This window comes from Dama dama, chromosome 8 (assembly GCF_033118175.1).
Source record: "Dama dama isolate Ldn47 chromosome 8, ASM3311817v1, whole genome shotgun sequence".
In the NCBI taxonomy this organism is placed as follows: domain Eukaryota; kingdom Metazoa; phylum Chordata; class Mammalia; order Artiodactyla; family Cervidae; genus Dama; species Dama dama.
In genome coordinates, this window is record NC_083688.1 from 13,704,901 (window position 1) to 13,824,025 (window position 119,125).

General features: G+C 53.4%; 3 protein-coding genes, 2 long non-coding RNA genes and 1 pseudogene across 7 annotated transcripts; 2 read left to right on the forward strand and 4 right to left on the reverse strand.

Annotated features, from left to right (window-relative positions):
- Positions 1-15,649: 15,649 nt before the first annotated feature.
- On the forward strand, positions 15,650-28,205 carry HCRTR1 (hypocretin receptor 1). The gene is made up of 9 exons (XM_061148431.1): positions 15,650-15,772; positions 16,443-16,752; positions 16,909-17,249; positions 17,405-17,583; positions 18,981-19,224; positions 19,572-19,687; positions 21,339-21,565; positions 22,645-22,766; positions 24,866-28,205. Exons 3-9 carry the CDS (start codon positions 17,051-17,053, stop codon positions 25,054-25,056), a joined length of 1,278 nt encoding a protein of 425 aa, XP_061004414.1. The 5' UTR covers positions 15,650-15,772; positions 16,443-16,752; positions 16,909-17,050; the 3' UTR covers positions 25,057-28,205.
- Positions 18,558-20,130, reverse strand: LOC133060734 (uncharacterized). Its single transcript, XR_009693821.1, has 3 exons — positions 20,096-20,130; positions 19,622-19,717; positions 18,558-18,793 (listed from the first exon to the last, which is right to left on the reverse strand). It is a non-coding gene; the product is annotated as an uncharacterized LOC133060734 (long non-coding RNA).
- A 96-nt stretch (positions 28,206-28,301) lies between the features above and the next one.
- On the reverse strand, positions 28,302-46,336 carry PEF1 (penta-EF-hand domain containing 1). Its single transcript, XM_061148433.1, has 5 exons — positions 46,253-46,336; positions 36,063-36,372; positions 31,674-31,829; positions 31,045-31,188; positions 28,302-29,370 (listed from the first exon to the last, which is right to left on the reverse strand). The coding sequence occupies exons 1-5, from the start codon at positions 46,274-46,276 to the stop codon at positions 29,141-29,143; spliced, it is 864 nt and encodes a 287-aa protein (XP_061004416.1). The 5' UTR covers positions 46,277-46,336; the 3' UTR covers positions 28,302-29,140.
- LOC133061060 (small nucleolar RNA SNORA70) lies at positions 42,790-42,908 on the reverse strand (annotated as a pseudogene).
- Positions 46,337-54,532: 8,196 nt separating the features above from the next.
- On the reverse strand, positions 54,533-106,365 carry COL16A1 (collagen type XVI alpha 1 chain). Of its 3 annotated transcripts, XM_061148434.1 has the most exons (72): positions 106,145-106,365; positions 104,484-104,590; positions 102,133-102,207; positions 101,908-102,025; positions 100,930-101,053; positions 100,352-100,618; positions 99,661-99,741; positions 99,363-99,488; positions 98,521-98,574; positions 98,192-98,218; positions 97,612-97,647; positions 96,548-96,574; positions 95,162-95,224; positions 94,848-94,889; positions 94,678-94,722; positions 94,546-94,581; positions 94,120-94,182; positions 93,484-93,528; positions 93,302-93,397; positions 93,112-93,150; positions 92,481-92,525; positions 92,317-92,352; positions 91,737-91,847; positions 91,303-91,338; positions 91,042-91,077; positions 90,856-90,966; positions 90,451-90,495; positions 88,571-88,606; positions 88,404-88,448; positions 87,978-88,109; positions 87,144-87,179; positions 86,828-86,935; positions 86,388-86,510; positions 86,228-86,281; positions 85,988-86,029; positions 85,359-85,394; positions 85,215-85,268; positions 84,964-85,032; positions 82,859-82,912; positions 82,741-82,767; positions 81,941-82,000; positions 81,716-81,763; positions 81,532-81,585; positions 78,112-78,165; positions 77,869-77,901; positions 75,628-75,744; positions 75,487-75,528; positions 75,319-75,405; positions 74,362-74,406; positions 73,432-73,476; positions 71,590-71,643; positions 71,011-71,064; positions 70,353-70,406; positions 68,790-68,834; positions 68,604-68,657; positions 68,266-68,301; positions 67,893-67,955; positions 64,717-64,788; positions 64,480-64,533; positions 63,809-63,853; positions 63,557-63,601; positions 63,208-63,261; positions 62,735-62,788; positions 60,701-60,751; positions 60,311-60,400; positions 58,807-58,842; positions 58,188-58,232; positions 57,158-57,346; positions 56,731-56,797; positions 55,847-56,023; positions 55,597-55,674; positions 54,533-54,876 (listed from the first exon to the last, which is right to left on the reverse strand). In XM_061148434.1, exons 2-72 carry the CDS (start codon positions 104,554-104,556, stop codon positions 54,674-54,676), a joined length of 4,878 nt encoding a protein of 1,625 aa, XP_061004417.1. In that variant the 5' UTR covers positions 104,557-104,590; positions 106,145-106,365; the 3' UTR covers positions 54,533-54,673. The 3 variants fall into 3 exon arrangements, with proteins under 3 accessions (XP_061004417.1, XP_061004419.1, XP_061004418.1); XM_061148436.1 differs by lacking the exon at positions 81,716-81,763; XM_061148435.1 differs by lacking the exon at positions 73,432-73,476.
- A 100-nt stretch (positions 106,366-106,465) lies between these two features.
- Positions 106,466-116,054, forward strand: LOC133060377 (uncharacterized). Its single transcript, XR_009693764.1, has 4 exons — positions 106,466-106,564; positions 111,111-111,227; positions 115,522-115,593; positions 115,915-116,054. It is a non-coding gene; the product is annotated as an uncharacterized LOC133060377 (long non-coding RNA).
- Positions 116,055-119,125: the final 3,071 nt, after the last annotated feature.

Consider the following 119,125-nt stretch of genomic DNA (forward strand, 5'->3'; position numbering starts at 1 on the left):
TAAAGAAGAACTAAAGAGCCTCTTGATGAAAGTGAAAAAGGAGAGTGAAAACGCTGTCTTAAAACTCAGCATTCAGGGGACTGCCCTGGTAGTCAGGTGGTTAGAACTCGGTGCTCCCAACGCCGAGGGCACAGGTTCAATCCCTGGTCAGGGAACTAAGATCCCACATGCCAAAAAAATTAAAAAAAAAAACAACTCAGCATTCAGAAGACTAAGATCATGGCATCTGATTCCATCACTTCATGGCAAATAGATGGGGAAACAGTGGAAAAAGTGACAGTAACTTTATGTTTTTGGGCTGCAAAACCACTGCAGATGGTGATTGCAACAATGAAATTAAAAGATGCTTACTCCTTGGAAGGAAAGTTATGACCAACCTAGACAGCATATTAAAAAGCAGAGACATTACTTTGCCAAGAAAGGTTCATCTAATCAAAGCTATGGTTTTTCCAGTAGTCATGTATGGATGTGAGAGTTGGACTATAAAGAAAGCTGAGTCCCAAAGAATTGATGCTTTTGAACTGTGGTGTTGGAGAAGACTCTTAAGAGTCCCTTGGACTGCAAGGAGATCCAACCAGTCCATCCTAAAGGAAATCAGTCCTGAATATTCATTGAAAAGACTGATGCTAAAGCTGAAACTCCAATACTTTGGCCACCTGATGTGAAGAACTGACTCACTGGAAAAGACCCTGATGCTGGGAAAGATTGAAGGCGGGAGGAGAAGGGGACGACAGAGGATGAGATGGTTGGATGGCATCACCGACTCAATGGACATGAGTCTGAGTAAACTCCAGGAGTTGGTGACGGACAAGGAGGCCTGGCGTGCTGCAGTCCATTGGGTCGCAAAGGGTGGGACACAACTGAGTGACTGAACTGAATTCACCAAACTGCCAGAAGTAGATGTCCTTCCCATTCAAATTTTTATTATTTTGCTCCTCTTCTTTGTATCCTGGAGCAGTTGATAGTATTGTTTTGCTTATTCTATAAAAACGCTTCTCTCTTTGTCTGGTCAGATCTCAGTAGCAGCACGCAGAATCTTTGTTGTGTCATTGCAGGAGGCAGGCTCTCTAGCTTTGGCTCATGGGCTTAGTTGCTCTGTGGGATGTGGGATCTTCTCAGACCAGGGATCAAACCTGGATCCTCCTGGATTGCAAAGCAGATTCTTAACCACTGGACCACCAGGGAGGTCCCTGTTTTGCTTATTTTTAAGCTTCATATAAAGTTTTCATTTGGTATGTGTAGTTCTACCTTGTATGTTCAGTATTATGGGTGAGATTTGTCTGTGTTAACACATAACACCTCCCTTAGCTTCATGCCCTCCTCTATGGGTTAAAGTGCCAAGGATCACCCAGGACCATTCGCTTGCTCTTCTAAACCACGTCTGGGTACACAGGATCCTGGAACTCCCCTGACTCAAGGGCCCGGAACCTGTTCCCAAGGCCAGAGCAGTCATTTTGCTAGTTTTCCTCTTGAGGTTGATCATGTGGCCATGCACACCCTAAGCCCAAGGGGTGTCCAGGGTGTCTGTTTTGGGGGGATGGCTTTGGTGGACAGAATTTAGACAAATTGGCTGATGTGTGAGGTCCTTCACTATGTGGGATGGAGCCAGAGTAGGAAGAGACGAGACATGGGCTCTGAGCCTCCAGATTACTCTTGCCCTGGGTCTCATAAATGTTAGGCGCAGGCCTGTCAATAAATACATGTATAGACCTTCAATCTTTTTTTAAGCTCTAACATGATTTATTTATGCATTATTCTATTGCCTTCAATCTTTCACTACACAGAGTGTTGTAATGAGCATTTTTTTTACTTATCAAGAGTTAAAGTTTATTTCAAGAAGTTAATTGCTAGGTTAGAGGGTATGCATGCATTGAAATTTACTAGATTTTGCCATATCGTTTTTCAAAGTGGTTATAGTTTAAGCCCTCTTTAGCATTAAGAGGAATGCCATGGTTCCACACGTACTCACCCACACTTGTTAAGAATATACTCAGCCCGAAGATGTTTCCAATCTTTTCCAATTTGAGGTATAAAACTATACTGCATTTTGCTTTGATTTGTATTCCAATAATTTCAAGTAAAGTTAAACATCATTTTATACATTTGTATGGTTTGCCTCTTTATATCTTTTACTTGCTTTTCTCTTTCTCTCTCTTTTTTCTTACTTTTTGGCTCTGTGCTATAGCATATGGGATCTTAGTTCCCCAACCAGGGATTGAACTTGCCCTTCCTGCATTGTAAGTGTGGAGTCTTAACCACTGGACAACCAGGGAAGTCCCCTTTTCTCTCAAGCTGTTTATAATTTTTGTATTGATCTGTAGTTCTCTTTTAAAATATGTATTTATTTTGGCTGTGTTGGGTCTTAGTTGCAGCATGCAGGATCTTTTTATTGCAGCGCAGGGATTCTCTAGTTGTGGTACACAGGCTCAGTAGTTGCAGCACGCAGGCTTAGTTGTTCTGAGGTATGTGGGATCTTCCTGGACCAGGAATCAAACTCACATCCCCTGCATTAGAAGGCAGATTCTTAACCACTGTAGTGGTTAAGTCCTTGATCTGTAGCTCTCTAGGTAGCCTGGATACTAATGCTTTGTCTGTTGTGTGCATTTTTTATCAATACATATCATCTCCCAGCCATGTGGCTTGGCTTTAAATTTTGTTTATATTTTTACTACACAACACTTTGGAATTTGAATGTAGTTAAATCTATCTGTATTTCTATATTATTTATGCTTCTTGTCACTTGAAATCTTTACATCGTGATGTCTAGAAAAGATTTTCATTTAAGAGTTTAAAATTCTCTTTTTTCACCTTTAGCATCCCTCTGCATTGACTTTGGTGATCAGAGTGATAGAGGGGTGCAATTCTCTTTTTTTCCCACATGGAAAACAAATTTCCCACCAGTTATTTGAGGGAATGGATTTAAATACCACCTCTGACGTATGCTGAACCTCCAATCTGCATGTCTCTGTCTCTGAGCTCTCAGTTCTGCCCCGTTTATTTATTTGTATATCCTTCTGCCAACCTCTCCTTGTCTTACCTGCTTCACTTGTATAATAAGTCTTATTACCTGGAGGATCATTCTCCTCACCTCGTTCAATATCTTCAAAGTAGCCTTGACTACTCTTGGTTGTTCTTTCATATGACTTTAGAATAAGCTTGACATGTTTCTGAAAACTTTTTTTCCCCTGAAAATAATAATTTTTTAAAAAACCTTTATTTAGCCCTTTGAAACTGAAATAGATTTATAGATTAATTGGAGAACTGACATGTTTACAGTTGAGTCTTTCCTTCTACAAGCAATGTATACTCTCTATGTACCTATATCTCTTGAATGACCATCAATCAAGTTTTCTAATTTTCTTCATAAAATCTTGCACATCCCTTAGATTTATCCCTAGGCACTTAAGAGTTTTATGTGCTTTTATGAAAGTTATCTTTTATAAATAGCATTTTCTATTTATTGCAAATATTTAGAAATGAGATGGCAGAATTGCCAAGAATGTGAAGAGCCTGGGATTTTGCCCTACTCAGATCCTTAGCTGTCAGAGTGTCCTAGATGATGAGACTCCTAGGTCAGAGACAAAGAACTTCGTTACTGGTGGCTTAGCAAGCAGCATGAGCTTCGTGTTTAAGTCAGTGGTTCCACTTGCCCTCCAAGTCCCAAGGGATGCTGCCCATGCACTGAGCTGGCCTAATTGCTGAGGAATCCTGCATTGAGGGGACCCGAATGCCTGATCTTGGCTGCAGATGGAGACATTATCTTCATTATACTGGACAGTAAGCAAGTCTGCCCTCTGCTCTGGAGGGAGACGCTTACTCTATATTCCAAAGACAGTTGACATACAGATATTCTTGAAGAGTGTGTCAAGAAAAAATCCAAAGGTCATTCAGTGCGTCTGTTTGCAGGTCATCCAGGAATGCAACAGACCTATGGGAAATTTCCTCTCACTCTGAATCCTCTTAATAATTTTAAGAATTTGTCGGTGGAATCTCTTAGAATTTCTGGGTAGACAATCATTTAATCTACAAATATATAATGACCATTTTGTTTCTTCCTTTTCAATGATTTATGTCATTTCCCCTCCCTTTTTCTTACTGTATAAGCTGCAAACTCTAGCACAGCTTTGAACAGAAAGAGGGGTAGTGAACACCCTTTATTAGGTTTCTGACTTTGAAATGAAGGCTTTTTAAGCTTTTATCATTGTTATGTTTACTGTAGGTTTTAGAAATATCCTTTACAATTTTCACACTAAGGGAGTTACTTCCTGCAAGTTACCTGGTGGCCTGGTTAGGACTCGATGCTTTCATTGCTGTGTCCTGGGTTCAGTCCTTGGTCAGGGAACTGAGATCCCATAAGTCAAAAACAAATAAAGAAATAAAAATAAAAGTACACTCAGAAAACAAACAAAAATAGCCCTTAGAAATTCAAAATATAATATTAAAAAAATACCTCAGTGTAAGAATTTCCAGTTTCTAATAGGGCTGGGTTATTTGGATCAGCTGTAACTATTCCCCTGGATAAAAGCTTTAAAATAAGGATAAAATATATTTCAAAAATTAAAAAAGGAAGCCCCTCCCATCCCTAGTTTGCTAGGAATTTTAATAAGTTGCTTTTTCTTTATCTGTTTTATATGATCATAGGATTTTTGTATCTTTTAACCTGTTATTGCTGCAACTTAAAATGACAATTTTCAAATGTTAAAATAGCCTTGCATTCTTGGAATAAACCCAACTTGGTCATTATGTATTTTTAAATATATTGCTGTATTTAGTTTGATAATATTGTGTTTAGGGTATTTGTATCCATATCCATTATTGAGATCGACCTTCCTGTCTCAGACTGTCCTTGCCTGGGTTGAGTACCAAGGTTATACTAGCCACATAAAGTGTAAAGGGTTGTTTTGTGTTTCCTTTTTATTTTTTGAAGCCGTGGGTATAATTTATCGACTCTCTGTTCTCTCAGTATGTCCCTGAGCTCAAGATACTTGACCATCATAGTCACATGCCACTAAGAGTGAAAGGGAGAAACTGAACTGAGACTCTGAGCCCATGACATGTGAAATGGAGGTCAAATCATTTGACCAGGCAGTGATGGCCGTGAGCGGCGCTGTTAGCCCTCATCTCAGTGAGCTGAGATCCCTCAACTCACATCCTAAGCTGAGGCCCCACATTTTACATCATCAGCAATGAAAGTGATATTTTGTCTCCTATAATTACTCTTGTACTTTATTTCCCAGCATGCCAGAATAAAGACCAGGGAGGAGAAAGGACACTCCCCCACACACATCGCCCCTGCAGATTTGATCCCTGGTTGGGGAACTAAGATCCTTCCTGCCACGAAGCTAAAAAAAAAAATATTTCCCGAAGTATAGTGCATGAACCACTGCTGTGGATAATATTTACCGGTAAATAAATAAATCTCTGTTATCTTTTATTTTTCATTTTTGATGTGAACCATTTTTTAAGTGTTGATTGAGTTTATTACAATATTGCTTCTGTTTCCTGTTTTTGGTTTTTTGGCCCTGAGGCATGTGGGATCATAGCTCCCAAACCAGGGATTGAACCCATCCCCTCTGTGTTGGAAGGCAAAGCCTTGACCACTGGACTGCCAGGGAAGTCCTTATTCTTACTTAGTGAAGTATAGTTGATTTACAATGTTGTGTTAGTTTCTGGTATATAGAAAAGTGATTCAGTTTTATATACATTTATTCTTGTTCATAATATTTTACATTAAGTAAACCTCTGCTATCTTAAGAGTTTTGTGTTTGTTTTCACATAGATTATAACTGTATAATTACAAATAATAAGAGATATAATTTTAACAACACACTTGCAATTTTATAGATATAATGTAGGACTAGGACAGTCAATTCAAAGAAAAATAATACCATAAGTAAACAGTAATGCAGATAGTAAGAAGATATGGCAAAAAATTAAATAGTGGTATGTGAATAACCAAAGTTTAGAAAATATTCAAGAAAAGGCCTGCTTAGTGAATAACAAGCCAGTGTTAGCCACCAACTCTCCCTTACAAATACACTCACATCAGGAACATACAGGGAGAGAGACAGGTTAAAAAGTAAGAAAGAAAGAAGATATACAGATGGCCAACAAGCACATGAAAAGATCCTCAACATCATTCTTCATCAAAGAAATACAAATTAGAACCACAGTGAGATATTACCTCACATCTATTAGGATGGCTATCATCAGAAAGACCATGAATAACAAATGTTGGTGAGGACATGGAGAAAGCTGATCCCTTGTACATTGCTGGTGGGAATGTAAATTAGTGCAGCCACTGTGGAAAATAATATAGTGGATTCTCAAAAGACTAAAAATAGAACTACCATAAGACCCAGCAATTCAACTCCTGGCTATATATCCAAAAAAGAAAAGAGAAGAAAATACTAATTCAAAAAGATAATGCACCTCAATGTTCATAGCAGCATTTACAATTGCTAAGATGTGGAAGCAACCTGTGTCCATCAAGAGAAGAATGGATAAGATGCTATTATTATTCCACCATAAAAAAGAATAAAAAAATTTCCATTTGCAACAATATGAATGGATTTGGGGGGTATTGTGTTTAGCGAAATGAGACAGAGAAAAACAAATAATGTATAGTATCACTTATATGTGGAATCTAAAACAAGCAAAACTAGTGAATATAACAAAAAAGAAGCAGATTCACAGATACAGATACCAAACTAATGGTTACCAGTGGGGAGAGGGAAGGGGTAAAATACAGAGTAGGGGATTAAAAGGCACAAACTATTATGTATAAAATAAATAAGCCACAAGGATACATTATATAACAGAGAATATAGCCAATATTTTATAATAGCTACAAGTGGAGTAGAGCCTTTAAGCATTGTGAATCACTATGCTGCACACTGCTAACTTGTAACACTGCACATCGATGTGAGCTGCGGTCAGTCACTCAGTGGTGTCCGACTCTTTGCGACCCCGTGAACTGTAGCCTGCCAGCCTCCTCTGTCCATGAGGACTGTCTAGGCAAGAATCCTGGAGTGGGTTGCCATGCTTTCCTCCAGGAGATCTTCCCAATCCAGGGAAACCAAGTCTCCCTCATTGCAGGTGGATTCTTTATCAGCTCTGCTACCAGGGAAGCCTGTACATCGACTATATCTCAATTTTTCAAAAGTAAAAATATTTTTAAAAAGAAAAAAAATGAGAAAGAAGTACTTTCTAAAAAACCTGAGTAATCTTTTTCAAAAGGACCAGGGTTCTTACTGAGAGTACTGGGGTCTAGAGTAGATCACTTCTTATTTGGCCCAGGGTGGGAACTCATGTCTGATTGCCTATCTGCCCCCTTTCCACATCCCATAAAGTGAAGTCTGCTGGTTGACCTCCTGACTCAGTAAGCGTACAACAAATTAAAGTCACTTTCAGACAGGCAATGAAGCTTTTCTCCCATGCACTCCTTTTTAAAATGTCATTTGAAGATGTACTTCAGCAAAACAGAGGCAAAACTCCAGAAAGAGAGAGTTAAGAGATTCACGAAAGAGTGGAATTAACCCAGGAGTGCAATGAATAGAAATACCAGAGGTCTATAAAACTATCAGTCAAAATTAGAACAGGAAGTCAGAGGGTTTGGAGAAGAATGTCCTTAAGAAAAAAAATGGGCTTCATTCAAAAAATAATATAATTAAGAAGCTGGAAGATTCTAATGACCTGATTAAAAAGGCATATGTTTCTTTTCTCAAGAAGAGAAGAGAAAAGCAATGAAGAACTCCCAGAGAACAAAAAGTTGTATAAGAAAGTCGTGGCCCAAATATGAAGCGAATTAAAATGTAACATGACTTTGAGTATCTAAAGGAATGTAGAAAAATATATTTTAACTTGGAGCCTGGAGCATTTCCTCTTCAAGAACATTTAAACTATAAGATCATAGTTCCTTCTTTAGAGGTCCCAGAATGCTAGTTAGTTCTACAGGGAATAATGTTTGCGTAGTCATAAAGTTTTTTAGACATTTTATTGATTTTTCAATTTTGAAGTTCAGAGATACACAACACACAAAACCAGAGCATTTTAATTATGGATACAGAACCAGATGCAAATGTAATGGCTTAGCAGGAAGAGGGAGGCCAAGAGTGGTCAGGGAGGATGTCTCATCTTAGCCAGGAGTCAAGAGATGTTACATAAAATTAGGGGCACAAGAAAAAGAAGCTGGAAAGTGTGTCTCTAACTGAACTCTGGGGGCAAAGTACCTTTGCTAAACTCCTTGTCTTTCAGAGCAAGACACCGTTCTCTCCTCAACAGCCACCTCCCCTCCTTCCTTTAGAACCCATATATCTCAGGTAGGCACATGGGCTATTCAGAAAAACATTATATCCCTCAGCTTCCCTTGCAGTTACGTGTGACCAGGTGACCAAATTCAGGCCAACTGGATGTAACAGAAGAGGCGTGCCTCCCCCTAGCTGGAACATGGGTGGAGCTGGCCATCTCTGACCCAGGACAAGAGTTTTTGCCATTAAGAACACTAGCTAAGACTTATATGTAAACTATGTGTCAGGTAATTTTCTAAGTGCTTCAGATGTATCAACTCATTTTAACCTAACGAAGATGTGTATTTCCTATTGCTGCTATAAAAAATTACAGCACTGATTTTTAAAAAATTATTATTATCGACTTTGGATGCGCTGGCTCTTTGTTGTGGCACACAGGCTTCTACGTTGCAGAGCACTCGGTAGTTGTGGCTCTCAGGCTTAGCTGCTCTGCGGCATGTGGGATCTTAGTTCCTTGACCAGGGAGCAAACCCATGTCCCCTGCATTGCAAGTTGGATTCTCAACCACTGGACCCCCAGGGAAGTTCCTACAGCAGTGATTTAAAACAAAACAAGTATGTTCTCTTATCGTTCTGGAGGTCAGAAGTCTAAAAACTGTGTCAGCTGGGCTTCTCCCTTTCGGAGACCAGGGAAGAATCCATTACTTTGCCTTTTTCAGCTCCAAGTGGCCACCTGTGATTCCTCAGTTCACGATCCTGTCATCATATCACTACAGTCTCTTGCTTCCATTATTACACCTCCTATTTATTTTGATTTCCTGCCTCCCTCTTATAAGGGCCCTGATGATTACATTGGACCAACCCGGGCCACTCTGGATAACATCTCAAGATTCTTAACATAACCATTTCTACAAAGTCGCCCTTTTTTTTTTGCCATATAAGGTTACATTCACAGTTTCTAGGGGTTAGGACATAGACATCTTTAGAAAGTGAGAGTGTTTGTCGTTCAGTTGTGTCCAACTCTATGCGACCCCATGGACTGTAGCCCACCAGGCTAACATCTTTGGGAGAACATTCTTCTTCCTATGTTAGATTGGAACTATATCATGCCCATTTAACAGATGATGAAATTCAAGCACAGAGAAGTTAAGTAGTATGCTCACAGACACACAGCTCATAAGTGGCAGACCCATGATTTAAACCTGGACAATCTGGCACCAGTACCAGTGCTCAAAACGGGTAATTTTCTGTCCCGGCAGAGTTCTGGCTTTCTGATGATCGTTGAGCCACCTCACCAGCCCTGGATGTCCTGGCAAGAAAAACCAACATCCATCTTTCTAAGTCATTGGGGGAATCTTTGTTAGAGTAGCTTCTTATACAGAAATCAGTAGCTACTCTACATAATTAAAAATAATGATTTTATGTTATTTTATTCTGAATGTTTGGAATCTTTCACAAGGAAAATGTACTCTTTATTCATTATAAATGTGTTTCAGTCAGAGGGTATGGCTGCCAATCAGTCTACATCACACCCTCACTTACACCCTTCAGGAGCTCTACTGCCTCTTGGATGGAGCCCAAGCTCCTCAGCCTAGACTCAAGGCCAGCCCTTCATCCATCTTTCTATTTCTCATTTCTTCCCTTTGTGGGAGCACCCTCAGGCCAAACTAGCATTTACCGGGGCCCCAGAACAGATCTGTGGCGATGCCCACCCCTCATGCTGTCCCCTCTGCCTGGAATCCTGCCCCCTTTTCCTCTCTCCCTTCTGCCCAGCATGTTTCACTCAAAGTCCATCTATGAACCTCTATTCATCCCTCAAGACCTAGCCCCAATTGCCCCTGGAGCTTTTTTGTTTATCTTGGTTTTCTCTGTCCTGTTAAAAGATTTTCCTCATATGAATGGTGATCCAAGACATACCTAACTCGCCCTTCACCTTTAGTCTACACACACACACATACACACACACACACACACACAGAGACTCACACACCCCTCCCAGGAAGATCAGGCCTCTCCTTCTTTTGCTTCCCCTCATATGTTCCTGTGTTGAAATAGCCACACCAGCACACATTTCCTGTGATCATTGTTTACTACTACTATTACTTACTATTTTAGGATTTGGATCTTTAACAGCCTCCAGCACCAATACATGACGAGAAACAAAAACACTACTAGGGACTTCAGTGGTGCTCCAGTGCTGAAGACCTTCTCTTCTAATGCAGAGGTTCAATCCCTGGTCAGGGAGCTAAGATCCTGTATGCCTCCTGGCCAAAACAAAACAAGACATAAAACAGAAGCAATATTGTAACAAATTCAATGAAGACTTTAAAAATGGTCCACATCAAAAACAAACAAACAACAACCAAAAAAAAAAAAAAAAATGACAGGATAAGCATAAAGATACCTGGCAAAGTCTGGATCCTCCCAATGAAGATCACTCTGATTTTTAAAAATATTATTTTTAAAATATCATGAGAATGAATGTGTGGTTGTCTGTCTTTCTGGTGCCCAGCACTTGCTGCTCTGCACACCTGCTCTGTTCACAGTGAATACACAAGAGTGTGCTAAAGGTTCCTGTTGGTCTCCTAAGCAGTGAAATGAGACATGGGTTGTATTATTTCCTATTGCACTGTAACATATTACCACTAACTAAGTGACTTAAAACCACACAAAATTTTCTCTCTTATGTTTCTGGAGTTTAGAAGTCCAAATGTGTCTTATGAGGCTAAAAATCAAGGAATTGGCAGGGCTGCGTTCTTTCTGGAGACTTCAGGAAAGACTCTGTTGCTTATCTTTTCCAGCTTCTAAGAGTCTGCTATCATGCCTTGGTCCGTGGCCCCTTCCAGGGCTGGTATCACTCTAGCCTCTGCTTCTGTCATCACATCTCCTCTTTCTCACCTGCCTGCCTCCTCATGAGGACCTGTTCTCATTATACTATATTGGGCCCACCTGGTTAACTTAGGCTACTCCATCGAGATCTTTAACTTAGTCCCATCTGCAAAGCCTCTTTGGCATTGTAACTTATTTACAGATTCTGGGGATTAGGACACGGACATGTTTGACGAATATGACCCAGTCCATCAGAGAGGTGAAGTGACTAGTCCAAGATCACACATTAGTAAGTGACAGAGCCCGGACTCTAACCCAGGCCTCTCTGGCCCCAGACCCTGTGCTCCTCACCTTCTTTCACCGCCAGGATTAACAAGATGAGGGGTTTTAATTTGTTTTCCTTCAGATCCACATGCACTACCCATTGTTGGTCCGAGCCCCATCCCACCCCTGGGCCTGACTCCACAGCTCCCACCCTAATGCATTTGATACCCACTCCACCCATGCTTACATGGGGTCTCCGCAGCCTAAGTAGGAGGACCCCCCAGCTCTGCAGCCTACCTCCCACCAGTGTCTGTCTGTTGAGTGGGTCTCTGAGTGAGTGAGCAGACAGAAGACTGCTCTCTCCAGCCCCCTCTCTCTACCTCCTGACCCGGCTTGAAGGTGCTCCCTACCTGGTAAGCCACTGAGGATGCCTGACTTCTGGCCCTGGACCCCTGCTTCTCCTGGTGGATGGTGGGTCCTTTCCAATCACTCAAACCCCAGAAAAATACTGGCTCTCCCCAAGGAGAAGGGGCACAAAACCTGAGTACCTGGCCTGGAGATGGAGGACCTGAGGTCCCTCGGTCCCTCCTGCGGGTATGACACTTTGCCAGGAACTCCCAGAGGTCAGTGCTTTTGGGCCCACGGACCACAGTACCCTGGCCACCTCCGTGGCCTGTCTGGACTCAGCCCTCTGAAAGAACTCCCCTTTCTGGGCCCACAACCCACTCACTGCTGGCCTTCCCCTGGCCCCACCCCACACCTCTGCTTGTTTTCTGATCTCTGTTCTTCTGAGAAGCACCTCTGCCCTCCCCGCCCAGAGTGTTCCCATCCCCATCCTGGACCCGTGGCAGCATTAGTGAGTTGAAAATGCAATTACATTTTGATTATTCTAGTCCCAGCCAGACAGAGGTTACTGTAAGTCACACTGGAATTGGGAGGGAGGGGGAGGTAGCACCTGGGGGCAGTGCCCAGGCTGACACTTGAAGATGGATGTGACCGGGCCCTGTAGCTCAGAGGCTCAGGATTAGATCAACAAGGCTGGAGCTGGCTGGTTCCAGGAAAGAGGTCGCGTGGCCAAAGGTTGACTGACAGCTCGGGCAAAGCAAAGGCTTCAGGCTGGCCCTCCCTGGGAGGAGGTTGAGCGCCCAGTCTGGAGATGAAGAATATGAGGTCCTGGGGCCCTCCTCTAGACACAGGTGGTTTGCCAGAAGCCAAGGTCTCCCAGAGGACTTCCCAGGGGGCACTAGTGGTAAAGAACCTGCCTGCCAATGCAGGAGACTTAGGTTCAATCCCTGGGTCAGGAAGATCCCCTGGAGGAGGGTATGGTAACCTACTCCTGTATTCTTGCCTGGAGAATCCCATGGACAGAGGAGCCTGATGGGCTACAGTCCATTGGGCTGCAAAGAGTCAGACACAAGCGACTTAGCACGCATGCCCAGAGGACAGTGCTGTTAGCCCAAGGACCAAACCACTGCAGCTCTTGGTGGGTCTCCTAGAGCATCAGTGGCCCCCTTGGGGCCCCAGAATTTTCTCTGAGCAAGACACCCCAGGGTCTCTACTCCATGCCCACAGAGGCCAAATAACTGGTCTCTCTCTCTCACCTTCAAGCAGTGGCTTAGGGAGACAGACTCCAGGCTAGACGGACCTGGGAACCCAGAGCCTCCTCCCTGCCCAGGATCTGGTAGGGGAGGAAGAAAGATCTGCTGCTTCAAGTTAGAAGGAATCACCCAAGATCCCTTGTCCTGGGGAGCAGCCACTTCTGGGGTCCCCAGGAGTGAAAAGGGATCCCTCTTAAGGGGAGATGGGACAGGCTCTGTGAAACTGGATATTGTGGGTGTGGGGGTGGATTCTCAGCCTGACTCTTCCCCACACAGACACGTGCACCCCCAACACAATGATATGGGGGACTTGGGAAGCTCCTTGTTCACTCCAACCCAGGGTGTCTGGCAGGCCCTGAATCATGGCATTCTGAGCTCTGCGCTGGGTTCTAAGCCGGGGCTGTGCAGCGCTCAGCCGGTGGCCATCGCCCACACAGGCACAGAGCGGGCTGTCCCTCTCACATCACCACCTGTACCTTGTTTAATGTGGCTGTCATCTGAGTGTCCGTGCGCGATCTGCCTCCCATCCCCGCATGTGCCGCAGCCCACTCCCCAGCCCGTACCTAGCAAACAGTCACAGCTCTAGATGGGCGGGGGACAGGGGGATTCACTTGGGAGATTGGATGAGTCATCGTTGTGGGGGCAGACTACCGAGTTCCATGCATGCGCACTCGCAGAGCCATGGACACAAAGGCACACCACGCTCCCATTCCCACACTCACAGGGGAACGAGCTGGGAGGCCATGCTAGTCAAAGGTACAGTCACACATCCAGACACACCGAGAGACAGACACCCCCAAGACACACACACACACACACACACATCCTTCATAGACACAGACATCAGTATGCATAGAGACAAATCAAGACACACATCATACAGACACATCCCACCCCGGGTGACTCCAGTCATCAACCCAGAGCCTGTCCCTTACCCACGTGCATGCTCAGACACACACACATACACACACACACAGCCACACATTGGATTCCCCAGACATGTAGTCACAACCCTTACTTCTAAACACAGACACTCAAACTCTCTCTCTCTTCCCCCTGCCCCACCACACACACACACACACACACACACACACGCATGTCCCCTTATCCATTCCCTATGGCAGGCAGGCACCGCAGGCACGCAGGGCAGAGCCCTGGAACCTCATGGATGCTCTGAACGATCACTTACTGTGCAGATGCTGCCCAGGGACAGTGCTACGCAAGGACCAGCCTTGGTCCTCCCTCCTGCCCTGGACAGGTAAAAGAGGTCCCGGACCTGCCCCCAGCTTCCCTCCCACACCCTCTATGCCTAATGTGCATCTCTAGCTCCTTTGAAGAAAAGCCTTTGGCTGCAACAGGGAAGATGGAAGTTCCAGCTCAGGAATCCCCTCCCAGGAGGGAAGGGGTGTGCGTCTCTGAGGCTCAGAGAGTAGGGTGAATCTGATGGGTTAGGAAGGTCCTGTCCAGACATAGAGGATGGTCAAGGTGATGGCTCAATGCCTAGGAGGTCACCCTTCACCAGCTTGTGACTCCCGGAAGGCCCAACCACCATACCTTTGTCCCTGTTGTTTCTTCTGCCTTGAATCCCCACCCCCCACCCCCACCCCCACCGCAGGGCTTCTCATTAGGTCTCTACATCCCTGCTCTAGGAGACTCTCCTGCTGTCCTGGTTGAATCAATCTGTCCTTCTGTGCCCCAGCAGCTCTGTCACACTGTAGAGGACTTGCCTGGCTGTGAACCCACCTGCCTCCAGCCAGCCTGGGCACCTCTGTCTGGTGAAGGAGGAGGATAGACCTGGAGAACTGGGCAGGATTGAATCCCAGCTTGGCCTCTGCTGTGTGACCCCGGACAAGTCACTGAATCACGTGAGGCCAGGGTCCTTATCTGTGCAATGGGGATGGTGAAGAAGCGCCTCACCAGGTTGATGTGATGATTAAATGGGATCATGCATGGCGGGGACTGTGCAAACGGCAGCGGTAATATTCTAGCTCATTGCCTGACACACAGCTGAGAAAATGTTTGTTGAATTCATCAGCCCCTCTGCCCCCCTGCGTGCTGCCCCCATCTATCCTCCCTGTCTTGGGAGGGGTGAAGCAGTCATGAACAGAAAGGACGGGAGGGCAGATAGAATCAGAGGCTGGGAGATGGGCGAGTAGGGTCTCTAGGCTTCTCCGGGAGCTCGCTGCTCCAGCAACAGCTGGAGCCTGGCAGGAGACGGTGCAGGCGACGTTCTCTCACCCTGGTCACCCACCTGTGCCATCATCCTCGTCAGCTAGGTGAGGCAGCGGGCAGAGGTGGAGCTGGGACCCACCTCCAGCACTGTGGCTCTCCGAAGGTGCCCGGGGGCCCGCCGGCACACAGTAGGTGCGCTCTGAATGCAGCGTAGGCGGAGGCAGGAATGTTGAATGCAAACGAACGTAATGAATGAACGGATGGACACATGAATGAAGGTGGGATGGACGCGTGAAGTCGTGAGCTGGGAGGGACGAGCCTCTCCCTCCGCCCTCCGAGACTCGGGGGCTGGGAGACCTGCAGCCGAGACAGGCTGGGGCCCCCCCTCCCTGCCCTGCCCCTCCCGCGCCGTCCCCCGCTCCCCGCGGCGCACAGCTCCGCGGAGCCCGCGCCCAGCCATAGCCCGCGTCGGAGCCGGCGCTCGCGCCCAGCCGAGCGAGCCCAGACAGCGCAGCCTAGGAAGGGGGCTGCCCCAGCCTGGTGCCCGCCCCCAGCCCCGGGCCCTGGGCCCCGGAGACCGGCCTTCCGGGAGGGGAGGCGAAGTCCCGTTGCACGATCGGGGGATCAGCAGCCGAGGACGCCCGGGTCCCAGAGCCAACAGGTGCGGGGCTTGGGGGACCCCTGGGCCCGGAGTGGGCGGTTCCAGAGGACCCTCGGCGGGAGCCAAGCGTCTCGGGAGCTGTGACCTGGGTGCTGGGAGGCTGGGTCCCCAGCAAGCTCTGCCCTCTTTCCGGCAGGTTCCTAAAGAACCCTTAGCGCCCTCGCTCCCCAGACCACCGCCCCACAGCCCCCGAAATGCAATGAGGTCCCACTGGGGAGGCATGTCCGTCGGCGCCCGGTAGGGATGTGAAGGAGACCCCTCCTGCTCCCCCGGGGGTCTCCAGGGATCCGCAACCCTCCTACACACATCCGGGGTCGTCCAGGCTCAGTCTGGGGGGAGGAGGGGTCTGAGCGAGGGAGGAGCAGCGGGGTGCGAGGCCGGATTTATGAATGAAGAGGGCGGCCGGCGCGCCGGTCCAGCGACCCCTGGCGGCCACCGGGGCTCATCGCGGCCGCGGGTTTCAAGGCGGGGACTATCTGGGGCTGGGGGTGACCCGCTCAGCCCCTGGGCCTGAGGCTCTCCCCTCGCTTTCAGGGAGGTTGTCAGCTCCTCCCCGCACCTCCACCCACACCGTGTGTGTCCACCTGGTAGAGTCTGACAGGTCTGGTGGGCGGGGCCTGGGTCTCTGAAAGCCTCCCTTGATCATTTTTTTTACAACCCCCAAATTCAGGCCCGTGAACTGACTCAGGAGAGAAGGTGTTTGCAACCAGGATGGCTTCTCCTTCCTAAGCTGTGGTGTTTGGTGGACTCAGACAGACCTTAGTGGCCTTGTGACCTTGAGCAAGGGGCTCAACCTCTCTGAGCTTCTGTCTCCTCTGCAAAGCGGAGCTCTTAATAGCGGTAACCCGAAATGGCCAGGAAGCCAGCCAGTTTCTGGGTAAAACCTTTGGCGTTCATTAGAGCTGATTTCTCCTCACTGACCCTGTGAGGCAGATTCAGTTATTACTCTACGAGATAGATGGGGAAACCGAGGCTGAGAGGTGAGTTGGCCAACTGGTATGGAATGGGGATGCAAGGCTTTCTCCAACCATTTCAGGCTCATCCTAACCCATATGATTGTGAGAATTAAGAGAGAGCTTATCTGCATGTAACCCAGCACACTCCCTAATGTTCCCTTTCTTCCTTCCTTCCTTCAGAATGTTTGGGGCTGGGGCCCTAAACACCTGAGTGCAAGACTGGGCCCCCTGTCCCGAGGGAAGTGGGCTGAGGCCTGGCCCAGGTGCACCCCTCCCTGGGGAGAGCCTGGGATGCCCATCAGCCATAGTGGCTCCTGAGCTCATGGAGCCCTCAGCCACACCAGGGCCCCAGATGGGGTTCCCCACTGAGGGCAGGGAACAGTCCCCGGAGCCTCCAGACTACGAAGACGAGTTTCTCCGCTATCTGTGGCGTGATTATTTGTACCCGAAGCAGTACGAGTGGGTCCTCATCGCAGCCTACGTGGCTGTGTTCTTCGTAGCCCTGGTGGGCAACACGCTGGGTAGGTCTCTGGGGGTGCTGTGGGGTCCCCCTAGGGACTGGGAGGGGTCCTGGGCCTACCAGGTAGTATGGGGGAATGGTCTCACTGATGGGGCCCAGCTAGACTGGGCGTGGCTCTGCCTCCAGCCTCATCTCTCCCCCCTGCCCACCCTGCAGTGTGCCTGGCCGTGTGGCGGAACCACCACATGAGGACGGTCACCAACTACTTTATCGTCAACCTGTCCCTGGCCGACGTGCTGGTGACAGCCATCTGCCTGCCGGCCAGCTTGTTAGTAGACATCACTGAATCCTGGCTCTTTGGCCATGCCCTCTGCAAGGTCATCCCCTATCTACAGGTGAGCTCCGCCTGGGTGACCCTCATGATCCTTCTGACACACCAAGCCCAACAACCACGGCCTTGCGTAGGTCTCAAGGACCCTTAGTCTTGACTTGCCGATGGTGGCTCAGGACCTCGACAATGTCATGCTCTACTGTCAGCAGGAGCCGGCTACCAGGCCCGATACTTAAGGACACAGACACAGCCCCACGTGCTGATGCAGAGATCCCCTCCAGGTCACACCCGCAGACACACACACAGTCAGGTGGGGGACACATGTACAGTCACCTCCAGGTACTCAAGCACACCGAGGAGGAGCCAGGCACAAGCCTGCTGAGACAGAGCGCTGGGCTGCTCCCTGATCCAGGGGAGGGCAGATTTGAGGGGGCCTGCCGGAGAGAGTGCCCTCCCCTCCCCTCCCCTCCCACCGCTGGCCAGGGCCTTCCCTTTCCCAGTGGTGGGAATCAGGACACCCAGTGGGGTTGGCAGGGTGGAAGGAGGACTGGCCAGAGGCCAGGGTTTCATCCCTTGCCCCACCTCCCTACACCCCAGAGGGCAGGGGGCACTCGTGGAGCCAGTGCCCACCTGCATCTCTGGCCCTGGTTCATCTCTGCCTCCCAGAATGAGGACTCTTTTCCCTTACAGCCTGGGGAAAAGGATGAAATCCCAGGGCAGAGAGAATGCCTCTTGGTTTTCCCATTATATTGAGGTTTTCCACTCAACTGATTAACTCCGGCCACCCTGAAAATAAAGGCAGGCAGGTGAGGAAATTCACCTAAGGCAAGTTATTTAACATTTCTGTTCTTCAGTTTCCTCATCTGTACCTTGGAGGTAAGAGTACTCACCTCCTGAGTCATTGTGAGGATCCTGAGAACAGTGTCTGGTACGTAGTTATTTCGCAAAGTGTAAGTTATTACACCTGCTATGTGCCAGGTCTCAGGCTGGATGTTCTCCACCCATAATTTCATTTATTCTAAAAAGAATCCTGCCAGGAGGATGATATATTCTCATTCTGCAGATGAGGCTCAGAGAGGGTAAGTGATTTGATCAAATCTACCCTGGCAGTAAGGCTTCCCTTGTGGTTCAGATGGCGAAGAATCTGCCTGTAATGAGGGAGATCTGGGTTCGATCCCTGGGCTGGGAAGATCCCCTGTAGGAGGGCACAGCATTCTCTGGAGTACTCTTGCCATGGAGAATCCCATGGACAGAGGAGCCTGGCGGGCCACGGTCTGTGGGATCACAAAGAGTCGGACATGACTGAGTAACTAGGCGTAGCACAGCACCCAGGCAGTAAGTGGTGGAGTCAGGATCTGCACTGCACCTGGCTGCCTGCTATTTCTGGGCTGTGAGCTCCATCACTCACCCCATGTCCCCGGGTGGCCCCAAAAGGACTGACATTGTGTCCCCACGGGGCAGGCCGTGTCTGTGTCTGTGGCAGTGCTGACCCTCAGCTTCATCGCCTTGGACCGCTGGTATGCCATCTGCCACCCTCTGCTGTTCAAGAGCACTGCCCGGCGTGCCCGGGGCTCCATCCTGGGTATCTGGGCTGTGTCGCTGGCCGTCATGGTGCCCCAGGCTGCGGTCATGGAGTGCAGCAGTGTGCTGCCGGAGCTAGCCAACCGCACCCGGCTCTTCTCCGTCTGTGATGAACGCTGGGCTGGTAAGAGCGGGAGCCTTGGGAGGGCACCTGAGGTGGGCACCTCTGGGATACATACCCAGCGGTAGACATCTCTCAGGGCACTTTTGCAGTGGGCACCCCAGGGTCTCTCAGGAGGACACTCTAGAGCAGGCATCTACCAGGGTTACCTCCAGGGTGGGTACCTCCTCTAGGGTAGACAGCTGTGCCAGGGTTCCTCCGGGATAGACACACCCATGGGCTGGGTAACTCCAGGGTCTCTCTGCCAGGGCTCCTGCATGGGGCCGGGCTTTGGCTCTAGTTGGGGCAGGGTGGTATTGCTAAGCGGTGCTGGCTGGGGGCCCAACACTTACATCTCTTGGCCCCTGCAGACGATCTCTATCCCAAGATCTACCACAGCTGCTTCTTCGTCGTCACCTACCTGGCACCGCTGGGCCTCATGGCCATGGCCTATTTCCAGATCTTCCGCAAGCTCTGGGGCCGCCAGGTGAGGCCCACTCCGGTGTCACTGTCTGGGCTGGGAGGGCAAAAGGGTCCTCATCTGAGGGAGTACACAGTCCTCTGCCTTCAGAACATGCCGTTCTGGCTGCAACCAGAGAGGCAAGGCCCAGGGACAAACTCCAGGCCAGAAGTGCTAGTGCCGGCCCTGGAACCAAGGAGTAATTGATACTGTTCTAATAGCAGTAGCTGCCTGCCATTGTCCTAGTCTCAGTAGTTATCATACCGGACACTCCCAGCCAGTCTTGTATCCTCTCCACCACCAAACATTATCCCCAACTCCATATATGAGAGAACTGAGACCCAGAGAGGCAAAGCAACTTCTCCAAAATCCTTCACAGTGAGTGGAAGGTCAGGGACTAAAACCCAGGTCTGGGGGTTCCAACGATAATTGTACCTCTGTGCTGCTTCCCAGTTAGGCACTTGGCTTGCAGTGTCTTCATAGCGATTAATATTTAACCGAAGAAGCAATATTACCCACAATACAAACACTGAGGAAGGGCAACCAGTTTGCCACAGCCAATGAGTAACAGCCCTCCTGGTTCCAGAGCCTTCCTTCTCTCCTCTATTACAAACTGACCGACAGCAAGTTCCACGGGGTGGGGGGTGGGGGTGGGCATTTGCCAAGGGAGGGGGTGCTCCGTGGCCCTTGGCACTTGTGGGGGTGAGTCCTGGATCAGTGCCTGGACAGGGAGAGGATGCCAGCCAGAATGCGAGCAGCCTTGTGGTCCACCAACACTTGCCATCTGCTCCTCACAGTCCCCCGGTCAAGATGGCAGGAGTCACTATCCTTACCAACAGGAAAAAGTGCAGAGTGAGGGAAAGTCACTCAGTTGTGTTCAACTCTCTGCGACCCCATGGACTGTACAGTCCATGGAATTCTCAAGGCCAGAATACTAGAGTGGGTAGCCTTTCCCTTCTCCAGTTCTGATATAGATTCTCAAACATTGTGCAAAGTGAAAGTTGCTCAGTTGTGTCCGACCAACAGGAAAAACCAAGGCTCAGAAAAGAAAAGTGAGTCACATACCAAGGTCACATAGCTCATGGATGGCTCAGCTGGCCCTAGACCCCAGGTTTCCTGAACTCTAGCCCCATGCCCTTCTGTTGTAGGGTGATTCAGGTGTCTAGTGTGGGAGAGGCTGTGAAGGAATCTGTGCTGCTCCAGGAGCCCAGAACCATCACAGGCCTGCAGGCACCAACCTAGGCTGGGACCTGTGCTCTGAGGCCCAGGCCATTCCATGCTGCCCACCTATTCACCCCTTGCTCAGGCCTCCTAGAGTCAAGCATGGGCCAGAGGGTGATACAACTCACCACTGAGGAAGATGGATGGGTAGCTAGGAGGATGTTCAGGCCCCAGGCTGTGACCTAGGGACTTCTTGAGGGCCCCCTACCTCATCTATAACTAAAGGCCAATAATATGTCCCCAAGAGGCATATTGTGGGAGGTCTCACAATGAGCTAATGGAAAAATGGAAGTATACCCAAGTCCAGAATGTTGGTCTTTATCATGAGTATTAGTTCCTTCCTACTGCAAGGGTTTGTTCCCTTGCTCACCTCTGCCCTGCCCCAGAGTCCAGCCCAGCAAACAGAACACCCCTCCCAAGGGGCTGTACCCACAACTGCCGTCTGTGTGCTGGACAGATCCCTGGCACCACGTCAGCCCTGGTCAGGAACTGGAAGCGGCCCTCAGTCCAGCTGGAGGACCAGGGGCAAGGCCTGGGTGCAGAGCCCCAGCCTCGGGCCCGCGCCTTCCTGGCCGAGGTGAAGCAGATGCAAGCTCGGAGGAAGACAGCCAAGATGCTGATGGTGGTGCTGCTGGTCTTTGCCCTCTGCTACCTGCCCATCAGTGTCCTCAACGTCCTCAAGAGGTGAGAGCGCGTGGGGAGCAGTTGGGGGCGGGGAGAGCTGGTGGAGTCAGAGAAAGGAGCTTTCTCAGTTTTAGAGAAAAACTAGCCCACCGCTCATTCACTGTGTGACCATGGGGCAGTTGTTTCTCTTCTTTGAGCCTCAATCTCCTCATCTGTAAAATGGGAGGAAGAGCCCGCCTGCCTCCTGAGGCTATCGTGAAAATCCTCTCATCTATTCACTCAGTCATCAGATGGCAGCGGCTGGGAACAGAATGAACAAGTGCAGGGGACAACGTCCTGCCTTCGTGGAGGTGACATCTGGTGGGAGAGAGAATGAACATATTAATATATTACAATGTCAACCAGGGATAACTGCTAGAAAGAAAAAAATAGGGAAAGGGGATAGAAAGTGACAATGACTGAGATTGGTGGGGTTTTTTAAAAAAATCTTTTTTTTTTTTTTTAAGATGTAATGGTTTTTTTAAAAAGGCCTGAGAAAGTGACATTTGGCAGAGACTTGAAGGGAGGGACCACGCCCACGGGTGTCTGGAAGAGCAGAGAGGCCTTGGTGGGGTGGGGTGGGGAAGGCAAAACACTGGGCTGTTCGCCACAGTGTGAGACAATCTGAGTGTGAGTTTGTGCTCGGCCACTTCCTGGCTATATGATCTTGGGCACATCACTTTTCTTCTCTGAATCTGTTCTCTCTTTGAAAATCGGATGATGTCTGTGACTCATCATGCTGCTGTGAAGACAGATGATAAAGGGGAAGGGGAGCCCCAGGGGGTCAGCCAGCCAGTGACTGAGCAGAGGTACCCTGGCTCCTGCCCCCAGGCCCACTCCGGTCATATGCTCTGTGCTCAAGAACCCCAAACTGTGGTCAGGACCCCAGACCCAGAGGCCCAGGAAAAGGCCATCTGGTGAACAGAAGGGACCGTGGGACTCCTGTACTTTACAGCCATTCATGAGCTGCGTGACCTTGGTCAACTCACTTTCCTTTTCTGAGTTCTGGTTTTCCTGTATGCTCGATGAGGATGGTGACTCCTGCCCAACACACACACACACACACACCCCATTTCTGAGTGTCCTGCCCCCGGTCCTAGGGTGTTCGGGATGTTCCGCCAAGCCAGCGACCGAGAAGCTGTCTACGCCTGCTTCACCTTCTCTCACTGGCTGGTGTATGCCAACAGCGCTGCCAACCCCATCATCTACAACTTCCTCAGTGGTGAGTGGGCTGGAGACGCAGAGTAACAGAGGGTGGCAACAGTCCCCGGGACAGCAGTCTCCGCATCTCCAGTCCAGGCTGAATAAAGCCTGGGAGGATACACCTGCTCCCTCCTGGGGACAGTGACCCTGCTCTGCACACTCCCACTCAGGGGGATCACCTGGCCCCGCCCAGGAGTCTTGGTTTGAGTGGGAGACAGGCTACATTCCCAGTAGTGGCCAAAGAAGGCGACCAGCACCTGGATCCAGTTTTGCAGATGACGCAGACCAGTGGGTGGGCGGGAGGTCAGGGGTGGGCCAGCTCACCACCCCTGCCTGACACATGCAGAGCAGGACCACCGATCAGCCAGTCTGGTTGACACAGGCTCCAGATGGAGCCCCAGTCTGAAGAGGTGACTGCATAATCAAGGCATGGGAGGAAGGGAGGGCCACCAGCAGAGGCAGCCCAGAGCCAGGAAGTGGCTTCCGCATGCCCAGCTAGACACAGACGGGCAGCATGGCCAGGATCTGGGGGGGCTACCCCTGAATCCACCTGCCTCCAGCACCAGCCCTGTCCCTCTCCAGGCATCTGTGGTCCCTGCTCCCTGCAGGTCTCCCCTCCCAGCTGTCCCAGAGCCCCCACCCCCTTCCGCTACTTCCCGGCCTCAGGGCGGAAAGGCCCCACCCCTGGCCCCTGCCTGGGCTCAGCAGAGTGTGACTCACCAGACCTCTGACTGGGACCAGGCCTGAGGACCAGATGACTCTTCAAGCCTGGACGCAAACGACTTTTGCAAAAAAGTTGAAAAGTTAAAGGGGCCAGGGTCAATATTTTACCCTTCAGTGAGACTAAAGAATTACTTAACAAAGGCTAGCCAGTGGTTCAGAGAGGCAATGGCAACCTACTCCAGTACTCCTGCCTGGTAAATCCCATGGACGGAGCAGCCTGGTAGGCTGCAGTCCATGGGGTCGCCAAGAGTCGGACACAACTGAGCGACTTCACTTTCACTTTTCACTTTCATGCATTGGAGAAGGAAATGGCAACCCACTCCAGTGTTCTTGCCTGGAGAGTCCCAGGGACAGAGGAGCCTGGTGGGCTGCTGTCTATGGGGTCGCACAGAGTCGGACACGACCCAAGTGACTTAGCAGCAGCAGCCAGTGGTTTCTGGCTCAGAGAACAGAGATGAGCATTCCTTCATTTGCCCTACATTTACTGAGCGCCTACTCTATGCTGGGGGCTTCCCTGGTAGCTCAGACGGTAAAAAAAAAATCTGCCTGCGATGCAGGAGACTTGGGTTCAATCCCTGTTGGGGCGATCCCCTGGAGGAGGGCATGGCAACCCACTCCATTATTCTTGCCTGGAGAATCCCCATGGACAGAGGAGTCTGGCGGGCTACAATCTGTGGGGTCGCAGAGTCGGACACAGCTGAGCGACTAAGCACAGCACTGGCTTGCCAGTGATGAAACGTGGTTGTTCAGTTACAGCACGGTCTATTGCCTGGGGTCCTCTGGCTGAACAGGTGGCCGTGGTGGTCCCTCCTCCCCACTGTCCCCCCACACCCCTCAACTTTAACCAAGGGCTTTAGAATTAGAATGGGGTCCAAATTCTGCGTGGTGACAGCCCACTGGACCTGTGTGTCTCATCAGCGGAGTGAGGAGATGAAGGACTCGGGCCCCTCGGGGTGCTGGGGTGAGCTGGATGACAAGCTCAGGCAGCGGGCACAGTACCTCGTGCAAGGGCCACCGCTGTGGTCATCTTCACCACCACGGGGCAGAGGTGGGCAAAGCCTAGCTGCAGATGGTGAGCCCTGAGCCCCTTCACCTACACGCCGGCCAGGGTGGAGGTGACCTGAGGTCCCTGAGCCAGACGCCACGTTTTGAGCCAGGCTCAGAGCCAGGGCGCAAAGAATCAGGTGAAAATTGCATTTCTCCTTGGGAATCTGCTCCAGGGCCTATCCTCACTCTCCCTGGCAGGGGCGAGATCGCCTTGGGGCTCTCTCTTGCCCGGGGCTACCCTTCCTTCCCATCCCCCTCAGAGGCAGCTTGGCTGGAACTATGTCGGTGTTTCTGGGCCGAAGGCCACCTCTGTCTGCTTATGGCTGTGTCTTCTGTCTCTCAACCAAGGCAAATTCCGGGAGCAGTTTAAGGCCGCCTTCTCCTGCTGCCTGCCCGGCCTGGGTCCCTGCGCCTCTCTGAAGGCCCCCAGCCCTCGCTCCTCTGCCAGCCACAAGTCCTTGTCCTTGCAGAGCCGGTGCTCCGTCTCCAAAGTCTCGGAGCATGTGCTGCTCACCAGCGTCACCACGGTGCTGCCCTGAGTGAGGGTCGTGCTGGTGGCTCTGGAGGGAAGGGGGGGGTGCAACCTGTCCTCTGCCTGGGCTGCTCCTCTGGCTCCTGGGGGGCCCACCCCCACACCTTGTGGAAAGACTGCTGGTTGCAGTGTGAGGCCACCCGGGGCTCCACTCCTGGTTTTCTGCCTGTTTGCCTCCAGGCAGTGTCACTTCCCTTCTCTCAACTGTGTCCCCTATGAGGGATGTGAGGATTAAGCATGTTCAGGATAAGTGGAAAGCTCTCTGTAAACTGCAAAGCATTACAGACAAGATTATCGTCTCGCTCCTCTCACTTGGCCATACCCCATGGTACCATCCATCGCCATCATCCTTCCAGAGCTTGGCCTGACTCCCAAAGACCTTCTCCTACCCAATTACAGGTCTTCCCTGGAGTCTGCTTTAAGGGTCCCAGCAGGCATTTCCATCTGGTTCAGGAACTCCCTAAAGCCCAGACTGCACTTGGCAGCCGCTCCTTGAGGCCCATATGAACTAATCTGAGCCCAGCCCCTCTCTGGTGGGAAAACAGCCCCCCACCCCCCACCAGGTGCCAAGTGCACACTCCGCAGGCTGGACCCCGCTGATTGCGTGGTGTCATAGAACACGTGGCCGTTTGGCAGGGAGGCTAGCAGTCTGAAGCAACTCTCATTAAAAGCCTGGCACTGACTGTTCCCTTTCCTTGTCATTGCACAAAATCTGGGCTTCTTAGGTTAGGAGGGAGAAGGGAGGAAGTGAGAAGCTGGGGAGGCTGGGGGAGGTGTGGGGGCGGGGGAGTCAAGGCAGCGCCAGAAGGCAGCTCTCTGCTGACCCCTCCCGCATCTTGCCCCTGACACACTGGATCCCAGATGGTTCCTGGCCAGGCCTCAGAGTTCACAGGCTGCTGCCCCCTCACGCGGCACCGATCCTGGTGCCAGGACCTCAGTCGTGACCACATCTGTCAGCTCCTGGGCCCAGGAGCCTGTGGAAGGTGAGGGGGAGGGCAGGTGGGCAGACAGCAGGGTTAACTGGTTTACTGTTATCTTCACTTTCTTGGAGATCAGGGCTTGCATTTCTTTTCTGTGAACTCACCGAATAAAAAGAGAAAGCCAGGGACTGGGCTCGACAGGCTCCATCTGCTACCAGATGATTAGAGGGCGGCTGGAGGCCCTGATCCTCACGGCCGGAGCAGGAGGTGGGACGCCATCTGAAGGGCTCTCTGCTGGGAGGAGCAGCAGACAGCTGGCAGAGGCTGGCTCGGCCCTGTGCACTGCCGGCTCTGCTTAACCTGATTAATGACCTCGCCCGTCAGAAAATGGGGCAAAATGCAGCTCCTGCCAGGGACCCAGCCCAGGACGCGTCAGCACCCATCCTTGTGGGCAGAGCTGGTGGAGGGAATGGTCTGCGCCTGGCATCTCGCCCTCCAGAGGACTGTCAGCCCAGCTCCTGTGAGTCGCTGCCAGGCGGGATGTGGGGTGTCCCACCCATTCTCCACTCCCCTCCCTCTGGCCTTGGGATCCAAAGTTGTTTGTCAAGTTTGTAGCCAGGCTTGGAGGGGCGGTGTGGTAGACTGAGGTGTGAGGGCTGGCCCCCTAGTCTAGAACCAACCATGCCCGTAAGGACGCAGCCAGGTCCTGGGCTCCTCAGTCCCAGCTGATCGAGAGGGTGCCAGCACATGACTGGCACTGTTCTACATGTGGGTTTCAGTAGACACGTGGCTCAGTGGAGCAAAGAAACAACAGAAGCTTCCCCTAATGTCTGCATTTCTACCCGACTCTCTGCTGTTTGAGCCCAGCACCGTGGTGGGCCTCAGGCCTCCGTTTTGGGGGTCTCGGATGATTCAGAGGTCACCTGGGATGAAGCTCAGTGAAGAGTTTCTGAGAAGCCCAGGGTTATGTGACCTAGGGAAGGGAGGCCCGGGGGAAATGCAGTGACAGGTTTCAGCTACCTAGGGGGCTGGCGTGCTGAGAGGGTGAAACAGGTTCTGGGTGGCCCGAGAGAGAAAACCACAGCCAATGAGTCATATTTCCAAGGTGGCAGGATGTGGGATCCACTTCAGGGAGAAGCCCCTATTAGTCAAGGAGGAAATGGGCTGCCCAGAAAGGCACTGAATCGTCACTGGAGGTTGGCAAGCAGAGGCCAGACTGAAGGTGGAGTAAATGGAGGGGGTTCTAGCTCCAGATGGGGACTGGCCTCTGGGAACTGGACTCCATCTAACTCGAGGATTCTAGCACAACAGCAGCCAGAGGAGAATGGGGCTGAACTGGCTCAGCCTGACACACCTGCCGGCCTCACTGAGCTGCTTCCCCAGCCAAGCATGGAGGAGAGCCTGGCTTGCTTATCTTCACCCCCCAGAGTGAAAGGATTAGCTTGCCACTACCCATCATCAATTCTCCCCGGCAAGCCAGAATGTCTGGTGTCTTGGCTTTTGATTGAGATTTTGTCAGATCACTATAGACATTTGGCGTAGGCTGATTATCATGCTGAAGATCCAGCTGGTAAGTACAGATGTTTGTGCTTAATAAAAATGGGGGGAAAGTTATGACTTCATAAATGCAGTTTGTCTGGAAGATAAAACCAGGGCTTGAGATGATAAAAGGCCATGCTGTGAGAAGTCTGGGGTGGTGGCTTCTAGCCCGGAATGCCGGCCCAAAAGCTGTTATAAAACACACAGTCAGCCCCTTGGACTGAACCGGGCAGGCCCCGACACTGAACTTCACCCAGGTATGTGACAGCAGCCCCCCAAAGGCCATGCCTGTTGAACTGTTTCTTTCTGCATAGCATGGTACCCAGCAGGGGTCCTCAAGCTCCAGGATCTAATGCCTGATGATCTGAGGTGCAGCTGATGAAATCATATTAAGAAAGTGAAAGTGAAGTCACTCCAGTCGTGTCCGACTCTTTGAGACCCTGTAGACTGTAGCCTACCAGGGTCCTCTGTCCATGGGATTCTCCAGGCAAGAATACTGGAGTGGACTGCCATTTCCTTCTCTAGGGAATCTTCCCAACTGAGGGACTGAACCCGGGTATCCTGCATTGCAGGCAGACGCTTTACCCTCTGAGCCACCAGGGAAACCCAATAATAATAAAGTGCACAATAAATGTAATGCACTTTAATCGTCCTGAAACCATTTCCTCCCCACTCCCCCATCAGTGAGAAAACTGTCTTCCATGAGACCAGTGTCTGGTGCCAAAAAGGCTGGAGACCACTGGATATAATATGTACTTAAATATTCATTGAATGAAGTAAATGAGTGACTAAATTGGATACACACGTGGACCTTTAACTGGGAAATTGTGGTGAAAAACATGGAACTCCAGAATTTTATTCTTATATTGAAGCTTCTGGTGTCACTGAACTTTTTGGCCCCAAATGAAAAAAAAAACCCACAAATTAAAAAAAGCATTGGCAGTGGGAGGTGGCAACTTGTTCCCTGGAGACTGAAGCCAAGCAGAAGATGCAGGCAAGTGAGGGGTCTGAGCTGCAGAGGGGTTGCCTGGCCAAAGATGCCCAGAGAGCAGGCGGCCCAAGCTCCCTGAGCAGGGACAACCCCTGGGCAGCTAGGAGTCAACCACACACGGCCTTGTGGGGGTGGAATCCAAGCCACTGGTCCCATGGGCAGATCTCTCACCCCTACCCTGGTCAGATTCTGCTTTGGAGAAATGGGGTTCGTTTGACAAGACAGCACGGGTGAGGGAATGCAGGTGCTAATGCTAAAAGGCTGACAAATACTTACCACTGGCGTCAGGGCACAGAAGGAAAAGCTAGAGGCTGGAGCCAGCCAACTGGACGCTAACGGCTGTGACTCGCATCTCTCACAACTGGCGCAAGGATGTGCCATTTAAATGCTCAGGGATGTAAGGACATTCAACTTCCAGTCCTCGGTCAGGCCCCTACCTGTGTGGCCTCAGCTGAGGCCCCTGCTATTTGGTGGCCATGACACAGACTCCCAGCACTCTTTGGGAACACTGCTGCATCATGCAAGGGAGAATACTTTTTCTAGAAGGGGCAGGAAAAGAAGAGAGGCCCACATGCTTCTCCCACCCTAGGAGCCAGGAAATGTCGTCGCCTGGCGCACTCCCCACTCTGCGGGTGGGCTGGTCATAGCATCCGAGAGGCTGTCATGGTGACGAAGTCCTCGAAGCTGAGCCGGATGCTGCCCTGCACAGCTGTGTCCTTCTCCCGGAAGGCCTCGGTCAGCACCTGCAGCTGGGTGCACACCTGGATGAAGCGATCCAGCTGCATGGCGGGACTGGCGGAGCGCGGGCAGTAGCGGGACACCAGGAGCTGGGTGAACTGGGGGCTCAGGTTGTAGCCCATCTGGGACAGAGCTGGAGAGGAGGGGCACACAGATCAGACAAAAACCTGCCATGAGCACTGCCATCGACCAGCTCCACGGAGCACCGCAGTTCAGGAACTTCGAGGGGACTGGCACCAAAGCAGAAACGAGACAGACGTCCGAGATGCCAGGAGCACAGCAGGAGCTCTGGGTGCTCCCCGGAGCTGGAAGGCCCCCATCGCCTGCTCTCAAGGTCTCTACTGTCTGTTTAGTTAGGGGCCTAAAGGGTCCCAGAATGACACCAGTCTGTACATGCTCATCTCTGATTTGTCTGTATTACAGATGGAAGCCTGAGCCCCCTTGGGCCATCCTGCCCCAAGCTGACAGACATCAGAGGCAGCTCAGCTGAGGCTATGAGGGCCTGCTCTGGAGTTGAGACAGCCCCTCTGCAAGCAGTTTATTAACCTTGCTAATCCTCTGTTTTACCATCTCTAAAATGGGGTAATACTTACCTTGTGGGTTCTAGTAAGGATTAAAGGAGGTGATCATGCAAAGGGCTTGGCATAGTGCCTGGCATATAATAAACACTCATAGTAAGTGTTATTTGTTAAAAGTAATAAAATCATCCCATCTCCCCCAGGTGAGGCTGCAGGAGAGTTCCAAGGTTGCAGCCTCCACACTGCTCCCCACGTCCCCCCAACCCAGCTGAGATACTCCCTTCTCCCTCTCGGTATAATCTACCCCCTCAGGCTACTATCTCAGCTCCCCTTTTGCCATGTGGCCCTTGGGCAAGTTTTCTAGATTAGGCCTCAGTTTGCTCATCTGTAAAAGGGTAATAATAAGAGATCCTTCATCTAAGGGTGGGGAATAAGAAACAGTACCTATCACATGTGGAGACAGAATGATGTAACATAGGAGAAAAACTTATTCCAGTGCCTGGCCCATAGCAAAGATTCAATAAGTACTAGCTTTCCTGTGATGATATCACCCTTACAAACATCCACCACTGGATCATCACTCAACAGGTTAGGTGCTCAGGACAAATCTCCTTTCTCTTCTACCAGGGAGCTCCCTTCTCCCCCTGCCTCCAAACTCCTCGGTCTGACCGAAATCCATGGCCAGGGCAATGGGCTGGATGCTCTAGGGAATGCTTTTTCCCTCTTAGCTGGGAAAGCTCCCTGTCCAGTTCTCATCAACCACACTAACCAACTGTCCTCTAGAGTCAGACGTGGAACCAGACCTGGAGCTGTGACCTCACGTCACCTTACCCAACTACAACGTTTAGAGTACTCTGGGAAGGAAACTGCCTTCCACCAGAGCCAGCAACAGAAGCCATCTTTTTGCGCCCCTCTACAGGGCTCTTTCCATTCTGCACGCTAGAAACTCAAGAGGCAAGAGCCACACAGGCCACACGTACCAGCCTTAAGGTGCCCTGGGCTGCTGAGTTTCCATCCCCAAGGCTCCCTGCCGGCTGGGTCTGTCTGACACAGTGCTGCCAGGAATTTCATTGTCAGAGTCCAGCCCTGCTCATGTCCTTGCCCGGGATTTGGCTCACTGTCCAGCCAGGTCACAGACGGGCTGGGGAGGGGGCCTGTGCTGAGGGCAGCGTTTTGTAGTGCAGTGGGACACGAGGTGGCCAGAAGGCAGAGAGCACCCCCTGCTCTGTCCTAGGGAGTAACGAGCAAGGTCCACTGTGCCTGTGCACCAAGTCCCTGCCAGGCCCTACCTTGCTGCAGCTCTGTGTAGCTAATGGAGCCCGAGCAGTCCCGGTCATACTGCTGGAAGAGGTTCTTCCACTGCTGGATGAACTTCCACAGGGCGGAGAAACCGTAGACATCGATGCGGCCTGACTTGGTCTTGTCAAACATGTCTTGCAAGGGAAGGGAAGGAAGGCATCAAGATTAAGGGCCCAGGCTTCTCAGGTACCACTCAGGTAGCCCATCCCCCCAGGCTGGAGTAGGAGACCCTACAGAATCACACGCCCGAGGCCCAGATGCCGGCACCCAAGATGCACCCTCATCAAGCGCTGTACCAGCCCCACCCCTGCCAGAACTGCATTGTCTCCACAGGCTTGGCGGCTGACCCCCTCCCTGCCATCACCCACCAGGACAAGCAGTCCCATCCTGCAGATCGAGAAACCGATCTGGCCTGTGACTCAGCCAGGTCCAGAACTTGAGAAAAGACCTAAGGAAAAGAGCTCTCAGTTTAAAGGCTATCTCATCGTGAACCCAGTTTCCTGCCTGAAATCCTCCCTGGCCGAAAGAATTCTCCTCAGAACGGCCTTCCATTTGCCTCCTGTCAGACAGGAGGGGGCTCGACCCCCGCTCGAGCCCATGGGGAAGGGCTAGGACTCACTTATCATCATAAGGCACGTCTCGTCATTGAACGAGGACCAGTTGGAGTTGACCAGGGCTTGCTTCAGCTCCTTGATGGAGATGTAGCCGCTGTGATCAGAGTCCACTGACTGGAACCAGGAGTAAGCCTCGGGATCCACATTGGGAGGGACGCCACCTGCAGGAAGGGGTGCCAACCAGGACAGTCAGATGCAGGTCTCAAGACCAATCTGCAGAAATGCTGGGAAGCGCCAGCCTCAGCACCTCCCTGGCTACAGGTTTTCCCTACTCCGAAAGCCTCACAGGTTTGTCTGCCCCCTCCCTGTCTTCCATCAAGACAACACCCTTCCTCTAGTGGAAGAGGATCTTCTGTGTAAACTCGTTAAATCCTACTCCACAAATCCTTCAGGCTTTTCCTATAGTGCTCCAGCCACTCCCCTATTTGATTTTAAGTTTCTAAGAAACAGGGACTTGCCTGTCAGATTAAGAATCCTCTGAGAAGGGGGATCATCTCTTCCCTCCCAGACTAGGGACCCAGAACTGTTGGCTGAGCACCTAACACGCATGGCCCAGAGACAAGCACCCTGAGCATCAGGCAGCAGGGAGCACTCTGCGGTGGGAACCAGGTCTGGTCCATCTCTGACTGCCCTGGCACCACAAGAGCAGGCATATCCTATCCGGACCTACCAGAGTGTGGGTGGCCATGGAGCTCCATCGTTCTCCCCTCCCCGTGACCTCCAATGGTCCTCATCTCCGAACCTCCCCACGGACATCTCTGACACCTCCTCACCCCACACGTCCAAAGAGCTGCCCAAAGCTGACAGTTTCACACACAGCTATCAACTCCTCCCTGTTCCTACTGCACCTGCCATGATTCAGACCCCTCTCACCTGACTGTGGAACAAACCCCAAATCCTAATCGAATTCCCCACACAGCAACCCTCCACCACCCAGCACTTGTAGCTGAGTAATCTTTGCAAAATTCCACTCTGTTCTCATCAGTTTCCCCCTCCCTCAACTCAAAACTCTTCAAAGGTGCCTCACGGCCTACAACATAAAAGTCCAGTGTCCCTAAAACAGCATTGGCTTCCCCACCACGTGGTCCACCCCTGTTCACCTGTCAGTCTGTCTCCCCACCCTCTGTGCCAGCCTAGCTGCAGTAAGGCACTTGCTCCTCCCCAGAGCTGCCCAGCCCCTCCACACAGCCCTGACACATTGGGTTCTCTCTGCTTCGCATCCCCTTCCCCCGCACCTCTTTGCATCCATTTCCCATCCACACTTCAAAACTCAAAGGAAATGCTGCTCCTTCCTTAAAGCCTTTCTTCTTCCATTCCTGGACAGACCTCCTTCCTCTCTCCTTCGTACCCCTTCACTCTAGAGCCCTTGATCACTCTTCTGTGTACATGTTTTTCCCTACTTCTTCCAGGTTATACTTGGAGCAACTTGTGGGCAAGATCCAAGCCTAACTCATCTCTGAATCCCCAGGGGCACAGCAGGACACAGAAAAGGGAGGCGCTCAGCTCCCGCTAGAGGTGGCCTCCTGTTCAAGCCTCAGCGCTCCCGTGTGCGGCCTTGGCTAAGTTCTATAAAGTTCTCCGTGTTTCAGTTTTCTTATCTGTGAAGTGAGGACACAATAGCATCTACTTCATAAGGTTACCACGAAGATATAACAAATACATGGAAACCCTCGGATCAGCACCCGGCACCACCTAAGCTCTGTGTAACTGCTGATTATTAGTGTCGCTGTCGTGGTTCAAACAGCTTTGTGTGTGTGTCAGAAGATGCAAGAAAGGATCATGCATTTGGAAAGCTGACTGCAGGGTGCGCTGGGGGTGAGGGGAGAGGGTGGCAGATGAAAGCGGAGAAGCACAGAAGACCGTCTTGAGAAAAAGCCAGAGTATTGGTAAACCTGCTGAGTTCACTGGCCACAAAAAGGGCTCAGTGGCACAAGGCAGCATCAGAGACTGCACACAAACCACCGCCCAGTCCCCAAAGTGAGGCTGGAAGGAAAAAGATTTACCTGACTGAGGGACTAGGCTGACCTCCTCGGATGGGAAATCCCGACAGGCCCCACCTGCTTTCCTAAAAAAACAGCTGCTGTGCCAGACGTGGAGAAGAGGCCATAGGCAGGGGCGAAGAGTCTCTGGAACACGTGGTCTCTGCAATCAGCAGAGAAGAGCTCAGCCTTTGGAAGCAAAGAGCTCTGATCCTTACTAGCTTGCGTGACTTTAGAGAAACCGTTCCATTCTCTCAGTACTGATTCCTCCATTTCTAAATTGGACCTACTTCCCAGGGTTTCTGTGATGACTAAGTGACATAATAGCAAAATAAACTCTTCACAAAGGGCCTGGAATATGTGCAGTCACAGTTTCACAGAGGAAGGGCTTTTAAAACTGGGTCTGAAAGGACGACAAAAGAGTTACAAGGGGGAAAAGAAAAGCCACCTGCAAAGGCACATGGTGTGTTCAGAGAGCACTCCACGGGGTCCTGGGTGATGGGAGAGGGGCAACTGCAGGTGAGAGGCTGGAGAGGTCCTTGGGAGTCGAATGCCCCGGATCTCCCTGTGGGCAGTGGGGGCAACTTTAAGGGCCAAACCTCTCTGGCAGAGCATGGAGCTCAACTGTTAGACCCTGGATTCAGCAGGGCTAAGATGGGCCCTCAGGTGACTCCAGTGCATGTGAGGTAAGGATCATGCTTCAAGAAGCACTGCTCCAGGGGTTCATGGGTGGCCCCGGGGGGAGGTGACAGTGGCTGGGAGAGAGGCAGCTGCAGAGGGTGAGCAGTTAATAGTCTGAAGCGCATTTCTCCTCTCCTCACAGCCCCAGAGAGTATCTCTGGCCTTAGGCCCTGGAGGAGTGAGCCTCACAGCCACAGGGGTTCCATTCCCCTGCTGGGACCTCATGCAGGCTCAGAAACAAAATTGGAGGAGGAGGAGGAAATCCACCAGGAAGCTGCTGAGCTGAAAGCAAATAGCCAGCAGCTCCGGCTCTGACAAGATAAATGCCACTGGCTCTCAGAGTTTAGAACCCCCAAGGTCTGAGCCTCCCCCTCGGCCACCTGCCGGTCTGTATACTAAGATGCTGCAGTTTCCCTGCAGTACCACCCCCTGGAGGCCCTTCAGGTGCACCAGAGTGGGGCCTGGCTGCCTCACTGCCAGGGCGGACTCCTCAGAACAAGTATTCTGTGAACAGGCTCACTGAATGAGTTTGGGAGGACACAGGGGTCTGGGCACTCACCTTTCCTGACACCTGGTCTGAGACCACTCAGAAGTCTTCAGCGAGCCTGAAGCCCCGCTCCAAGCGTCTCCACATCCACTGAGTGGCCAAGCCCCCTCCCCAGGCCCCATGTGTCCAGTAGCTCACCTTCACCGCCTCTGCGCTTTATCCTTCCCCATCTCATCTCACCATCCCCCTGCCTGCCTCGGCATCCTGCAGTGGTACAGCCCTTGCCGCATCTGCTGTCACATTAAATACCTCTTTGCTGAGAATGTTCCAGAACGAGCCCTCTGACAGAACACTGTTTAGTAAGCACCTCCCATGTGCCAGACACCGTGCCCAGTGTCTACTGCAATCTCTCACCTAATCTTTATTAACAATCTTGTGAGGTACTGACATTTACCCATTTTACACATGTGGATATGGAGGCTTACAGAGATGATGTAATATGGTCAGATCAGTAGATGATCTTATCTCAAAAGTCCAAGCTTTCAGCAATTAGGCTACCATGCCTTTCTGCGTATAGCAGTCAGTCTCCCTTACACAGAAATGGGGTTCCTTCCCACAGCAGATGGTAGTACTGTCTCCAATGACTGGCTAATCCACCCCTTCCCCCACTTCCCGGCAAGAGCATGGTATGTCCTCTCCACTGCTCAGGGGGCTGCAGAGCCCCTCTAAGGAGAGGAGTATCCACTCCCATCCTACTGATGCCAGGCTTGACCAGGGGATGTGGTCTGGCCAATAAACGTGAGTAGAAGAGATATAAAGTCCTTCAGAGCAGAAGCTTTAGGAGTCATTGTGCATTCCTCCTAGCTCTCCTGTTTTTTTTGCCTGCCACAGAAACAGCATACCCCAAACGGGGGCTGTGCCTCTAGCCGAGATCCTGGAAAGAAAAGGCACGTGGAGCAGAACCTCAGCAGCCAAGCCTGCAGCTGCCGACGTGTAAGCAAGAGTAAATAAGTGTGAGCGAGGAACAGAAATAAATGTTTGTTGCTGTAAGCCAGAGATTCCAGAATTGTTGTCACCACAGCAAAGCTAATTAACAGACTTCTCATTCTGCTAATGCAAGCGAAGCTAGAGACAAGATGCTTAGAAGCCAGAGCGCAGGCTGCCTGTGCATCCACAGAAGGGCACACAGGGCCCTGGATAACTCGGAACAAGGCTCAAGGCACCTGGAGTCCAAGAGCCCTACTCACCTGGAGGAGGTGGTCCCTGGCCGTAAGGTCCGGCACCGTAGGAACTTGGAGGCGGTGGCCCATAGGGGCCCCCTGGGGCTGCGCCACCATAGGGTCCTCCTGGGGTTCCAGAAGGGAGCCCCCCGGGGTGTGGGTGTCCATAGGGTCCTCCACCAGCTGGTGGTCCATAAGGCCCTCCAGGGGCAGGACCTCCTCCATATCCACCACCAGGGGGTACCCCACTCCCATACTGCCCTCCACCGTGGGGGGGTCCGGGGTAGTAGCTACCCGGAGGGGCTCCGGGTGCTTGTCCTCCAGCTCCTGGGCAGCCCTGCAAGAAGAGCAAGACATCGGTCAGAAGGACAGGGCCAGAAACTAGCCACGGCATGGCACTTTACAGTTATAAAGCCCTGCCACGGCCTTTCTTTCAACTGATCCTACAGGCTGGGCTGGACTCATGATCCCACAGTTCAGATGGGGAACCTGAGGCTTCTAGAGGACATACAGTTTACCCAGTCACACTGCCCGTGACCTGAGAGGCAGGGCTGGAAGCCTGCCCTCCCCGCACACCAAGAGGCTCCACAAGGGCTGGCATCCTGACGGGTTTGCCACTTTATCCCCAGCCCCCAGGGCGGACTGGATGCTCAGTGAGTACTGATTGTATCAGTGAGGAGGCAAATGAATCAAACTGAATTCAAAATCCACACTCTACGGTACCCCCACCTCTACTTGCAGAATTCACAGCACAAATGTGATCTCCAGCAATGCCCCTGACCCTCCCAGTCACCAATGGTGCATCCACAGCATGGATGCACCCAGAGCATGTCTTCCTTACTGTACTCTAGCTCACGATGCAAAAACATTTCCTCGGACTCACCCACGGCTCTGTGAGACAGGCAGGCAAGACCCTACTCCTAAAGCAATACAGGACAACGGTTAGGAGTGAAAAAGACCAGTTCAAGTTGGGGTTCTGCCATTTACTAATTGGCCCAATGACTAGCCTCTCTAAACCTCAATATTCTTTGCTTTAAAAGTGCCTGCCTACCAATTAGTATGAGAATGAAATGAGGCCTATCACGTAAGGAGTTCTGACAGAGACCCTAGCACAAAACACTCAATACACGTTAGCTACTAGTAGTAGCACTCCCCTATGGAGAAGGAAACTCCAGTCCAGAAAAATCACACAAAACTGTGTGGAAAGGCTGGGGCCGGAATGCAGGTCTCCTGGCTGCTCAGCCCGGGCCATGGGTACAGTAGAGCCTACATGGGAGCACTCCCTCTCTTGATCATGTCCCCACGCCACTAGTCAGGGACCCCTGAGACTCACAGTGTTCGGCTCCATCTCCCTAACAGGCCGGCAAAAGGCCTAGCGGAGGACAGCCTCGAGGCCTCTGCACACGGGCTGAGTTCAAGGGCACAAACGGTAGCTGGGCCCAGCTCCAAAAACTGTGAGGATGCACCATCCAGACAAGCCGTAGACCAACCACCAGTGGCCTAGCCAGTGTGAATCCGGACTGTCTCTTTTAATTGTGTTTCATGGCTTCCTGGACAGTTACCCTCAAGGCTGAGGCCAAATTCACACTTGATCTAAAGAGGGACTGCCTACTCAAGGAAGAGAAGCTTCTTGAGGGAGGGAGGGTGGGTGGCAGGCCCTTCCCCACTCAGCATCATGGGCGCTGTTCTGCCCTGGAAGCTGCCAGAGCTCATGGCAAGACTCCTCCACAGATAATGAAGTCACATGCAAATCTCAGTTCCATACTCTGCTCTCATCAGCTGACTTCATGACCATGTGCCAGTGGCTTAATCTCTCTAAGCCTGTTCTCTCACAAGCAAAATACGTAATAATCCCTTCCTCACTGAATTGTTCCGCAGATTACAAGAAATGTATACAGCTTTTGTTAAATTTTAGCTAAAGAACCTTTTGATAAATACAAATCTAAAAACTCACAAGAGAAAGCTGCTGTGGTTGGAGGTGGGGATTCCGGAGCCCCAGTCAGGCGGGCACGCAAGCCCTCCCTTCTGAGCTTGTGAGTGAGCCCGGCAAAACCTTCCCTGTGATTCAAAAGGCATTTTGAAAAGCACTAAGACAAGACGAACAGTTCTAACAACAGTGTCTGGCATAAATCATATCTGCTGTTGTTATATTAATTATTATTATTACTATCAGCAAAGCCCTGAGCCAGGTAAACTCTGGCGCGGGGCGGGGGGGTGCAGGAGGCGCGGTGCAGTGTATAAAGGAGAGGGAAATGTTCAAAGGAGCACAGACACACTCTCTGTAACATTTAACAACGCAGCATGAAGAAAGAGCTGTTTAAAATGGACACATAAGCCAGGTGCCATGGGACCAACAAAGAATAAAAAGGGGGACTTCCCTGGTGGTCCAGTGGTTTAGAATCCACCTGCCAATACAAGGGACCCAGGTTCGATCCCTGGTCCTGGATGATTCCCCGTGCCTCAGGGCAACTAAGCTTGTGCGGCCACAACTACTGAAACCCATGCGTCCTACAGCTCGTGCTCTGCAAAAGAAGCCACCTCGGCGGGAAGCCTGCGCACCGCAAGGAAGAGCAGCTCCCGTTCTTCACAACTAGAGAAAGCCCACGTGCAGCAACAAACACCCAGCACGACCAAAAACAAACAGATAACATTTTTTTTTCTTTTTTTATAATTTTAATTTTTTGTATTTTATTTTTTCCATTTATTTTTATTAGTTGGAGGCTAATTACTTTACAATGTTGTAGTGGTTTTTGTCACACACCGACATGAATCAGCCATGGATCCACATATATTCCCCATCCCGATCCCCCCTCCCACCTCCCTCTCCACCAGATTCCTCTGGGTCTTCCCAGTGCACCAGGCGATAAAATTTTTAAAAGATTCCCAATGGAGTTGGAGACATGCGCAGGGAACCTCTTCAATCGATCCCCTGCAGTTCACAGACAAGAAACTAAGGCCAGGTGCGGGGAAGGGACTGGCAGACCACTCCCTGTTCACAGCCTAGCCCAGTGTCTCCCACTGCCTCTGCGACACTGCTCTTGCCTTAAGCATCAGGGCACAGGATTCCAGGGTAGGCTAGAAAAGGGGACAGGACTCCGCAGGGGCTGGGCAAACCAAAGAACAGGCTGGACAAGAAGCCAGGGAGCCGCTGCTCCCAAGAACTCCTGTGAGCAGAGCCGTAAACTGTTCCTGGCTGAGGACACCTGAGGCGTAGTCCTTACCTCGGGAAATGCCCCCACGACAATCAAGCGAGGGCTGTCCAAGCAGGGCTTCTGACCTTGCTGTCACAGTCCTGGGGGCGGATGGCAACTAAACCCTTCCCTTTCTGCCCTGCATTAAAACCCTCAGGTGTACAGTTTACAAAGCACTTTCACATACAAACATAAACGCTACTGGCAAAATCCCACCAACAATCCTTTAACAGAAAAAAAAGGAAGGTGTTAGAAGGCCTATTTTCAGAAACTGAGGTGGACAACTGTTAAAAGACTTCATTCATTCACTAAGACTTTACAGAGCAATAATGTTGTGTTAAGTTGTGCTAGACAGAACAGGGCCTGGCCTTGAGGAGCCTGGGGTAACTGTGATACAATCCGATCAATGTCATCAGAAAAATCGACTTAAATGCTATTCAGAGGCATGGGTAGAGGAATTGGTTCCATTTGTCAAATGATAAATAAGCAATCAAAGGAACACATGCAGGCAGGGCCTCAAGGAAGGCTTCCTGGAGGAGGCAGAGTCTGGCGCACAGGAATTCTCCAAAAGAAAACTGGGCATCCCAGACAGAAGGGAGAAGAAAGACAAAGGCACAGACCTAAGGGCGAGCATGGAGTGGTAGGGAGTGGGCTAAAAACCAGGGGGCAGGGGCAAGAACGCAGTGTGAACTCAGAAAGGCAAGCTTTTTACGTGCTCCTTGTCCCATCACCTCTCCTGCTGCATTTCGGTTAGCTGGTGGGGACCTGCATCTTAGAAGAATTTCTCTCTGTCACAAAACAGTGAGCTCCCTCGGGGCAGACACCGGGCTTCATTGCTCACAGCACCCCAGTGTCCAGCACAGTGCCTGACACTGGCAAGCCTCCGTAAAACTGTGAACAAATGAATATCACTCAGAAGATGTGGAGCTTTATGCCAGGGGAAACAGAGTGCCACAGGAGGGTTTCCAACAGGGAAGAAACGTGATCACAGCCTTGTTTAGAGAACTAAGCAGCAGAGGGTGTGGAGGATGAGCTTGCGGGGGAGGAAGCGGCCAAAGTGCTGGACAAGCAGAGTCTGAACCAGACAGCAGACTCAGAACAGGATGGATTCTGGAGCTATTTCAAAGATAGACTAGACATGACTTGGCAACTAATTAGATTAGGGGAGCGATGGAAGGAGGAGTGAAGAAGGGGAAGTGTTTAGGATGACTCAGGTTTCTAGTTTGCATCATAAGATGAAGAAAGTAAAACCACCAGGATCCAGGCTGGGGAAGACGATTCCCAGGGCCACTGAGTTATTAGTAAAGGTCAGAACCAGAAATGAAACAGGAGTGAGAGTTCCTGACTCCATGTCCTTTTATATTACTCCATGTCACTTGCCAACCCCTTTAAGAGGTTTTTCCAAGAGCATTACATGCTGATAAACATGAGATTATCCAAAAAAAAAAAAAAGGAGGAAAAAAAGACAGGAAAAGTTCAGTAACCATGGTTTCCAAAACAATATAGAAAACTAACCCTTTGTTGTCGTTATTATTTTTCAGTTGCTAAGTCATGTCCAACTCTTTGTGACCCCATGGACTGCAGTGCACCAGGCCTCCCTGTCCTTCACTATCTCCTGGAGCTTGCTCAAACTCATGTCCATTGAGTCAGTGACGCCATCCAACCACCTCATCCTTTGTTGCCCCCTTTTCCTCCCGCCCTCAATCTTTCCCAGCATCAGGGTCTTTTCCAAACTAATCCTATGTCTTTACTGATTGCAAGTAAAATACATTTGATAAGTTTGGGTGGGGGCAGGGAGCAATTAACATTTTATTAAGGCTCTCACTGATCCTCTGTCCTATGAGGTAAGGGCTATGATTCCTATTTTACAGATGAGAAAATTAAGGACCAGAAAGTTTCATCATGTGCTTGGAAGAACACAGCTAGAAATAGTGAGATTTAAAACAGGGTCTGCATGACTCCACCCACTCTACCCTCTTCTAAGTAAGTGTTCACGATAAATGAGTGAGAGTCTACCACACGCCAGTGGCAGGGATTGTCCAAAATATATGTGTCAAATATAATGGGTCTCTACAGTAGGCAGTGTTGAAGGGGGAAAGGCTGGATTAGGTGATCTTTCAGAGGCTTCAAGCCCAGAAATCAGGGAGACTCAGAAGAATTTTATCTTGTTTTCACTCCAGCACTTAGACTCAATTCAAGAGCCACAGTATTGTAAGAGATCCCAGAGCCCTCCCGGTCCAACCTTTCAATCAATGATGGAATCTCTGTAGCACCATCTGGAATCTCTGCTTACATTCCCATAAGTGGTGGGGAGCTCGTGCATGTGAAGTCATTTCAATCGTGTCTGACTCTTTGCAACCCTAAGGACTGTAGCCTGCCAGGCTCCTCTGTCCATGGGACTCTCCTGGCAAGGATACTGGAGTGGGTTGCCATGCCCTCCTCCAGGGATCTTCTCCATCCAGGGATCAAATCTGCATCTCCTGCATCACAGGCAGATTCTTTACCACTGAGCCACCGAGGAAGCCCCAGAAGGGAGTTCACCCCCTCTTAACCCAATCAGAAAGTCCTACACTTTGCTTTGGCTCTGAGAGCTCATTCTTCTACCCTGAAGATGCTAGTAAAGCTCAGAGGTGTCAAAGGTTGGTCCATGCTGAGGCTGATGGGGAAGAGTCGGCTGGGTTGCAAAGACAAGCCTGTGCTCTGGAGCCACCCCCAGCCTGCTGCAGGAGGCTAGAGCCCATTCTAAGGGGTTAAACAGTCACAAGATTACAGGAGTGGTTTGGGCGTTCACCAGCAGAACATCCTAAAATATTTAAAGGCTAGAAGCCTGCAGCCAATTAACAGCAAGCCAAGAATTGTCCCAAGACTTCAGTTACCACCTCTGTGCTGACACTCTAAAATCCTTCTCTCCAGCTTCATCTCTTGTGAGCTGCAGACCTTCATATCCAACAGCCTCCTGATGTTCCATCCAAATCCGCTCCTCCCTCTGTGTGCCACCGCATGAAGGGACACCCTGGAGCACTCCCCGGCCCCTCTTCTGTCCTTTCCTCTCTGTCACCTCAATTAGGCACCAAATGTTCGCACTTCTACCTCCCAGCTCCATGTTCCCCAGGTCACTGTTCTCTCACCTGGATAACTTTCCTTTTGGACAGGAAAGTAGGATTTATTGGTGGGCATGAATAAGGAGGGGTCAGCGCCAAGCCTCTCATGAATGCAGGGCACATCATTTGTCCAGAGGACCACAATTAGGGATGTATTTGACACCACGGCTATCTGGATGAGCCATTTTTCTGCCACTATGTTTTCAAATTCATCCTCATTAAACTTAAGTAAATGCCCACTTCTTAGAGATGGGGACCTTCTGGTGGCCAGAGAACTTGAACTTGGCCCTGCGGAGGGCTTCAATCACATGCTCCTTGTTCTACGGCTTGGTGCGGATGGACAGTATGACTTGGCCAATGTACCTGGCCACTCTCCCCTGACGTTTTCTACAGGCACTGCACATAACCTGCTTGGAGGCTAGATTAGGGACAGCAGGCCAGTTATGAACGTCCACTGGAAAAGGCTGTCGCCAAGGTCCCTTAGGGCAACAGGCTGTATATGCTACAGAGGTTGCTGTTTTCGGCCATGGCACACTGGGCTCCCACAGTGGAAAGAGCCCAGTCGGCTTAATTGGCTGCAAGTCTTCTAGTTTACTTCAACAGCTTTGAAACTGGTCTCCCTGCTTCAGCCCATCCTGATAGTGCCCCCTGGTAACAGCTTCAAAACACAAAAGGGATAAAACTCTTTAGGAGATCCCTCACAAGTCCACCCTCCTCAAAAAGGCACATAAGGCCCTTTAAGATCTAGTCCTTGCTTACCTTTCTGGTCTCATTTCTTACCATCTCCCCCTCCTCTTCACAACTAGACTGATCTCCTTAAATTCTTCCACAATCCTGGGCTCTTGCTTCCTGGCCTTTGTGAACACTACTCCCTCCACAGGAATACTTTCTTCATGCAGCCAACTCCTACTGGATATTCGGTTTTTGGCTTAAATGTCATCTCCTTTAAGAAGCCTTCCTTCCCTCAAGACTGAGTTAGGGAGCTCTCCTGTGCAGGCCTGATTCTTACTCCCATTTAATACTTATCACGCTGATCCTATAATTTACGTGTCTGTATCACTCTTCCACCTGGAGTATTTACTACATGTCAAAACACTGTATCACTCACTTAACACGGATTATCTCATTTAATTTTTACAGAAACTCTTGAGGTAGGTACACCCATGATCCCATTTTTAAAAAGGGGGATACCAAGCCTCAGACTTTGGTGGGAAATTTCTGCAAGGAAATGGGAGTGGAGGGGTTTGAAGCCAAATCTCTCTGGTCTCAGAGACCAAGCTCTTATGCACTGAAATCCATTAGGCTGGCTCCCCGATGGGACCAAAGGGTACTGGAGTTTTACTTCTCCAACACCCAGTCCATGCTTGAGGACGCCCCAGGCAGGAGGCAGTGGAAAGTTACAGGAATTTTGATTCCTAACAGGAGGCTAGAATCCTCCAGGGCTACATACTGGGTGGAGGAGAGGCAGTACTAATTCTTTGGATGCTTTCAAACAACACACTTCCTTTCTTGCAACACTGTGGACCAGGAGCTGGATAGGAGGAACAAAGGTATGGTGATGGAAAAGCATTTCTTCTTCTACTTGAGGCACATTTCTCTCTGTGCTTCTTCTATCTCACTGAGCATAAGGCCAGGCAGCACGGCATAACAGTGATCACAGCAGCAAGAGCAATGCCACCACACGCTAGCACACACTACACATTAGCAATGCACCAACCTGCCTACAGGCTTTACCATATTTCATCCTCCTTCCAGCCCTATGAAGTATTATTCCTCCTTCTTTACAAGTAAGGAAACTGAGACTCAGAGCCCTTAGATGATTTGTCCAAAGGGGTATAAATATTAAATAGTAGAATCAGGAGTCTAGTCCAATTCGGTCTAACCTGGAAGTTCAGGTTCCTAATTTCTATGTCACTGCTCGTAGGATGGATACCAATGATCTCCAAAAGTTTATTAAAATGCAGATGCTTGGGCCTTTTCTGGGTACAGAACAAGTCTGAGGTGGAAATCTAAGCTGTGCTTTTTTAACAAGCTCCTAAAAATTCTGATGCAGATCACCCACCAAGAAACAATGCACCGCGGCAATGTTTTCCCAAACTGTATTCCTCAAGAATACCAGTGTCACCAAAAAAGTGACCAGATTCAAAACAGAGGGAGGGGGAACTTTCAATGGTTAAGTAAGTTTAAGAAACACTGCATATTCTGTCCCTCTCTGCAAACATACAATGTTTATTAACAAATTAAGAATTCTGAGATGCTTTGTGATGAAAAACTTACTATGCTATATTTAACAGAGTATTTCCCAAACTTATTTATCTATACTCCCACATTAGCAATACTTATTAACATCTCACAAGCCTCAGCAAATGGAACAGAGTTTGGTTATACTTCCTCCTAACCTCAGCCCCGGCGGGCCTCTCTTTCCTACCTCTGCTAAGTATGCAACAAGAGTTCTAAGTTCTAGCATAGATGCTCCCTCACTTGCTATGTGCAACCGTGGGGAAGTCACTTAACCTCTTCAGGCTCTTTCCGTAGTTATAAGTTGAATCAATTATTCCTGTGAGCCTGCTTATAGAGCCTTCACAATTGAGAATATGGATGTCCAAATACTGTGAACAGGGCTGCACTGCCTAAGAGGGCTCTTGCCACATTTTTCAGTATGTGATTACATACAGCGCTTAGTAATAGACCATGTGACCCTGTTTGCCAATTTTTCCTGCATGGATTTGATCTCCTAAATTAGTGTGATCTTGGGCAACTCAGGAGCCCTCTCTGAGCTTCAGTTTCCTCCTTTTAAAATGAAGGAACTTGGGACTTCTCAGGTGGTCCACCAGTTAGGACTCTGCACTCCCAACACAGGGGACCCAGGTTCCATCCTTGGTTGGGGAACTTGATCCTACATGCTGGAACTAAGACCTGAGGCAGCCAAATAAATGACATTTAAAAGTAAATTAATAAAATGAAGGAACTCTTTTCAGGGCTCTTCCAGCACTGACCTTCTAGGAATCTAGGAAAAATAAAAATACTAAAAGGTAACACCCGTTATACTCTCAGTTGTACCAAAGGTTTTACGAGCATCACTTCATTATTCTTCATAATAGCTCTATGAAATAGATCCTATTATGTGGCCCTTTTTTACCGAGGAGGAAACTTCAACTCAGAAAGGCAAAAGTACCCTGCTTAAGGGCTCTAAACTAAGTGATGGAGCCAAGATGTGAACCTTCTTCTGACTCCAAACTGCACTTGATCACTCAACCATTCTGTCATCCAACAACGGGTTCTGGCCACAGAATCACCTTGCTGTGGCGTTCTTGGCTGGATCAAGATGCGCTAGCAAGTGGGGAAGAGGCATCTGCTGGCAGCTCCGGGTTCTGGGGCCTAATGACTTCGGATAAATTCCATGTCTTCTTGGGTCTTACTTTTTCTATGTGTGAAATGGAGGTACAGGACTAAATCAGTGGCCAGACAAGCTCACTTGTGCAGTCTGCTAAAACCACAGATTCTCCTGATTATTCAGATGCAGTACGTCAGAGGTGTATTTTTATCGACTCCCCAAAAGATACCGACAGAATCAGTGCTCTAAACGTTCTGCTGGCGTTGATGACCCCGCTTGCGGGCCCCGGTGGAGTCCTGGGAGAGCTGTGGGGCCCAGGCCAAGCGCAGTCTGACTCTGGGGTCCAAGAGCCCCAAATCTTCCCGTGCGCAACGTCAAAGGGGGCGCGACACGACCTCCCAGACGTGCAAGCCTACGTGACGTGAGCCAGGCGCGACCGACCATCCCTTTTCCCTTCTCTCCTGCGCAACCTCGCGGAAGACAACCTCAGCGTGGGAAAGGGGCGGAGGAGGCGGGGAGAAAGCGAAGCAGGGGGTTCCGGGCAGAACTTAGCGAGGTCCCTACTTGAATTCGCCCGCCCCTCACACTCACCTGCCCGTAAGGGTAGCTGGCCATGGCGACTCTGACGTCACACGTCCGCGAGGGCGGAGCTTCCAGGCGTCAAACCTGCCTCCTCTGGAGCCTGGGGGCGGGCCCTGTTCTGATTGGATAGGTATGAGACTGTCCATCCTGGACTCAGGGGTCGACGGAACTGACGCTCTAGGGCGGAGGTTTGGTGCCTCACAGAGAGAGGCCGGAGAAGCTAAGGGTCCGGAGGCGGATTCCGGAAAACTTGTTTGCTGTGCTGGCGCAGCTGTTCCTCCCTTTCTTGCTCTAGAGTAGGTCTCGAGAGAGAAACTTGGGTAGGGTGTTGCAGCGGTGGCCATGTTTTAACCTGGCAAAAAGGACGCATGATAGTGGCGTAGTTGCTGTCCTCAGTCCAAGTTTCCACCAGGGGAAGGCCCAGGCGGTTACCCTGACAACGGGGAACAGAGGACTCCTGGGAAGGACAGAGGCTAGGGCTAGAAGTACTTCGTTCTAATGTCAGGACACCATGTCAGTAACTTTGGAGTGGGCTGTATGGTATTTGGACAGGAAAATTCCAAGCCGTCAGAATGGAATGGAAACTAGACATCTAGGATCTCTTCTGGCTTGACTTTCACCACCAGACACATCCACAGCTGAACCTTGTTTCTGCTTTGGCCCAGCCTTTTCATTCGTTCAGGCTTTCCTGGTGGCTTGAACGGTTAAGAATCTGCCTGCAATGCGGGAGACACGGCTTCGACCCCTGGGTAAGGAAATGGCTACACCCACTCCAGTATTCTTGCCTGGAGAATCCTATGGACAGCGGAGCCTGGTGGGCTACAGGCCTTAGGGTCCCAAAGACTCGAACAGGGACTGAGCAACACTTTCTTTCATTCTTTCTGGAGCTTTTTCCCCTCTCTTCCCCTGTAGGGTATTGGACATCTATCTGCCCAGGGGCTTATCTTTCAGTATCCTATCTTTTTGCTTTTTCATCTTGTTCATGGGATTCTTGAGGCAGAAATACTGAAGTGATTGCCATTCTCTTCTCCAGCGGACCACATTTTGTCAGAACTCTCCATCGTGACCCTTCTGTTTTGGGTGGTTTTGCACAGCATGGCTCATAGTTTCATTGAGTTACACAAGGCTGACTTGTTTCATAAATGGGAAAATAGGTCCAGTGACTTGCTCTAGTTCACTATGGCTTAGGGGCATAGTGTAGCCTAGAACTGGGGTCAATGGATGCCCCAGGTCTCATCAGGGAAGTCTTGAGAACTGATCCCCAATGTAAGTAAAATCTTGATTATTAAGAGGTGTCAACTACAAATTGGCACTTGCCAAGAGCTTTTGCTAGCGACTGAACTGCACCAGCAAGGGCCCTTGCCGTCTGCCTGTGCTACTGCAGCTGCTGACCTTCCAACACTCTCCAAAGGGAATTTGGGGCGGAGAGGGAGGCACTCTGTGCTCCAGGGAAACTGATGAAACAGGTCTTTAGATAGTTAGATATTTTCAGGAACTGATTTAATGATCCCAATCCTTGCATCTCCTCACATCTAGAAAAGCACTAAATCCCTTGATGGTGACCTCAGTTCCTCGCGATTAGCAGAAAACCTTTTGTGAAGTAAGCGCACGATTGCATTCAACTTCCCCTTTACCACAATCTTATGTATTGACCTTCCCCCACTGCCTCTTTGTAGCAGTCTTTCAGAGCTATCTGAGGTGCTCTCTCCTAGGCTGCAGTCCTCATCTTGCCCCCAAATAAAACTTGACTCACAACTCTAAACAGTTTTTTAGTTGACAAAAGACCTCACAGTCGTGTATTTGCTTCTTTGTGATTTAGGCTCTCCACTTGTTTGCATGCTTATTTGATTAATTTGTTAGTCCTGTGTGGCACAGATTGTGTCTGATTTTGCCTGCCATTGTATCTCCAGAACCTGTATTTTTAAAAATAATTAACAGTGTTACGAGATGTTGTCACTTTTGGCCATCGAGCCATTGTCACCTGCAAATTGGCACTTGCCATCTGTCTCTACAAAGGATCAAATTATGAGCCACTGTTGCTACTGACCTTCAACACTCCCTGAAAGGAGTTAACCGTGGAGATTAGGAATGAGGCATTCTGTGCTCTGGGGAAAACTGGCTGAATAGGTCTTCAGTTAGTTAGGTATTTTCAGGAGACAATGTCATGAGCCCCATTCTTGCATCGCCTTGTATCTATAAAAGAACTAAAATGCTCCATGGTGACATCTGCTTCTCATCACTGGCAGACACATTCTGCAAAAAAATATGGGCTGATTACATGTACTCCCCTTTCACCAAAGTCACATATATACTGAACTTCCTCCTACCACTTCGAGCAGTTTTTCAGAAAAATCTGAAATGCTTTCTCCCAGACTGTAGTCCTCATTTTGCCCCAAATAAAACAACTCACAGCGCTCATGTTTTGCCTTTTTTTTTTCAGTCGACAGCCAGCACTTTCCAAAATCACAATGCTGATCATGCTCCTCGTCCACTGGAGAACCCACAATGGCTTGTCTTCATCCACATCTACAAAATAAGGTCCAACCTCTTCATTGCAGCACACTAGACCCTTCACAATTTGGCCCAGCCTCACCTTTTCATCTTATGTCTTACAGTGCCCATTTGTCTGGTGTTCTGTACTCCTGTGTTCAGTTCCACCATTCAGCCCCCTTTCTTTGGAATGGAGAATCTTGATTTTACCACTTTCTAACTCAATGATCTCAGGCAAGTCATTGAATTTCTGAGTCTCAGTTTCCTCTACTGTCAGAAACCAGTATATAAAGAAATCTGAAAAAAATGAGTTTATGGCACCTATTCATGCCCAGACTTGTGTTCAGACCACTCCTTTTACCCAACCAGCAGCCCTCCCAAGTCCATTCCTTCAAAGCTCAGTTCCAGGGACTTCCCTGGTGGTCCAGTGGTTAAGAATCCACCTTCCAATGCAGGAGACACAGGTTCCATCCCTGATCGGGGAACTAAGGTCCCCCATACCTCGTGGGGTAACTAAGCCAGCATGGAGCAACTACTGAGCCCACATGCCACAACTAAGACCTGACACAGTCAATTAAATAAGTAAATTAAAAAAAAAAAAAACAACTAAATTCCAATCCCATCCTGCACCGAACCCTCCCACATTCCCACCAGCTCTAGAGTTACCCACGCTTTGCACTTGGTACTGTCACTGTGCTGTGTTATAGCCTGCCTGCTGAAGAGTTCTCTTTGATAATTTCCCCCAAACTCATTCCTCCTCTTCATCCCTGAAAATCCACCCAGTCTCTCAGGCCTGAAACCATGGGTCATTCTTGTGTGACCTCTGTTTCTCCACACACTCTCCCACTTCCATGTGCGCTCTAGCTCGAAAATAGACTGAGTTGGCACATTCACCCTAGTCTGGAACACCAGCATCTGTGGCCTGGAGCATGACCATAGCTTCCTGATCAATGTCCCTGCTTTCACTCCTTCCCCCACATTCTGTTTTTCACAGGGCAGCCAGAATGATTGTCTTAAATGTAAATAAGATCATGTCATTCCTGGGCTTAAACTCCTCCTGAGGCTTCCAATAACTCTTACAGGAACATCTAAACTCATCCTGATAGCATTTATGGCCGTGTGTAACCAAGACCCTGCCTGCGTCTTCAGCCCCTCTTCCCGCCACTGTGGCCCTTAGGTCACTCCCAACTGTGCTGGCCTGGTCTCCACCTCTGGAACGTACCAAGCTCATTCCCACTTTTAGATTTTGGATTAGCAGTTCCTTCTGCCTGGAATGCTCTTCCACTGGCTCTTCACTGGCTAGCTTCTCCTTGCCATCCAGGTCTCAGTTCAAATCTCACTTCTTTGGGTGAGAATATTGACACGAGATCTAAAGTAGCATTGGGGGCTTCCCTGGTGGTCCAGTGGTTAAGAATCTGCCTGCCAATGCAGGACACGGGTTCGATTCCCCACTCTGGGAAGATACCACGTGCTGCAGAAAAGCTCAGCCCATGAGCCACAACCACTGAAGCCCAGTGCCTAGAAGCTGTGCTCCGCAACAGAAGCCCCTGCAATGAGAAGCCCGTGCATCCCAACTGGAGAGTAGCCCCCACTCACTGCAACTAGAGAAAGCCCGCGTACAGCAATGAAGAGCCAGCACAGCCAATAAATAAATAAATCTTAAAAAAAAAATAAAGTAGCATTGCCCCCTCCACCCACATTCTAGTCATCTATAATACCACTATGTCTTATTTTTTCATAACACGTGTCACTACTTGAATTGTCCTCTTTAAAGTTTACATGTATACTGTAGGATTGTCCTTTTCCTTATTCACTCTTCTATCCCCAATGCCTAGAATAGTGCCTGGGATGAGTTCAATGACTATTAATAGTTATCAGTAGTAGTAGTATCCTGTACTGGATGCTTGCTACATGTCAAACATTGTGCTAAGTACAATATATTGCCTCAATTTTCACCACAATCCTTTGACATACTGTTACCCTTCCATAATGAGGAGCTGAGGCCGAGAGCATCCAAGTTGCTTCCCAACTATCAAAAGGAAATGGAGAAGGCAGACTTGAAGCCAGGTCCAACTTAACTCATCAGCACTTGTAGTTAGTTGGTCTTCTTCGCCTTTGTAAATCACCACCGCTCCCTACATGCACAGTCCAAAACAATTAGTGGAGTCGAACTGCAGAATCTCCAAAAGAAGGAAGCCCTGTAGTCTGGGCTGAAGGTCAAGGGAGAGATAGTGACACCTGGCCTGCAAACTGGGGCAGTGTGAGATGCACTCATTCTGTTCCACAAGCACAACAACCTGTTGCACTCCCACCACTTGTCAGGCTCTGATCTAGGCGCTGAAGATTAAGCTATGAAAATTTCACACCCCAGCTCCCTCTGCCCAGCAAAGGGCTCATAGGAGGACGTTCTATTGGATGTCTGTGCTATCTGGGGGCAAGGGTATCCAAATCATCTCTCAGGCAGTCGGAAACCAGCCAAAGCCAAGTCCAGGGCTACGCCTCTGAGGACCTGCAGCAGGTCCAGGTGTGTTTCTTTTGGAGAGGACTGGGTAAAATGGAGGTCAGGAGCTTCCAAAGACTGAAAAACAATCAACTTGTTTCCAAAACCTCAGCTACCTGAGGCAGACAGAGGTGGGTGGAGAAGTTCCTGTTTTTGTTTCAGCTCTAGCCAAAGGGGGAACTTGGACTCCAGCCCTTTTTTTAGAGCGCAGAGTACTTTCCTGAGTTCATGGAAGCCCCATGATTGACCCATGAGAGGTGAGGCAGAGCTTGGTAATGGAAGGACCATCCACAAAAATATTGCCACCCCTTCCCTCTCGGCATCCTGGTTCAACACCAAGCTCCAGTAATGATTACTGAGAAGGAATACCAATACCCCCTTAATTATTATGGAATTAATTCTCTTTGATTCTGACTAGATCCAGTTCCAAAATTTAAATTCCAGTTGCATGCCTTGGAGCAGAGGGTGATTTGTAGCTTTCCACAGAACCAACAGAAAAATGAGAACAGCAGACATGGCAATTTGGCCACACACCCCTTTCATTATGCGATCATATGGAGGCTACATTGATACATTCTATTCCCATAAACTATTCAGGACAATGACAAAAAGATTTAGTCTCGGAGGGGGTTAATGGACCACATGTGAAGAGTCTAAACAGATTCTGTTAAATTCGGGTGACAAGGGAAAATATTATGACAGAAAAGGAGATTTCCGTTCCAGAAGACATCAGATTTGGGGCTTTTTCTCTGCAGAATAAACAGGCAGCAGCCTTTTTTCCCTCTCACTCAAATTTGAGAGGGGTTCTCAAATTAAGAATTCCCTGTTATGCAAACCTGACTCGACACAGCCTCACATGAAACCCTGGCTTCCCATCATCTCCTTCCGTCACACTCCACATTCCAACCACATGCCCTTGTCTCTCATCACTCAGCATGCTGCCCCCAGTCATCTCTGGACCTTGGCACACGACGTTCCGTCTGCCTACATCTATCTCTGTCTAGACAGGGTTAGGTCTCTCAGCTCTGTGCTCCCCTGGCGCCTGGTACTGCCCCATCACCCCATGTTATTGTAGCTGTTTGTTTAACTCTGCTGTCCCCCTGCTAGACACTGTGGGGGCACGGCCCTATCTGTCTAGGTTGCCTCTGAATCCCCAGAGCCTGGTACTGTTCCCGGCACAAAATAGAAAGTGGAAATGTACTCATCAATTGCCAATCCTCATGATCTGTGTGTTGCCTTCAAAGCCTGAAATAAATACACTATGAAGACAGGCAGGAATGTGAGCGAGCTCCCTGAAAGGAAGGGAAGGTGCATGCTGCTCCTGCTTTTCCCTAAAAGCTTACCCAACTCCTACTTATGAGCAAAATCCATGGATTTTTTTTTTTTTTGCTGACCACGGTAACATAAGAGACTATAAAATTCAGCTTCCCATCTGGTTCTTCATGGTCCAGGAAAATACAGCAATTTCCAACTCCAGGGAAACAAGCACTCAAATCATGAAAGCTTAAACCTCGCCTGTTGTAGGATCCCACGGAGTAGTATGAATTTGACTCGAGGAGAAAAGAGAAGAAAGCATCCTTACTCTGTAAGGATCCATTCCCTGGTGGTCCTCAGAGGGGATGGGTTTGATGTTTCCTCATAGCAGTTTGCCCCCTCTGGCCTTCAAAGCCAACCTGCTCAATTCAACAGCTGGTCCTTCCTTCTCTTTCTTTCTACTCGTGCCAATGTGCTCTTTATCGTGAAGCCCATCATCAGTTAGGGCTTCACAGATTGGGTTGAAAAGAAGCTGGCCTTCCGATGGGAGCACTTTAACATCTGTCCTCGTCCACTGTCAAAAACTGGCTGCTACTTCCATGTGAAGAGGATGAGTTTGCTTTTTCATGTTTTATGTTGGAATCAGGGTTAACTGAGAATTGCTGGTGAGAGATCAAATAAGAACTGGCTCCTCCTTTATCTAAAAGTATCATGTGAGACACTTGGCAGCCTCAAGAGTTTGCCTTATTTCATTTCTCTCGTCACTGGCACACCTCTCTGCTCCTGGCAGGAAAAAAATAGGTCAAAGTTTCCGAAAAGCTCTTAGCATTTGGGGCTCAACAGGGGAAGGGAATTTTCAAAACCGTGCTGGAAATGCCAGCTCTGGAGAGATTTGACAGCCAGTTTGAAAGCTTCAGGCAGTTTGGATAAGCATCTGGACTTCGGGTACATTTCTCAGCCTGCTCTGTGATCCCTTTGAAGTTTATCCAACTTGAATAAACCTTCCAGAAAGCTGGGGCCAGTAAAAAGGCTTTCTCTGGAAGTCCCCCTGGATGTGCCCTATTGCTTTCTCACAAGGCAGGCATCCCATCAGGATCAAGAGATCTGAAAAGCAGAAAAGGAAGAAGTCTGAGATAGAATGTTTCTGTAATATTCATCTTTCTTTTTTTCTTCTTCTTCTGAGCCTTTTTACAAATGGAGAAGGAGGCAGCAGATGGACCACCAAAGTCCCAGTGGACTTGGAGGCCCATGAACTCAGATCTTATTGTGGCTTGCCCGTGATCCCTTTGCACTGATGCAACCTCTTTCTGAAGGCCTAGGGCTAAAGATGTACAGAAAAAGCACTCCACGTGCTAGATTAACCAAGAATAACAAAAGATGCCATGTGCAGTCCAGGAGGGTGAGTGAGAGGGCCCTCCATCAGTACAGGAAGGAATTTCCATATCATTTCCTGGAGAAGCACTCCCTGCTTCCCTGGGCGAGGGGCTGCCACCTTATCTTTACTCCTGTTCACACAGACTTTTCATGGAATTACTGGAGTGGCAAGAAGAGAGTGTGCTTGCTTGGAAGAGCTGTCAGGCAGATAGATGAATGTACCTCAGCACCAAGTGGCATTTCCCAAGGTGCATCCTGGATGGGGCTTTGGGTCACACCCCAGAGGTGAAGAGGGTGGGTGGGGTACCAGACACCCACCTCTTTTAGGGAAGAAAATAGGGAGTGGCCTTTATGAGCTGGGAAGAGGTCTTCAAACTGCTTTTGGTTCATTCATGAGAAGGGGCTGAGCAATGCCCCCTCTCTGACTTGGAGAAGTGTGCCATGAAGGATAGGAGGCGTGGTCCAGAGGACCAAAGGATGACTCAGAAGAGTCATTGGAGAGGAGAGCTGAGCTGGGGACCCTCTCTACAGCAGCATTCCACAGCTTTACTGGTTGACCACAGGCGATGAAGGAGATGCCCCCTTTTGATCCTGGGACCGAATGACAAGTAGAAGATGACAGAGATGCAGCTGCAGCCCCAGAGAAACCCCAGTGGCACTGAGATTGCAGATAGTTTTATTTCTTTATTTATTGATAAAAAAATATTAATAGCAATTAAAAAAATCCCGAACATTCACAACCCGTCCAGAGTCCTATAAAGTTTGAGCCATTTGTTCCCAATGGAGTCCTTCATCTGATGGAAATGGTGATTTCAGCCAAAAGGCCCCTTCATGTTTTTCATGGGCGGGTACTGTTCCTCCATTGGCATGGCCCCAAAGCAGTCAGAGGGGTTACAGTGGCCAGTCTTGCCCGGCGGGCCCATGGGGCCTGGGGGGCCAGGGATGCCAGGAATGCCTTGCTGGCCCATCGGCCCAGTCGCGCCCATCTTGCCATACCCTGGAGGACCCTGGGGACCTAAGGCAGGAAGGATCAGAGAAGGGAAATCAGGAAACCCAGGTCATAAGAAAAGAAGAAATAACAATCATGGTAAATAATAGGAATACCTTACATCTGATGACTATTTCTCCAGCCACACCATATTTTCATGAAGACTTGATCTGATCCTTACATTAACTGAACAGTAACAATAATACCACTGGCTAATTTTATCCACCTGCCAAGCAGAAGCCAAGTGATTTCTCTGCATTATTCATTGAATCGTCGCAACGATTCCATGAGAAGGGAACTATTATCTCATTTTGGAGATGAGGACACAGGCTCAGAGACGTCACACACCTGCTACGTGGTGAAGCTACATCTCAGAATCAGGCTATCAGACTTGAGTCATTTCTCTCTTAGGCTCGTCGAGGTAATATAGCCAGTAAGATGATGAGCGGGACCCGAGCCTGCATTCCCTGGCCCCACAACATCCGACTCTCTTCCACTGTGCCATGCTAGCCCAGGTTAGGACTTGAGAACAGGACAGGATCTCCCACCTAATCCTCAACACTCCTGCCCCCACCCCACACACACATACCCTAGTAGAGCCTCTTATACACAGTGCCATTACTATAAATGTTGGTTGATAGGCCTATGGTTATTTGAGACTCTATACAAGTATGTTATGGAAAGAACATCAAGAAAGGAGCTCTCAGCTGTTCCAGATTCACAGTCTCAAAGACTGGCTTCTCCTACCTGGGGGGCCAGGGAGACCAATTTCTCCTGCAATGCCAACACCAACATCTCCCTTTTCACCTTTGGTACCAGGCAATCCTGAAACAAAAGAAATAAGATAAGCGGTACCATCCTGGAGTAGAAAAATGATATACCTGGTCAGATTATTTGAAACACACAAATACACACAAATGCTATATTCACAACAGACCTCATGCAATGCTTCTCTGTGCCCCCAAGAACTAGGCATGTAACTGGAGGGCAGACCTACCTCTCATCCCGGGCAAGCCCTGCCGTCCTTCTCTGCCAATCTGACCAGGGAGTCCCGGTGATCCCGGGGAGCCTGGCCGGCCTGGGGGACCGTCCTTCCCTGGGGGCCCCGGCCGCCCTGGCGCTGCTGCCATCTCCATGGGGAAGTGCATCCTGGAGGTGTAGTAAGCCATCCTCTCTGGAGGAAAGGACAGGGACAGGTCACAGGGCACCCCGGGACTCAGAACAACAGGCTGCAGGCGTGGAGTCCAAGACAGCCTTTCCTCAGAGGGATGTCAGAGCAAGGAACACACAGGTGGATCTCTTAAGTGGTCGCCTGTGCCCTCGCCCCCACATTGCTCCCCACAGTGATCTTCCTGAAGCCCAGATCTGATTCCAGCATCTCTTTTCTCCAGCATCCTTCATTAATCCACCACCGCCTCAAAATAAAGTCCAGACTCCTTGCTTGGCATTCAAGGTCTGCTTCCCAAGCAAGATGCCTATCCCTTCTGGAAGGGTCCATGTTTTCCCCAGTCTGTAGCTTATTGATGTTGGATGAACAAATCAACAGGAGAAAAAGCTGAAAATGAAACCACCCCAGCCATCTTAAGGCTGCTGCGTGCCCCTCTATTTAGAGCTCACTCTCCGCAGACACATTTGATATCAATTTTCTTGTCTGTCTCCTCTGCTTCAGTGGGGGCTTGGGGGGGCAGGAGGGAATCATTTTGTCTCTGAACAGAGCAGGTGAGAGGAAAGGCTGAAGTCTAATTGAACAGATGCCTGTAAGTGGGGGAGCGAGGTAAGTAGGGGGGTGGATACTTTAAGGGAAAGGAAGCTGGGGTGGGGTGAAGAAGCAGCTGGGAAGGGCGAACAGCACCCACTGCCAGCCAGTCAGCTGCCAATTACCATCAAACATTTTAATGATCTCTTGTCTGATGAACCTCTTGATTTCATCATAATTCACCATGTCTCCCTGAGGAAAGAGAAGAAACCTGCCTCAATCACACTTTCAAGTCTGGGGCTCATCTCTCCTGGGAATAGATTTCATGGGAATAAAGGATGGGAGGGGTGGGGAACAAAGGTCCCAGAAGCCTCCCACAGACACTGAAGCCAATGTCCTAACCCCCCTAAAGTGGAAGAAAACATTTTGTGCATCTTCCCGGGGAAATGGTCCCCAGCCCCCTCCAGTCTCCCGCACAGTTAAGAACCACCCATATGGGGATCATGCTCTTCTTCTGTAGAGCATAAACAGGAGCTTCTAAAATGGTCTGCGCTCTACCTCGCATGCCTGCTCTGTGGGACCAGTGCCCCTGGCGGCCAGCCTCCTCCTTACCATGGAGCCAGGCACCCCGGGCAATCCAGGGCTCCCTGCAGGTCCCGGAGATCCAGGGTGGCCTCTCTCTCCTGCAGGACCCGGCGGCCCCGCAGGTCCCATGGAGCCACTCTTGCCAGGCCCGCCAGGCATGCCAGCTCTTCCCTTCTCTCCTGCCTGGCCCTTCTGTCCTGAAGGTCCTGGGTCACCCTACGAGGACAGGAAGTCACACAGTCCAGCATTGCCAAGTACTGTCAAGTTTATCTCACGGTGTCTCAGTGGTCTGCCCCCAGCATCTCCCTCTGGACCACAGCATCTTCACAGGTTGTCCCGTGTCTCTGCCCCCAAAGCAGTCCTTTTAAAGGATGGTTTTCATGTTCTTACTCCCTGCTGAGAAATTTCCATGTCTCCCAGCTGCCCTCAGCATAAAGGTTCAATTCCTCGGCCAGGCATTCCAGGCCATCATGATGGGGTCCTGACTACGTCTTCTCCAGCCTCGTTTTCCTTCCTGTGTGCTTCCAGGCATGCCTTGCTGGTTGTAATTCTGACTCAGCCATGTGTCTTAGTCCTCCCTGCCTGGAATGCCTTCTTCCCTCTCCCAGTGTCCTCATCCCACTCGACTGTAAGGTCCCTGTTCTCTGGGCAGCCTCCCTGACATCCCAGTCTCCCTCCCTCTGATTCCACAGCACTGCATCTAAAACCCAACAGGCTCCAGTGTAAATGTGACTGGACTAAGTGGGCACCGGGCCCAAGGCTAGGACAGAAGGCCTGGAAGGTGAGCAAAGCCAAGCGGATGCTCGCGGAATGAATGCATGAATCAGTCAGGAGTGAATGAACACAAGGGTTCCATTCTTCCCACCATAGCTAAGAACCTTGGAACAGCCCCACGTGAGAAGTCTCCAGAGACGAGGTTGCTCCATGTTCCGCCCACTTCTCTTCCCTGCCCACTGGCCTTGCTGTGTCTCCTCTCCATGACTAAAGTCAGAGCTTTGGGCTGGGCTTCATCAACTCATGAGCTGCTCCTCTCAAACCCAGCCAGTGCCCAACTCACCTTTGGACCTGGGGGTCCATAGAGTCCCTGCTTTCCAGGGGGTCCCTAGAAGAAAGCAGAAGTCAGGGGTGAAGTCTGGGCAGCATCTCCAAACCATCCAGGGGGAACAGGTGTCATTAAAGGACCTTCCAAAGCGTCAGGCCCCCAAACTGTGTCCTATTGGGTTCTGAGCGAGAAAGGACGAGAACCTCCCTGCCAAGAGCATGGCCAGCCTTAAGGGAGAATTATGTTTCCAGGATGTGGCCCTTATTATTGTGTTAGCTGGGTCCCTTGTCACAGACAGAGAGAGGTGAGAAGTCAGAATGAAAGGGAGGGCCTGGCAAGAGCTGGTCCCCAGGAGATGTTTATTTGAACTTTATTATTATCATTGGCTTTTTTGGATCAGGTATATGGTTTAAAAGAAAAAAAAAGAATGAAAAATAAGGTTCACTCTTATCCTTCTTCCTAGTCCCCAGTTCCTCTCCTGTAATAACAAGGGCACCAGTTGCCTGTATCTACATCCAGAGATGGTCTGTACATACAGGGAGCATTTACTGAGTGAATGAAGAGGGGTCAGGGCAAAGCCAGGAGCTAAAAGCAGCATCCCCGAGAGAAAATGAGAAGCCCAGCACAATGGTACCTCTTTGCCAGCTGCGCCATCCGCGCCGGGTTCACCCTGGGGAGCAGAGAGCAACGGAGCTTGTGATGAGCCCCAACCCAGCCTGGCATTTCATGCCTCACCTCGCCCACCAGGCGTGGCCAGCCCCCATTCCACCTAGGAGCCACAATCCTCCCCACCTCCCCCAGACACTCTAGGCACAGGCTGTGGACACTCAGACCCCATGCCATGCCCCAGCCTGACCTGGCCACCCCCCGACTGAGCTCTGGGTGGGAAGAGCAGATTGCACCTGCCCTGCTCTTTGCTTGAGATCCTGGCATCTCGCACATTCCCTGGCTCTTGAGTGTATGTTCAGTGTTTGCTGAATGAAGGCTGTGAACCTGTGAACCTCTGTCCTTGATGAAGTCCCAGAGTGTGGCCAGGGCAGCCTCAGTGTCCACTCCTTCCCTGAGACAGGAGAGACTGCCCCCTGGGCCCTGCCCATTTCTAGTGAGATGCTGGGGAAGAGGAATCTATGCTTGCAAGGCAACTGGCAGATTCGTCAGGGGACCCTGGAGGTTCTCAGCCTGTAGGCAGGAGGGACGGAGGACAGATGGGACCTGCTTGCCCAGGGTCCATGGCAGGAGTCAGAGGAGTAGGTGGCAAGACTCGGGCCTCTTGGCAGATGGGCTGGAGTCGTCCACTCCGTTCCAGGGCACCAGCCCCAGACGCATTGCTCTTGCCCCCCAGAAGGAAGTCCGCTTGGGTGGAAAGCACCCCGGCCTGGGGGCTAGGAGACCTGGGTCCCTGCCCCAGCCCCCTGGGAGACTTTTCATCCCTGAACCTGGCAGTCAGTTCCACCTGATGTGGTCCACCCGTCTGGAACCTCTGAAAGAGGGAGTATCACAGCGTGGCTCCGGACCCAAGTTCTGGAGTCAGGCAGCCTCTTTATACTCAATATCTGTGTGACTCTGGGCAACCTACTCAACCTTGTCGAGCCTTGGTTCCTTCATCTGTAAAACGGGGACAATCAGACCTACTAAATAGGGTTGCAGTACAGATTGAATGACAACATGTCAAGCATGTAGGTTACTATTCAGCCCAGTGTCAGAGACCAGTGTATCACACACAGTGTATCACGCTGACACTACGGAGTGGTTTTGGAGTTGCTGAGAGAGCTCCAGCAATAACACTGCGTTTGGGTGCCTGACGTTTACAGGTTTTCTATGCAACCAACAAGCGCCCCTGGGGAGGGGACAGGGGTGGAACAGGGAGCAGTTTCCCCGTCCGACACCTCGAGGAGGGACGTGCGCGTGGGCGCTAGGTCAGAGGCAGCCGTCTGCTGCGTGGCTGGCCCAGCGCTGGCTTGTACAGCCTGCCCTTTATTCCAAATAGGATGCGATCCTCGGGCACAAGCTCCAAGCTGCCATCGTGGTGCTGAACACCTCTCCTTCCCCAGAGACCCCCGAAGTGCAGGGCTGTGTGCAACTGACAAAGTCCACTGGCCCTTTCCCCCGGGGCTGTGCCCTAAGAGGTGGGGTCTTACCGGGGGCCCAGGGTGTCCCGGGGGGCCAGGCTGGCCTGGAAGACCTAGAAGGCCCCTTTCTCCAGTGGCTCCACGGTCTCCTTTTGGACCCTAGAGAAAGAGTTGGAGATGGCGGGAGGGAAGAGTGAACCCCACAGAGCCAGAGGCAGACACTGTGCATGAGGGACCCTGTCCCCCAATTCCGAGGCCCCAGAGGGGGAGGTGGCACTGCCTGAACTTGGGGAAGGACCCTGGGGTAGCCTCCAGGCCTCTCTGAAGGTCTTCACCCCGAGCCAGTTAGGGAGGCTGGCTGGAGGCAGGAGAGGCCTACAAGAGGGAAGGAGGGGGCATGGGGACACGCAGGGACAAACACCGGGGAGGGAGGGGCCCGAGGAGGAGCAGGGCACTCACCACTGCGGAGATCCCAGCTGGGCCTGGCTGGCCTGGAGGCCCCGGCGGACCCTAAAGGGAGACAAGTCAGTGGGTTGGAAAGAGGCTCCCATAATGAGGCCCCGGGAGGCGGCGGGGGACCAACCGCAGGAACAAGCCCTGAACTTGGTTACGGCAGCTCCATCCTGTTCCCTGAGCCTTCATTCCATCTGCTCTTGCATTTGATCTGTGCCTGGGGATCCCTGGGCACACAGGATGCTCACACCTGCCGCTTGCCGAGCGGTACAACTGGGGCCTGCACTGAGGGGATGATCTGGGAGCCAGAACCAAGCGCAAGGGAGTGAAGTACGTGGCACGTGGGCCTGGATGTCTTCTGAGGACCCCCAACAGCCCCCACCCAGCCACCTTCCTTCTGTTCTGTGTGGGGGGAGCAGAGACCAGGAGCTTGTCTCTGTGTGGAGGCAGGTGAGGGACAGGGGCTCAGCTCCAACCCCAACATCCTCGCAGGTAAGCCCCAAGCTCCCTGGTCCCCTGCCGCTTACCATCACTGGGGGTGACGAGCCTCAACTACACAGGAGGGCTCCCACCTGCCCCATCTCTCCACATCCCGCCCCAGAGGCCCGGCTCACGCATCACCTCCCTGATCAGAGCGACACTTCCTCTGAACCCGGGGGGCACACGGGTCTCTTTCGGAGCACTTCCCTCTGTGCTCACAGATGGAAAGTTCCGGAGGCACGGGCTCTGTTCTACTCATCCGAAGCCTTCTAGGGCAGGAGTGGCCAGCCCTCAGCAGGGGGCTGAGCTGGATGGACGGAGGTGGGAAGAGGAGCCCTGCACACCCCAGCCCCCTAGTGAGTCTCCACAATTCAGAGTGTGTGACTCTTTCTCTCTAATGTGGAGGTGGGGGGTGGAGAGGGCTAGACCTGGGGTCCCCAATTCAAGGTCGCTGGACCCCTTGAAAGCCATAAAAACAGTGATGAGGCCCCAAGAGTTCTTGTTGTGGGGTCCTGATCTATTTTTAACATTTCCAAAAGCCTTCTGGAAAGCATACAGCCAGTGTATTCCCTCCTCTCTGGAACCCCACCAGCTCGGAGCCGTCACACTGATCAAAGGCACCCATTGGCAGTCATCTGCATTACAGATGCGTCAAGGAGAAGGGAAAGCCATTATTTCATAAACCTCCTCTCCAAGTCACCCTTTCTCAGTAAACACACCACCCACTCACCCGGCTGCCCGAGCCAAACAGGAGTCATCCTTGATTCCTCTCCTTCTGCCGCCTCCTGCCCCTTTGCCATCTGGGTCATTAGCAAGTCCTCTACCTCCAAACACTTGTGGGGTCGGTCCACCCGCTCCACCACTACCATCCGTCTGTCCATGACATCTCTGCTTCCATTTGCATGTTCTCCTCTCCTCCTGCCCTGAGGTCCTTCACCATCTGCACCACAACCTCTTCCAGCTCAGCCTTCCCGTCCCCACTCACGCCCTCCTCAAACTCCACTCACCCGTGCCCTGCCTGTCTCATGCTCTCTGTAGCAGCTACACCCCTGCCTGGACACTTCTCCCCCAGTCGACTCGATAGCTGGCTCTTGCATGTTATTTGGACCCCTGCTCAAAGACCACTTCTCCAGGGAAGTCACCTCCCAGCCCTGCCTAGGACATCACATTACCGCCTGGTCCCTCCGCACTCATCAACATGTTGTGTCCGTGTGGAAGTTCTGGGATCGGGGGACCTTTCTACCTCACTCATTGCCGTAGCCCAGGGCTTGGAACAGTGCCTGGCATGGAGCAGGTGCTCACTAATTACTTGTTGAATAACTGAATGATCTTTGTTTGATAAGCAAACTGGAATGTGCCCAGAAAATAACGACAATGGCACAGAGCCGGGGAACTGCTGGATGGGGTGAGCCCGGAGCCCCTTCTGGTTCTGCATGGCTGGTGCTGCTCCTGCGGTCAGTTCTTTCAAGTCACCATCAGCTTGCCCACCACCACCACCACCACCCAGCCCAATGCGATCCAAACTCTTAGAGAGACAGAGACTAAAACAGGTCAACTCACAACATGGCCAGGGGGGCCGGGTCTTCCCTGGGGTCCCATGGCACCAGGCTCACCCTGCAGGAGCCAGAAAGAGGAAGAAGTGACATAGAAACAGACTTTACACACACGGGCTGTTAGGTAGGGGAGGGTTGAGCAGAGCAGATGAGACACCACCGGCCAGAGGAACCACGCCGAGCCCTGGCCTCTAGGTCTAAGCCCTAGGGGACCAGCCCTACCTGTGAGTATGGTTGGAGGGGGAAGCAGAGACCAGGCCTTTGAAGGTTAGTGACCCAGCAGTGACCCCATAGGGAGGGGAGCCAGTTATAAGCCTTAAGAGGGGAAGGTGAAGATGTGCAGATTTGGGGAAAACCTCCCCCAGAAGGCCAAGCAGAGGCAGCAACCTTGCCAGTGAGGAGGGAGAAAGTGGCAGCATTCAGGACTCAGCAGAACCCAGGGCTGTCTAAGGGCAGCATGCGTAGACCCCGGGCCCTTACCTCTGCTCCAGGCCGGCCACTGCTGCCCGGGGGGCCTGGCTTTCCACAATCACCCTGGAGGAGAGAGGGGTATCTGGGGCTCACCAGATCTCCACTTGGCTTTGCCACCCCAACTGACCCCACATCAGAGGGGTCCTGCCACATGCCCCCACTCTGATGCCCTTAGGCTGGCAGATGGCAAAGCCCTGACCTGGTCCGCCAGGCACCAGTGGCCTCAGAAGGCCTGGAAGCTGGAATGGCATTTCAGTCAAGGGTCAAGTGGCCTGTCCACTCCAGCTGCCATCTGCCCAGGGTCGAGCCTTGAGAAGAGCCGAGAAAACCTGGCTGGCGGAAGTCACCAGGTCCTTACCTTCGGTCCTGGGAGGCCAGGATGGCCAGGTTTTCCCTTGAAGCCCTGGAAGAAAAAGCAGGAGCTGCCACATCCCTCGCCTCAAGCAGAGGCCGTTTCCCACTCCTCCCTCCCTGGGTCAAACAAGTCAAACCCATCCAAAGTCGTAACTCAGTCTCCAAGGGATGTGGATGTGAGCTGCCCCACCCACCAAGGCACCTGCCCAGGTTTGGAACCTCCCAGTTCCCAGCCCCTTCCTACAGCTCAGCTTACCGGGGGTCCCATGAGTCCGGGAGGGCCAGCAGGACCGGGGTCCCCCTAGGGAAAGAGACCAGGGGCACGGAGACAGGAGCTTTGTCCAGCTTGTACCCACTCATTCACCACTGTCTCCCCCTTTCTTCAGCCCCTCCCCCAGCTCTCCCAGGATGGAGCGTTTGTCACATGGGGCTTGGCCTCTGACTTGGCTGTGCACGCTGAGTGAATCCTGGCCCCTCTCTGAACCTGTTTTCCTTCTTTTGGGTACAGAAGGCAGTTGACCTGGATGCTCTGCCCTTCGCCATGGCCCCCTCCTTTTCAGATGCCCCAGCAAAACCAGGCATGAGGAGCCAGGGCTGCTCAGGTCCTTCCATGTCTGCAGCCAGTTCTTTCTGATGCTCAGCCTAGTTTCTTAGTTGACTGAGCTTCTGGGTATAAATGTACTGCCTTCACTGCCTGCCAGCGCATCCAACCTGGTTAAGGCAGACCGGAAGAATGGAGAAACCAGGGGGCTCTGGGGCCATCAGAGACGTGGGGTGCGGTGAGAGGCAGACTGAAGGAAGGCGGGGGCACCTCCTGAAAGCAGTGTGGGGGATGAGATTCGACTCCCTTCACCAGGGTTCCCTTGGCTTTGGCTCTTGTGGAAGGAAGGAGAAGGAGGGGGGTGCCCTCCTGGGCCCACGTCTCACCCTCAAGCCAGGTTTGCCGTCCTTCCCATCCAGACCATCCAGACCGGCGGGGCCCTGGAAACGAGGAAGAGGCATTTCTGCATGTTGCGCTGGAGCCCTCGGAGGTGGGAGCCTGACCAGCTCTGCCACCCTCTCCACCCCATCCACCCCTCATCCCACTCCGACCCCTAAACACACACACACACACACACACACACACACACACACACACCATCTGTCAGGCTGGGACACACTCACCTGAATCCCGGGAGATCCTGGTGGTCCAGGGGGACCAGGCAGACCTGATGGACCTCGAATCCCTTCACTGCCCTGGAAACGAGCCCCCCAACAAAGTCAGCAGGACCTTGTCCCTCTCCCTCCCCTGGACACACCAGCAGGAGAAGGGACCCTGGGCCACAGGGACTGGTGGCTACTAGACTCAGGACAGCTGGCTTCAAATCCCAGTTCGGTTCTGGTCTAACTGGCTGTATCCCACATACCACTTGCCCCAGAAGATCTGTCTTCATCTGCAGAGCATCCCCCTTTCTGCACTGCTCCACGAGGAAGGGACAGAGCCTGTTCAGTCCAGCACCTTCCCCAGGGCTGACCAGGGACTGGCCTGGCAGGTGCTCGGTAATGCAGGCTGGGCCTCTGATCCCCCAGATGGAACAAGGGTGGCTCCTGTCCCCGAGGAGGTCACAGTCCAGTGAGAGTCACAGACCCACGACAACCACGGGCAATGCAACAGTCCCTGTGCTCTGTGAGTCAGGGGCCCTGGGTGTTCAGAAGGGAACTGGGCGCTCAGAAGAGGGCACAGCTCACTCTGCTGGGGGTGGGGGGTGGGGGTCAGGGAAGGTCTGCGGGCACTGGGCTCTGAAGGGCGGCTGGGATTTGGGCAGGCAGAGAAGGGGGAAAGGGCTTCAGAGAAGGATAAAGGTTTGGAGCGGGTGACATGCCTGCTCTAGCCAGGGTGTCTGGGGAGCCTGTATGATGGGGACGGGGGAAGGGGAGAAGAGGCTGGAGGAGTTAGATTGGGGGAGGACACTGTACTAGATTTTATCAAATGGACTAGTGGCTTTGAAACTACTTCTCAGGGCCTGGGGGCTCCCAGAGGACCCTGGAGGGGCTGGGGGCACAAAGTGGAGACCCAGGGGCGGGACTCCAGACCCCTGCCCCTAGCTTAGCCAGAGCAGCTCCACTTGCATATTTGTTTATTAAGATTTTTTTTAACATGGACCATTTTTAAAGTCTTTATTGAATTGGTTACAATATTGCTTCTGTTTTATTTTTTGTTGTTTGGTAGGGGGGGGTGGCGCCAAGGCATGTGGGATCTTATCTCTGCCACCAGGAATCGAACCCACACCCCCTGCATCAGAAGGCGAGGTCTTAATCATTGGACTGCCGGGCAAGTCTGTTTTATAGATTTGAGCATTCACATGAGATTCTGTGTGGCAAAAAGCCTTGTGGTAGTGGTTTAGTTGCTAAGTCGTGTCCAACTCTTGCGACCCCCATGGACTGCAGCCTGCCAGGCTCCTCTGTCCATGAGATTCTCCAGGCTAAAATACTGGAGAGGGCTGCCGTTTCCTTCTCCGGGGGATCTTCCCCACCCAGGAATCGAACCTGGGCCTCCTGCATTGCAGGCAGATTCTTTATCAACTGAGCTATGAGGGAGAAGCCTTGGGGACTACAAAATGAAGCCTGAAAAACACCGCTACAGGCACTGGGGCGCCACTGACAGTTCAAAGCAGGGGCAAAGGTGGGGGTGAATGTGTGAATTAGAATGTTTATCGGAGAAGGGAGGGCGAGGCAGGCAGCTCAGTTTGGCGGGGGGGGTGGCAGCATTTCCCCAGGGGGAAGAGGCTGGCACCCTGGATTAGTCAGTGGCTGTGGGCCTTGCCAAGGGGAAGGGCTCCAGCCAGAGACCCCTTGGGAGGGGGCCGGGGGAGAGAGCTCCGGGTGGTACTGCAATGCCACCAGCTACCAGGAGGGGTCAGCACAACCCCAGGAAATGGCGGCCCCGCAGGGAGTCAAGCTGGAGAACCGCTGGCCAGAGGTTTGGGAGTCGGCAATGACTGGCCTAAGAAGAGCAGGCAGCCCTGGATACAGAGCCTCCGTGGAAGACTCTGGCAGGGACCGCCACCCAGGTGAAGGGAGGTGGAACCCGCCACTGCATGGCTGATCCGGGAGGCAGCAAGGGTGTGGGGGTTCTCCTGAGGGGTTGGGGATGGGGGGGCAAGTCTTAGCTCTTGGGCTGTCTTGCTGTGCACCCTGGAATAATGGGGGCATTCCAGGACTGCCCCCAGCATCCCAGGGCCTTCCAGCATTCTCTGGGCCTCATTTCTTCACCTGAACAGTGAGAACCTAGACCAAGGTGGCCCCTTCTAGGAGTCCTTTCCAGCTTTCAGAGGAAAGAGGCTCCCCACGAGGCTACAGACCTCCTGCCCCTCCCTCTGGGCCATGATCCTCCCATCCCAACCTCACAGGTCATTCCGGGCCTCCTGACACCGCCCGCCTGTCACATCTGGAGAAGCCCAGAGGGCGGTCTGAGTCAGGGATGTCAGCCTCCAGACCAAAGCAGCGGTGGTTTAGATGCTAAGTCGTGTCCGATGCTTGCAACCCCATGGACTGCAGCCTGCCAGGCCCCTCTGTCCATGGGATTCTCCATGGCAAGAATACTGGAGTGGGTTGCCATTTCCTTCTCCAGAGGATCTTCCCGACCCAGGGATTGAACCCGGGTCTCCTGCATTGCAGGCAGGTTCTTTATCCGCTTAGCTATGAGGGAAGCCCTAAAGACCAAAACCAAAAGCAGAGCTAGTCCCAAAGCCAAACCCAGGGATGGCCAGTGTGGGCGCTCCCCGACTGCTGCTCCTTCCCACCCTTGTCACCAGGTCACAGGCCATGACTTCCCTCTTTGGCCGTTGGGGACACCCTGAGCCTGGCTCCCCCGGAGGCCCATTCCCCTTTCCTGCTGTTGTCAGACCCAGGAGGCAAACGCCCAGAGCTCCTCCCGTTGCTGGGCAGGGGGTTCCCAGTCTTGGCTGTGTTTCCCTCAACTCCTTGCCCTACCCTGGAGGAGCTGCAAGCTGGCCCAGGCCAGCCTGTCACATTCTAGTGGGCCACCTCTCACTACACCCCTCTGCCTCCTCCCCAGCCACCCTCTCCCACTGGGAGAGGTGCAGAGCTTGGTGGCACAGAGGCCAGCAGGCATCCTGGACCCAGCCCTGGGGACCTACTGGTCTGCCCCGGCCCTGGTGCCCTACAGCAGTTGCTGCGCCCATTCTTGAGTCTCTTTGCCTATCCTGGCTGTAACTGAGTCAGTCCTTGAATTTCTGAAGGCCTGATACTGGGTGTCGGGGGGTGGGAGTGGGCAGACAGGGGCTAGGAGCTGCATGGCTCAGATCTGTGAGTGTGGCCAACTTGGGGGTCCTGCTCACCTTCTCCGCTTGGGGGCCGGGTGGGCCAGGTGCTCCCGCTTTGCCTGGGAATCCAGGGGGACCCTAAACCAACAAAGGAGCAGGCAGGGATGAACACGGGCTGGAAAGAAGCTCCGCTTCCTTCTTCCTCCTGAGTGTGCTTTACCATTAACGTGATGCATTTTTTTTTACTTCCGGGCTGCTGGGCTGCTGGGGCCCACCCAGGAGGCCTTGCTCTCCCGGTCCCTGTTCCTGGAATCAGGCCTGACCACCCAGGCCGTTCCTCCTCCCGGGCCTTCCTCCCTCCCCTCCCCAGGCCCACCCTCACGCCGCCTGGCCTGCCCCTGCCAGACTGGGAGCACACCGACAGAGCTGGCTTTGTGTCTGCACTCACCGGGGGGCCTGGAAAGCCGGGCTGGCCTTGGAATCCCTGGGGGAAGAAAGCAAGGGGCAGTGTGCTGCACCACTCTCTCTCCAGCCTGGCTGCCCAGGTGGAAAGAGTGACACGGTGAGTCCTGGGGCCTTGTCCTCCACTCTGCCCCCAAAGGCCGGCAGGTGAGGCTCTGGGCATGAGGTGAGAGGATACAGCTCAAGGATGGTGGAGGCTGGGAGGCGACAGCTGGTCCCCACCCCATACATAAGAGTGACCACCAGGGAGAGGCCCCCTTCCCTGCCTCCCCCCAGCCCTTCACAGTGGTCAGAACAACCAGCGAGGTCCCTGTCACCACTCACCTGGTCTCCTTTCTCACCCGAGCTTCCTTGGGGTCCTCGCTCTCCTCGGGGACCCTGTTGCCAATCACAGAGAACAATGCATCTGGAACCCCCAGATGCAACCTTCCCATGCAACCTTCCCATGCAACCCCAGGGCAGGATCGGGGATTCTCATGTCCACATCTCCCTGTCCCCTTCCTCACTCACCGCTGGGCCTGGGGGACCTGGGAGGCCTTCAGATCCTGGTGGGCCCTGCTGACACAAAGGAGCAGAATCAGTCGCTCTGACTTGGGGGTGAGGGGGAGATCAGGGCTGGGGGCAGGGGATGGGCACAGGGCAGAGGCAGGGATGCGGGCGGAGGCCCTTCCAAGCTGCAGGACTCCTCTCCCCAGTCTGTTCGGCCGCCCCTTCCCTTGCCTGAGCTACTGAACCAGCCTCTTAACTAGTTCTGCCACCTCTTAGTTCACTTTAAGAGCCAGCTGCTCTTCAACACAGCTCTGATTGTAACACCCTCTTGCTCCCACACCCTCCATGGCTCCCCTCCGTCAACCAAACGCTGAGTTTTGAGGCATCCTGTGATCTGATACCAACCACCCTTTCCTGCTTCACTTCTCTCTCCTTTTCTTATCTTCTGCCTGGCTTGGTCAGACTGCCGTTCCCTGAATACTATACATTCATACCACTGACTGTCCCCTCTACCTAGAATTCTGTCATCCCTTATCCTTTCCAGGTCTCTTGAAACCTTATCAAATCATCGATGGCTCCAATCTGATCCAGGGGTGCCCCCACCCATGGCCTCTCCCTCGGGCTCCCCAGCAACTATATGTCTTCCCCCACCCCTGACCCTGAAGCTCCACTCAAGGCTCAGTTCCAATGCCACCCCCTTAGAGAGGCCTCCCTAACCCTCCGTCTACAGCATCCTGTTCATGGCTCCAGCTTGATTTTTTCCACCAGCCCCATCTCTCCTAATTTATATGTATCTGTTTCTTCATCTGTTATCTGCTTGTCCCACTGGAACTTGAGCTCCCTGAGGGCCAGAGGCCCAACTGCCTGTTTTATCCATCAAGGCATCTTCAGAACAGAGCCTGGCACCTAGAAGGCCCCCCCCCCCCCCCCCCCCCCCCCCGCCGAGAAATATGTGTTATTGAATAAAGGCACAGCTGGGGTTTACAGCATCCTACCTGGCCTCACCAGCAGCTGTGGGTGGGCGGCATGAGTGATGGGGAAGGGAAGACAAAGGTTTGGGGAGGCTGGAAACAAACATGGTTGGGTTCAAGTCCAGCCTCCGCCCTAATTCCCTAACTAGCTGCAGGACCCCGGGTGAGCTGTGTCACTGCGGGGGCTCCCACTGATGACCTGTGCTCAGGGTGGGTCTGGCACACTGGCTGTGTCGGCTCTGGGTGGCCTGGGACAGGCCTGGAGGCAGCGGGGTCCAGAGTGTCGGGCTGGCTCTCCAGCCTGTGGGTGGGGGTGGGAGGAGGTCCCCTCTTCCAGGCAGCCCCTCCAGCCATCTCCACTAAGCCTGGCGCGATCCTCCTCCTCGCAGCTGCCGCCCCCGCAGCAACCAGCCGGCAGCGCCGACTACTTGAGACGCAGCTGGAGGATTCAGGAGGCTGGGAAGCTGGGGTCATGTCTCGCGTTCACCGGGAGGCTGGGAAGCTCTCCAGGCGGCGGCAGCGGAGGAGGAGGCGGCGGGCGGGCAGGGACCAGCCATTTGAAGCCCTTCCTCCCGCCCCCGCGAGCGCTGGGGAGCAGCACTCCGGTACTCACCGATTCTCCCTTCTCTCCCGGGGAACCCGCGTAGCCTCGCTCCCCCTTGATGCCCTGACAGGCAGCAAAGAGAGAGGGAATTAGCCCCGCGGCCCGCCCGGCATGGTGCGATGGGAGGGGTGGAGACTGCAGCTGGCACCCAGACTGGCACTTGGGAGCAGATGGCGCCCAGGAAGAGGCTGGGAACCAGTGGGGCGGGGTGCTCTCGGAGCGGGAGCGTGGCTCCAGGTCTCCCACCACCACCACTGGAAAGGAGGTGGCGGGGGGGGGGGGGGGGGGGTGGTCATGTCTACCGAACTCGGGCCTCCGCGGGGTCTTCCCAACTTTCCCTGCCCCTCCCCACCAGACAACCTTCAATCCTCTCCCAGTCTGGGAGGCTGTGGGTGCTCTGAGCCGCTGGCCCCTGATATGTAGCGACTCCAGTGGGTCCCCCCAAAGCAGAGAGGTGGGCCAAGTCCCACTCCCAAGGGGGCTTATATGGCCGGGGGAGGGGAGGGGAGGTTGGTCTCTGAATGGACAGCCTGGCAGGAAACACCAGCTGAAATGCTGATAGAGGAGGAAGCCCACTGAGGCTGCCCAAGCCTGGCCCTGTTCTGACCACCACCCCTGGGCACCCAGACCACCCACCCCTGCCCCTGCCCCGGGCCTGCTTACTCACAGGCAGTCCTGGGGGGCCCATGGCTCCTGGGTAACCAGGTTGCCCTGGAGGACCCTGCAAAGAAAGGGAGGCATGATGGACCAGCCCCTCAACATTTCTGTCCCACTCCCTGGGTAAGAGGGCGGCCAAGGCCAGCCGGTCTGCCGTTGCCCCTCAGCAGGCACCAGTCAGCCCCCGGGACAGCCACCACCTCAAGCCATATCCCCTAGGCCAGCCTCCCTCAGTGGAGACCACCACCAGAGGCCTGGACCCTGGGGGGCAGAGCCAAAGGAGGAAACCCCGGGGCAGCCGATGAGGAGGACCGGAGTCTGGGAGTGGAAGGGGCAGGCTCAACGCTGTAGGAAGAAGGAGGGAGGAAGCCCCCGGGACGGGAGTGTTTGCCCCTAACAGGAGTGAGGGCACCTGGAGATCGGCTTCCTTGGATCCTGAGGGCTTGTGAAGATCCCAGTGCTGAGGGATTCAGGGCTGAGGGGCAGAGAGTTTCACCTCCCATCTTCCACTTGACAGCCATCCCAGGGGGCCCAACCCATCTCCCCAGGGCTCTTCATCTGTCGCCACCACCCTGCCGCCTCCTCTTACCGGCTCCCCCTTCTCTCCCGTCAGGCCCCTGAGGCCTCGCTCTCCTTGAAGACCCTTGAAGAGAAAAATCATGAGAAACTGCAGGGGAGGGCAGTCCCCACCCAGCCCCTGCCTCCTCCCCACGGCCCCGCAGCCCTGTTTCCATTCTAGGCAAAGGTGGGGGGGGGGGTGGCTGCTGGTGGCCCCCAGAGTGTCCCTGGCAAAGTGACCATAGGGGGTGGACCCAGAAGGGCAACACTGTCAGAGGTATAAATTCCCACATACGGGTGCCTCTCAGGAGCGGGGGCCCCCGCGATGGGCCACCAGAGAGATACACCCACCCGGGCGGGTGACTCTCAGAAGGCACTTCTCAGGTGACTGTCATTGGTTGGCCCTACTGTGACCACTGTCTGGGGCGGACCTTTAGGAGGGTGACAGATGTGCTCCCTCCGAGGGGCAACTGTCAGCAGAGGTGTTCCTAGAGTGCTCCCCACCAAGATGTAGCACCCGATGCCAGACACTTACCTGTCCAAGCCCTGCCCCTACCCCCCACCCCAGGCAAAAATCAACTTCCTTTAGGGATGCTGGGGAAGGACTCAGGAAGGCTCCCTCCAGAGCAGTCCCTCTCTCTTTGGGGACATCCATTGCAAAGTAGAGTCCCCATCCCTCATCCTCAACCTGGACTTCATAGATGCAACACACCGTTAGGCCGGGTCTGCCCCTTCTCCCTCATGCCTTCCAGAGACGCGGCGCCCAAACCTTTCCACGACACAAGACAGATGGCTAGACGGACAGATGGCCCCTCCACCCAAGCAAGCAGAAACAGACAAGGTCCGGCCAGGATGAGGACGTGGGGACAGATGGAGCTGTGACAAGGAGGGGCCCTGCTCCCTGAGCTGCCATCACCAGCCCTGGGAGGAGAGGAGCCGACCCCAGGAACATGAAGTCCGACAAAACAGGAGGTTAGTTTCCATGACCCAGGAGGGAGCAACAGTGAGGATGAGAATGACTTAAACGTACTTGTGATGATGACGAAGGCAGAGCAATTAACGACACCGGGCGGAAGGAGGTGGCCAAGACCCTGGGCAGGAGGGGCAGGAGGGGCAGGGCCCCGTAACACCCGGAAACCCTGCTGCTGGCATCACATGCCCAGCTTCAGAGCAGACTTGGCCCGGAGCCAAAGAAGAAGAAGGGAAGAGGAGGAAGCTTCCTCTAGGATGATGGGAAAGGTTGCAAGCGTGGCCGCCTTGAAATCCCCGGGGCGCCTCTGGACCAGCCCCACCAAGCAGCAGGGCAGTGAACCCGTGCCAGCCTGCAGTGTGAAGCCCTAAAGCTTTGGCATCTCTGCCGGGCTCTGTGCCAGGCGCCTGGCAGGGCCCCAAGAACTACTTTCAGCAAATCTTCAGTCAACACCAAAGGTGGGAGAAGCAGGAGGCAGAGTGAGAAGGGAGGGAATAAAGAGGCCCCTAGAGGCACCAGCTTAAAATAAGAAGGTAAAATAGCTCCGGAGGATTTGGGGGGAGTGATATGTGATTGTGGGAGAGAAAAAAGGGAAACGGAGGGGGGAAAAGAGAGATGATGAGAGAGAGAGAGAGAGAGAGAAAGCAGGAGAAGAGGGAGAAGGGAAAAATGGAAAGAAAGTCAGAGACTGGGAAGCTGTCCAAGCTGCTGGGACCTCAGGGAACCTGTGTCGTTAGCTACCAAGCCTGCAGGGGTATGACGACGATGATACACACACACACACACACACACACACACACACACAGAGGAGGGAGGCCAGGGCATGGCAGGAAGGGACACGAGCAAAAGCCACAGAGACCTGGCTGGCAGGGGAGGGGAGGTCGAGCAGCGCTAGGTTCTTACAGGCAATCCGGGGGAGCCAACAGCACCAGGAAAACCTGGGGGGCCCTGGTGGGAGAAACAGGCAGGTCACATCTCACAAGCACAGTAACCCTGGGTCACGATCTGGGGCTGAGGGCTCACGGGGAAAGGAAGTCATGGGGGTATTATCAAGGCAGCTAGAAAAGAGACTCGTCCCGAGTCTTGGACCAGAAGCCACCTGCTCCTCCTCGCCTCGGCTCCAGGAAGAATGAATGGCTCTGCTGATGGCAGAGATGCGCAACAGTCCCCGGAGTCAGACCACCGGCCCACGTCTCCCCACGTCCAGGTGAACCCCAGTGCCAGAGTGGAAGCCCATGGTGCCTGTTACCTGACCTCCACGGGCCCCCAGGTCGGGGCTCCCTGGTTCTACGATGACTCCCATCAGCCAAAAAAAAAATTTTTGTTTTCCTCCAAAGGAAGTGTTTTCAGTTCTTCCAGGTTTTCCTAGTCACTTCTACGTGCCTGCCATGTCAACCCCAGGGGAGACGCTCCTAGGCTGGCCTCTGCAGGCTTGTCTTAGAGACTGGCCCTAGAGAGCCATGGAGAGCGGCTCCATCTTAGCTTCTGGCCCCTGCCTGCAGGTTGCCACACGCTTTCCTGGCAATCAAGACCATGAGCCTTTGTGCAAAACACAGCAGGAATGGGGGGTGGAGGTGGGTGAGGGAAACACGAATATGCCCCGAGGCCTCCTCTAAGCAGGACCACAGGCAGGATGGGGCGGAGCAGGCCGGCTCTAGGGGATTCGGAGGTGGGAGACCACAGTCCCCGCAGATGCTGTGATGAGGGAAAGGCAGAAGAGGTTCCCCCTTTCTGTCCTGCCCAGCTTCCTGGGATATGGCAGCAGAATGGTGTCTGGGTTTTACGTCTCCTTTGAGAGCCTCTCAAGCAGGCCAGAAGACCACGGATACTCACAATAGGGCCTGGAGGACCCGGGGAGCCCCTCATACCGGGTGGACCCTGCGAAGGAAGCCACGGGAAATAAATGAAGAGGCTCAGAGCTTGCAGTGCCCCAGATTGCGGGGGGGGTGTCTCTGCAGCCCTTCTCTGAGCCCTCCACAGTCAAGAGGCAGCTGCTGTCAGCGCTGGATGGTAAAGCTTTCATGCGGTTCATTCAATCAGCCCACAAACATTTATTGAGCAATTGTTATGTACTGAGCACCATCCCAGGTGCTGAAGACATAACAGTAAACGGGACTTTAAAATCTTTGCCTTGTGGCAGTTACATTCTGGGAAGAGGTGGACAGGAAAGAATAGAACAGGGGCTGGCGTGCAGGCGGCGCTCAGCAGATACCTGCCATGTGTTCCCGAGGGAAGGGAACACAAGGACGCCAGAGGGCGAGGAGTGGGGGGCAGGGAGAGGGCCTGGGGCTCGAGGGATGTGGGGTGTGTGGGGGGCCCCATTCTAGAGGATGGTCAGGGAAGGGCTCCGGGAGATGAGGAGGGACAGGGAAGCCCGGCATGCCGCGGTCCAGCAAAGAGTTGGACGTGACTTAGTAACTGAACAACAGGGAATATCTCACTGAGAAGGTGATCTTTGAAAAAAAAAAGGGGGGGGGGCTGAAGGGGTGAGGGAGCAGGTCCTGGAGAAGAAAGAGCTGCAGGCCGAGGGAGGGAGAGTGGCCGGGGGTCCAGTGCTGCGAGGAGGCCCCGGATGCCAGGTGGGCAGATGAAGCCAGAGCAGTGAGGGGTGTGCGGGGTGGCCTGAGGCCTTAGTGGCCCCTGAGGGACTCCCGGGGGGAGACGAGGAGGCACCAGAAGGCCCAAGGAGACTGCTGGCAGGAATGAGACTGCCCTCAGGAACCGAGGGTTGTCGAGGTGCAGACACCAGCTGCCTCGGGGCCCAGCCCAGGTGGGGACCCAGACTCTTACCTCTTCTCCTCTCTGGCCAGGCAGTCCCGGAGGACCCGGCAGCCCGGGGCTCCCTGCACAGCCCGGGTCTCCCTCGTGGTTGTCCCCCTGGAGCGGGATGGACGGTAAGTGTGAGCAGCCCCGTGGGACACGGGGCAGGAGGCGAGGAGAAGACGGAGGCCCACTCACCCGGGCCTCCTCAGCTCTCGGGCGCTCCCGCTCCATGAAGCACTGCGGACGACAGCCGGAGGCCCGGTCAGCGGAGGGGGGTCAGCCAGGGAGCTCACCTGGCACCAGGGCAACCCCAAGCCCCCCGCCCCCGCCTCCTACCCGGGCACAGCTGTCGAGGCCTGGCACGCCGGGGATGCCCTGGTCTCCCTTCTCTCCGCTTTCCAGAAGGGCCACCTCGTGGGCTGTCTTGCCCTGGATACAATCCCCGCAGATGCTCTGATGAGAAGAAGAGGGCGGTGGGGTCAGGGCTGGAGAAGGGCCAGGATGGGCCAGATGGGGGGAATCCCTGCTCCGAACCCAGCCTGGGGTGCCCTGTGGACTGGCCCCCACCCACGCTCTTAAGACTGCCCCAGCCACCGCTCTCTTCCACCCCAGCCGCATCCCTGAGGCCGCTCGGCTGCCTCCTTGGGGGACCCCCGTCCCAACACTGGCTTTGAGTTTCCTCCAGGAAGAAGCTTGGGTGGGGCCAAGCCAACACCACTGTGCAAGACAGCTGTGTGGGAGGAGGCGGAGGGGCCTGCCAGGGGGGGACCATCTGTCCCGGCTGTTCCTGCAACCTGCGCCCACTGTGAGGACATGCCACCAGGATTCAGCCTGAAAAGGCCAGCTCCACACAGCAGCTCCTCTGCCCAAGGGAGCCAAGGAAACAGCTGCCCACCCTTTGCAGACAGCCTCAGGGATGGGACGGCAGGTCCCGGCTGTCATGACTCCCCAGTGTGTGGGCCTGAAGTCTTCCTGTGATGAGAAAGGTCCTCCTCTCTCCTGGAGGCTTTAACCTCTCGGGGTCACAGACCTCTCTGAGAGTCTGATGGAGGCTATGTGTCCTCACCCCCCTCAAAATGAAACCTACTAGTGGAAAACTAGACTACAGTTTCAGAGGACTGGGAAGCCGGGCATCTATCCACAGCCTGGTGGGGCGGGGAGGTGTCCATGGGCCTCTAGAGGAGCTGCCGTTCCATCGCCACTGTTCACTGTGAAGCTCAATGATAATGGTTGTCATTGACTCAGCACTCGTGACACCAGCCGTGGTGACAGACCTCTGCACATGATCGCATTCAACCCAGACAGTGCAATGAGGCGGGTCATCTTACAAGCACTCTGGAGATGAGAAAGCCAAGGCTCAAAGAGACAGCCTGACTTGTCTAAAGTTAAGTGGGACCCTGGATTGGAGTTTGATCTGAGGGTGTAACGAGTGCTCTGTCCACAGACTCAGGCTTCCCCTGGGCTGTGGGTGCCTGTGGGAGTCAGCACCCCCTGGGGCGCCATCAGACCCTTTCTCCAGACCACACTTGGTTCCTGTTGGGGGCCCTCCATGGAGCACTTGATCACGAAGCTGTCAGATGACATGTTACACAGAGAATGTTGAATGCTACCTTTGGAGTCACACCATCACTTGCCCAGAGGCAGACCTTGGGGAACCTCGGGTTGCCAGAGGCCTAGGGCGGAAGAGCTGGGGTTCACTGCCACAGCCCCACCATGATCCAACCTATAACTCTTGCCGGCAGATTAGCCCAACATCAAGCTGCTTTTGGCGTCGACTGCTGTCCAGAGCAGGGTGGGGCACCCCATGCTCTGTTCTGAGTAGGACCGCTGGACTCATGGGAGATCCAGAGCATTTACCAGCCAGTGCCAGAAGGGGGTGACCAGGACGGGGCAGGGGGGCTCTGGAGGCCAGGGCCTGGGAGGGACCCCTCGGGATGCTGAGTGGGAGGAGGAAGACTCCTGGCCTGGTCTTTAGAGGTGATTGAGCAATGAAAGGCTGTGTCACCCGTGGTGTCCAGCGTGGGAGGTCAGACCAGACCATGGCCCCGGGGTGTCCCTAACCCAGGCCAGCTCTCCCACCAGGCCCTAGCTCCTGGTTCTTGCACTACTAGAATTGCCTCTCGAACCCCCCTCCTTCCTGGATTCTTTCTGGATCGATCAAGGGACAGCAAAGGTTTCTTCCAGGCCCTCACCCAGGCTTATCCGTAGCACATAACCCTTGCAGGTCCCCGTCTGACAGTTGGAAAAGTGCACTTTCCCCCTCCCCACTCTGCCCGGGTGTGACCTCACCGGCAGCAGCTGTGGGCCGGTCTCACAGGTGCAATTGGCAAGAGCACCCATGGCCACATGGGTGCCTTTGCAGGATTCCTTCAAACACTCGTTCAGCAAACACTGACTGGGGGTCTGTTGTGAGCCGGCACTGTGTTAGCCCCCCTTATGCAGATGTGTGGCATGCCTGGTCCCCACAAACAGCTCCATCTGCAGCTCTCTGTGAGCGGCGCCATGCAGCTGAGCGCTATGATGATCCCCTTAGGGGAAGCCCTGCCAGTTCCCACGCCCTTCCTCCGACACCCTTACCTTCAGGAGGTGCTGCTCAATGGGCAAGGATCCCTGCAAGAGACAGACACAAGGGCTCAGCAAGGGTATGGGGACTTGGGGCATCAGGTGAAGACTTGGGAAGCCATGTGGCATCCAGGCTTCTCCCAGCCTCAGAAGAGGGAGGGAAGAGGGAACCCCACTGAGGCTAAGGGTGCTGGCGTGGCAAACAGCCCCGAGAAGAGTAGGGGAGGCGCTGGGCGATGAGATCTGGCCGGTACCTACCAGTTCTGCAGTCAGCCCCGGCTGTCCTGGCAAACCGTTATGCCCAGGCACCCCCTGCAGCCAAGAAGAGACACGGGTGATTGGACACCTCTCTCTAGCCTGCAGGTCCCTCTGATTCATTCTCACCATCACCACTGCGCCTTCCCTTCATCCTGCAGAGCTGAGAGTCCGGGCTGGCACAAAGCTGATGTCTATTCTTAACTCGAAAGTCTCCAGACGGTTTGTAGGGATAGCTGAGGTAGGCCCAGAGGGGGAACCGCCCCCCCATAAAAACCAGTCCAAAAGAGTTCCCCTACACGTTAGGGGCAGAGGGTCTTCTGTGTAGTAAATAACTAAGGTTTCTTTCTGTGCTAAGTACTTTTCCTATATTTTATCATTTAGTCACCACAGTTGTTTCGGTGTGTTGGATGTTATCTCCAGCTTAAAAACAAGATGAAGAACTCGGAGAGGCAAGGAACTTGCTAAAGGTCACAGGACGAGCAAGGCACAGAGGTGAGATGCAGACTGAAGACCACTGACTTCAACCCCGCTCTTAACGACTATTTCAGCATCATTCCTCAAAAAGCATCTCCCAGAACGCTCATGCATACACAGGAAGGAGGCTGGCAGTCAGACCCGTCCAGGTGCAGATCCTAACTGACCACCCGCACAACTTTTGGCAGGTTACTTGGGAGGGGAAAAAAAAAATCTCTGCCTCTGTTTCCTTTTCTGTAAAACAGGGATAGTTTACAGGGAGGCTTAAAGGAGCTCACGGCTATAAAGAGCTTTGTACAGAGCCTGGCACCTGCAATGCTCACGTTAAATGTTTGCCACCCAGACTCTGTTCCCCTTACAGACACACAATGCATATTTGCATGTTAAATACTCCGTGGAGGCTGGGAGTGTGTTCGGTTTTAAATCCCCGGTGCCCTGGAGGAGGCCTGCATCAACTATGTGCCACGTGAATGCACCGCTGCTCCCCCACCCACAGGGTTTCCTTGGTCTACTCTGACAGCCGGCCTCCCTTCAAGTCTCAGTGTCCAGCGATAGAACCTGTCACCTTCCCTAGCAGCCCACCTGATCTCAGGCCAGGCTCCACCAGGCCTGGGTCAGACCTTGAGTCAGTCTCCCCCGGCCCCTCCTGCACGCCATGTGCCGTCACCCAGCCCTGCTCATTCCGAGCCCTCAGTGGGTTAAGAAGGTAAAGTGTTTAGAATAGCACCCGACATAGGGAAAACACCTTGACCATATTCTTTCTAATTAGGCCCCTAAAGCATCATTCACCTCTGCTCCCTTCTTCATTGCCTGTATGTTCGTTCAAGCCTGAGACTGTGAGTTTCTTGTCCTGGCCTCCCAGCACCACACCTCCCACTTGGTTCTACTGTAGACTGAAGAGCTACCTACGCACCGTCTACTAGCTATAGAACCGCACATTCCTTAACGTCTGTAGGAATGGATGTCATTCCTGGAGTCGGGATGCTGTGTATCTCCGAGTCTGTTCCTGTGCCTGAAGAGAGTCACTGCTGGGCTCTCCCTTCCTTGGAAGGACCCCCAGGCACTGGGACCTGCACCCGGCCTGGCACGGGGCAGGTGCCCACTGGCAGCAGCCTCGGCTTGGTCTCCAGCACTGGCGCCAGACAGGGACTCTGGTGCCTGGGACCAGACTTGGTGGCATCCACTCTTTCTGCCTTGTTCCCCGAGCATGTCTTGGCCGGGTTCACATGACATCAGCGTGCGCTCGTTAATGGGTCACTTTGAAATGACTCTCACGCTTCTCCTGGCAAACCGCAAGCCCCCTGCAGACTGATTGCTATTTCCTGGCCATGTGGCCGGAAGCCTGGACACTTGGTAATGGTGAGGCTGGCCTGTGGGGGACCCAAAGTTGGCTCTAATTCTGAGCTTTCAAAGAGACAGAGAACTGGAATCCTGACAGAGGCTCCCATCAGCAAAGGGGTTCCCCAGAGCCGATTCTCAGGCCAGGGTGGAGGCAGGTGTATAGTAAATTGTCAGGGCAGAGGGAACCTTCCATGCGATTCTCCTTTGCTTTTTCAGGTGAGACTCACTCTTTCATGAGCTGGGAGCCAGACAAGCAGAAGCCACTGTCTCTGCCACCTAGGGCCTCTGGGAAGTGTGGCCAGGCATGCAAGCCTGGGGGAACCACCCTGCAGGGCAGTGAAGGTCAGACAAACGTGCCCTGCTCGGGAAAGCCCCAGTTCAGCGCTGCCAATTCCTAGCCAATGACTCCAGACAAGATATTTCACCTCCCAGAGCCTCAGTGTGTCCAGCTGTGACTTGGGGATAACATTGCCCTCCTACTGGAGTTGATGTAAGGCCCAGATGAATGCGAGAGAACAGATGTAAAATCGTAACAGTAGTTGTCATAATGATGGCATGTTCACTATATGTCAGGCAAGGTTCTATACATTTAGCAGGTGTTAACTTGTTTAACAATACTCACAAAAGCCCCATGAGGTAGGTTTGGTAATTATTTCCCCTTAACAGATGAAGGAACCGAGACACAGAGAGGGTAAGCAACATACCCAGCGTCACAAAGCTAACACATAGCAGACCTGGGATTCAAAGTCAGGCTGCTTGGTTCTGGAACACACACTGTAATCATGATGCCACGTGGATCTCAACTTCTGCTTCTCTCTCCCACTCTGTGGCCTCCTTCCTGCTCCCCAGACATGGCAGGCACGTCCCCACCCCCGGGCCTTTGCACCTGCTACCTTGTCCGTCAGGAATATTCTCCTTTGCAGGCTCACACCTCATTTCCTTCAAGTCTTTTTATTTTTTCTTTTTCTCTTTTTTCCTTTAGGTCTTGATTCAAATGTTCCTTTCTTTTCAACACTTTTCGCAAATATCTGCTCTGGGCTCTTCCCATTTCCTATCTTCACTCCCTGTTTTAACTTTCTCATCAGGACGTATCACTTTCTAACATACTATATTTTATTTCTTTCTCTGGCTTATCATCTGCCTCTCCTACTACAATGCAAGCTCCCAGAGAGCAGAGATTTCTTTCTGTCCACTGCTGTATCTCTGGCACCTAAAACAGTGCCTGGACAGTGGAAGATGTGCAAAAATATTTGTTGCGTGAATGAATGTTCAATGCTGCTCCAAGATGGTGAGCTCTGTACCAGTGTCAAGGATTGTTAGCAGACCTAGATTCTGGGTTCCTGCCAGCTGACCAAGGCCCGAGCTGGGCACGGGTGTCAGTGGGATGCCTGGGCTACCCTCAACAGGACATGCCTCAGAAAGGAGCTAGGAGTACACACAGCCTCCCCTCAGGGACCAGTGGGCCCTGGGTACCACCCTGGGAAGCAGGAGACAAGGAGTGAGAAATGACATGTACGGGTGTTGGGGCCAGGGAGCGGCACACTTGGGGTCAAGCACAGAGCATGCGCCCTGCCGCCCTGCCCTCCCTTCGCTCTCCCTCTGTACCTGCAGCCCAGGCATTCCAGGAGGGCCTGGTGGTCCAGGAACACCCGGAGGACCCTGAGGGAGAGAAGAAATCATCAGACCCGGAAGACAGTTCTGCCCCATCGCTGGGGGCAGCAGTGTTAGGACGGGCAAGCCTCGGGGCGCTGGCGGATGAGAGGAGACACAGAGGAGATAAGCGACACACCTGCGGACCCGGCTGCCAGGAGCTGCCCATCCAAAGTCCCGGAGCGCCCTGCGTGGGGGTGGGGGTCGCAAGAGAAGGGGAGAGGTTACAGGCAACGCCCACACCAAGCGCAGGGCTGCGTGGGGAGGCAGCTGGCCAGGGCGCGGGGGCCCGTGCATCGTGGGCACGGGGCAGAAAGCCAGGCCTCTCCCCCAGGCTCGGGGGAAGGCTCTTGGCACCACTTACCGGCATGCCAGAGAAGATGGGGTCCCCTCGGGAGGGGCAGGAGCACTCCCCCGGCTCGCCCTGAAAAGAGAAGAGCCTTCGTCAGTGGCAAGGGGGGTGGGGGGGCAAGGATGGAGTACCCCCTGCAAACTGACAGCTGGGAGGCAGGGCAGGCTCTAGAGATGGAGAGGGCAGGATTTAAATCCAGGATTTGCCTCTTATGATTATGCCCTTGAGTAATCTGTTCAACCTCTCTGAACCTCAGTCTTCTCCTCTGTACAAGGGGGATAATAATGCCCAATGCAAAGACTGTCATGAGGATGGACTGGATGAATGTATACAGAGTTCCTGCCATGTGCCAAGCACTCAGCAAACAGCTCTTCCTGTTACTGCCTTTTCAGCTTCATCACCATCTGCGACTGCACATTCCGCTTGGCCAAGGCTAGCTTCCATGCCCTTCTCTCCTGGTCCCTCACATCTCTGTCCTCTCACTAGTTCTTCTGAACTCAGTTCCTTCCCCTGTCCTGTGACTCAGCACCCATCTGAAAAATGCAGCTGCCCGCCATAGGGAGACTTGGAGCTCTCTGGGTCTCCTAGGAACCTGGTTGAGCCCTGGGCTGGCAACCAGGTGAGGTGAGAAGTGTTTGGGGCCCCCTGCAACCTGGAACCAGGGAGCTGGTGGGTGGCAAGACCAGGATGACTCCTCAGCACTCATCCTCCAGTCCAGGGTCATGACCAAGTGCAGAGGATCCCCCGGGTGGCAGGGTTCTGGGGGCTGCTAATTTCCCCGAAGGTACTGGTCACAGGTCCATGGGACTTACCTTGTCTCCCTGTGATCCCTTCTCACCCTGCAGGGAAGAAACACAGGTGGGTGAGGAGACAGGGGTGCAGAGTCAGCGCCAGCGGTGGCTTCCTGCTGCCCTGAGACACAGCACTCACCGGCATCCCTCTGGCTCCCGGAAGTCCAGCCTGTCCTTGCTGCCCATGAGGGCCCTACAGGGAGAGAGCCCAGGGTCAGCGGATGGGGCTGGACATCAGCCAGCCAGCTGGCCTGCCTGGAGGGGAGGGTGACGGGACAAACGGAAGCAGCACCAGGCTCCCTGGAACCCACATCTCAGTGCCCATGTCCACAGGAGGAGACTGAGGCCCACGAGACAAGGAGAGGAGGAAGGAGGAAGACTGGCATTTCTCCAGCACTTTCTGGGGGCCAGACAGTGGGCCAAGTGCCTGTGAGAGAGCAGTGGATGGAACCCCCCAACTCCCAGCCCTGCAGGATGGTATTGTTCCACTTCACAGGGGAGAAAGTGAAAGTCGCTCAGTCATGTCTGACTCTTTGCGACCCCATGGACTGTATGGTCCATGGACTGTATTCTCCAGGCCAGAATACTGGAGTGGGTAGCCTTTCCCTTCTCCAGGGGATCTTCCCAACCCAGGGATCGAACCCAGGTCTCCCACATTGCAGATGAATTCTTTACCAGCTGAGCCGCCAGGGAAGCCCCCAGGGGAGGAAACTGAGGCTTAACAAGATTTTCTAATAGGCCCAACAGGACGACTGCACCCCGGTCTGTGCTCTGCCCCAAGGTCCCTGCTCTATCCTCTGTGTCTTCAGTGCTTGTGACACAGTCTCTCCATCATAAAAGGTCTCTCAGTCAACTTAAGATAGCGATTTCAGCTCTTATTAAAGGGAATTAAAGGCTCCGAGAGGCTGTCACGTGCTGAAGGTCACATAGCTAGGGACAGGGGAGCCTCGCATCGGATGGGATTCAGCTTGAGGGAAGCTGGTCTGGAGAGATCAGCCAGGGTACACGCTGACAGCCGCTCTCCTGCCGGACAGGCCACCTTCCCACATGGGACTCGGAGCTCCCTGAGGACCAGGGCCTCCTTCACCTTCACATCTGCCTTTAGCGGGGACGGGGAGGGGGTGCTCCTTGGCTCAGGCGGGGACCATGACGACCCAGACTGACAGTGGGGACTTGGGCAAGGCCGTAGCCCTCTCAGGAGGAATCCATCAGTGATTCCCAAACTGGGTCTGGACTTTCTCTAGGGATCGATAAAGATAGAAAAGATACAGTTCACTGAGCTATTTTCAACATTACCAAAAGCCTAAGAAAAATTATACATTTGCCCACGACCTGGCACGGCACCGGCTGGCTGCAAGGTAGCGTTTCTTTGATTCAGGCTAGAATTATATCGTCTTGAAAAATTCTAGTGGGTTCATGTGGAGCTGAAGCTAGCTATTATATAGGTCTTTGATGAATAAAAACGAGGAAATGTGCTTATTATTACCTAATCTGTGCAATTTGTTCAATAGATACATCTTTCAGAATATGGAAATCATTGGTGGGACAGTAATCAAAGGAGGTCCTTGAGGGTAAATGAGACTGAAAGTGTTGCTGGTCTAGATAGAGCTGTGCTGGCCAGCATGGTAGCCAATAGCCACATGTGGCTACTTAAATTTAAAATAATTAGAATTAAATTCAATGTAAAATTTCATTCTTCAGTCACACTAGCTATATTTTTGAGTGCTCAAGAGCCACAGGGGGCTGGTGGCTACATCCCAGGCAGGGCAGAGAGTCCTACTGGTCAGCACTGTTTCAGATCATCCCGAATGACTCCGAGTTTTGAAGTGGGGTGGGGGGACTGAACATATGGGCTTTGAGTCAGACAGAACTGGGTTTAAGTCCTGGCTCTGTCTCATCACTTTCAGGCCTTCATTTTCCTCATCTGTGAAATGGGAATAATCATAGCTGTTCCCTTACAGGGCTGTTGTGAGGATTAAGTTAAACTCTGTTTGTTTTAGCATGGGCCTCAGCATGGTCACTGCTCAAAAACTGGTGGTGGTCAATACTGTCATTCTTCAGGGACCCCCCCCCCCCCCAGCAAACAGTGTGGTCTTCCTACTCCCACGCTGGGCTGAGCTGAGCCCTCTCGCTTCCCGTTCCCCATGCTGCTGTGACAGGCAAGGTCAGCCCCGTGCCCTCTTCCTGGCAGATACCCTTAGTCCCAGCAAAATCCCCAGTGTGGAGTACAGAGGGGGCCCTTACCGGAGGCCCAGAGACACTGGCACCAGGAGGTCCCACAGGCCCAGTGGCTCCTTTCATTCCTGGAGATCCCTGTGGAAGAGAGGGTACCAAGGTTGCAGGGCCCGAGTTTGAAGCTAGTGACAATCCAGCAGGGGAGACCAGGCCTTGAGCAGCCGTCTGATGAGTATCCCTCAGTTCCCACGTCCCCTGTGCCCACGGCCAGGACATTCTGAAGCGTTACTAGTCTAGAGCCCAAGGAGGCAGAGGCTCACCTTGACACCCTTCTCTCCAGCAGGGCCAGGTGGTCCCCGAGGGCCCGGAAGCCCCTGCAGATGGAAGCACACTGAGTTATTCCTATCCTCGGGCAGCCCCTTCCCCTGCCAGGCTCCTCCAACACCCGAGGCAGACGTACATACCTGAATGCCAGGCAAACCCTGGGCTCCAGACTCCCCCTGCAAGTCAGAAAAAGGCAGCTTGGGTCACAGCTGCCCAAGCCAACCTGCCCCACTGACAGATCTGGTCTGGGGTGGGGTATCTGCCAGCCCAAACTCAGGAGGGCTCCACAAGGAGACCCGGAGGGTCAGAGAGGGGCAGGGGGTCCAAACCAAAGTCCCAGACAGAAGCGACAGCAGGCCAGGGCTGTGCCCTGGAGCCTCTGGGGGCAGGGAGGGGGCTGAGGTTTGGGGGGTTAGGTGGGAGTAAGCAGTCGGCTAAGTAAGTGTTCATTGGAAGGACTGATGCTGGAGCTGAAGCTTCAATACTTTGGCCATCTGATGTGAAGAACTGACTCATTTGAAAAGACCCTAATGCTGGGAAAGATTGGAGGCAGGAGGAGAAGGGGATGACAGAGGATGAGATGGTTGGATGGCATCACCGACTCAACGGGACATGAGTCTGAGTAGGCTCCAGGAGTTGGTGATGGACAGGGAAGCCTGGCCTGCTGCAGTCCATGGGGTCGCAAAGAGTCGGACACAACTGAGTGACTGAACTGAACTGAGAGTAAGTGTTGGGAGGCAAGCAGGCAAAGGGAAGGCTGGACGCTCACCTGGGGACCCTGGACTCCCACTCCTGGAGGGCCAGGCTCTCCCTAAATAGGCAGAAGGACAAGCTTGAGCTTGAGATTCCCTCTTCATCCTTCACCCCTGCCCCAGCCCCTCCTCCTCAGCCTCCTCCCCCTCCCCCTGCTCGGCAGCCCAATCTCCCTTCCCCCATCCAGGCCCACTTGCCCCCAGTATCTCCCCACCCCCACAGAGCTGCAGCCCAGGCCCCCCACACTCACACATACCTGTATGCCCTTCAGTCCTGGGGGTCCTTGAACTCCTGGTAGACCAGGCTGGCCCTAAAAGACACAGGTGAGCCAGGACTCCCACAGGCGCAAAGGGGCAGGAGGGAGAGAAAGAAGGCCCAGGGAGGGAAGGACAAGAAGGCAGGTGGCCAGAACTCACCGGTTTACCAGGCCGGCCCACGCCTTCCGGCCCAGGATCTCCTTTCGGGCCCGGCTTCCCAGGCAGCCCTGTTCTGTCTGTCAGCGCCCCCTGCAGGCCGGGGCAGGCGGTGCAGCCATCACCCTGGTCAGAGATGGGCACAGTCAGGAAGCCGTGAGCCAGGCCCAGCCGCCAAGAGGGGAGGCATTGGAAACGGGGGTCCTTGTGCCCTTCGGAGAGCTCCGCCCCTCCGCCGACCCCTCCTCAGCCAGGAATATCAATATTGGCCCCTGAGACTCCTGGGTCTCCTCCCCTGCCTTGGAGAAGAGCCAAGGCGCCTCCACCCGGTGAAGCCAGCATCTCATGAGGATCACGGCCTTGACCCCAAAGTCCTTCCCCTCATTAGCTCTCAGCCTGATCCCCTTGTGCTCGTGGGGCAACCTGCCCCCTGCCTGACTGACCTTTTCTCCTTTTGGCCCCATAGGGCCCCGAACCCCTGGCTCTCCCGACAGTCCTGGCCGCCCCGTGGTGCCTGGTGTTCCAGGGTCTCCAGGATTCCCAGCATCACCCTGTAAGGAGTAAGGTTCAAGGAGGGCAGGGATGACCCAGCTCGGGGCATAGTGGCCTCTTGGGACCTACAGGCACTCAGAGCCCTTCACTGGGGTTGGGGGCTGGGCCGGGAGTGGAGAGTGGGCACAGGACAATTCGGGAATAGGAGGTGGGGACGGCATCTGAGAGAAGGTGGTGCTCACCCGTGCCCACCGAGTTTTCTCTCACCTTTTGCCCCTTCAGTCCACGCTCTCCGGCCTTGCCCTGAGGAGAAAGCATTTCCAGCGTCCATTCCCTCATACTAGACACCCTTACGTGTCTGACAGTGTGTTAGATCCGAGGAAGACAACACACAAGACAAACCAAAACCTCTGCTGTCCTTCTGGTGAATTTGTGTAGCTTAAGAAAAGAGCCTTGAGTCAGACTTCCTGCCTGGGTGACCCTGGCAAGCTACTTAACCTTTCTGTGCCTCAGTTTCTTTACCTATCAAATGGAGATGATAAAAAAGACACAGCCTTCTACCCCACAGAGCCCTTGTGAGATGAGACAAGTTGACATATACGAAGCTGCGAATGGCCCATGATACGCACTATGGTAGCATTCACTGCTATGAGTAAAGCGATAACAATAATAATCGCTCCAGTGGTAATTATCATTCTTTTTTTCTGTAATTATCATTCTTGAATGCCTGTTGTATGCCACTGGGTGCTTCACACACATCGTTCCTAGACTTTACAGCAACACTATTCGTAGGAAACAGAGACAGAGAGAAGGGAAGTAACTGGCTCAAATCAAAGGACTTGTAAAAGGCAGAGGTGGGCTTTGAACCCAAGTCTGTCTGGTCCCAGGTTGGCGGTCTTTCTGCTCAACCAGCCATGCTGTGTCCCAGGACGAAGGGCAGAGGTACGTCAGGCCAGCTCCCTCTGGGGACAGAGGCACTGGCCCCTCCACATTCCCACCTACCCCCCACCCCGCCACTGCACCAGGAGCCTAGAGACCCAGGCAGCCCCCACCTCCCTCAAGCCCTTCCTGTATCCCACCTCCACATGCCCCAGAACTCACCTGTTTTCCTGGCAGACCGAAACCTGGAGGCCCGGGCTCCCCCTTCTCTCCGCGGGGCCCCGGCAAGGCCACCACGTGGCTGTCCTCATCCTGATGCTCGGTCAGGGCTCTGCACGGCTCACAAGGCTCCCCCTGCCGAGCAAGGACACGGGGTTGGGGGACTCCAGCCCAGGCTTGGGATCTGGGGCTGGGAATGTGGCCGGGCCTGACCTAGCACCTGGACTGGGCAGGGGGTTCTCTCAGGAGAACTGTGGAAAACCAGGTTAAAAAAGGAGGTGGGGCCAAGCCTCAGGAGTTCTGAACATCATGGTAAGGGATCTGATGTTACCCTCAGGCAGTGGGCAGCCTGGGCGGGTTTGAAGTAGAGCAGGAGGAGTGTGTTTGGGATGCTGGCCCTGGCTGCATGGGGAAGGTCTTCAGACTCACCTTCTCCCCTTTGATGCCTGTGGGTCCTGCAGGCCCTGGCAGCCCCTGTGTGATAAGAAGCCATGTGTGATGCCCAGCATCTGCCTGGGCCATGCTGGGGCCTGTCATCTGTCCACCTCCCACCTCGTCCTGCTCCCTCGAGCTGTTGTCATCCAAAGCTCACTTACCGGACTTCCGGCTGGCCCTACCTCCCCGAAATTACCCTGAGAGCAAAGCAGAAAACACAGGGTCAAAGTGGGGAGGCACACACGTGTTAAGTCATTCCAAAACCCCAAGCCACAAGAGCAGTCCCTGGGGACCCCTAACCACCCCCACTCCCATTTCCTGGCTAGGAAACTGAGACCCAGAGAGCGAAGGGATTTCCTCCAAGGTTCCCAGGGGAGACTGTGGCCAGCCTGTTTCTGTCCTCAGGCACAGGCCGCAGAATCCCAGACCCACCCTCAGCCCTGGCCCAGCACACAAAGATCAGGAATTCGTTTATCCAACAGTCACTCGCTGGACGCCTAGACGCATTGTGCACTGGGCAAGGTGCCGGTCAGTAGCAGTGAACGGCACAGACAAACATGTCTGTGGAGCTTACATCCTTGTGGGGGACACCAAGAACTTTTAAATAATTGTAACTGGATGGCCAGGAGAGCTATGAAGGAAGTAAACAGGGTGGTGAGACAAAGTAGGCAGGGGAGGCCGTTTTAGACAAGATGGTCAGAGAACTGTTTATTATTATATTCTGACAATTATTGTCAGAAAGAGGAGACCAAGGCCCGGTCAATGAAAGAGCCGGGGGGGCAAGAGAGGAAAAACATTCCAGACAGTGGGAGCCACAAGGACAAAATCTAAGAGGTGGGAACATTCTTGACATATTCCAGAAAGAAAGGAGGGCAGCAGAGCTAAAGCACAGAAATGGGGAGAGAAGAACCAGATGAACCTGCAAAGGCGGGCAGGGCTGGGCGTCCAGGGTCTTGTTAGGCACAACCAGCCTTTGAGACAATGTCCAGTTCCAGAAGGATTTTCAGCAGGGAAATGGTGTAACTTGAGTTGTGTTTGTTTTAACAAAGCCACAATAGCTACTGGGTGAAAACGTTGAAGAGCTGCAGTGGCTGCAGGCAGGCGAGCTAGAGGGCTGCCACCCCCATCCAAGTAAGAGACTGTGGGACCAAGCGGCTGTGCAGCCGTGGGGGTGAGCCAAGTAAGGGGAGAGGGAGGATTGGGAGAGACCTGTCAGATGGAAGAGGTGAGGTGGAGATGGGTTTGGAGTTTGAGGAGGCTTGAAGAACTGGGTATATGCCATTTATGGAGATCAGGAGGACTGGAAGAGGAAACAGGTGAGGGTTGAGGGTGCAAAGCTCCATTTGAGAAATCTGACAAATGACCTGCCTGGTAGAGCGGAGTCTGAACGTATATTCCAGGGTTTCTTACACTTGAACACTCGTACACCCAGAAAACCCCTCACTGGAGTAGCTGCTTTATCAGTTCAATGGTGTCATTTGTCTCCAACACAACCACAAATACATACATTCACAGGGCACTGAAATTGAGCAACCCAGCCGAGTAGCAAGACTATAGACACTGGAGCCAGGTTCCCTTTGCTCAAATCCCAGGTTTGCACCCAAACACCCATGTGACTTTGGGCAATTTACTTGGTCTTGTTGGACCTCTGTTTCCTCATCCACAAAATGGGAAGAATAGAGTACCTACCGCATGAGGTTTTGGGAGAAGGAAACAAGTCAATACCTCTATAAGCCTTTGGAATGCTACTTGGTACAAAGTGGTGAAGAAGGGCTGTTGTTATTATTTTATGAAGGCACTCAATTGTTTCAGATCATCAATAATTTAAAAATACAATACAAAAGTAACTCTCTTGGAGAACATGTGGGCTCTCAGAAATAAATTCTTTGACTCCAGTCTGCAAAACACTGATGAATTTATTTCTCTGCAGATTTACAGTTTGGTCTCTTGTCTATGTTGTCCTTATGCCCCACCCAGGGGCCCCTCCCCTGCGTCCTTGTCAAGAAGACCCCAGTTTTCCTGACATCTAGCCAGATCTCACCTTCTCTCCTTTCAGCCCTGTTGGCCCTGGGGCCCCTGCTTTCCCCTGAAAAAACAATCAAGTCACAGTCACCGTGTGCCCCCCACTGCCATCCCTCCAAGATTCCATGAGTCCCAGTGTCCACCCAGAAAGAGAAAGGCCAGCTCAGAACTATAAATCCCACAACCCCACGGTGGTTGGACAACTACAGCTGTTACACAGAATGGCACTCAGAGGTTCTAAGAGCGAGTCCCGGGCAGATGCAGGGTTGAAGGGAGACACTGGGCTACAGGCCTGGGGCACCTACCTCAGGGCCTCCCTCCTGGCCTCTGCCTTGCTTGAGACACTGGGTCTAAGGCGCCAGGGAGGCTACCAGTGTGGCAAAGATGGGCTGCCTTGGCCTGGCTGGGGGAAGCAGTGACTTACCGGGAGGCCTGGCAGACCGAGGCCAGGAGGCCCCACATCTCCTTTGGCCCCTGCAGAAGGCCCGAGATGCTGGGCCGCTACGGCAAAGCTGCAGGATGAGCAGGACTCCCCCTGGGGAAGGAAGAGAAGGGATCAGAAAGGCTCGCAGTGGTCAGAGGGGGGCAGCCAGAGGACGGGGTCCCTTACCTTCTCTCCTTTGAGGCCTTGGATGCCAGGGTCTCCCTGCGGGGAGAAAAGGTTTATGGGCTGAGAGACTGGATATGTTGGGGCACCCCAAATTTCCTAGCCATCTATAAGGAAAGCAATGTCACATACCACAAACCCTTCAAACAGCCAGGAGTCCCAGGGGGTTCAAGGTCAGCATCCCAGAGTTGGGGCTCATCAACTCAAGTGACAAACGAAAGAAGGTCAGGCTAATCTACCCCACTGGAAAGTGCCTATACATACCCGATCACCTTTTTGTCCAACAGCTCCCAGACCCTCCTGAAAAAAAGCATCTGTGAGGGAGTGGGGTACACAGTCCAAGCCAGGACCCTCACCACCCCTGCCCACTCCTTTCTTCCACTCTCAACCAATATCCAATCCCAGGAGGAGGGCACAGCCTCACTCACTATAAGGGTTGGCTCCACCCCAGCATGCCCAAAAGGCATCTTAAGCCTTGGCTTAAAGAACCCTCTTTGGTTGCTATGGAGACCTGGGGTAGCCTTCTAGCCCAGCCCTAAACTCTATGGTTTAGGAACCCATGGTACTAAGATCCTAGACTCTCTGCTCACGAGATCTCTATGGCCACGAGAAGTTTCCAGCCCCTCTGTCCAACTCCTCTCCATGATTATGCCCCCAGGTATTTTGATGGAGTCCCACAGGCCACCCTAGGCACTCACCCTGGCTGGTGCAGGATCACCTGGTTCTCCTTTGGGTCCTGGCTTTCCAGGAAGCCCCACAAAGCTCTGGAACCCTTCAGGCAGTGTTGGGCACACTTCACAGGGGTCACCCTAGCAGAAGGGAAAGACCATGAGTGGACAGGGTGGGGCTGAAACCCTGGGGAAGACAAGGGGGGAGCCAGGGCAAAGTGGGCAGCAGGAACACTATGGGGGTAGAGGGTGCTTTCTGCTCGCCTGACTCATTCACTCAGAGTACAATTCCTGGACATCAAAAACTACCTCCTCACAACAAGCCATAAGAAATCACTGTATCCCATTTAGTGGTGTGGAAACTTGGGCAAAAAGAGAAGCTAGCTGACTTGCCATATTCACGTATGTGGCAGAGGTGGGATTTGAACCTGGCTATGTAACTCCAAAGCCAGGCCCTTTATTTAGTAGTCAAAGGCACGCCATCGGAACAAAGAAGGGGTGGGGGTCCCCCAAGGAAGGTCTCAGGCCCAGCACCCTTGATGTCACCGTCACCTTCAGAGATAGGCTTGCCCTCCCACCCCACCCTGTGGCAACGAAGCCTGGGACTCACCTTCTCTCCCTTCAGCCCGGGCACCCCTGGTTTGCCCTGTTGGAGAAGCAGCAGGCATTAGCCATGGCAGAGAGAGCCCGAGGACAGAACCCCGCTCCCTCTGGAGGCCTTGGCAGAGGAGGTCTGGGCATGGTGGGCAGCCGTGCTCCCACGGGGTCACTCACAGGTTTCCCGCCAGGACCTTCCTTTCCAGGCACCCCGGAGCTGCCCTGTGGTCAGAAGAAGGGTTAAGGGGAAGGGTGCTGGCCATGGCCTCAGCCCATCCACCCCTTCACCCTCCAGTCCCCTCTGGATGGCAGGACAATCTTGCCAAATCTCTTGTCTCCTCTCGGTAAGTTTTGCCAACAAACACTCCCTTCCTGTTGCCTGTCCTTCTCTGTGTCTAACCCGAGTCCTTCTGCTTGCACAGGAAGGGGGATCACGAGACTTCTGTGTGTCCCTGACCCAGGGCAGCAGGTTGGGAGGTGACCTGGGTGAGCCCAGAGGAACCACAGCAGACAGACATTTCCAGGGCTTCTGCTCTTCGAGGCACAAGGCCCTCACATGAGCTTGGGCCCTCCAGTCGGACCGCTGTGGTCATTGACCAGACTTAGGCCTGTGAACCCAGGCCAAGGCCTTCACACCAGCAAGCACTGGCACGGGGACACCGCCCACTGAGGGCCCAGGCCCCTAGCCCCTTCCCCGACATGCCTGCCGCCTCCCTCTCGCTGCCCCGGCCACCCCAGCCCCATTTTCCTCTCTCCTCTCACCAAGCGGGGGGTTCCCACATGGGCCCCCGCTCTTGTCTGTGCTTACCTTGTCTCCCTTGGGGCCTGGAGGGCCACCTGGGTCCCCCTGAGGGCAGAAACAGGGTGGGTCAGCCAGGAGTCTCACATTACAGTGAGGTCCACTCTGGCCCTTTCCCCCAGCCCCACCTCCTCACCCCTGGCCAGGAGGAGGAAGGGTCTCTGAGGGGAAAACAGCAGAAGGGGCAAGGGGTACTCACCGGGGTCCCCGGAAGTCCTATTCCAGGGGGTCCAGGGAGGCCTGGGGGCCCAGGCTCTCCTGCCAGCCCCTCAGGCCCAACAAAGCCAGGGTCTCCCTAGCACAGACATAAGGTAGGTGTGAGAGAACCACTGCTTCTGTGCCCCCCCACCCGCTCCTCCCGATCAGACGACCACAGCTCACCTTCTGCCCTTTGGGCCCTATGACACAGATCTCTCCTGGCCGGCCCTGTGGGCGGGGGGAGGCTGTGAGAATGGCCGAGGCCTGGCACCTCCCAGGACAGCAGCCCCACTGGGACCTGGAAATGCCCACCCTCACCACCCTGTCCCAAAGCCAGACTCCACCCAGTGCCCCAAGGCCATCAGATGTCAACTCAGGGCTTAGAGGTCAGGGGCTTCTGGACTGGGAGTCATAAGTCATAAGTCATAAGCGCTAAGTCGCTTCAGGTGTGTCTGACTCTTTGCACCCCCATGGACTGCAGCCCACCAGGCTCCTCCATCCATGGGATTCTCTAGGTAAGAATACTGCAGTGGGTGGCCATGCCCTCCTCCAGGGGATATTCCCCACCCAGGGATTGAACCCGCATCTCTTACATCTCCTGCATTGACAGGCGGGTTCTTTACCCCTAGGACCACCTGGGAAGCTGGGAGTCAGTCAGGCCCTTTTCTGCCGTTTCCTGGGGCACAGCCCTCCCCTCCCTGGGTCTCCATTCTGTCTGAACAAGGGCAGTGGGTTCAATTCCAAAGGTTACAGTTCAGCACTTCAAGACCATGTGCTGAGGGGTGTGGGGGTTGTGGGGGAAGGGTCCCAGCACCGTACATCTCGGCCTGGCTTTCCGGGTGAGCCCTTCACGCCTCCGTCTCCCTTCTCGCCTTTCTGGCCCTGAAGGAGGAAGAGGCAGAGTGACGGGGGCTGAGAGAAGGGGCTGGAAGAATCAGGGCAGCTTCATCTGCTCCCTAGAGCCAGTCTCAGCCTCCCCAGAGATTAAATGGCTTCACAGGAGAGTAGACAACAGAAAGAACTGCCCAACCAGCCAGGCCACTCACTCAGGGAGTCTGTGGCTTTTCCCTCCTGGTTTTGGTGGGAATGTGGACAAGGCAGGATGACTGGGAGGGTTGAGGGGTGCCACCCACTCTGGGCCCAATGACGTCATCCTCTAGGACGACTTTGGACGCCTCCCTCTTCCTGTCTGTAGGGTTCGCAGGTCTCTCTGGCACCCACCCCCTCAGAATCCAGGCCTATTACCTTCTGGCCTGTGGAGCCGGGGTGTCCTGAGGGTCCCTGAGATGAGCAGGGGACACAAAAGAGAGGTGATGAAAGGATGGGGAGACTGGCCACGACCCTGCTGCCCTGCCCTGGCCCGGGTCGCATACTCACCAAGGCTCCCGACTCCCCCTTCTCTCCCTTCGGGCCTTCTGCACACTGAGCAAGGAGATAAGGTGTTGAGAAGGGTGCGGGGTCACCCCCAGGGCTCGGAGGGCACAGCCCCCTTCCCCAGGGGTCACCCACACATTGGCCCTAAAGCAGGCCTCTCCTCCAGGTCTTACCTGAAGCGGGGCATCCGGAGAGATTCTAACACAGTCATTGCCCTAGAAGTAGGGAGCAAGGAATCAGCCTCCTAGGGGAGCCACCCTAGACCTGTTTTGAGAAGGAAGGGCCCAGGAATCCCATCGTCTCAGGTGCCCCTAGAAAATAGCAGTTTCTACACACTAACTCCTAGAAAGACCCTGGCCCTCCTCCTCTATTAAGACCAGGCTGCGGGTTTCCCAGCTAAGATGATGGGATGATGACGGCTCACATTCCAGACCAACCCCAGGGCACACTGGGAAGATCCTGCTGTGGGCATGGGCGGAGCACTTACCCGGGCTCCCTTCTCTCCCTTGGGTCCTGATGGACCAGGCAGGCCCCGCTCACCTTTCCCTCCCTGTGGATGAGACCAAGACAAGGGCTGGGACCAGAGAAGCACATGAGAGCCTTGAAGAAGCTCTCCCCAGTCTGATCTTCTCCACGCATCCACCACACATGGGTGTGTAAATGAGCACAGCCCTACCCCAACCCCCACCACCATACACACAGCATATGGATCCCATACGCATTCATCCCCCGTCCCTCCCACCGCAAAAGGCTATATTTGGTAAATCTATAGTCTCACGCAGAAAGCATCTCTTCCCCACATCCTTTTCCAAGCATGCTAGCTCACACCAGGGGCTTAGGGACACACGTGCCTGGGCACACACATGTGGAACGGCAGACACCCATGATGGTGAGTGTCAGGCTGCCCAAGTTCAAATCCTACCTCCACACCTTATAAGCTCATGACTTAGGGCAAGTCATGCGACTTGTTTGAACCTCAGTTCCTTCATCAAGAAAATGGGATTCACGTCAGCACCTACCTCAAGGGGCTAAGGGGCTATAATGAGGAAGAAGTGTGACCCTGCAGGTAAACTGCTCAGGGCCACTTAGCACACACACGGAAGTGGCCCCAAGAATAACATGATCTATTCATGGGCATACCCAAGAGTGAAATCTCACATGCTGCCTAGCCCATCACCCACAGTTCTATGGTTTTGTCAGGCCCACAGGTATATGGGTTCACCCCCTGCATGTGCAAACATGTGTCCAGAAATGCACGGTCACACACACACACACACACACAAAATCACACCAGTCACACGTGGGCATAGCTGGGCCTGAAACAAAACGACAGTACCTATGCCTGAGGTGGTTCAAGAAAGGTCATGCTGCCGATGGGCAGCCCAGGGCCTGACGCACAATAGGCCCTCAGAAATGAGCAGTTCTTTACATCTTTACATTCACACAACCCCCTACTCTCTCTAACAAACACACACACACACACACAAACATACATCTAATCAGCCCGACCCTTATGCAGACTTGGGTGCATGCGTGCATGCTAAGTCACTTCAGTCGTGTCCAACTCTGAGACCTAGAGGTAGGGAGCTGTAGCCTGTAGGACCGTAGCCCACCACGCTCCTCTGTCCCCGGGATTCTCCAGGCAAGAACACTGGAGTGGGTTGCCATGCCTCTCTCCAGGGGATCTTCCTGACATGCATCTCTTGCATCTCCTCCATTGGCAGGTGGGTTTTTTACCACTAGCGCCACCTGGGAAGCCCATGCAGGCTTGGGTAGCCCTGATATAAACACACAGCCAAGAGGCCACATGCCATGAGATGGGCTAGTACTGCTGAAGAGGGCAGGGGTATCCTATTCTTCATCTGGGACTTACCTGGGGGCCAGAGGGACCAATTGTGACCTGAAAGAACAGAGGAGAGAGGACATAATCATCTTAGGGAAGAAGGGGAAACCAGGGGCCCAGAGAGGGCAAGCAGTTTAGTTAGGGTCACACAGGAGTGGCTGAGCCAACATCCTGAATCCCAGCCTCTGCTCTGCCTCCCAGGCCAACCAGCATGCTGATTTTATATACTAAAGCTGTCAAACTTACAGAGGGGTTTGACCTATCTTCTCTAACCTGCCTGGCTTTGGCTAGCTCCACCCCCTAGTTGCTAGGATAACATGGCTGTTCAGTTGCCATGGTAACCCCTGCATATCTGGGGATGATCAGCCTTCCTGGATTTGGTGGGGGACAGGATGGAAAAAGGGGTGGGCAGCAGAGGGGTACTTCCTGACATCCCCAAAGGCCAGGGGCTTAGAGCTGAAGGGAGAGAGGGTTGTGTCCTTTGTGGATCAATGCAGAATGTCAACTCAGAATGTCAGGCTGTGGGAAAGTGGTGACTCATACTGCCCACGGAAGAGGCACAGTTGGGTACCAGCTGGGCTCACAGCGAGCCCCTTTCCCTTGTTCTTCTGGCCCCCCAGAGGGAGGATGGGCCAGAACCACCTGGAGAGGGATTAGAGGGGAGGCCCTGAGTCAACATGTGGCTTGGGGGGCCATGCTGGGCTGTGTCACCCTGAGCCAGCCCTTCCCCTTCTCTGTCTCTAGAATGACACGGGAAGCATTCCAAGCAAAGCAGGCCTGAGTCCCTGTGGGGAGTGCTGGGATCAGTACTCAGGCCCTGATCCTGCAGGCTGCCACCCCATTCCCCTTCTACCCTGGAGCCCAGTACATTGCCTAGATCACAGAGCATGAGACTTCCTTCCATGAGGCCCTGGCCTGGTGGGCTGGGGGGTGAGGGTCAAGCCCAGCTCTGGGGGATGGGCGGGCAGAGAGTGTGAAAGTACACAAAGACCCCCTTGTCCTGAACCAAGAAGTTGCCCAGCCCAGCCAACCTCCAGGCAGTGCCCACTCCCAGCCCCCTCCCGCCCCACCCAGCACACTCTCTCTTCACTCACATTGCTCTCCTGGGTACCATGGACACAGGGTGGGCACTGAAAAGGAAGAATGGACCTGGAGGTCAGGTCTGAGAGCCCAGGACCAGCCTCCTGCACCCCACTGGCCCCCATACACACACCAGGTACACTGGTGTCTGGGCGGAGTTGAGGAGCATAAAGATTGAAATCCCATCAAATAGGCCGTGTCCCCCAACTCCCACCAACCCAGAGCCAAGCCAGTTCTCAGATGAGGAAACTGAAGCCCAGAGAGCAACAGCAGTGGGCCCTGGGTCACACAGCATACTGGAGCAGAGTGAGACCCCGAATCAGGGGTCCCATGGGCAAGGCCTGGGCTCTCTCCAAAATGCGCATGGCCTTTTGCTGCCCACTCAACAGGAGTGTCCAGGGCTAAACACCCACCTCCTAAGGAGAAGCAGCAGGCAGACAGAACCCACTATCAAGTCCCCAAGGAATGCTGGGAGCTGTGTGATCATCCCACACCCCCATGCCCAGACTCCAAGGGCCCAAAGCCTTGTCCAAAGGGCTCAGGCTGGCATCCTTCCAACCAAGCTCTTTTCTCCAATCTAGATGGGAGGCTTACCTCATCGGCTGCTGTCTCCTGGTGGGCCTGGGAAGAGGAAGGGGCATGAGAATGGGCGAGGAATGGAGGGGGCAAAGCATGGCTTCCAACACCCCTACTCAAGAACCACCAGGAGCGGGTGCCCTACACAAAGCCAGGTACTTTTCTGTCTCTCCCCCCTTCAGCTTTCCTTCTCAGAGCTGGCATCTTCAAGTCCTAAGCTCTGTCCAAGAGTGGGGGCAGGTGGGAAGAGCGTGGGCGGAGAGAGTCTCTTACTCAAGGGGTTTACAGAGGACGTGGAGGGCAGATTGAGGACACCATGGGCTCCTCCGCCCACCGGCTGTCTCTACCTTTGCTCCTCTTTCTGGCTTCTGGCTGATTCTTCCCGACAGCTGGGCATTCACCTGGGCAGACAGAATAAGGGGAAACCTTGAGAAGGAGACAGTTCTGGGGGCCCCCAGGCAGGGGCATGGACCCCAGGGACCCCCTCAGCCTGATATCTGGCAGCTCCCAGGGTATCGAGAGCCTGCCCAGACCCCTGGCACCCCCACTGTCCACCCCCCTTCTTTTCCCCCCACCCACGTGATGTCGGAGAAAACAAGACCATGAATCAATGGGATCCTGTGTTCCTGGAGCCAAAGGCTGGGCAAGATGCCTGGTGGGCAGGGAGGCTGCCGGGCCAGGGGTGGGGCTACGGGAGGAACTGGGTTTCCCTGCCACCCCCTAAAGAATCTGGGAGCAGGCAGGGCAGCTGGCCATGGTGCTGGGCATGGAACCAGCTTGGCATTGGCCCAGGTTGAGCCTAGAAGAATGAGTGAGCCCCAAGGCAAGCAGTGTGGCGCCTGGCCTCTGACCCTAGGTATCTGTGTCCTGGAGAAAATGCCTTTGGGTGCCAGCCTGATCCTTCCCTCACCAGGGTCTGGGATGGTACCAGTGAAGTTCTGGTTAGTGCCAGAGTTTGATAGGCACAGTTCTCAATGCGAGCAAGCAGGCAGGCACAGGGTCATACAGTGGGCTGTCTCTCTGCCTCTCGGAATCCAGTAAGGGTAGGATGCAAATAGGTAGGCCTTCCAGTGCCCTCCCTGCCTGGGCGCACGTGACCAACCGACCCTGGGGGCAGGCCTCAGTCAGATCGGGGGAGGGACAGGACCACTCGTGCCTGTGCCCACGTCTGCCCACCCTGGCCACCCACCTTGCTGTTTTGCGGCTCCTCCAGGCAGAAGCAGCGGGTGTAGACCTTGCCCTCAGTCTGTGGGTTGATCTCGATGAGCTCATTGTTCTGGGTGTCCCGGCGGGCCTTGGAGGTCTCTGGGGGACACTGTCCAGTATGGGGGAAGGGCTGGGGTCAGTACAGAAGGTGGAGCCCCCCTTCACCCACTCAGCATCCTAAGATGTCTAGGCATCCCCTTCCTGGTCCTTCTCCTCCAGCACACTGTGCCCCAGCATGGTGCCCCAGCCTCTCCCAGCTGGGCTGGGTCCAGGCCACTCACCCCTCCTGGTAAAATCTCACAGCAGCCCTCCTCCAGCACGAGCTCTGGGTCACAGTAGATGTGTGCCTGCTGAAGGTCAAACTGCAGGGGACACACAAGTGTCACTTCATTTCAGCAAACAGCTCTGTGTCCTGGCCCCCAAGGAGGCACAGAGTTAGCTCCATCCCAGGGTTTGCCCTCAGAGGCTTTCCAGTCTGGCCTGGGAGACCATCAAGAATATAGTCACAAATACAAAGCAAAACCATACACTCAAGAAAGAGGGAGAGGCAGGAGAAACGTTCGCTTTGGCCAGAGGAAGAGAAGAGGAGGTTCCATTCAAGCTGGGCCGTGAGGACCAGTAGGTATTCGGCAGGTAGGTGTACAAGGACAAGCATTCCAGGTGGAGGTAACAGCACAGGCAAAGGCTGGAGGTGTGAAAGTATTAGGTGAGATGGCTGGCCGGCACGAGATCAACCAGAGCCAAGGTGCATGGACAGGCAGAGCAGAAGGTAGACATTTGCAGACATTTTAGGGCCCAGGTCATGAAAGACCTTGAATGCCAGGGTAATATGTCCAGGCTGCATCTGGAGGTCAGTGGGGAACCATAAGGGGATTCTGAGCAAGGGAAGGCTCTGGTGAGATATAGGTTCTGGGGAGCCAACTCAGGCTCCCAGAAAGTGGGAGCAGAGTCCAAGCCCAACCTAGCACTCACCGAGACAGGTTTGCCCTGCTCAGCATCCAAGCCCAGAAAGACATGGCCCACAGGCTGTATGGCTCGCCGGGGCCCCAGGGGCTGGGAGGAGGCTGACATGCAGTCCACGTGCATGGAGGCCACTCGTTCGGCCACGCTCAGCACCAGCTTGTGCCAATGCAAGTCGAAGAGCTGGGGCACTGAGAAGACGCAGGACACAAAGTCACCATCTTGGCCCCGGGCCCGCAACTCCAGGCTCCGCTCTTGACTGTTGACTTCCAGGGAAATCTGTGTGGAGGAGGGGAAGGCAAGGACAGAGAATCAGAGCCCCGTGAGCCACAGCCTGACAAAGGTAAGGGCCTGCCCGCTCATTTCACAAGAGGGGAAACAGCCCACAAAGTGAGGAAAGCTGGCTGGGGTCACAGAGAAATACCTTCTAAAAGAATGGGATAGGGGGGCAGCAGGTGGCCTCAAGGGTGGGCACTGGGGTGGAGCAGGGAGTCTCTAGGATCTCAAGCTTGGGACAGAAGCTGGGCTGGACTGGTACCGCTTGAGACCCAAGAGCAACGGGGGTGGAGCGAGTGGGGCGCCAGGCTCACCTGCGGGTACCCATCTCCATCGGTCACTTGAAACAAATACCACGTGTTCCGGTGGGTGTGTTTCTTCATCAATAGTGTCAGCACCAGGGCAAACTCACTGGGGAGGCCCCGAGGGAACACGCGCCTGGGGTAGAACAGGGAGGGTGCCCTGAGGCTCAGGTAAGAGACCACCCGCTGCCCACCCTGGGCCCTCAGCACTGTTGAACTTACACAAGACAAACATAGGCACACAACGTCCAATGAATGCACATATACATATACACATCCATTCATTCTACAGACATTTCTTGAGGGCCTACTATGTGTCGGGGGTGGTCTGGCTGCTGCAGGTAACAGGTGAAAAGAAAGAGAAGAGGCCTATCCTCAGGCAGCCCGCAAGTCTGATGGGATGATGGGGGAGATAAGGCCATAAACAAAGAATCCTCAGAATGACTGTTTCACTCTTTCATGAGGATTCCAAGGAAACCAGGATGCCATGGGGAGCATGACCAGGCCTGGGGGAAGGGAAGAGATACTGAAAAAAGATGACTGGATTGAGCATGACTAGAGAATCAAGAAAGAAAAAGGAACATTCTGGAAGATGAGGCTGGAGAGGTAAGCCGAGGCCAGAACCCTCAGGAACTTGTAGGAGTTTGGACTCAACACATATCAACGCATGTGAACACACACACGTGCACACACAAACACACCCAACTCTTTCAGGCTCCCTCCTCCATCCTGGGGTCCTCACAGTGTCCATGGGATGCAGACCTGTCCTCATCTACTGCTAGCCAGAGATGGGGAAAGGACAGAGGGTGGGCCTGCCAGTCCCTCCCTTCCTGCCCTGCCAGGCCCAGGAGTGGGACCAGGCTGACTCCTGGCAAGGAGTGAGATAAAAGACCCACAGGTCTCCCCTGAGCTTAAGCCCCACATCCAGAGTTGCTGGGGAGCGTGGCTGAGGTCAGTACTGATTCCCAGTGGCCACACTGGGGCCTTTACCGCGTGGGCTGGGTGACTGAGACTGCTCCCAGTCGCAGGATGAGTGGTCCCTTGGGATTTCGGATCTTCTTGATAGCAGACGTCTTCACGAGGCTGAGTCGGTGGATGAGGTTGAAGCCTTTAGGGGAGACACCAGATGATGAGCTCAGCTGGGCAGGTGAGTGGGGTACAGGCCACTCCAGGAAGATGGCGGAGGGGGAACAACAGGCTGAGCTGGGCGCTCACCAGTCACGTTGGTCGATAGGTCACTTCTGTGTTCCAACTTGAGTCCTTCTTGCTGTGAATGTGGGCACTGCTCCCCTGGAAAAGAATTGGCAGTGGGGGCATCTGGAGGGGGGTGCTCAGGCTGAGATGGAGGCACAGCTGGGCTCTTAGGGAACCTGGGACAGAGCCAGTTCATGTTCCCCACTCTGGATCTTCAATCAGGCTCTGCCCTGGCCTCCTTTCAGCTTTTGCCTTCTGACCCTGGTGGTGGCTCAGCTGGTAGAGAGTCTGCCTGCAGTGCAGGAGACCCAGGTTCGATCCCTAGGTCAGGAAGATCTCCTGGAGAAGGAAATGGCAACCTACTCCAGTATTCTTGCCTGAGAAATCCCATGGACACAGGAGCCTGCCGGGGTCGCAAGAGTCAGATACGAATTAGTGACTAAACCTACCTACCTACGATGGGAGTCAGGGCACAGATGGGAAGACTGAGGCCTGGCCTAAGGCTACTAAGTGAGTTCATAGCTGAGCAAGATCAGAACTCCTAGAACCCAGATCTCCTCCAGACCCCCAAGACAGGGGCCAGTCTGGCAAGAGAACGAAAGAAACTCTAGACAGGTCACATACCCCACGACATACACCTGAGTGGGGGACAAAGGAGCACTTCAAGGGCAAGATGTCAGAACCGTGCACACTCTGTTATGTATCTGTGCACATGCGTGTCTGAACATGTGTGAGCTGTAGACTCCTGGGCCACTAGGGATGCCATGTGCCACTGGCACACGTGCTCTTAGCAATGGGTGGGGTTCCGCTTCCCGCAGCCAAAACAGACAAGCAGGCCAGACACAAGGCTGAGTCAACAGATTGACTTTTCACCTGGATAGCCATCTTATGAAACTGTGAGGAGAGACTGAGGGCCTGAGTGGACCACAAGGTCAAGGGAACCACCAGAGCCTTAGGGCTCCAGACAGGATATATGAAGGGGGTAGAGGCTCCTGCAGAGGGGATAGCTTATTCAGGTCTCCAAAACCTCAAAGGGACCAGGTAGGCAGCCATGGGCCTGCCTCTTCTCTAGGGCTGACTGAAGAGAAGTTTTGAGAAAGGTACTGCAACAGAAGAGATAGACGCTAGAATTTTAAAAAAGAGAGCTTTTTCATCAATGCAGATAGGGTAGCTGGGACAAGGCAATGGATATAGCTCCTAGAAGCTGGGACACTGGACTCCTTGGATCCCTGGCTAGAAGAAGGAATCATGGATCCCTAGGCTCAGTGACCAACCCCTCTCCCTGAATCCTTCTGCCCCAGGTTTGGCCAGAAAAACTATCACCGTCTTTAGTATCAGCAGCAGCAAGGGGTGACTCACCCCTTGGAAATGGGCCCAAATTCCTTACAGATGTTGAAATTTTCTGCCTCAATCCCCAGGGGACCCGGTGAGGGAAAGGAGAGTAAAGCATACGTGGGAACATGTGAAAACACATATGTAGACACACAACCCACACGTCGCCACATACACCCTCTCACATCTGTCCCTGGGTTTTTCTGCCTCTTTTGGCTGGATTGGGGGTTCTAGGAGTTCTATTTCTGCTCAACTACACAGCCAGAGGGCACCCAGCAGGGCAGGGCAAGCTGCCCGGTCAACTTCCTCTGGCTTTGGGCCCTGGAAAGCTACACCCTTCTGTCTTATCCAGCGTCTGGGCCTTGAGGCGGGCCCTTTATCCAAGATCGCGGGGGAGGAGGAGGAGCACGTGGGCTGGAGGATGGATCCTCCACCATGGAAAGGACTGGAGAGTCCTGGCCTGTCTGCAAGGAGAGCTTGCTGCCGGCTCCTCCCCACCACGCTGGCCTCGCCAGCCCTTGGGGCACAGGTTGGGTTTATGTATTGCGGAGGGGGGTTCTTCCCACACACAGAGACATAGGAGTATGGACAGAAGCACAGAGCAGCTCTGAGATGTAAAAACAGAGAGGCCCAGAGATACACAGATATGTAGACAGAAACACACACTCTCTAGCTCAGTGGTCTCCCAACTTTTTCGGCACAAGGCACCAGTGTCCTGGAAGACAATTTTTCCAAGGACCAGGGTCCGAGAGGGATGGTTTCAGGACGATTACATTTACTGTGCACTTTATTTGTATTATTGTTACATCACCTTCACCTCAGATCATTAGGTGTTAGATCCCGGAGGTCAGGAACCCCTGCTCTAGCTCGACTCATGCTGGCTCTTGTGTGCAAACAGCTCAGGCCACCCTGAGCTCAGCCTCTGGACTCTCCTATAAATGCCCACGTGACCGAGGTCCACAGTCACATACCTGCATAGGACCCCACACCTCAAGAGCCAGTGGCAGGCCTATGGCACTCTGATCCTCACGTCATCTCACCTGCATCTGCCCCATGGCTGTAGGTAACGCAGAGACTAAGCAGCCACAAGCCAGGAGCCCAAGATGCCCACATCCCGGTCCAGAGAGGTCGACTGCAGTCACGGCACCTGAAAACCACAGGGACGGGGAAGGTGGATTCCGGAGCTCACAGAGCACAATTCCACACGTGGGCAAGCAGCAGCCAGCCCGTGGGGCCCAGGCGCTGGTCCTGGGGTGACAGGAGGTCTGGCCAGGCATCAGTCCCTCTCAGAGGCCCAACCACAGGCCTTGGGCTAGGATTTGGGCCGCGGTGATATTCAAAATATTTAACCACCGGTATGGCACGGACATCCAGCAGCCAGCGCAGAATGCTGGCTAGAGCAGTGAAACCAGGTCCAGGCAGCATCGGGCTGTGCTAGTGGACAGTTGCTGGACTGAAGAGAGATCGAGAGGGTCCTAAAAGGCCAGGTCACTGGGGATAGTGTGGAAGTTTGAGGCAGAGGCTATTTGCCAAGACGCTTGGAAGTATTTCAATATTTTATCAACCTGTGCACTGTATTGGTAAATGCTAATCTGGTACCTGGCTAGCTGCACCCAGCTCAGCCAGCAGGCCCTTTCTGGCACCCACAAGGCACTGACAACTGAGCTGAGTCTCCTAGAGGCATCACAGGGGCCAAGGAAGCTTCCCTCATGGGTGCAGTGGGCGGGAGAGCAGGTTACCAGGCTCAGGACCTTGTTGCCAATCTCCCCTGCTGATGGATGCTCGTCTTTTAGTTTTATTAAACCCTGATGGATGGGCCCAGATAAATCAATGCAGGCTCAGCAAGCAGCCAGCCAAGCCATACATCATCCGGCCTCCCATGAGACAGGCAGCCCGCGCGTGTACACACAGTCATGTGTGTGTCGGCTTGATACACACAGATATACAGGCATATATACACACAGGCATATTTGTGCACTGTGTGCACGCAAGCCTACCTACACACAGGCAGACTCACAGAGACATGTGTTCAGGGGCCACACAGACACACCAGCCTGTACACACACACGTGCACACAGGCAGGCGATAACTACCCTTCCTGCAGGCCCTCCTGTTGGGAAGTTCTTGTGCAAGTCTGACCTCATTCTCTCCAGCTGTAAAGGAATTCTGTTTCCCCCTCCCTCAGTTCTGGATGGAGAATGAGAGCAGGCAGGACCCCTCGCCTTCATATATTTGGAGATAGGACCCCAATCTCCCTCTTCTTGGGGCAGAACTCTTCCCCCACGCTACTCATTCCCCATTCTGCAGGTATGCACCTCCTATCCCTCCACCCCTGTCCTGACCTCCCCCTCCTGCGAGTCAGTGGAAGGACAGCCAGCTGTGAGAGGCAAGTGAGAGTATGTGGAGGCGTGAACTTCCATGGGCTCCCTGTCCCCTTCCTGCTCCTGACCTCTGGCCTCCACTCACCTAGCCCCAGCCAGAGCAGGGCACTACAGAGATAGGAGAGGTGCTTCCGCGAGGAAACGATCCTATCCCAATAGGAAGGCACAGATTCGGGGGCAGAGAGAGTCAGAACTGCGATGGAGGTAGAGCCTATCCTGCTAGAAAGAAGAGGACTTAAGTCCAGAGAGGGAACGCCTATTGCCCCAGGTCACACAGCAAGCCCAGAGCCAGGAGGCAACCCCCTCCAACCCTCACTTACCGTGGCTGGGGATCGCCCCCACCTCACTGAGTAATCCAGACAACCCCACGCAGCCAACCCCAGAAAGCAGGGCCTGGGTTCCTCGGCCCGCTGAAAGGTCCTCGATCACTTCTGGCCGGCTTCGGGGACCCCAAGTTCCCGGATCCCGAGCTTTGGGGGCTGAAGTCTGTCCCGCTCGCGCGCCCGCGCGCGCGACTGCCGGGGACTGCCGGCTACTCCGGGTGGGGGAATAGGGGGCGGTTCCAGGGGGCTGGGGACTTGCCAGGGCCGCTAATGGAACACAGCTGGATCCGCCCGCCAGGCTGGAGGAGGGAGGGAGGACCGAGAGGGGGCTCCAGCGGGGGCAGAGGCGGCGGGACGCGCGGCCCCGCTGCTGGCCTGGCTGCGCTCCCAGACCCGCCCCTTCCATTTGCCCGCCAGGTGAGCGAGCGAACTAGGCGGGACCCTGCATGCCCGGAGCTGCCCTGCAAGGGGGCTCTGGCTGCAGGCGGGTGGGGGCGGCGGGGGGGAGGGGGGAGTCCGGCCCTTTAAGAGCCAGGCCTGGAGCTTGAAAGGCCTCCCCTTTGCCACCCCCTTCCCCTTCCCCGGCTGGGCCTCCAGAAACGGGGGTGGGGCTGGGGGAGGGGGAATGAAGACCCTCCTCCCCAGTTCCGCGGCATCCGTGACGTGGCTGCTGCCCAAGCCTCCTTGGTCAGCTTTTTCCAGTTTCTGAGCCTAACATTCCCTGTGACTCTGTTCTCTGACCGTCTGAACTGGGGGGAGGGGGGCTCCCTCCAGGAGTGCTAAATTAACCCCTTCTTCTCTGGACTCAATTCCAGACAAGTGGAACCCAGCGGGTCCCCTTATTCCTCCTGACTCCGTGAGGTTAGTCATGTCTAACTCTTTGCGAGCCCCATGAACTGTAGCCTACCAGGCTCCTACGTCCACGTAATTTTCCAGGCAAGAGTACTGGAGTGGGTTGCCTTCTCCAGGGGATCTTCCCGATCCAGGGATCGAACCCGGGTCTCCCGCATTGCGGGCAGACGCTTTACCATCTGAGCCACCAGGGAAGCCCAATGAGGTTGCTGCTGCTGCTGCTGCTGCTGCTGCTGCTAAGTCGCTTCAGTCGTGTCCGACTCTGTGCGACCCCATAGACGGCAGCCCACCAGGCTCCCCCGTCCCTGGGATTCTCCAGGCAAGAACACTGGAGTGGGTTCCCATTGCCTTCTCCCCAATGAGGTTAGAAGGGCTCAAATCCCTATCCTCTAGTTTTGAACTTACTGTTTAACGATGACTTTACTTTTTCGTCTGTAAAACGGGATAATGACTGCATGTACTTTGTGAGCAGAAAACAAATTAGTCTGTAAAAGTGCTTCCCAATGGCATAAAAGAGGAGCTCAATAAATATTCGCTGTTTTATCATTATTATGGTAAATGCTGGCAGGATGTGAGGATGGAGGATGGGATGAGGGGGTGACGCTGGGCCAGCCCAGCAATGGAGAGGGTTTTGCGTCATGCTCAGGATCCAAGGAAGCGAGGGGAATTGAGGTTGGATGAGGAGAAGGCTGGACTTCTGAAGAGAAGGAAGCAGGTAAGCTGTCTAGTTTTGTCTAGAGGCAGGGGGATGATCAAGGTGACCCTCCTAAGAGTCTCTCCCCCTCCTAAGGGAGGTAGCAAATTTCTGGGCCCCGAGGATAAAGAACTATAGAGAAGTAGGTTCAAGAAGTCCTTGAGCGTAAGAATGCCTGTGGGGGGAGCAACTGGAGTCCCCTGATTGGGGGGCGGGGGGGCTTCCTGGAAAAGCAACATTGTGGAGCCATAGCCCTGTGGCCCCATGTAACCTGAGGTGGGGGTGTGGGGGGGCAGGACTGGGATTTCCCGCCTCCAGAGCCTGAGGCGCTGAGTCAGCGGAAACCCCAGCCGTGGCCACGGAGGCGCACCACTGTGGTCCCTGCGCAGAGCCGGCCCAGATGTGGCTACGACAGTGGCAGGGCCTGGGAAGCGCTGAGCTCAGCAGGCGGGAAGTGGAGGGGGTGGGGCTTTCTGGGAGCTTTGGCCTGAGGAGTGGGTAGGCACAGACCCTGTCTCCATAGGGTGCTGCCCGAGCAGCAGGCACTTGGGAATGAATAGACAGTACCCAGACAGAGGTCAGACTCTGTGCTAGCATTTCACATAGGCTAGCTCCTTTCGTCCTCACAACAGCCCCAGAAAGAGAATTCTATGCTTACCCCCGTTTTACAGACGGAGAAACCCAGAGCATAGGAATGACTCAACTTGCAAGGTCACATAGTGGGTGGTGGGGCAGGGGCCCACGTCAGTTAGCCCGGGTCCATTGCACATGCTCTTAATCACTGTACCACCCTGGGCACCCCCAATCCTTCCCCCATTCATACCCCAGACCCTCCTAGGCAGGAGGAGATGGCTGAACCCAGAGCAGAAGGGATCTGAGAAGGGGGAGTCCAGATCCCTTTCCATAGCTCCCCAAGAGTGCTCATAAGAACAGCCAAGCCTGGGGCACACCCTATGCCTGGATACACTATCACAGACACAGTCTAGAAACAGGCCTGTGCCCCTCCCTGCCCCAGACGCATATATGCAGAAGCAGAGAGTTAGATATGTTCTCTCATAGCACATGTGTATAGACTCCGTGTGCAAATGTAGACAGGTTCACACAGACACAGGCACACACATGATTCTCCTCCACATAAGCAGACACACAGAGACACACGTGTGAGCACAGATGAAGCTGCAGAAATATATCCCTGGGTGTACTCAAACACAGGTGCATCATTTCAGAATGCACACATACAGTACTTCATGTACTCGGATATGCACAAAGAAACACATGCAGGCACATGCAGACGTGTGTGCACAAACATACACATAGAAACACACACCCGTGCCCACAGGCATCATTCTTCATACATGCACACAGGGAAACCTGCAGACCTGCAGCACATACACGTGCACACACAGACGGGGCCACACAGACGCGGCTCCCACGGAAACCCCTGCTCAGACATGTACTCACCAATGGGCATCCACACACACGCAGGCCGTGACACTGACAAATTTACATGCATTCAGCCCCAGAAAGCCCTGCATGCCAGCAAGCAGGGTATCCCGTGGGGCTGGGCTCAGCGCCCTCACCCCAGATGGCATCGCCACGAGGTAATCAACACTGCTAATCGCCACCAGCTGCCCCGGAGCCTGCCTGCCGCTGCCGGGCGGGTCTCCCGGGCCTCCTGGGCCTGGGGTTGTGTGCCCAGATGTCAGCAGCACCAAGGGCCTGCCCACCCCATTGTTCCTGCTGGCCCTTGAGGAATCCCCATCTGGCAGGGGCAGCACCTGGGGCTGGGGGAAGCGAAGAGTCAAGACAGGGCCTGGTTCCAGGTCAGGCCCAGGAGCCCCCACAGAGCCAAGCAAGAGGTGGTCTGAACCCACACAGGCACACGTGCACACCTGGGCCCTAGCAGATGTGCACACAGGTGCACACACATACACACACAGGCACATCACACAGCCCAAACAGACTTCTGTACTGTTCCCCACAGAGCTGCCTGTCCTTGTCTTCCTCATGCTGGTAAACACCACCATAATTCATTCAGATGCTCAGGCAAACCACCCAGGAATCATCCTTGGCTCCTTCCTTTCTCCCCGCCATCCCCACTATCTTGTTGATTCTACACCCAAAACACAGCCCGCATCCACCCACTTCTCCCCAGTCTCACCCAAGCCTCCCACCTCTTTTGCCTGGACTACTGCAGGAGCCTCCCAACCCCCTACTTCCCACCCAGCAGCCAGCGAAATCTTTCCAAACCCGTATCTGTTGGCGTCACTCTCGGCTTCAATCTTCCAGTTTTCATTTCACCTAGAAGAACCCCAACATCTTTCCCCTGGCCTTACCAAGTCCTTCATGATCTGCCCTCTGCCTTCCTGTCCAGCCACCTCACCCCCTGAAGCTGTGGCCCCACCGGCCTCCTTTCTCAGTCTTGCATTCACCAAGTTGGTTTTCTCCTCCGGACTTTTGTACCAAGTCATCCTTCCGGAAGGATTTGCCCCTGATCTTTGCCAGGCTGGCTCTTTGACATCCAGGTCTCGCCTCACCAGCCACCTCCTCGGTGACCTTCCCTGACCACCAGGTATAGAGGAGCCCTGAGTCGTCCTGTAATACATGACTCTGTTTCACATCTCTGCACAGCTCTGGTATTTGTTTGTATACTTTTAATATGAATAAGCAAGCATCTCCATGAGGGGCCTTGTTCACTGATACCCACTGCCCTGCACCCCACAGGCAGCCAGTGGTAAATTAGCAGATGAACGTACCCAAGCACTGCCAGGCTCTCAGACACAGATGGCTCCCACGGGAGGTGTATGACACATGAACATAGACATGAATGTGCACGTGGGCAGAGATACATGCACATGCCCAGAGGACATGAGTCACAGAGAAGAGGCAGAGGTCAGCCCCTTGAGCATCTCTGGATGTCTCTGTCCTGTCTTCTTTGACTGAATGTGTCTCCCTCACTGAATCTGGCCTCTTTTCTCTGCATCTAATTCTCTAGCTCTCTTTCCTCCCTCTCTGTGACTCCAGCCCCCTCTCCAGCTCCCTCTCATCTTTGTCTATGTTTCTGACTCTCCTCTTTCCCTCTATTTTTGGAGCTGCGTCTCTAGCTGCATCTCTCTGTGCGTCTCTGATCTGTTTCTTGCATTTTTTGCGTCTTTATGTCCTTCTCTCCTGTCTCTCTTTGTCTCTTCCATGTTCTCTGCTTCTCTTCACTCTGTCTCTCTGCCTCTGTTTCTGGGTTTTTATCTCTGCCTGCCTTTCATTCTCCCTCCTCCCCCGCTAAATCAGCCCTGTCACCACGTCTCCACGGCTCTCTGGATCCCAGTGGCAGGGGGACCCATCTTTCACCTCTGGTGGCAGCTTTATGGTACCGGCGGGCGGGTTGATGCTCCACTCTGCTGATGACCCCCTCCCCCACAGGGGCATGGCGAGCGCCCACTGACAACCCAGCCCTGGCTACATTCTTAGATGCCCAACATCAGTAGCACCTGGCACCAGGTACCTGCTTGGCTTGGCTACCCTGGAGCTTCTGGAAAGGTGAGCCCAGACTCTGACGGGCACTGCCAGGCATGCGGCAGTGGTTGGGGAGGGAGACCCCAGCGGGGGACGCGGGGACACTCCAGGCATCCTGAGCCCCAGCTTGGTTGTCCCCTGGGCTCTGCCCACCTGTTCTGAGGGACCTGTGGAGAGGTGACAGGCACAAGAGCCCTGGATTCCAGGCCCACCTCTACCTGCTGTGTGACCCTGGACCCCAGGCTCCCCACCATCCCATGAGGCAAACAATAGGACCTTGTGTTAACCCACCTGGTGTGTTAAAGCACCTCAAACCACCCTGCCTGATAATCTCAGTGATTCTCAACAGGGGCAATTTTCCTCCCCGGGAGATATTCGGTGACGTCTGGAGATATCTGGGGTCATCACAGCTTGGTGGGGGGACCTCCTAGCATCTAGAGGGTAGAGGCCACAGGATGCTGCTAAACATCCTACAAGGCACAGCACGGTCTCTCACGATACAGAATGATCCTGTCCAAAATGCTCTCCTCCAAGGGGAAGATTCCGCTCCTCAGAATTCCCACGCTCTCTGACCTCCTTTAAACTCTTAATCATGCTCTGACCAGGGCTGGGGGCCATTAGAAGACACAGGGGTTGATCCTGCCTCTGCCTTCAATAACAGCAGCTAACATTTATTGAGCCCTTTTGAAGTGCCGGCTGGCACCACGCACGGAGAACTCATTCTAGTCTCGCCACAACGGCGGGAAGCCCAGGCACTGTTATGATCCCCACTCTAAGCCTGAGGAGACAGGCAGAGAGAACATGAATAATCAGCTCAAGGTTACACAGCTAGCCAGGATGGAGCTGGATGGGAAACGGTCACTCTGGGACAGACTCACAGGGCAGAGTCCTCTCTGGAAAGGAGCCCACACAGCAGGGGTCTGGGAAGTCCCTTTCCCTCTCTGAGTCACCATTTTTCTTTTCTTTTTTATAAAATATTTATTTGACTGTGTTGGGTCTTAGTTGTGGCACACAGACTTTTTAGTTGTGGCATAAAGTCTCAGTAGTTGCAGCTCGGCATATGGGATCTTAGTCCCCCAAACAGGGATTGAACCTGCAACCCCTGCTTTGCAAGGCAGACTCTTAACCACTGGACCCCCAAGGAGGTCCCTGAGTTGTCATTTTTTTTCATCTGTCAAATGATATCTTTAACCAGCAACAATTCTAGGAGGTGAGGCACTGTTACCACCTTCACTTCACAGGCTAGGAAAGCAAGGATTCATGATTAAAATCTCAAAGTCATAGGGCTGGAAAGGGTGGAGCAGAGATTTGAACTTAGTTCCGCCTGAACTCAGCTCTGTCTGACTCCAGGACCCATGATCTTAGATGGGTCACCTGCACCCTGCCCCACTCTCACCCAGGGCCTATAAGGCAGGAGAGCAGAAGTTGGGAGCTTGGAGGACTTGTTAAACCGACTGTCAGCCCCTCACCCCCAGAGTTTCTGATTCAGCTGTCTTCTTTTCAAATAAGTTCCCAGGCAGCGCTGGTGCTGGGGCCCAGGGACCACATGTGAGAAGCCCTGCAGAAGGGCACGGTGTTAGATCGCCTATACCTGGGTCCAAATCATGGCTCTGTAATTTGGTGGCATCACTTCACCTCTTCCTTGGATAAACAGAAATACAGCATCTGTATACAGTATCAGTATACAGAAATACAGTATCTGTCACTTAGGGTTTGCTGAAAGGATTAAGGGAGAGATAGACGAAGGGAAAGGTGCTCTCCTGGTGTCAGCACCTATGAAATATGCTCATAAACGCTCACCAGTGTCACCGTCCCCAACAAGGGCACCTCCCTCCTCTCCAGACAGACTGGAAGCCCCCAGGGGGGTGAAGGACTCAGTGAAGGACTTAAACATCCTTTTCTCCTGTCTACCAGCCACCTCCCCAGACCTGCACAGAGCAGGACACAAAGATGACATCTCAGAACACATATGGGAGGGACAGTGCATCTGCCAAGACATCCCAAGGGTCCTTTGCCCCATAGCACGGGCCTGTGGGCCAGGGATGAGGGTGCAGCACAAGCAGCACTGAAGACCCTCAGATAGACCTGCCTCCCACCAGTCTTCCTCTAGACCCTGCCCCATTCCCAGTAATCCCTTCTGGTGCAAGAGTTGGCCTCCCAAAGACCTGGTGGAGTAGCTTGTAATCCTTCTCGGTACCAACTAAATCAATCCACAATTTTCTGTTGTGCTGTATGACCTTTAGCCAATCACTGGGCTAAGTGATTGGCTAAAGTCTTAGTTTAGACTTGCTAAGTCTTAGTTTCTTTCTCTTTAAATTTTATTTATTTATTTATTTGTTTTGGCTGCACTGGGTCTTCGTTGCTGCGTGCAGACTTTCTCTAATTGTGGTAAGCCGAGGCTACTCTTTGTTTTGGTGCACGGGCTTCTCATTGCAGTGGCTTCTTTTGTTGCTGAGCACAGGCTCTAGGGTACACAAACTTCAGTAGTTGCAGCACATGGGTTCAGTAGTTGAGATGCATGGGCTTAGTTGCTCCATGGCATGTGGTTCCAGGACCAGGCATAGAACCTGTATCCCCTGAACTGGCAGGCAGATTCTTAACCAGTGGACCACCAAGAAGTCCTAGGTCTTAGTTTCTTTACCTAAAAGTCAAACAAGATCTCAGCATAGTGTTGAGGGTGGGGGCTACAGCCTCAGAATAATTTGGGTTCAAACCTCACTCCTACCACTTAGCAGCTGTGTGAATTGTGGCAAATCCCTTCATCTCCTGGAGAGAGCTTCAGTTTCCCTGTTGGTAAAATGGAATTGTCCACAGCTCACAGAGATGCTGTGAGAGTTCCCTGAGATGAGACATTTCAAGTGCTGTGCACAGCTCCTGAAACTCAATAGATGCTAGCTATTCCATACGCACGGTGAGAGAATGTAACCTTACCACCACAACAAACACAGTCTGTTGGCTGCCTTCCCTTCCCACCTGCCCTTCCCATGTTTAGGTTTGAGACTATCTTCACCTTCCTTCCTAAAGGAGCTGAGGAAGGCAATTGGGAACAGTCTCCCAGAAGGGGCAGATCTGAGCAGAAGCTTGGAAGAGGGAAGGGTGTAATTAATTATCAGCCTGCTAGACTGTAAGCCACAGAAAGCCCTGTTTTTGCTACCATTTTATCCCCGGAGCATGTGACAGAGACTAGGCCCTTTATAAATACTGGCAGCAGGAATGAAACAGGGCCCAGGACAAACTCCCTTTGGTGGAGAGCAAGCCAAGGAGTCTCCTGGGTAAGGCATGGTGGGGAGAGGAGCACTTGGGGACTCCCAGATTCTGTCTTTGCATGCAAGAGCCTCAGACAGTTGGACTCATAAATTGAATCCTGGAACTCTGGGTGGAGAGAAACTGGCTGCTGCCCAGCCCCACCTCCTCCCAGTAGTGCCCGGGGCTGGGCTGGGGAGTCCTGACAACCTAGCTAGAAAGGGAGGCTGAGGGAGTGGATTTTCAGGGTGAAAATCCAACTTTTTCATCAAGACAGGAAATAAAATCTAAGCTCAGAGAAGGTTTGTTCCTGGCTCTGCTACTTCCTGGCTTCGTTTTCTTCCTTCACCTCTCTAAGCCCTTAGTTTCCGTATCTGTAAAATGGGGTGATAATGATAGCACCTAACCACATGGAACTGTCGGGAGGATTAAATGAGATAATACATGAAACTAAGCCAAGTCCATAGTAAATGCTCAAAAATGTTAATTATTAACATCATTAGTACTGAGAGGGCTGCTAATTCATCGGGCACTCTTGCCCTGCATCTTACACCCATGTTCATCACTGGCAGTCCCTTCCCAGCCCACTTGCCTTCCTATTTACAAAGCTGATTTCATGTAGCTTTGAAAGGTCAATGACATTTCCAACAGATATCAGACAATTTTTTCCATGAAGTGGCCTAAATAATATATTATAAAGAAATAAAACCAACTGGAGTATTGTCAGCTTTGATAATTCAGAAAAGGCTTGATATTGGTGTCTGGATGACAGAGGACAGGTGGTTGGAAGGTGGGGAGAAAGAGCCTGGGACAGGGGACCTGGATTCAGGGCTGTTGCCCTTTGCCAACAAGGAAAAGATGATCCTAGAGACTCTTGAGCTCCTTTGTTCGCTGAGCCTGAAGTTCTTAAACCTGTAATGACCCAAACATGCCCCCTCCTCAGAACGGGAGCCAGCGTTAATCATTCAGTCATGTCCCATTCTTTGGGAGCCCATGGACTGTAACCACCAGGCTCCTCTGTCCATGGGATTTCCCAGGCAAGAATACTGAAGTGGGTTGCCATTTCCTTCTCCAGGGGATCTTCCCAACCCAGGGATTGAACCCGGCTCTCCCGCATTGCAGGCGGATTCTTTACCATCTGAGCCAGGTGAGCCAGACCCATGCAAAGCCTGGATGCTGCCCTTCCTCCTTCTACTCTAACCCGTGTTCCACATTCACTTAAGCGCCCTGACCAGGCCCCAATCATCTTAGCTGAGCCCCTCGGCATAGGAGGTAGGGCTCACCACACCACACCCATTAATCCCCCTCTGTACATCCAGAAGCAAGAAAAATAAGTGCCAGAGATAACTGACTTGCTGAGCTGGAACTAAACCCACATGTAACACTCAGCAGGTCACTGCTGCTTTTTAAAGAATAATTTTAATCATCTGGACAATCCTAAGAATCTATTCTTATTCCGATTTTACAGGTGAATGGGTGTTATCTTCAACTTGAGCACTTTACCGTAAGGAAACAGGCCGGGAGAAGTGGCTGACTAGGAGTCAGAGCTGGGATTTGAACCCAGGAATATCACAGCACAATCTGCTGTGTGATAGGCCCCTTCCTATCTCCAGGACTCAGCTTTCTCATCTGTTGAATGGGAATGCTAACTCTGAACCTCGAAGATCCAAGTTGGGACTTCTTGCTGCCCAGAGGCCACGTCCCCACCCAGAAGCCTAGAACATCTCTGTGGGCCTGGGCAGGAGAGAAGGGCAGGTGTAGATGTGACTGCCCCGGGGGCGGGTGGGGGGTGGGGGCGCTGCCGGTAGGCACACAAAAACAACTAATAAATCAGGACCGGGGGACTCCTAATCCTTCCCGGCTGTGGCTGCTACCGCTCACGCGGCCGGGTCCGCCATCGCCTGGCTGGCTCCCCGGGCCTGGGAGGGGGACATGGTACCGCCAAGAGTGCAGAGTCGGGCCAACAGGATCGGAGCGATGCCCAGCCGTCAAGACTCGGCTCCCGAGACGGGGGAAGGCCCTGCCGGCAGGGTGACTCAGGCCTCCCGGACCCCCTCCTGCGTAGGCACGCTCCCGGGCCTTGATCTATTTTTAGAGCCGGCTCCAGGCCTGAGCGTCGAGGGGCAGGGAAGGGGAGGCGGGGTGGGGGGGGGGGGGGAGGTTCATGGGGGTGCAGGCGCCTGACCAGCTTCTCCAGCTCAGGACTTAAGCCCTAGGACCTCCAGCTGTCTGTCCAGTAAAAGAACGGAAACACGGAGTGTGGGGAGGTGCGCGCCCAGAAAATCTATCTGTACCCCTTTCCCCTTCGGCTCCGCAAGGCCGGGCAGTTCAGGGAGCTGGGCGCGGCCTCCTGAGAAACGACCTCTGTTAAGTGGGGCCAGGAGCCTCCCGACCGTCCGTCTGTCTGGCTATTGGACTGAAAGCCAGAGCGGGCAGGACTCCCGGGCGACCGCAGTGGCTGGGACGGGGCGGGGGTGGGGAGTGCTGCGAGAGAGGGGAGGATGCCTCCAATTTCGGGAGATCCCAACCCCACCCCTCATAGGCCACGCCCCTATCCCGCCTTGGGCCACACCCACGGCCCTGGTGGCATCCTTGACTCCACCTTGGGCCCCGCCTCCTAACTAGCTCCGCCCACAGCCAAGCACTTATCCTGTTCCCAACGTCCAGGAAGGCCTGGATGCCATTCTCCTTAACCGCCTGGCACCGGAACTGGGCCCGTCTTTGGGGGCTGGGGCAAAACTGAGAGGGATAGGGGCCTCTTCCCCCAGCGTGAGGTCGGGAGAAGGAGAGCATCGAGGCCAACAATGGCGCCATTGATGGGGATGCCTCTAGGCTGGGGACCTATCTGTGGGAGCCAGGCAGTTTTGGAGGTTGAAGAGGTGGAGGCAGCCCCCAGCACGGAAACACCCCTGTACACCTGGGCACAGAGCTCTACAACGAGGGGACCTGGGGCAGAGGGCCCTTACTACTGGGCCCTCGAGGCTGAGAAGAGAGTCCTAGGGAGTGGGGACAGCTGATGACCCTAAATATTGATACATGTGTTCTGGGTCGAGTTCAGGGACACACGGGGTTTGGAGAAGCCCAAGTGGAGGCCCAGCCCACTGAGGGTGAGGGGCAGAGGATGAGAGGCGGAGCCGGTCTCCCAGCACCAGCCCTCCATCTAGTGGGAAGTTTGGGAATCGCGGGATGCAGAGATGGGGTGCGGGGAGGGGTCCATTGCACCCCCAATCCTTCCTTCTCCCTAGATTTTCTGCTGACACCTTCAAACCACCATCCTGCTCTGCTCCGTCTCACGGACTCACCCCTGATAGTCATCCTAAGATCCACCCTCCCCCTACCCCCAAAACCTGTCCCTTTTCCCTCATTACTTATGGATAATACCCTCTTCTATTCATCACTGCCACCATCAGGGGGGTCCAGGCAGCCACCACCCTTTGCCTGGATCCCTGCAGTTCCTGGCAACTGCCTTCCCTGCCTCCAATTTTACCCTCTCCCCATTCATTCATTACTAGTCAACTAAATGTTTCTGAACCAGACCTCTGCTTGGGTCACTTCCTTGATTAATTTTTTTCCGTGGCTTCTCGTGGTCAGATGAATTCCAAACCTTGGCTTGGGACTTGGGAGACCCTTCATCACCCAGACTCACCTCCTTCAATCCCAGCTATTCTCACAGAGCAATTATCAGTTCATCACACACCCCTGTTGGCTGTCACCTCGAGGCCTTCATACCTGCTGTTCCCTCCTCCTGGAATACTTTTCCTTGCTGTCTTCAGGACTCTGTTTGGCAAAAAAAAAAAAAAAAAAAAAAGTCCCCTCCCTGGGAGGCTTTTCCTGACCTTCTGGCATAAGTTAGGTACCTCTTGTCTGAGCTCCCACAGGACCCAGTTCCTGGGTCTCTCATCACCTATCCACTTTTGTGGCAGTATATTTTATTGAGATGTTAATTATTTTGCTCCCTTCCCAGTTCCAAGCTGGTATCTGAGCCCTTTGATTTTTCTAGCCTCAGGGAACTTGTGAGGGGTTGAACACAAAAGCTGCTTGAAGTTTGATGGCTCATCCTGACTTTTGAAAAAGCTAACCTTCTGGAAGTGACTGCACTAGGTATTCCCAAGGGATGGGGAGAAGAGGGCAGCCAGTGAGGGCAGAGAAAGGAGAGCACGCAGCTAGCTGCAGTGGATTCAGAAGCAGGGGTCATCTGAATGGTGGAGATTGGGGTCTGGTAGTCCCTCCCCCAACAGGTAATGGGAACTGAGGGCACGGGTGGAACACCTGGGGAGGCCAGAGCCCAAGCACTGGAGTACCAACCTCAATGCCTCCGGGTGGCAGAGGAACAGCTGAGTTGCCAAAGCTCAAGGGACCCCATGGACTAGTATAGTGAGCACCTATCTCTATGTAACCAGTCTGCCCAGAATCAGGACTCCATGTTTAGACCCCAGGTGGAACAGCAGGTCCTCGAACAAGCCTATAGGGAAATGACAGGCAGCCCCAAGGATGGTTGAGATTGAATCTTCTGCCAACATGTAGGAAAGGGCTTAGAGTGAGAGTCAGATTGGAGCTGATTTAATGAGAATACAAAAATAGGGTGTTTCTTGAGTCCGTGTGCCAATAGTCCCACCTGCTCCACCTGTCTGTGCTTCCAACTGCAGGACTGAGACTAGGTGTGCCTCATTCAGAATTGA

Excerpts from the sequence above, each read along its gene's own strand:
- COL16A1 (XM_061148434.1), bottom strand. The coding sequence starts at position 104,556 with ATGTGGGCATCTTGGGCTCCTGGCTTGTGGCTGCTTAGTCTCTGCGTT. Across the intron at positions 64,534-64,716 it reads CAGGATCTCCCGGGATTCAG|GGCCCCGCCGGTCTGGATGG; the intron begins GTGAGTGTGTCC and ends CCTCGTTTCCAG. Across the intron at positions 60,752-62,734 it reads CCGGCCCCCCTGGCCATGTT|GGTCCGCCGGGGCCTCCAGG; the intron begins GTGAGTTGACCT and ends GTCTCCCTTTAG.
- HCRTR1 (XM_061148431.1), top strand. The coding sequence starts at position 17,051 with ATGGAGCCCTCAGCCACACCAGGGCCCCAGATGGGGTTCCCCACTGAG. Across the intron at positions 17,584-18,980 it reads AGGTCATCCCCTATCTACAG|GCCGTGTCTGTGTCTGTGGC; the intron begins GTGAGCTCCGCC and ends CCCACGGGGCAG. Across the intron at positions 19,688-21,338 it reads GCAAGCTCTGGGGCCGCCAG|ATCCCTGGCACCACGTCAGC; the intron begins GTGAGGCCCACT and ends TGTGCTGGACAG.
- PEF1 (XM_061148433.1), bottom strand. The coding sequence starts at position 46,276 with ATGGCCAGCTACCCTTACGGGCAG. Across the intron at positions 36,373-46,252 it reads CCAGCTACCCTTACGGGCAG|GGCTGCCCAGGAGCTGGAGG; the intron begins GTGAGTGTGAGG and ends CTCTTCTTGCAG. Across the intron at positions 31,189-31,673 it reads GACGTGCCTTATGATGATAA|ACATGTTTGACAAGACCAAG; the intron begins GTGAGTCCTAGC and ends TTCCCTTGCAAG.